The 104,205-nt window shown below is 43.0% G+C and overlaps 3 protein-coding genes across 7 annotated transcripts; all 3 read left to right on the top strand.

Moving 5' to 3' along the window:
• The first annotated feature begins 2,135 nt into the window (after positions 1 to 2,135).
• galr1a (galanin receptor 1a) lies at positions 2,136 to 3,860 on the top strand. Its single transcript, XM_034545435.1, has 3 exons — positions 2,136 to 2,777; positions 3,014 to 3,079; positions 3,507 to 3,860. The coding sequence occupies exons 1-3, from the start codon at positions 2,136 to 2,138 to the stop codon at positions 3,858 to 3,860; spliced, it is 1,062 nt and encodes a 353-aa protein (XP_034401326.1).
• Positions 3,861 to 52,206: 48,346 nt separating this feature from the next.
• sall3b (spalt-like transcription factor 3b) lies at positions 52,207 to 61,194 on the top strand. The gene is made up of 4 exons (XM_034545375.1): positions 52,207 to 52,288; positions 56,508 to 59,444; positions 59,569 to 59,906; positions 60,802 to 61,194. The coding sequence occupies exons 1-4, from the start codon at positions 52,207 to 52,209 to the stop codon at positions 61,192 to 61,194; spliced, it is 3,750 nt and encodes a 1,249-aa protein (XP_034401266.1).
• Positions 61,195 to 62,798: 1,604 nt separating this feature from the next.
• On the top strand, positions 62,799 to 103,934 carry atp9b (ATPase phospholipid transporting 9B). 5 transcript variants are annotated; one of them, XM_034544661.1, is made up of 29 exons: positions 62,799 to 62,934; positions 66,517 to 66,690; positions 69,515 to 69,665; positions 70,645 to 70,758; positions 71,504 to 71,612; positions 72,247 to 72,305; positions 73,211 to 73,262; positions 75,391 to 75,485; positions 77,412 to 77,492; positions 79,247 to 79,322; positions 81,696 to 81,772; positions 84,404 to 84,564; positions 84,832 to 84,974; positions 88,318 to 88,430; positions 90,468 to 90,719; positions 93,856 to 94,017; positions 94,336 to 94,428; positions 95,804 to 95,887; positions 96,108 to 96,278; positions 96,446 to 96,544; positions 96,669 to 96,758; positions 97,155 to 97,299; positions 97,756 to 97,820; positions 98,172 to 98,327; positions 98,464 to 98,528; positions 99,093 to 99,201; positions 99,324 to 99,381; positions 100,612 to 100,815; positions 102,038 to 103,934. In XM_034544661.1, the coding sequence occupies exons 1-29, from the start codon at positions 62,855 to 62,857 to the stop codon at positions 102,172 to 102,174; spliced, it is 3,375 nt and encodes a 1,124-aa protein (XP_034400552.1). In that variant the 5' UTR covers positions 62,799 to 62,854; the 3' UTR covers positions 102,175 to 103,934. The 5 variants fall into 5 exon arrangements, 4 of the variants coding, with proteins under 4 accessions (XP_034400552.1, XP_034400553.1, XP_034400555.1 ...); XM_034544662.1 differs by having other exon boundaries at positions 62,803 to 62,881; positions 102,038 to 103,695; XR_004610101.1 differs by lacking the exon at positions 102,038 to 103,934 and adding an exon at positions 100,277 to 100,366 and having other exon boundaries at positions 62,835 to 62,934; positions 100,612 to 100,703.
• The last annotated feature ends 271 nt before the right edge of the window (positions 103,935 to 104,205 follow it).

Genomic DNA, 104,205 nt, shown 5'->3' with positions numbered 1-104,205 from the left:
AGCTGCTGGTCCTGGGCAAGAAGACAGGCAAGAAGACAGGCACGGTTAGGACACGGAATCAACAGGACGTTTTCAGAATCTCAATAGCTACGTCTTAGCAGCAGCTAGAACTAACCTGAACTTAGTCTATAGTCCAGGAGAGCAGGAGTGGAGCTTTTGAAGGCAGCTGGTCAATCAAGCCCCAACTCCAGCACACCAGGTTCACATCAGCAATCAGCCACCTACACACACACACAGAGAGAGAGAGAGAGAGAGAGAGAGAGAGAGAGAGAGAGAGAGAGAGAGAGAGAGAGAGAGAGAGAGAGAGAGAGAGAGAGAGAGAGAGAGAGAGAGAGAGAGAGAGAGAGAGAGAGAGAGAGAGAGAGAGAGAGAGAGAGAGAGAGAGAGAGAGAGAGAGAGAGAGTATAGTAGGTGAGGAGGAGGGCATGACACATTGTTTTGAGCCGAGCCTTGATAGCGGCCATTATATCACTGAGTTATATACTTTGTGGAGCACGGTTGTTTTGTAATTGGTTCATGTCCTGAAGCAGCCTGAAGTTTCCATGGCAACTCTGTCCTCCATCAACCAAGATGTTATCCGTCTCTCTGCTGAAAGGCTCACCGAAGCCTTGAGACAGCATCCAATTTTTTCAAAAAGTATATCATTCATATTTATATCGTGACAATGTCATACATCTATTTTAAGAAACATCTGTCCGTGGTGCTGAATTAGTTCAGCTCATCTGTCATCAGCGCCGATCACAAAACCGCAGCTGCATGTCAAGGGCACCAGCTCATATGGCAGCCTGTATGGTCCATTTAAGGTCACCCATTAGTGCACATGCATCTCGTTTTCTCCACTGAAATGGTCCCCCGAGAAGGCATCATGTTGTATTTACCGCAAGGGCATCTAAGAAGGCCCTTTGTGATGTTTCTTTCTCCACTAGAAGGGCACCCTCAAGGGCACATTATCATGTTTATTCAGCCATGGGGCACCCCAGAGTGCACGTTGTTATGTTTTATCTATTGTCGGGGCATTAAAGAGGGCACTTAATATTTTCTCCACTGGAAGGGCATCCCAGTCTATAGCATAAAGGCATCCAGGAGGGCCGTTTTGCTGTGTTTCTTTGTAACATGAGTGTCTGAAGAATGACTTCTTTATTGTTTTCAGTTGTATTACAACTTGTCATACTTAATATTTACAGAATATTACAATTAAATCAAGTGTTTTTTTTTAGCCACGCTACATTATTTTACTAATATTGTCATCAAACAGCACCTTGGGGTGTGTTGTACAGATTGTGATTGCGTGCTATGTGAAGAGATCCACTTTTGTTGCGATAGACATGAAGATAATAAAGAAACCAAGCAGACTAATGCAGTCTTAAAGGGCTCTAAACTTCTGTTTCAGCTTGTCATCATATCATAACAGTGTCTCTGCATTATGTCCCTCTGTAATCTTCTTGACCAAATGCTAGAACCCAGATGAGAAGCTGCCTTGGACTCTGCTGCTGTTCCTCTCAGGTGCCCTTCAGCTCCGTCCTGTTGTTACCATGACACTGAGCCGTGAGAGGAGACCACAGCAACAGCACCACCATGTACCCCAATAATGTGAAATGGACTCACTCTGTCTGCTAAATAGCCGGGAGACTCAGACTGATTTACCGTCCTGTTGGTTCGGATTTATTTTGACCAGTCCTCCAAAAAGGTTTTTTTTGTGTGGGTGTAAAACAATATGCATGTAAAATACTGTGGAATACATTGAATTAATCTGTTATGCAAATATTGCAGAAGATAGTCACTTTACATATTCGGTCAAATTAATATAATAATGCCAATAATTTCTTTAACAATATCTTTACATTTGGTTTGGTAATACATCCATGAATAACAACGCATCATATGTCAACACTGAGTGTTTGCTGAACTGGCTTGCTGATGGTGTCTGTGTGTTCCCATCCTACTGGCTGCCGGTCACTGGGAACAGTGGAAAGGTATTGGAGCGATGTGTCGCGCGCGGCGTGGTGACGCTGCCAAGGGAGGCAGCCTGCACGCGCATGTGCTCCATCCAGCCTTCATTCGGGAGAAATTACAACCTGAGCTTCAGCATAACAACATGTAACTTCTCTTCAAAAAGGAACAAAGGAGAACCAAAGATGGAGAACCAAAGCCAGCCTTTCAACTCCAACGCGGTGCGGCTGCCGGCTAAAGCCGTACTGGGGATGGGTGTGGACAACTTTATTTCCCTTCTGATTTTTGCCCTTATTTTCCTCCTCGGCGTGCTCGGGAACAGCATGGTGATCGCGGTGCTGGCGCGCAGCAAACCGGGACAGTCGAGGAGCACCACCAACATCTTCATCCTCAACCTGAGCGTGGCGGACCTGTCCTACCTCCTCTTCTGCGTCCCCTTCCAGTCCACCATCTACATGCTGCCCACGTGGGTGCTGGGAGCGTTCATCTGCAAGTTCATCCACTACTTCTTCACCGTGTCCATGCTGGTCAGCATTTTCACGCTGTCGGCGATGTCCGTGGACCGCTACGTGGCCATCGTCCACGCCAGGAAGTCCGCGTCGATCCGGGTCGGGAGGCACGCCATGCTCGGGGTGGTGCTCATCTGGATCCTGTCCCTGGTCATGGCGGCGCCCGTTGCGCACTACCAGAGCATCTTGGAGAGGCAGGACAACAACACCTTCTGCTGGGAGGTCTGGCCAGAGCACCAGAGGAAGGTCTACGTGATGTGCACGTTTGTCTTCGGATACGTCCTGCCTCTCACTTTGATATCGGTCTGCTACGCAAAGGTGGGTGCCCACGGGTCCGGGTGCGCGTAACATCTCCGGTGTTAGACAGATTTCGACAAAGTTAAACATGACGCACACATTGTGGCTTCAATCTCCATCAAATGTAATTTCGATGTATACATATTTAGCAACGGTGGTTTATAATTGACAAATGAAACATGATCCGGTGCTGCATTGATGGATAATGTGACAGTACATATTGAAGTTATCTTTAAATCATACTTTCGTCGTCGCAGGTTTTAAACCATCTGCATAAAAAGCTGAAGAACGTCTCCAAAAAATCCGAGCAGTCCAAAAAGAAGGTTGGTGGGAGCTTATTTCTGTCTATGTTAATGATGTTATATATTAATGCTGTGACTGGGAACACTGAATGTGGACATGTTTCCCTGATTTCTCTTTTATAATGGCTGCTGGTTTCATGGTGTTTGATGTTAAAAGGAAGAATAATGAATTTAAATTAATCTCAAACAATTTTCATTGTGTAATAAAAAAATTAAATTCCATTCTTGTGAAGACAATGTCTACAAACGCCCACATGGACGCAAGGATGAACTGCTTCAAATGTATTGGTAGAAGGTCAAAGGTCATATTTTTGGCCATAACACAAAAAAACATCTGCTAATTACGATAATTTTCCACAAAATGCCTAATAAAGATTAAATGAGGATTTGATTTTCTCGTGACAGTTACTGTTGATGACGTGACAACAACCAATCATTATCTCCGCAGACTGCCCAGACGGTCCTGGTGGTGGTCGTGGTCTTCTGTCTGTCTTGGTTGCCCCACCACATCGTCCACCTGTGGGTGGAGTTCGGCTCCTTCCCCTTGAACCAGGCCTCCTTTGTGTTCAGGATGGTGGCTCACTGCTTGGCCTACAGCAACTCCTCCATCAACCCCATCATCTACGCTTTCCTGTCAGAGAACTTCAGGAACACCTTCAAGCAGGTCTTCTGGTGCCGGGTGCCCAGCACGTGTCCCGCGAAGGAGGGCCGGAAGCTGCGCAACAGGATGGAGACGGTGCCCTCCATCAACATCAGTGTGACCTACAAAGGTCACGACTCTCAGATCAGTAAAATGCTTTGATGTCGCCGCTGGTGTGGAGGGCCTCTGTGTTCTGAATAAATACTGGATTTCTTGTATGTATGGTGTTATTTGTTATATTTATATTTAACATATTGTAAATTGTGCTTGACCAACCCTACGGATCTTCATCAAACTCATTAACATGTCCGTTTACTCATTTTTAGCACACGTTTTACGAGTGAGCTACTCCTGACGTCCACTGTTGCGGTCGTTTGCACCGTTAGCTTCAAGCCACCTGCTCAGCAGTCACCATGTTGAGAGCTGTGTGGACTCAATCCTTCAATGCTCTGAATTTGGAAAACAGACCTCTAGTGGGCAAAGTGACAATTCATGGGCAAGCTATGTAGAAGCGTAGCGGTTTCTAAAACACTGCATTGAAATTTTTTTCCAGATTACCAGACAAATTTATCGCTTTCTACAACAAAGCATGTAGATCATGGTTAAGCTCATCCGCAGCATAGGCCATTTTTTGGAAAATGAGCAGACAGATTCACGAGGAATCACCTTTCAATTAAAAACTTATGCATTCGATAATTTCCACTTTTAATTTGAGCCTATTCATCACAGCCATGACAGACACAGAAGGCACCATTCTCTTTGCACATAGGAGCACCGGACTGATTGTTTGGGGACTAGGCTGCTATGTACACACTGTAGGTTGGCGCCATACCAGAGAACATCAGGTCCATGTAAATAATGATGCAGCGTTTAAATGGCGTCACAGATAACCATTCGGTCTCCGAAGATAAAAAAAGAGTGACGGATAAAGAAAGCCCCTCGCTGGTTCACACCTGAGCTACCAGACACCGCTCACAGAAGGAACTGGGAGGTTGATCTCATCGGATTCTCGTTACTGGTTTCAGCAGATTCAGTCCTTCTAGAGTTCATGTAGGGAAAGGTTCAGCAGGCCGACCCAGGCTTCCCTCTCACCCGCAACACTTTCCAGCTCATTCTGGCGGATCCCGAGGCGTTCCAAGGCCAGCCGGGAGATATAATCCCTCCAGCGTGTCCTCGGTCTTCCCCGGGGCCTCCTACCAGTTGGACGTGCCCGGAAAACCTCTAATGGGAGGCGTCCAGGAGGCATCCTGGACACGAAGGAGCAGCGACTCGACTCCAAGCTCCCCCCTGATGTCCGAGCTCCTTACCCTATCTCTAAGGCTGAGCCCGGCCACCCTACGGAGGAAGCTCATTTCGGCCGCTTCTATCCGAGATCTCGTTCTTTCGGTCACGACCCAGAGTTCGTGACCATAGGTGAGGGTTAGAACGTAGACCGACCAGTAAATGGAGAGCTTTGCCTTCCGGCTCAGCTCCCTCTTCACTAAGACGGACCGGTACAGCGCCTGTTTTACTGCTGCAGCCGCACCGATCCGCCTGTCGATCTCCCGCTCCACCTTACCCTCACTCGTGAACAAGACCCCGAGATACTTGAACTCCTTCGCTTGGGGTAGGCGGTTTGCCCCCACCTGGAGGGAGCAATCCGCCGGTTTCCGGCAGAGCACCATGGCCTCAGATTTGGAGGTGCTAACTCTCATCCCTGCCGCTTCGCACTCGGCTGCAAAACGCCCCAGTGAATGCTGGAGGTCACGGTCCGAGGAGGCAAACAGGACCACATCATCCGCAAACAGCAGAGAGGCGATCCCGAGACTCCCGAACCGGATCCTCTCCACCCCCTGGCTGCGCCTAGATATCCTGTCCATGAAGGTCACGAACAGGACCGGTGATAAAGGGCAGCCCTGGCGGAGGCCAACACCCACCGGGAACGTGTCTGACTTACTACCGAGGAGACGAACACAGCTCCTACTGCAGGCGTACAGAGACCGGATGGCCCGTGCCAACGGGTCCGGCACCCCATACTCCCGCAGCACCCCCCACAAAAACCCCAGAGGGACCCGGTCGAAAGCCTTCTCCAGGTCTACAAAGCACATGTAAACTGGTTGGGCAAACTCCCAGGACCCCTCCAGTAATCTTGCGAGGGTAAAGAGCTGGTCCACTGTTCCACGACCGGGACGGAATCCGCACTGTTAGTCTTGAATCCGAGGTTCGACAAGCCTCCTCTCTAATTAAACTTATAATTGCGAAAACTTTGATATAAATAGGATTGATGTTCATGTGATTTTTGTGCCGTTTTATTTTTTATTTCTCAGATGGATTTTCTATACAATTCCTGATGAAAAACGGCATTCAAAATCCAATTTTATGTCTTTAAAAACATAAAAAAAGAAATGAAATATAAAAATGAAAATACATCTTGCTCGCTCAGCTTGATTCATACCTCGAAAAGTGTAAGTACAATCAGCACTGCTGTACATAGGGAGGACATAATGGTAAGCTTGTAATTGGAAAGAAATTAGTAAAGGAGGCCTCAGAGACAATATTAATAAGGCATCCTCATGTTTGCTAATTACATTTACTGTGATTAAAAAGGCAGATGTTAGAAATTCAAAATGTAACTTGTGTTCCGTTATGTTGAACATATTTCTTAATATAATAAAGGAATGAATATGGGTAAAACTACTAATGCAGAAGTTATGTAAAAACCTGCATCATCTACTAAAATGTGCACTTGCACCTCTCAATGAGGAGACAACGATGCCTCAGGAAAGACTGGAAGCAGCTAATTTAGTGAACTTTAGTGAAAACATGAACAATTAATGATCAATATTAAAATACTTAAGGATGGAATTCTGGTCCCCTTGTATGATCAGTTACAGGCGACAATCTTGGTCTTCGATGTTTGTTTGGTTTTATTGAATCATTCAGTGCCAGATATTGTTGCCGCTTCTGTCTTGCTGAGACAAAAAGAGTTTAATGAAGATTCACCCAAGATAGTTATGCAGCATTGCCAAAAGATAGAGACAAATCCCAGTCTTCCCGATGTGATGAGTGTTAAACGTTCTTGCATTATAAACTCCTTGAAATATTCCAATACATGTGAAAACTGTCAATATTATGCATCATATCTTTGGAGGGAGTGACACAATATGAAATGAAACTGCTATTATTGCACTTGATTGATAAGTACACAACATCAAAATAAATAGACAGGAGAATTAAGAGTTTTAACTATGTGTGGCAGCGGGGTGTGGTTAGGCTCGGCTGCAGAGTGGGTGGAGCGAGGGTGTGGTTCAGGGAACAGTGCTGGGACAGGTCTAATCAACCTCAGCTGGGGTGAGGGTTAATCGGCCCCAGCTGAGGTTAATCTGTGTGTGTGTGTGTGTCTATCTTTTCTCAAAAGGAGCAGTAGCGGGCGTGTACAAGTCAAAAGGCGAAGCAACAGCAAGCCTTTGGGCTGCTGAAACTGGAAGGGCAATATTTCCAGCCACCATGTCTCTAAACACATTCCATGTTTTCTCCTGTGTCATACGCTTTGATGACAGAAACAAGACAGGGCCGACGAGAGCGTGACAAACTCGCAGCAATACGGAATGTATGGGACAAGTGGGTTCAGCGATTACCCTTTCTCTACAATCCAGGCCCCCACGTGACTGTGGATGAATGTCTGGTTGCATTTCGTGGGCACTGTCCCTTCAGACAATACACACCAAGCAAACCGGCCAAATACGGGCAGCATGTGATGCAGTCCAGCTATGCCTGGAATATGCAGGTGTACACTGGTAAATCCCCTGGGCAAGCATCTGAAAAAAATCAGGGCATGAGGGTGGTACTTGACATGGCTGAAGGACTGAATGGTCATAACATTACATGTGATCATATTTTTACATCGTATGCCCTGGGTGAAGAACTGCTGAAAAGGAAGGTTACCATGTTGGGGACAGTGAGAAAAAACAAGCCGGAGCTTCCCACTGAGCTGCTTGTGATGAGGAACAGGAAGGTAACATCTTCAATGTTTGCCTTCACTGACAGAGCCACTGTCGTCTCCTATTGCCCCAAGAAAGGGAATCATGTCCTGCTGATGAGCAACAAGCACAAAGATGCTGTCCTGAGCACCAGAGAAGACAGAAAACCACAAATGGTCTTGACTACAACAAGACAAAGGGAGGGGTAGATAACCTGGACAAGGTCACAGCCACGTACAGCTGCCGACGCATGACTGCCCGTTGGCCCCTTGTAATTTTCTTCAACATCATTGATGTGAGCGCCTACAATGCCTTTGTAATATGAAGTGAGTTAAACAAGGACTGGAACAGCGGAAAACTGACTGAGGATTTTCCTGGAGTTACGCGTTGGGTGAAATCTCATATCGAGAGAAGACGGTGCCTTCCAAGAGCATCAACAGCTGCTGCAACTGTTGTGAAGGACATCCAAACAGAGGCACACTGCCCAGCTCGTCCAGTGGTTCAAACTACAGGCAGGAAACGTGGTAGGTGCCACGATAATAAAGTATATTTCATTTACCATCCTGTTTGGTTTTACAGCTCATAGACAAATAAAATAATAACTCTAGTATGACTCAGATACAAATATATATATATATATTTGACATATGGGGGAATAATGAATACTTCTCTCTTTCTGTATTGCTCAATCGCACGCAAGCACGTACGTCAATGCCATGGAAATCGGACCGAGGGTATTTAAGGGCCGCGGACGTTCTGATTCGTCCCTTTGCACTTTGGACTTTAACCTGAGCGGAACCCTGAGAACCCTCCTGAGAACCCAAACCTGTGAAGGAAAACTCTTTGAGTTTTGAACTGAGACTTTTTGCTGGAAACTAAACTTGTTGGTGAACAGAACTACTAGATCACGACTATCGAGAGCATCAGAGACCCTGAGAAAGGCCTTCCGACGACTCCAGACCGACAACGAGCCCCTGCTGAAGGGACTGGGCTGTGCAGGTAAGACCATTTTTATTATTAATGTATCTCCTTAAAAGTGTTCTCAGTTCATAAATCAGTGAAACCTTTTGAGTTTTAAGGTTAAGAATTCACAGAATGATGTCAGGCAATTTGGGGAAAAAAGATATTTTGTGAAAAGTGACACTCGGTCAATGATATCTGAGCGGTAAAATTGCGGGAGCACAAATGCACATGTTTATTCCAAAATCTTGGAAGTGCATTTGTGCTTGACGAATACAGCTGCCTGATTTACATGATGTCATATGTGTCCAAGCCGGAACATTAGATGAATGAGTTCCTGGACGACTTTATTTGTGAAGTGAAGAAAACGGATCTGAATTAACGAGATATGAAGCACTCAAGAGTCTGTGGCACGAACATGCAGCTTGCAACTAAAAAAGGTGCTCACGCAAAAACAATAAACTCAAGGTTCAAGCTTCGCCAGTATAAATGGGTGATGAGAGCATACAATACTCCAGAGTTACTGCATCGCATTTACCCCAATACACCGGATGCTTGTGTTAAATGTGGTGTACATAAAAAGGTGTGTAATGTGGAAAAGACAATAAAAATGGTCTTCATACATACAGAAGATGAGTCTTCCCATGAGCATATTAAAGGACATGGCACCAGATGCAGAGGAAGTCTGGATGTCAGGATTACTAGAGAAACACTCAGAAAGACCCGGAGTTTGAAGATATGTTTGACTAACTTTGTTCACAGTACAGGACTCTCTACAGACAGCAAGCTCAAGGCAAACATATCATTCCTCTTGACAAAGGACACATAGAAAAAAGAACAGCAGGAAAACCTGACATCAGATTCCCTTGCTTCTCAAAAAAAGAAACAACCAGAAAAGTTTGACAGGCGATTGTTAAAACTTTATTTATCGCACAGATCAGACGATGACCTGAAAACCGAAACGACACCCAACATGTGAGCAGTTTTGGACTGCGTCCTAGAGCTAGAAGCTAGAATGTTGAGAATGAGAGCGACAATGTACCAGACTACCAAGTCAATCGTCAGACTTGCAATAGAGGCACCAAAGTTGAGCCTGGACTTTGTGAGAAAGTTGTACCAAAGCCTCAATGAAACACAGGCCTCCATATTTCATGCCGTGTGTGTTGGGCCACCATCCTGAACAGTTCTTCTACTTTTTCTCCAGAGGAGCTGGCTGTGGAATAAATTCTGCGACAGAGGAGACATGTCCTACTGGCACTGCAGCTTCCAACATCTCTGGGAAAACCTTGCACTGCCAAGAAGTCTGAAACCACCATATGAAGTGAAAACAGCACAATAGAATGCGGATATTCTCATAGACAAAATATCCATGGTTTCAAAACAGATCATTTTCCTATGTACTGGAGATTTCAGCAGATTAAAAGCCAACAAGAAACCTTTTGGAGGGATGTCTGTCCTTGCAGTATGAGACTCAGACTTCTACCAACTGCCACCCCTTGGTAAAGCCAAATCACTCTGTGCAGGAGGAGTTGCTAGACCTTTGGAAATACAACTTTTTAAAAGGTCAACCTGACACAGATCATGCGCCAGAAAGATGACCTTGCTTTCGCAGAGCTCCTGAACAGGATGAGGGTAAAGCAAAAGACAGATGCACTCAATGATGTACCTCCTTCGGTTTCATGGATTAGAGGTACATTGTCATATTCCTGTAATGTGTTTATGTAACTTTGTAATGCTGTTCATTCTGTACACATGACATCTATTGCATCTGTCCATCCGGGGAGAGGGATCCTCCTCTGTTGCTCTCCTGAAGGTTTCTTCACTTTTTTCCCTGCGAAAGGTTATTTTTGGGGAGTTTTTCCTGATCCGATGTGAGGTCCTGGGACAGGGATGTCGTATGTGTACAGATTGTAAAGCCCTCTGAGGCAAATTTGTGATATTGGGCTATACAAAATAAACTGAATTGAATTGAATGACAGATGTCATTGACATCAAAGACTCTCCACTCAATGTCCTACGTAGATTTGCAACAACCAAAGAGGTTGAAGCGCAACATTCTGCAACTGTAGCTGCCCTCCACTTTGACTTCGTAAAAATTGACGCAGAAGAGACCACCACAGGGGAAATAATGTGGCTTGGATACATCAACGGCACAAACAGAGATTTACCTGATCGTATAAGGCCGCACAGGGAAACCTAGATGTGGAGGATGGGGTCGTTAATGGGACATTTGGAATGATTGCCAACATAGTGACAGCCGAGAAAAATGGACAAATGACAGTGAGGCTGATTGGTCCTCATCTGGACAATCCAACTGCAGGACAGAAATTAAAGTATCAAATTAAAATTAAAGCAAAGGCAGTTCCCAATTAAGTTGACCGTTGCAAGTACAGCTCACAAAGTGCAAGGTCTGAGAATGCAATCAGCTAAGGTGGGCTTGAATAGTGTTTGAGCCTGTAAATTCTGATTATGTTCTAAGCCGGACAACCTCTCTTCAAGGGCTGTACATCAGACTTTAAAAAATAAATAAAATCTATGCTGATCCTCACATCACAGCTGCACTGCAAAATATGAGACAAGAATCTTTCCAAAGTTCAAGACCGCTATTGATAACATGTGTCCAAAGTTTGACAATTATTCACCCCAACACACAAGGACTTCCGACTCACATTGAGGACATTACGTGTCACCATGAACTCAGACTTGCCAATGTGTTATGCATAAAAGAAACATTTGTCTGGATGCTTTGTTTGGTCCAGATTGATCCACACTGAAGAAATTATTATCCATATTGGATAACTTACATACCACCTACTGCTGGGACAGCGGAGCACTATTTCCAAAAGACTCATCCAGCTCCGCTGTCACAAGGACAGATACCGGAAATCCATCCTGCCCACTGCAATAAGACTTTATAATAAATCACGTGTGGCTAAATCAATCACTCAACCAGAACGTTTGTTTGATTACATCTTTGCAGTATTGTTCCATCCATCCATCCATTTTCAATACCGCTTATCCTCATTAGGGTCGCGGGGGCGCTGGAGCCTATCCCAGCTGACATAGGGCAAAGGGGACAGGCCGCCAGTCCATCGAGGGCACATACAACCATTCACTCTCACATTCACACCTATGTGGGAGGAAGCTCGAGAGAACCCACGCTGCCACGGGGAGAACATGCAAACTCCACACAGAAGGACCGCTCCGACCGGGAATTGAACCCGCGGCCCTCTTGCTGTGAGGCGACAGTGCTAGTCACTACACCACCGTGCAGCCCCTGCAGTATTGTTTTGTTAGTTAAATAGTATTCTATTCTACACGTTGTGCATTTTAGTATTTAATATTGCAAACCATTGTATGTAAAGACAGCTCACAATATGCTAAGGTTAGTCCTTTTTTTTTTGCCAAAGTAAGCTTAATCATCACTCGACAGAACAGGAAAAACTGCTGAGGACTCTGCCAGGTGTTGTATGAAAGTGAATGGCAACAGCAAACACCTTGCTAACGCAAGCAGAGTCGGCTAACATAATAGGCTAATGTCGTCTGTTGATTCACATCTTGCTAACATCTTTCATTTCTCAATTCACTCAAATGCTGTCTGAGTTATGAGTCTGTTAACGGCAAGCTAATGTGGCTTGAAGTTGGTTTAAAGTGTTCATGCTAATGTTAAATTGATTTGCATGTTGGTAATGCCAGTGTTAACCTACATTACGCTGAACCAGATTGGTTGGAGAAAAGTTGGTAACAGCTTAAGTAACATTAACACTAAAATGTCTCAACCTTAGTTTAGTTTGATATATTTAATGTTAAATAATTAAAAGTGCAGTTTTATTGTCAAAATAGATTGGTATGAATCCTGTGTGCTTATGAATTGGTTTCTAACCTTCAACATGTTTTTGCTCTTGTAGATAGCCAACCACCCTATGTATGTACGACGAGAGCGTACGTGTAACCAGAGTCAAATTCCATATATGTATAAAGCTGATTCTGACCCTGACTAATAATCTACTGTATTTGTCCTAATGTGGGAAGAGCTGCACACTGGGCAACCTCTTTATGGTAGTATACATTTACATGTAAAATGTCCAAATAAAAAAGGATGGAATCTGTACTGTTCAATTTCATATTGAATTTGATGATTTAGAATTTAAATTCAAATTTCATGTTGCTCAGCATGTTTTCAAATTCAGTTCTCTGAGACACAGCTTCAGACAGGACGCAGCATTAGATTAATGTGATGTGATGATGTAATCCAGTTTTATAATATAGTTATAAAGCCAGTTAGTTCTGTAATTTTGCTTACTAAAACAATACATCAGCGACTTGGTGTGCATGTCAGGTAACGCCCCAACTTCAGCTATTACAGACAGGTGCTGTTTCAGTGAATGTTGATACAAATCCAAATCCACTGATGAGATGCATTCACTTATAAATGCTTTAACTACTGTTAAAATACGAAGAGTATTTTACAGCCTTGATGAATCTGTGCCGGTGAAATAATGTTTTAACATTCAATCATGGAATCATATAACAATTATCATAACATAGTGCCAGTTATATTACAAGACACTCAAAGACGCTTTACATAAGAGGGGGGTGCAGCAGCTGGCCCTGGTTCGGCGCATGGTCCCGATAGTGTTTGCACCGGCGGACCTGAGGCAGGGAGGGCTGGAGGCATACAATGTTCCTGAGGTTAAAGAAGGCAGTTTTGGTGATGTGGTTGGCGTGGGGTAGGAAAGAGAGGGTGGGGATCTGGGTGGAGGGGGTGACGATGGAGCCATCAATGTTGAGAGAAGGTCTGGCTGAGCGGGTGAGGAGTATTTCAGATTTATTGCAGTTGAGTTTGAGAAAGTTCTGTTGCATCCATGATTTTATATCAGTGAGACAGGTGGTGAGAGTGGAGTGGGTGACTGAGGTGATGGTCTTGGAGAAGTAGAGTTGGGTGTCGTCAGCGTAGCAGTGGAAGTCGAGTGGAAGAGGCCCTTGTTGTTTAGGGGTCGGGTGTTAAAGCAAATTTGAGATGTGGATGAATTTGGACAGTGCTTTGGTAAGGGGGCGGAGGCAGGCAACTCGCTTGTGTAGATTGTTGCGGAGATGCACTCGGCTGACCAGAGGGAGGGGATGGAAAAAGTGGCCAGGCGTAAATAAACTTTCTGCAGGAGGCTCTGTAGATGTAACGGGGCCGACGGAGGAGTCCAGCTAGCCAGCTAGTTGTCCAGAGAGTAGACGGTAGCGGTGGAGAGCAGGTGCAACACGTAAGCAAAAAAAAAAAAAGATCCAAGACTAAATGTTTGCAGAAGAATTAAAAACAGAGAAGAATGACTATTGAACTTAACTACACTGTAAAATAAAATACAAATGAATAAAATGTATTCATTTGTATTTTTGCTATGGGACCTCATGATTGAAAAGCTACATTGTTAAAGCAAAAGACATGCAAATCATTGAAAAGATTATCCAAACATTTATTTAAATACATAAGAGTAAAAAACAAAATGAAAAAATTAAGTTTAAAATGATCATCTTCATCATCCAGCTCCTCATCCCAGCCCACACACAGCCGTCACACTGGACCCACGACACCAATCCCTCCTCCGAGCTCTTGGGAGGGTCGGGTTTCGTGCATCGGCCACACACCCAAACTGTCGTTTCCATCTCTTCAGGAGTGTTACCTATTAACGTAATTTTGTTTTAAACTTTTAATTCAAGAAGATGATCACATTTTCAGGGGTTGGCAGACGAGGAGCTGGATAATGATGATGGTATGCTCGGTTTAAAAAAGAAAGAAAAGGAAAGCTTACATCCATGTAAATAAATCATTGATTTTATGCAGCACCCAGCCGGCACACTGAGCGACCAAAAATGACACCCAAGATGTTGCCACCAGGTCACCAGGTGCATTTTGGTGATGCTAAAATGCTAACATGCTCATTGCGGAACTGGAGGATTGTACTGGTTAGAGCCTACTGGGTCAGAAAGGCTTTGAGTACTGGCTCAACTGGGACAGAGTGTACTAGTTACATTTTGTAGTGAGAATGATTGACAAGAGCAGCTGAGCTTATTCACTATGCGGTGCACGAGATTCACAGAATGACATTTAGACAGGTGAGTAACAAACTGACTAGTGGCTGCAGTTGCCTTTGCTAACACAGTATATGTTGGGTAAATAGGATGCTTGTTGCATCTGCCGCGATGTCCACTGAATTTGTTTCTATATTTTTTGTTTAGTTGTCTGAGTTTTGTCTTCTAGTTAATTGTAAGACTACACTGAGGGAGGGTGTTGTATGTATAATTGATAACCAGCTGTACAGGCTTACATACTATTGTTGGTGTGCATACAAAGGCTCATTTATTGCACATTTTAACTCGGTCCTCCTACTGTACAAAATTAAAAAAGTAACAGTATACATCACTGCCGCTCCTGAGGCCTTCAAACCAAAGTCACTAGATACACACTTTTAATACTTTGCTCATAGGCTGTTATAACCCGAGTTGATCAGCAGATGTCAGGCTTAGACAAGTATTGAGTTTCTTTCTTATTTACTTGTTGGGTTTCATGTATATCTTAAGACACTTTCATACAAACAAATGTAAGTGTGTTTAAATGAACACTTGGGCTCAAGTTTTAAAAAATATCTGCACGTCTCCAAAGATATTATCCCCGTTACTTTGGCTTCTTTTGTGATGTTCGTGGATCGGGGGGGATTTCCTGTCAGAGTTGTCCTAAGTCAACCGTGATTTCTTCCCCCCACCGGTGGGAAATTCATTTCTCGATCTTTTATGCTCATCAATAACAGCCTGATAATCTCTCCTATTTCTCATTTCCCTCTGTGGCAGCTGAGGTCTCTATCCCTCCCCTGAGACTCCCACTTCGCCTATTCAAAGTGTCATAAATAATACGGGCTAATTAGATATGAATTGATTGTGTGTAGGTTGCGGTCGTTTTCATCCATCACTCTAAAAGCTGTTTAACAATAGATTACCACCCAGTCATTCCCCATGGAGCCACAGTGAATGAAGCAGCGTGGCTGCTTTAGCCTTGTTTGGTACGCGGGGGGCAAACATAAATCTGCAAAATAATACATATTACTGTGGTCCATTCTTTCAGTGCTGGAGGGGGTGTTATTAATACAGAGGAGGTTATATATCATCACAGGACTTCACTGGAGGGTTGGGTTGCAGTGGAGTAACTCATGCTTGTTTATGTGTATTATGTGTGGGTTTTATTTCTGCTTTTACACTCTTAAGATTAAGTGCCCCACTCTTCTATCTCTGATTTCCTTTTTTAGATATTTGGGATTATGTTACTGAAGTTTAGGCGCAATGTAAATGTCAGCATCGAGTTAACATATTCCCCTAATTAGTTAGGATGAAATTGCCTAATTTTACTGCAACAAATGCACATTTATACCAGGGTTAGTATATACAGTATATAGTGAGCCCCTGGTTTATGCTAGTTCAATTTCAAATGTCTCTGGGAATATGCAGCAATAAAGCACAAAAATAGTCCTTATTGACTGACCTGCATTATCTCTTATAGGGCGTTCACACCAAATGTGTTGCGAAGTAGAGTAGATCCCATGCAAAGTCAATGCACAGACGCGAATGGTTGCGAATTTCGCCGTAATAGCACATTGCGAAATTTCCGCCAGAGTTGAACTATTTCAACTTTGGCGAAACTTTCGCAACTCGCTCCAGTAGCGCTGGAAGCGGAAATTATCGAGACGTAGTCGGTGAAATTCACCGAGCTGTGTGAGCCTAGGGATGATTTTATGAACCCAGACACGAGGGCGTTAGATGTTCCGACGTTTATGGGATGTCCACAACAAGTATAAAGCAGAACTAGTGGTTATTTCTTCCGTGGTGGATGGCCGAAATAACAGTTTTTACGGAGACAAGCCACAGAGATAAGCCACGCCCCCTTTCCGCGAATGGTTGCGAAAGACGCAAATTAACACAACTTGTCGCGAGTAAAGCGTTGCGAATATTCGCATCGCATTTGGTGTGAACGCAGCATAAATCCTGACAACCAGTGTCAAAAAAGACCTCAATTATTTCATTATTTTTGTGCTTGCACGTTTCTATTCAAAATTATTCAAATTCATGAATTTAATTACCTTATGACACCACTAACCTGAGGGGAGTAATAGCTTATTGTGCCAAAGGAAAAAAAAAATCAAACAGAGAATAAGAAAACAGCAGACTGGATGGAGGCCCAGCAGTCCTTGAAGACCCACTCAAATGCATTTTTGTGAAGCTTCAACATTGAAGATGTATACTGCTTTGTTGTCATGTAAGCTACACAGAGCATGTTGCACTGCACATGGAGGAAAACATGAACTCTTCTGTATTTGCGTGTCATATTGCTCTCTGTCTGTCTGTTAATCTTATGTTGGCTTTTTTGCTGTGCGACCAAAATTGTAGGACTCTTGCAGTGTGTGCAACTCAGGTTGCTTGCCGCTACCTATCCACTCTGCTGAGTCCACCAATTTTCCAATTCTTGGTTAGCCGGGATTTAGGCTGTGTCGTCACTGCCAGTATGGTGAAACAAAAGCAGTCTCTTTTGTCAAACATTTGCGGTGGTGAAGTTGAGTTGAGTAAAAACTTCTTGTGAAAACACTCCGGTTGAGAAAGAGAAATATCTATGTTGTGGCAGAGGAGCGGGGGTTTAATCTCCATCCACCTGCCCCGGAACTCCTCAGTTTTCTGAGGGTATGTTGCGGCTCTCTGGGCTGACGACAGCCACAGCAGCTCTGGCTGTCACCCTCTCTGATTAATGGCCCTTCTGAAACATGTCCAGCCACATTAGAGCCCCATGTATCTCCCCACAGAGTCCACACAGGCCCGGCTCTTTGTTCTGATGGGAAATGGTGTCAGCCGCTCACTGCTGCTCGCCCAGAAACAGATAAAGATTTACTGTCATCAGAGGCCAGATTAAAGCGCACAAACGCAGACATTGATTTCTGAGAGGGAGAGGAGAGGGAGGAGGAGGGGAAGAAAACGACACATTTTGGGTAGGAAACTCATTCCAGGGCTGGCGGAGATATGATCAGCTTATTTGGGGGGTGGATAATATGGAGCCCTCTCCCAGAATGAACTTTGAAAGAAGTAAATTGTAAATATTGATTTCTGAAATGAACTGTCAATCTCACTTGGCGAGATTATTTCTATCATTTTGTCGAGAGGGGGCCAATGTATTCAAAACGGTGGACAAAGGGGGCGGGGGGAGATTTCTGTTAGGGGGCACTCAAAAGAGCTTTATTCGCTTAGCAAAGGTGGTTCAATTTCATCAGATAACAGCCGCGATCTCATCGGCATAAAATGAAGTGCGATTTTGCGTCCAGATCGCCGCTCTCATCCACACTGAGATCACCAGAGACGGAGCTACTGGAGGAACCCAGTCCACTTCATTACTGGTCTTCACTGGTGGGAACAAAGACCTCTTTCCTGTCTCGCCCAGAGGTCAAGCCTGAGGGCCAGTTTGACGAGGTGTTGTTACAGCTTCAAACCAAGCTCTCCTTTATCGTGGTAAATAGCCATGCTGGTTTGGTTTTTGTTGGGTTTTATTATTTATTTGGTGTATGGACTTTTGTGGTGCAAAAACCGCAGTAGAAATATAAAAACAAAATTGTGAACATGCACTGGAAGAACATGACTAAACTCTCCTACACCTGCTGCGTTCCTGTGGCTCTATCCACCTCCATTGTTTTGGGGTTTTTTTCTAAAGAGGACAGATGCCACAAGTCTCCTTCGTTTGATAAAATAGATACTGAGAGCAAGAAAAAGATTCCAAAACCACTAGTTTTTGTTTGAGAAGCAGCAAACACGATGGTATAAAAATGACTTTTGAAGTTTGTGCAGAAGACATTAAGAAGTTGATAAGCTGCTGCATTGAAGTTGTTAGAATTAGGTATTCATTGTCTTTCTTCTAAGTAACTGTTAATAGTTCCTGGCCTAGCTTGCAAACTTAATACAGTATCTGAGACTTCCATTGATTCTCAACGAAAGATGCTTTTTTAACATTTTTATTGATTTGCATTTCTGCATGAACTGGTCTTTTAACGTTTTCTGACTTGTCTGTCTTTAGGAATCGGACTTATTAATTTAGTTCTTATCACTTATATTTAATTTGAAAGCACTTTATTTTTAACCATTATTATTTTTGACGACAAGGAGTAAGAAGTCTTCTTCTCTCTGAGCTTTGCATAAAATCTCTCACTAGGTGGCAGTGCAATTCTATGCAAATCATCTCTGATTTCCCTCTGCGGCCGGTGTTTCACTGTTTGAGAGCTGAATCGGTGAGAATTTAGAGGATCTCTGTGCATCCGTCTCCGTTTGTTGTCCTCCCCTCTCTTCTTCCCTCACCCACCCTGGGCATCTCAGAGCCCCCCATCCCCCATTTGATTACACAAAGCCCTTTGAGTTAAAGTGAAAGTAATGGTGCTCGTTTTGAGCAGCACACCACAGCACTCTGTTGACCATCTCCATCATTTATCAGTGTTGTGTTCAGGGTGCGTAGAGTGGACTCAAAGGTTTGGCTTTCGGGCCAAAAGAGAAAGGGATTTGGTTACAATGGTGTACATAGCGTACAGGGTATTGGGTTGTGAACTAATCACTCTGATCACTTTCTCTATTAAATTTAATTGATTTAATGCATAGTGCCAGCCCCCCCTCTGCCTCATTTTGACAAATGAGGTTCAGAGGCCAGAGGCTTTCAGCAGCTGGGTGTGTTCCTATCAAAACCAAGCGTGAAATGCAAGGACAACGCCTGCAGCACTTAGTGTCCTTTAATTGCCATTTACATAGTAGGCTAATCATTATTTTTTTTTTATGTCCCTTATTATCCACTATCACCACTCTGTGCTCCCTCTCGCATCTCTGTGGGCTAAAACAATAAGCTGTTTGTCAGAAGTGATGCTCTGATGGTCGGCTCAATGATGGAGGACACGAGAGACAGACCCCAGTATTTGGAGCAAAGCTGCAGGTTTTGTTACCCCTCAAAGAAGGTGAACGCTTCATTTACAGCACTCTCACTCCCACCCTTGTCATTTATTTTCCTTGATATTGAAGTTTATTCAGTTTTCTTTTTTTCCACAAGATCTTATGTTGCCCCACCAACAGTTTCGGTTGACTCTTGTTTAAACCCAGCCCGGGCCTTAATTAACAATACATTTTTGATTAGTATACAGATTATTCTGGGAAAACAAAAACAGAAAAATGCTAACCAAAAGTCCAAAATCCCCTCAAAAAAATCATTTTACAATGATATAAACAGCAGAAAGCGACACATTTAAATGGTGAGAAGCTGGGCAGCAACAACAGCCTCTTGTCTCGGGCTGCACCATGTGGAGCGGTGGAGTTCAGATGGTCTTTTCTTTTTCAGATTGTGTCATTCATAAGAGATCAGAGGAGGCCTGAAGGCTGAAAACCAATGTTTCATAAAAGTACCCTCAAAAGGGAGATTTGGAAAATGTGGGGATGACATTCTACGTGAAAAATAGAAACATGTTTTTGAATAACCAAAGTCATAGAGATCTTTTTAACAACCATGGGCAGCTCAAACTCCTGATGCTGTTATTATCCAGTCCAAGGGCCACATATAAGAGCACTTGGGCTGCAGCATTCTGAGTATTTACAGAAAGATGTTTCTCAGAGTATCAAAAGTAAAAGCACTCATTTGGTGTAATTATGGTATGCCTTTAAAAAAAAAAGTAACCATGTGTAAATCCAACGTTGATATGTAATAATTCATTAGTTCCAGAGGGAGCTGCAGCAGTCCTCGTGGTCGGGGACACAAGGCTATGGCGGGGAAGTCCAACCGGGCTGGGTTTATAAATGAGGAGATCGATCTGGCAGTGAGTGTGAGTGAAGCTGGGGCTTATATACCAGAGGAATAGGTGCAGCAGAGTGGACAGGTGAGAGTGGTGGAGCTGACGAGGAGGGTGGGACTAACAGGTGAGAGTGGTGGAGCTGACGAGGAGGGTGGGACTAACAGGTGAGAGTGGTGGAGCTGACGAGGAGGGTGGGACTAACAGGTGAGTGGTGGAGCTGACGAGGAGGGTGGGACTAACAGGTGAGTGGTGGAGCTGACGAGGAGGGTGGGACTAACAGGTGAGTGGTGGAGCTGACGAGGAGGGTGGGACTAACAGGTGAGAGTGGTGGAGCTGACGAGGTGGGTGGGACTAACAGGTGAGAGTGGTGGAGCTGACGAGGTGGGTGGGACTAACAGGTGAGAGTGGTGGAGCTGACGAGGTGGGTGGGACTAACTGGATGAGCTGATGAGGTGAGTGCAGTAGGGTTGACAGGTGAGAGTGATCGCTGAACTGTGACACTGATTGTAAAGACAAAAGGATTGCATTGGTGTATTATTATTATTTATACTTGTGGCCACTTTGACCTCTTAATATTTTTTTTCTTGTATGCTATGAAACATTTGTAAAGCACTTTGTGACGTATGTCCGTGAGAAGCGGTGTATAAATACATTTTACCTCCCTACTGGTAAAATTGTTGGTTGTCGGATACCTTTTAAAACTAAGCTGAAGGTATTTTTTCAGTGTGCCCAGGCTGCTGGCTAAGTGGCCGATTGTGACACTTTTTCTGCCATTTATTGCAATCAGGCCGTCTTAATATTGTGCCATTTACACCAACCGTGACCAAAACATGTACTCTTTTTGAAAGGTCCTGTCAGCAAAGAGGCGCAAGCGTCATAGCGACAGCCTTATCAACCACTCATTGATCGATTGACAAATCTGTGTTGACTTCAGACGCGTACGTGCATTGTTTGTTTTTCAATTTGGAACAGTAATAATTATGGGACAATAAACTGGGACATTTTACAGATATGGCAGGTCTCGGGACACCCAACCTGAAACCGGGACAATACTATCTACAATCCACTAGACCTCTGTCAGGTCTGAGTTTGTATTTGGACTTTCCGGGGTGTTTGCTGCTCACTTTAAACTTTGACGAGCTGCTTGCTGTGCCAGCCCCCCCCTCCCCTGGTTTATCTGTGTCTCACGCGTCACAGGGTAATAATGACAAATCAGGCCGATGTTTACTAATGATTTGTAGAGATTGTTTCAGCTCACTTGTAAAAAGCCACGTTTAAGAGCTATATTTATTGTTCCATTTGCACATTTTGCGAGTGTGTTTGAGGGACGGACTAATCGTTATTAATTAGGGTCATTGTTCTAGCGTGCGCGTCACTTTATATTTACGTGTTGTCCCGTTGTACGCTGATGTGTCTCTGTGCTTGAATTCGAATGTCTGTCTGTGCATGTGTGTGTCGAAGCATTTTGTTTGTGCGTGTGGCCCTGAAGCCATACTCAGCAAGCTGTGACAAAGGTCCATTACCGTGTCTGATCACAACGGCCTGTGATCTATTAGCATCATCTAAAAGCTACATTAGGATGAAGTGGAAGACACTCATAAACAGAGCGCTCTGATCAGGCCTTTTAATGGGTTCACTGGTTTTACATGGAGCCTCTCTGGCTTGTTCCCCCTGGTTTGTAGGTTAATGCATTTTCAAGTACCCACCAGACAACACTCTATTGACAATGAGGCATATACATCAGCCATTCAATCCCAAACGAGCGAGGATCCACCAGTGAGTTCAGAGGGGAAGCGAATAGCAGCTTTTGTTTGGGTATTGAGTTATTATTTCTATATCCGCTCATGTCCAAACCCAATTAGAGAGTTGCAGAAAAAAAGAAAATATTATAGTAAATATGAAAAACACACCCCTCTTATGTATATACTCAACTTTTCGTGGCCTTCTTGTGACCCAAATTACATTATTCTGAACAAAAAGACACAATCCTGCTGAAAATGTGTGCAGTACAGTATTATTAATTCATCTGTGGTTATTTGTGCTATTTTCCAAGGTGTACACTTTCATACTACCACTAGGATTCACCAAAGTAAGAGATTTTCAGATTTATTTAAAATAAAACATGGCTGCGGTCGACTGGTCCTTTTTTGTTAGGAAGGTTCTAACTGAGTGAAAAGACCCAGAAGTATCTAAGAGGCCACCATGATAAGAGCTGGTCGAATTCTCTAAATGCAAAGGAAAGGAGCTACAATGCTTCCTTTATTAGCTCCTTTAGCATATAGGAAACACTGGAAAGGAGATAATTCCGCCCCACAATTCCTTGCGGTAGCAACATTTAAAGTGGCGCACCATTCGGCCGTTCACGAGAACAAACGATCATCACCGACAAATAACCGTTGCTATAACTTGGAAATACTTTCAATAATCTGTTAACCCTGCTGGCTAACTACGAACGTTACATTGCTGTTGCAGAAAAATGCTGTAAAGTGATCAAACTGACATGTTTCTGATTATCATCTTTTGAATCAACTATTTTGTCAGATTACAATAAAACAATATCAAGTCAACACTTCTAGGTCACACTGAGTTGTTTCATGAACTATCGTCTGCATATTCTTAGGATCGGATTATAATCTTCATATAAACCATAACAACAGAAAGGGATATGAGACATTGTTATACTTTGAACCGGGTTGTCCATGTCTTCTTCGTGCAGACGAAGTATCTAAGATGCTCTTTTTTGTAGTCCATCTCCTGAACGTTGTAGTTTCAGGCTGCAGACTGATGTCACTAACACCCGCCTGCCGTCGCGTCATAACTACGTAGTTCAGTGGAGTTGGATTCTCTATACATCGCGGTTGTCTTTTCCTAACTCCTCATGAATTCTCCTTCCCATCTTTCTTCATCGTTTGACTATTCGACCCCACCCCATGTGATGAGTTGTGAGAGGTTGGGCCGAAGAGTGAGTGGCTGTGGTTTAGTTGAGGTGGCGGATCGGCCAATGGTTATAGCGTCAGTGGTTCTATCCCTGGCTCCTCCTGTCCACACACACACACACACACACACACACACACACACACACACACACACACACACTCAAACACACACACATTTGTTAACACGTTCTCAGTCCAATGCATCAAATGCAGCAGCTGAAACAATTAAATATATTCAGAAATAATGTGTTCTACATCAAATAATAATATATTCTATGTTCATCGGTTGGACTCTCATAGACTACTGAAGGCCTATAAAATGCATACTTATATTGCTATTTTACAGGCTGGTGCGGCTTTAAGATTAAAGAAAATACTTAGTTATTTACTTAAATATAGGTTTTTAGTAGAAACATTCCAGGCATAAACATTGTCATGCTCTGGTCAATCTTCAGATTTTGAGCTATTTTGCTTCCATAAAATGTTTCAGTCTGATGGAAAGAAAACATCCAAAGTACACATTTGTAACTGAGGGGTTTGTTCAAATATCCTTCATAACCTGCTTTATACGACATTCTGTTAGCAAACAGTCAACAGCATTTCCTGATTCATGGAGTGAAACAGAATCCCCTCTTTTTATAAAGCGTTGGCTCTAATATGTCAACGGATGAAACAAGATTTTTGAACCTGGCTTCATCCAATGTTCCGGTTTCTGTTCTGCACATGAGCACATATTTAATAAGAGAATCTCATTTGAATATTGAAACAATCCATGGCATTATCAATAAGCCTTTCCCCCCTATTCAACTGTACTCCACCGTTATGCTTTTTTCAGGGTTAAAAAAACAGAAGTATTTTACTTTGTGTTAGCTTTGTTTGGAACAGTTAGCGTTTGAATCAGCTTCCTGCAAAGTGTCATCGAGGCTAAATTGGTACACATATTTGCTTTACTTGTTTCTCCTTGGTTTATACATTTCACTCTCTTCTTCTTTTTCTTCTTCTTCAGCCCACCGTAACCCCTGTTTCAAAATGTACAAAATAATAAAACTCAGATTTACAGATTCTACGATCCTCCTCATCTTTACAGTATAGTTATAAACCTTCTTTAACCCTCATTCAGAACACTTTGTTGTTTTTTTCCTGACTTTTGTGTTGTCTGTGGATTATATATTGTTGTGCTAAGCTGCTTAGAAAATATATTAAAGATAAAGATATCTAATACCTGGTTGAGAAAAGGCCGGTTAAATTCAAACAGATACATCCTGTTGGCCCACTTCAAAGGTTTTGCTTGTCATTTGCGGAGCTTTAGACCTGAATGTAAATGAGACCGACGGACTAATGCATGAGGTCACGCAGACATAAAAGAAATGTTATTGAGAGGGAGCAAATCAATAGAGTGAACTTGAAACACCATGGAATACATTTGCGACAGTACAATAATTAGTGTGCATGGGGCTCATATCTGCAGCTCGCGATCCCTTAATTATATTTTGCATGATTTCTAAAATCTTTTCAAAACTATAATGGTCGGGCGAGTCCTCAGAAGAGAGATGAGATGAGTTTGGTTGCGCGGCGCATAAACGGGTTGTGTTTTTGATATGCAGAGAGGGAGCATTGAGGCCTGCTCGTGTTATGAGGCTCACAGCAGCGGCCTAATTGTGTGGGAAATTATCATAACCTCCTGCTACCATCAGAGTCGTGGAAGATCGGGCTTTGAGCAGTCGCTAAGAGCTTCACTTTACAGGAAATGCAAATTGGATTCTCATAAAGAAAAAATACTGTCCGACACCGCGGCCCGATAAACAAATAAAAGATGGCAGTCTGCGAGTGATGGAAATGACAGCTCATGGCAATATGAACAAAGTGTAAAACCTGAGGGGTTCATGTATTACTGCGTGTTCTCCATTAAGGCCCGCCTCGGTGGAGGAGCGGCCGGCATATCGTGCTGATTGATATGCTACAGTGAGCCATATGGACAGCGTGCTAATCGAATGAGGGACGCGTCCGTGGGACGATTTATGACTTTGTTGTGATTTGTAAGCGGCGGGTTGCAGCGATGACATCATCAGCGTTACTCAACCCCCTCTGCTTTGCGATGCCAACACATTTCCTAATTGATGAAGAGAGACGACCGGCAGAGTGCAAAGATTACAGCGGACAAGACGGAGAACTGCACATTACTCTCCAGCATTGTAGCCTTTGGTTTATCATTTATGGTGAAGGGACGAAACCGGAATGAATGATTTCAAATCATCAGTCACTTTAAGTCACAATTATTCAGCATTAAAAGGCTTGTACTCACACATTCTAATGTAATACTTTTACATGGAACGCCGACATTGTTTTTCACAACAAGGTGTCTTGTTCTGAGCTTTGGAATAAAGGCAACCGATCACGCGTCGTGGAACAGGTTGTCTATCGATGAGGATTATAAAACAGCAACACGGAGGCTGCGCAGTCACAAACCAAGACAGCAACCTTTAGAACTCCTTTCCACCTTGACAAAGTCAGCGCAGACCAGATCCACTCCTTCCATTATTACCTTTCACATTAAAAGCCCCAGACATGTCATGTTTGCGTTGTTTATTCTTCACGCCCCCGATCTGTAAAGGCCTTTCGACTTATTTCCTGTAATCATGTTTTACCCATAAGGTTTAAGATGCATGTGCATGTAGTCCCTTATGAGAGAAAGGAAAGAAAGGGAAGAACACCAAATAGAAGAAAAGTAGCACCGAGAGGTGTGGAGGAGAAAGGAAATAAACATAAGAAAGAAAGAACAGAACAGATAGGACGAAAAGGAAAGGAGAGATCACATACTTGTCCATTGACCCTGAAGAATGACACGCTGGTAGTCACGGTGTGACCCAGCTGTCACGTTGACAGCCCTCCAGATTTGTCATGAACACCCCCCCCCCCCGCCCCCCCTTAAACTGTTTATTTATTTACCTGGTCAAGCAAATGATGGACGGTGCCTGAGCTTGAACCCTTATTCAGCAGATTGAACGGCTTTAAAAGTTCAAATGTGTGGTCTGTTTTCTATTAATGTGGTTGTTACCACCGGGTCTAATGGAGGTGTCAGTGACGAACAGCAAGAAGTGATTTAAAGCTACTTTCAACTGAAAATATAAATGTTATTCCCCCTGAGAGCGCTCTTTAAAAGTCCAACCTGACTGAACACATTGCGCCGGACAGATTCGAGTTAGGAGAACTTATCTCAGGAACAGTTTTCCAGTCGTTTGAGTCATTTGCAATTGATCTGCTGTTATCTAAGCTTGAGTTGTTCCACTAATTCACAATTTTCATTACTTTAAATCAATTTTCAGTTTAAAAAATATTATCCTGTTTGACTGGTTGGCATAAACATATTTGTCATATTTGTTTATAGACAGATGCGTCTCTGAGAAGTGTAACTTCTTCCGGAGGCCTCAGCCTGATATTGGCGGAGACGGCTGGATCGTTCTTCACATTCATCTTCACATGCAGGTTTCTGCACCGGGGAACGCATTATTTTGTCTTTCTCTGTGATGCAGTCACTGAAGGTGTTTTTCTTAACGCAACCATTCCTCAGGTGACACGGCATGAACTACTCGTTAATTGTTCCCCATTGTTTGGCTTTGAACAATGGGGGAAAGCAGGACTAAAATCCCCAAACTTGCATTCTTTTGGTGCCAATTTCATGAATGAATGCACATGAACATAAGGGGCGTGGCCTTAAATGGCGCTATTGGTACGTTGATTATGCTGTTTTGAAATTCTCGTGAACGCACGCTCCTTTACGGCACACGTGATCATGTTTACGTTGGTCTTGCATGAGGCCCATTGATTTCATTATGATGGAGTCTCAATAATTGCAAATGCACACAGACAGACTTACAAATGCAAACACAAGATTTACAAATGCGCACAGAACAATTTACAAATATGTTCGATTTACAAATGCACACAGAAGGATTTACAAATAAATTAGACTCACAAATGCACGCAGAACGTCGTGTCTGTGTTTATTTATTTGTCAATCGCACTGCATTTGTTTGTGGATTCTTCACATGTGTGTACGGATTTATGAGACTCCCCTGCCGTGGATAGATCCGCAAATGCGTTTTTTCAACATAGACCTGTCTGTAGCCAATCAGATGTCGCCCTCACAAATACATTCCGCCGAACACAGAACAAAGTATTAATACACAAAGCAGTGTTTTAAACAGGAAACCGGGAGAAACATCTCTACTGTGGCATTGATGATAACTGTCTTTATTAGTATTAGTACAGTGATGATAACTGTCTTTATTAGTATTAGTACAGCGATAACTGTCTTTATTAGTATTAGTACAGCGATAATAACAAAATAGTCTTTATTAACAGAAGTACAATGATCAAAAGTCTCTCCAGCTGTTAAAGCCGACTACTCACAGCTGGATCAGCTGATCCGCCGTCATCAGAAACAGATGTCGTTTCACGTGACGCTTTAGAGGAAAGGACGTTTCCTTTCTCCTCGCAAAAGAGTGAAGGAGACAGGCATGCATTAGGAGACTTGGGATGTGCCCTCTGCATCATTTCTGGATCATTCATATCCAATATAATAATCTCAAGACTCCCTGGTGAGCTCAAGGTATACCAACAGTGACAATTTCATTTTATTTCATGCTTATTTTGTCGGGACATATATATATATATATATATATATATATATATATATATATATACACACCACACACACACGGAGAATTGCAAATTATTTATTTATTGCATTAACACTTTATTTATTTGTTTATTTTTTATTAAAAAATACGAAGGGCCAAGCTATCAGTCAACTGGCTTTAGGGCCTTCCTGCCGAGGGGGCAGAAGTAATTTATGAAATAATTTTTTTTAAAGTTTTTAAATGTATATTTAAATATATACCCAAATAAATGAAATGAAAACACTTATTATTTATAAGTATTTTTTTTTTCTTCTACTTATTCTTTTGCGAAATATGTATTTTTTTGATGGCACCCCTATGAAAGAAGGTTGCAAGCAAATCCACAGATTAAACACGTAAAGCATTCATTTGAGCGTCACAAAGAGAAGCAAAGTGTCTCAGACCAACCTTAACTTTGTCCTACTGTGCTCACCGTAGTCTTGGGAGCACACGGTGCAACCTTCGTTCCCTTTTTAAAGAAAGTAAGTTTGCACAAAAATGATATTTCCCTAGTTATGCTCCTTACTATAGTTATAGTATAAATCCAATAAAGTGTATGTGCATGACAATGCATACGTATTGTCTTAAACCGTACAGTTGTGTTTAGTCTGTGAAAAATAATTGAATTGATTAATTATATTTTGTTTATGCTCTTGTTTTGTCCTTTCCAATACTTAGAACAGGATTTGTTAAGCTTTGCTGTCTTCTTAAAAGTAACACAGCCTCCACAGCATTTAAAACATAAGGTGAAATCAAATAATGTATCTTTTACCCGTAAAGTAAATCACCAGCGAGGAGGCAGAGCGATGAGGGTGTTTTACTGCCAGCTAATATTCTACTAACACAGCTCCTATCTGTTCAAATAATAAGAAAATAATTCACCGTGCGCTTGAGATGATCCGACGGTAATTAGAGATGACGGTAGTTATGCAATTACTACAGAGCAGCATTACACCTGCCAACATCCAGACACTCACCACCAGAGGCAGCAGAAGGAAACTCTGCTTCTCCACGGACGAGACATGAACATCGTGGAGGTGCAGGTGTAGGTTTTAGGGCATTGTGCCGAGTGGGGAGAACGTTTGCTGTCAGAAAAGAAAAAGACAACTTGGCGTTTGTGTGTTAATTGAAAGGATGCATTCACTCCAGAAGCAACAATGGGAGCCTCTCCATGGTGCTGGCGGATTTTCAGCCAAACATACGAAAAGGAGAAGAAAAAAAACCCGACAACTAATCTCTCTGTCGGTCCTTTTCCAGGCCCGAGTCGTTCTAAGTAACAGATCAGACGTATGACAGCAACAGCATCTCCCACTGATGGCTCAGGGTTTCCCTGGAGAGAAATCCTCTTTGTCTCGGCCCGTCTTTCAACAGGATGTCCCAACAGAAGGTGAGGTCAACTATGAGCAAACTCTGCACAATGGGATCTGGAGCTGGATTTGATGTTTCACAAAGCAGTGGTCATATTCTTTGAAGGTGTCCCCCCCCCCCCCCCAGTCAAGTCTGAGAGAGTTAATTAAACATTGGACAGCTTGGGGTCAAGCCTCGGCTCAAAGAGAAAATACTTTGTATTATCATCCCCTCATCTTGACAGGATGTTGCATGAATTATCGCAAGGGAAAAAAAACCCAATATTAATAATTTCTGAAATTTCAACAAATTACACATCAACTGCTTTTACCTCAACGGAACTTTTGAATGCATTCATCACGTTTTGTCTTTCTCTTCTTTCAATGCTTAAACTTTGACAGACAATTTCAGGTTTTCACCTTTGAACCTCAAATACTTACAAAATGTACTTTCAAAAAAATACTTTTACTTTCACTTTAATTTCAGTATTTCCACTTCAACTTTAGCGGACGTCGTCTTTCAGTTTCTACACTTCCTTTCATGCACTTCCAGCTCAATGTTTCCTCTCAGTCCACCCTGACACAGGGATCCTCCTCGGTTGCTCCCCTTGAGGTTTCTTCCCTTTTTCTCCCCGTTAAAGTTGTTCCTGATCCGATGTGAGGTCCCGGGACAGAGGATGTCGTATATGTACAGATTGTAAAGCCCTCTGAGGCAAATGGGTAATTTGTGGCTATACTAAATGCATTTAATTGAATTGAATCTCCACCTACAGTCTTTGCAATTAGTTTGACCACTCAGAGCCACCGTAAATGCAAATCATCATCCAAAATTGCGACTGAGCCGATTTACTTGTTTCATTCGTCCTCCAGCTCACAGCCAGTTACGACAAACAAATTACAGAATGCAGAGGAGTTGTGGAGGGCCGCAAAACAAGTGATTAGACGAATTATTGTGCTAAGCGATAGCTTCTTGATAATGTCATTTATTCATTAGCCCCCGTTAGCGCTATTTATCACACCCACATTATTCATTCAGTTTTGGTTTACACGGATGGAATAATTAACACATCGCACAAAGTTTTTTGTTTGTAATGATTTTTTTTATTAGATGAATCTTCATCTGAATCTTCAACTACTTGCTGCACTTTCATTCTTTCAGTTGTATTTTGACTGCCACTTTTATTTAAGCAACACTTTAAAAACCCTATTGGTTTTCCCATTGGTCTCATGTAAAGAACAATTGACACTCAAGTGTATCAGCTTCCATTTCGTCTGACATTTCAGCTGCTTTCAGTGCTTTATCTTCAGCAGTGCCGTAACGGAAACACATGAGGCCCCCCTGCAGAATAACCCTGAGAGGGCCCCCCCCTCCCCCCCATATGTAAGGGATAATGTATTGTCCTGCGGTCATTATCCAAAGATGAACGAACAGGACCCAAGCTTTTCTTTTGAGGGACATTTATTCAATCAGAAAAAACAGCTCAAACAAATGTATTCCAACAGAAAAAAAACACATGCTAGGGCCTATCAAACAGCTCAAACAGAACATATGTTACAACAACATAACAAATATGCCTACATATAGTCGATACACCGGTAGGCTACTTTCTACAGGTTTGCATTTGAATACACATGTGCGCGTCTTTTAGCAAATCTGTGTGCAAAGTCTTTAACCACACTCTTTACATCTAAACTGACGTTTATTCTCTATGCTAAGGATGGCCAGACCGGACAGCCTCTCTTGTGACATGGAGCTTCTGAGATATGTTTTGATCAGTTTTAGCTTGGAAAATGACCTTTCTTACTTAACGGTTACTTGTATTATTTTGTACAGAGCCGTTGTCTTCTCAAAAGGGTTGCAGTGTTGGACAACGTGAAATGAAGTTAAACAACGATGTGGTTGTGGAGATAATTAAGGAACGTGTCCGATAATGGGCGCAGGGGGTATAGTGAGAGCATAGGTTTAATAAGGTTAATGTATTTTCAAGCACAACACATAGACAGAGCAGTACAGCTGTCAAAGTATAACGTTAGCTACGTGGTAATGTTAGCTATAGCAAACAGTACAATACCTGTCTCTTCTGGCAGATGAGTGCATCCTTCACCAGCTGGTCGAAAAAGACTTGTAATTTTGGGAAGTTTGGCATTTAATTCAGAAATGTCCTGTTTTGATTGCCGCTTTTGGGCACCACTTTTAAATGTGCGTTTCATTTTTCCTCAAGAGAAATTTCCTCGTAGTTCTCCCAGAATACATCGCGGCCCAACAATAACACCAGTCCGCGTAGCAGGAGGTCCTAGTGGTTGCCTGTTACGATTGCATTTACAACTATTATTTAAAACTTATAAAGCCAGTTTAAAATACTTTTTTTTTATTGTGTAGCTTTATATGAGAGAGACAACTTTAAGGGATATCTTAATGTTATTACGTAATGTAATATTATTTATTTATTACATTATTCGGCCCAGATTCGGCAGCCGATAAACCGGTTGCCATGTCTCAGACAGAATCTGCCCATGTCCGTAACAGCTACACCTGGGCCAGACATGGCAACAGTGAAATGTGCCAAAGGTGGCTCACATTTGGCCGCATCGAGCCGGAACACAGCCGAGTCAGCCGACACTTAGCCGCAATACGGCCGAGTGCGCTGGCTAGTGTTGGATTGAAAAAAAAAATTGCCATGCGACCCCGCTGCGGGGGTGATCTCTACGGGCCTGATCTTCAGCTGAATCTTTAAGCACATTCATCATTTTCATTTCCAACGCGTCCACTTAGTTTGACCCTCTTTAACAACAACGCACACATTTAAACTTCCACTTCTTTCCCCACACGTCCTTTGAAACTGCTATTTCAACTTCCTTCTGTATTTCTAATTCCAACAACCACTTAAAAAACCGCGTCACCAAACATATGAATGCAGCTAAATGTAAAACATTTTAAAATAAACACGTTTTCCTTCTTGTGTTTTTTTTTTTTTCTCACTCTAATGTAAAAACCTAAATGAATATTGGTAAATGTATGAGTGTTTGAACCCTAGTTATTTGTCATTTCCCTCTTGAGTGAGTTTGGCAGGAGCTGAGCTGTTGGCTGCCCTTCCATGTCTTCTGTTGTTGTTTTCTGGAGGCCTCAATGGGATGGGTAGTTTGTGAAATGACAGGACATGCCAACAAATTGCATCACTTCTGGCTCAGCGGCCAAGGACAATGCCATGCCATATGCCAATCGGGGGGGTCGTGGGTAGAGGGATGAATGGGTCTCATTTCCATGTGCTCCCTTCGAAGCCTAAAGCCCCCCCCCAAAAAAGAAAAAAGAAAAAAAATCGCCTGACTCCAAACTCTCTGTTACAACCACACACACACACACTCACACACACACACTCACACCCAGAGAGCCCTGTCGGGAGGCTGCCTTGGCCAGTGGTGTGACACAGACATACGAGCTGACACATCGGCCATTAGCCAAAACAACCAGAGATTCATTTCAATGCGCGGGCGGGCCGGCTGATCTTCCTGTTCCCGCATACTGTACACACTCCTTATACTCAGCGTCTCACAAGTTTCACTTGATTTTCTTTTCCTTTCATTTTCTGTTTGATGTATTTTCTATTTTGCACAGATTTTGGACCAATTTTGTTTCCAATCTTTTCACTTCTTCATCTACTTGATACTTAGCTTCTACTTTCTCTATTTTATATCTCCTTAATATTCTTCTATGATCTCTACATTGGTTGTCGGATTTTTCTGATGACTATTATTAACTCCTACAAAATAGTTGCTGTGGACATTTAGAGGTATTTGTACCTACAATTATGATGTATTTTGCTACTTTCCCCCCTTAATTATCATAACTATTATTACTGGTCCTAATTCTTTTACACTTCTGTAGTAGCACAAGATCCCATTTTGTAAAGTTCTCTGTTCTCTGTCTCTGGGATCCCAGATTAAAATAGTGTAATTTGACCAGGGAGTGAGGAGCAGTGATTTAGGAGCTGTTGTTTGGTTGACACGATACAAATGAGGATGGTACTAGAAGGTCAAACAGCCTGCGCCATCGCCATAATCGTGCTAATCGGGACAATATGTGCGTGATAAATCACCACGGCCTGCCATCAGATCCTCTCATAGCTTCTATTTAGTTTGAAAAAAGTATCATTATATTAACTTTTTGTTCAAAGTGAGCTTTTTGTGTGTGTGTTTTCATTCAAGATGTGGAGTGTTGTTGCTCACCATATGTTTTTAAAGAGCATATGTTCTGTGCTAATGCTGCTGAGGGAGGGAGGGAGGAAACTGAAAGGGTTTTAACCTTCTACGTGGGGGAAGTTGTGCGGCTAATACTCCAGCCACCTCTTCACTGGGCCGGTGCCAAGTGTTCCTCCAGCCTCGCCTCAAGAGGGAGGGGAGGACGAGTCCCCTCCACCTCGCAGCCAGATGCCAGGAGGATAAACTGTGGTGTCTTCAGGACCACGACATCAAGGTTGTGTCCAAAACTGGAGCCTGCGATATTACTCATGGAGCGGGCTGTGATGTATGATGCCGGTTGGTGTTCTGGCTCAGCGATGTCTGGAATCGCAAGAAATTACAACATGAAAGAACAGAATAATTATTAAATATAGTGTGATGTAAATAACGAGCGATTGGTGTAAATCCTGACCCCGTGTACGCACTTGTCAATTATGCTAAGTCGGCTAGTTCTTGGAACCTATTAAAACCAAATAGACCAACCACATTACAACATTACTAATGCTGAACGAATATTTGCAATTAAACCAACTGTTTGATAATAGAAACGCTAACGTTAGCATGTTATTTAAGCTAATGTAGCTAGCCACATCGTTATCAATGCAGTTACGTTTATAGAGGGTTTGGATACAAGGAACACAATTAATCAGCTAAGAAAAACAAATATCAAGGAAAGTAAATGTGTCACAGAATGTGTAATCTGCAGTGCTCTTAATTTGACTTCAATTACTGACTTGAAAAAGGTACAAATGCATCCATTCAGAGTAGCCTGACACCAAACCCCAATTTAATTGCTGATTCCCTTTAGGGACATGCACGGTTCACCGATTCCACCATGACAGTCATGGCGGTTGTAACCATCGATACACATTTTGACCAGATGAAGATCCGTCTTGGACAGAAACATCTATTCAAATGAGTTTGTGGTTTGGAGTCGGCATGCAGGTGTGAACTCTTCCCATCAATAGCAACTTGCACCTGCGCGTCGACACAAATGCAACAAACAGAACTCCGCTAAGAGAGTAATTGGAGGCTTCCAGCTTTGCTAATTAGCCGTTTGCAGAAGTCTGCCCAGAAAGTTGTTGCTGTGAGAAAGAAAAAAGTCAAATTAGGAGCCTAAATACAGGACATTAAGTACGGAGAAAGGACCGCCTTCCTTTGCTGAAGCCTGGCTGGTGAACGTTTTCTCTTTTATGGCAGTTGTTATGTGAACTGATGTTTCCTTATGGCTGTCTGTCTCGTGGAAAGCTCACATAACAGAATGAACATGTCATCAGTGTCAACAATGTCATCAGAAAAGCCTGTGCACGCAATTGTGGGAACATGTATAATTCATAATTATACATGCAGATTTATTCTATCAATCTTACATAATCTTTTTCTCCCTTGTTTTTTGCAGATAACTATGGGGAGGGAGGGAGACGGGGGGGGGGGGAGACCTGTGGATGATTAGCTTCTTTTTGTCCTCTGTTTTTTCTCTGCTTTATTTTCCCTGAGAAGATTAAATATTTCTGCTTGAGAAAATCTTTTTAAACGGCCACTGACTGCTGTCCTGGCCCCCTCTGTCACTGGCTGAGCACACAGGGTCCCCCTCCAAAAAACCCACAGCTCTCCCCCATTTTGTCATTCCAAAATGTGGTGAAAAAATTTAATCTTCTCACAAAGAATAGAAAAGGGTGGCTATAGAGGAATTTTTTTTTTTTTCTGCAAGTGGCCTCTTTATTGGGTGGGGGATGGGCGGCAGAGGGCTCCTTCACAGTATCCACACACAACAGGGCTCCAATCTGTCAAATAATTAGCCAGTGTGGGAGGACAAAGGTTTTTATTTGCCCGAATTTCATACATCACTGCTTGAATACATCATCACTGTATTGTGACGGGTCATGGGAACTTCAGCTCGGAGACGGAGGGACGGAGACGCAAGAGGTCTAGAAAAGTGACAATGAGAAGACCAAACTCACCGGAGAAGCCATGACGATATTTCAGAAATAGTCTTTTTGAAATGTTTGCGCTAAAGTACTGGTGGGCGAGTGATGGATTGACTGAATAACACTTTTATTTATAAAAGGCAAACTCTCTTTTTAAAGTTAAAGTTTAGAATTGCATCTCAAAATGTCCCTGAGGCCTAAAAGAATTTTTCAAATTGCTTGTTTTGTCCAACCGAACAGTCCAAAACCAAGAGATATTCAAAAAGATATTCACACTAATAGAGAGAGGAAAGCAGAACTTCCTCACCGCTGGAACCAGAACGTGTTTGACATGTTTCCTTAATAATAAGACTTGATTATGAACTCGTCCTTTCAGCTCAAACTGGCTTTTGTTGCGTGTAAATATTTATTCAACACATTGAAGATTGTTTAAAAAACAAAACAACAATAAATGTCAACTTCTTAACATTTTTTCACACGTTTTCTTGATAAATGATTTGAACTATTGTTGTTAATTAATTCTTTTGAGAGCGTCATCAAGGGACTATTGAAGATGGCCACTAAAGGTTTTAAAGTCACATTCAGCTCGTAATCCTTCGATGATTGATGCAAACTGTGAGAGAGGAAAAAAAAAACGGTGTCTCGCACACTAAAATCAAGGGGGAATAATAAAGAGGCTCCTCAGATTTAAAGGATACATTTACATTTATATAATAATGTATATCTCTAGTTTGTCTCCTAAAAACCGCATGGTGAATTATGTTGAGAGGGAAACCTGATTGGCCATGAAGTGCTTTTGAATTATCACAAATAAGTTCCTCTGCAGACTACTGTTCGTGTCCCGTGTGAACTGGAAAAACCACATTCTTGTTGCCTAAACATAACCGGAATCTGTTGAATTCGTGTTTGCTTTTGTTTCAATTGCGTCGTTATTTTGTGGTGTTTTGTTAATAAACCGAAGCGTGTCGTTTTGCAGCATTTTGTTGTTGTTTTGTTTCAATAAACAGCCTTCACCACGTGTTTCAAGCTGCGAAACGTAGCTGAGAGTGCAGTCTCGTTGTATGGGAACAATATTTTGTTAAATTATTGGTATGCCGAGATTATCCAAATGGTAAATGCCAAGTAGCTCAAAGCTTCTTCTTCTTCTTAACCGCTTAAATGGTAAAAGCCATTGATGGAGACTTCTCAGTCACCCCTTTCTGTCTCTGCACTAAAGGCTGAAAGGTGAAAGCGGCTTCAGTTCATCAAGTTTCTTTTTTTTTTTAAAGGAGGCGTCGGAGTGAAGATGTATGAGGAGGAGCGCCGCTTTCAGCGTGTGCGTTTATTTGAGGCGTCTGTCAAAATAAGCTCCGTCAGTTGGATATTTAGACAAGCGAGTCGGGGACTGAACTGCATTCGGCCCTCGGTGAACCGCTTCTCTTGTGCTCGTAGAAATCAGAGGAGGAAAAGTTATCAGGAGCTGGATATATATTGTCTGCTTCTACAAAGCAGCGGCTCCTTTCACCTCGGAGTTCCTCTGCGTGGCCATTGTTCCTCTGAAGGATTAGATTGATCCACTGACTGAAGGTGAAGTCCTGGTGTCTGTACGGCGCCCAGGAGAGGAGGGGAGGAGGGGGGATGGGGCGGCTGACATTAATTACCCATTTTAGGCCACTGGGAATCCGTGTGTGTGTGTGTGTGTGTGTGGTGTGATGTATTTTACTGTGTTAAGTTGAGGCCTCAAGACAAAGCAATCTCAAATGAAAAACTGAGCAAAAGGAGACTTAGTTTGTTGAAAAAATAAACTTAATAAAGTTTAATATATATATATTCTACATAATTATACAGTGCTGAGTCAGACAGACAGTTGCTGAGAAAGCAGACAGTGTAAATAATATTTACATGGTGTATTTACGTGGTGTACCCTACGTAAATAATATTATTTACAGTGTCTGCTTCCACGGGGCTTTCGGCACTGTAGAATTCTCCATTTGGACGTTTTAATTTGATCACATATTTCGTTAGGAAAGGTTCGGCCTTGAGAGGCTCTCCTGATGCACTCGGCCTCCAAACTCGACTGCAGCTTTCCTGTGTGGTACTTATTCTGATGTAATGAATTGAACATTAAGTGGGAGCCTTTCAAATATGTTTTTTCTTTTTTTTTTTTTTAAATGAAAGAATTCCAATAAGCAACATTTTTAATTGTAATTATTTAAATTCTTTTTTTCTTTTCTTTGGTTAGATATAGTTTTTCGGCCTGTTTAAAGCACAAGTAATACGCATTTGCATTTTCCAAACAACGTGAGTTATGGTCACATTATTCTGGCCCCCTGCTCTCTTTATTTACTGCTCTTTCCCCTTTTTTTCTGGATGAAATAATGAATAAAATCCAGACAGGGAAGAGGACAAAAACGGCCCCATAAAATCAGAAAGTTAAACACGCTCCTAATTGTCATGTGTGACTGAGTGACATTCTCAAATCTCGTCTCGGACTGAATGTTTCACTTTCTCTCCACTCGTCTTTTTTTCTCTCTCTCTCTCTCTCTCTCTCTCCCAGACTGATTTATACACACAACATGTTGCACAATGGGAGCCTTGTTTGCTAAATGGGATAGCCTTAATGGAGACTTATATTTCCAGGATTATATCTGTATTCAGTTGCAAATGATTTGGAGGGGGTGGGGGTGGGGGGGTGTTTCAATACTCTTCCTCTGTCTATGAATAATAGTATCATTTGAATTAAGTGGACACCTGGTGCAGTGGGTAAGGCTCTGAGGCGCGCTGTTGACCCGCCACCACTGCCAACTTCCCTTTTTCCCAGCCTGTCCTTATCCGTCCCTCCGAGCCTCCGATTTCATTCTCCCTCGCACAAAATGCCACACACTTGTAACTTTAGTCTCCCTTCGGCAAGAAACTTTGCTCTCCCCTGAAAGGCGAAGGGGCAGGAGAGGGAGAGAGAGATGAAGGAGAAGAAGAAGAAGAAGAAGAAAAAAAAAACTTTAAGAGAGGGGGAGAAATTCTTATCAATCTCCTCTTAGATTTGGGGCAAAGTCATTTGAAAGCGCGGTGTAACGTTTCAGGGAAAACTTCCAATTAAATACTGTAAAAAAAAAAAGATAAAATAACCGTCTCCCGGAGCTGCCCGGTGCTGGTATTAAAGCCCCCTTTTGTTGATTTATTGTACATTAGCCACTGAGCCATGCAGGGAAGGGGACATTTCAGAGGGGATTCTATTTGTATGCATCCTGCGTCTGCTCCACACACAATCAGGCCTGTATTGCGTTTTGCAAATTTATACCAGGATGTAGGTTTAGAGTGTCCCCCCCACCCCCCCACCCTCTCCCCGGTCTCCCCCCGCCCCCCAGCTCCCCTCCCCTGAAAGAAAAAGAAAGTTTTTCAAGTAAGTGTCTGCTTTCATGAGCACAAGTGATTGAGGCTCACAAACAAAGCGTTGTTTCTAAACTCACAGATGTACAGCCCCGCCGGAGCTTTGTCCTCCGCCCCCGAGAAGCAGTCAGAGATTTTCTATTAGAGCACAACATTGGATTGTTTGGAAATACTTTTTTTTTTTTTTAAGAGTGGACATCCAATAATAACCCAAAAGCTTTCCCAGGCCTGTATTTTTCACCCAGGAGGAGGAAAACGAAAGAAGTCTTTTCTGCCCCAAAAAAAATCATAATAATTAGCCTGCGTCTTTCTTTTTTTCTTTATAAATCTTTCCTCATCGTTTCTCTTTTGTAAAACACAGCGACACACTAACGAGACTCGGAGCTCATTCGGTGAAATGACGACAGGGATTTTTGCCACTTTAAACTTTGTTTAAAAGTGTCGATTTCTATGTTGCTTATGTTTTAAGACACTCCATTTATAGTGGAATAGTAGAATACATCTTTCCACTACAGCTCAGAGGCAAATATTGTGGTTTTAATTCGCTACATTGATATCTTCAATTACTAATTCCTTTTCATATTAAGATTTGACATAAAAAAGTTCAAATAAAACAAATCTTAAATCCCAAACCTGTTTGGCTTGTGACCTCTCAAAAAAAAAGGTTTTAGTGTCTAGTCGAGGTCCCTTGTCATGGTTGAGATGTCTATCAGACATCTCAACCAACTTCTCACTTGGTTTTCATTCAAAATATGAAAATAAAATAAAAATAGAGAAAACACAAATTCATCCAAGGATTCATAATCAGCTCTCGACCCCACCAGGGTCGATCTTGTGACCCTTTTAGAGCGGCCTGACCCTTAGGTTGATAAACACTGGATTACAATACCCAACTGTGTAGAAAGTCCTCACACGTAGCTCCACTACGTAGTACTTTTTATTTTGATACTTTTAAGAACGTTTTACTGGTAATACCATTTTTGAATGAATTGTATTTGCACATTAATATCTCGGTACTTTGAACAACCCGAGTTCCTTAAATAGAGAAATAACGTCCAAGATGGCGCGTCCATTTTCCATTTTGTCTCCTACAAAACGTTCATTCAAACAACGGAGCTCTCCGTCGGGTGTCAAAGGAAACCGATTTTCTCACCAGATTAGTCGCAGTTATCAAAAAGTTTTGAAACGCCGCGTTTGACGTTGTGAGTTGAAAGAAGCCCCCTGCGTGTGCTCTACACCTCCAGGGGAACCCATCTGAAACCTATTGGATGCACGTCAACAGCAAACATTAGGAGAGGGGGCTGCTTCATTATGCACGGAAACCAACTAATTATGCATACACATTAAAATGTGTCTTAAATATGTTATTTATACACAAAGGTTATATATATATATATATATATATATATATATATATATATATATATATATATATATATATATATATATATATATATATATATATATATATATATATATATATATATATATATATATATATATATATATATATATATATAAATAAATAAAGGTTATTCTTTCCTCAGTTTTAGATACAAGTGAGGAGCGTTCTGACAACAGATGTCTAACTTCAAGAAAGTCCTAATGACACACACACACACACACACACACACTCAGGAGGAGATAGAGGAGCACGGTCGTGTTAGAGTTAGATGACAGAGGAACAATTATCCCTCTAATTCTCTGGTCGATGCAGTTATGTCTTGCGTGGTCGATGGACACGCGGTTGTTATCCCTGATCGATGCCGAGACACTTCATAACACATCTGAGCGTGATAGAAGCTGATATCCCGCGCGACACCTCCTGATCCCCATTTAGCTATGATTGCAGGCGTTGGCGTGAATCTGCCGGGCTGGTTATGGATTAGCTACTTTGGCCCCCGAAGTGGCCGCCGCTGATGATGTGATTAAATCAATGATCATCTATCCGAAGGCTCTTTGATGCCGTCTCGTTTGGCCGCACTGTCTGCATAGTGAAGGAAGAAAGGGAGTTTGTAAGTGTGGTGTGACGTTTGAGGGGTCTTGGCAGTTCATTCTTCACCTTGTGAGTGTGTGTGATTGGATCATTTAGACTCAAGGTCCACTTGCTTGCTTTTTCAGGCCTTTCAGCCGCATCTCATTGCCAATGATGTTTGTTTTCTTCCTGTTTTCGTTCAGGGTTTTGAGGTTTGGGTGGTATTTTTTTTTTTTTTAAAGAAGTTTAAGATTCCTGCTTTTTTCCGAATTTCTCTTAAAGGAATTTTGTATTGGGGGTTTGTCATTTTGGACATCTAAGAATGTTAGGGATTGCAATTTTAAGGTATTTCTTTTATGTTTTGATGTATTTTAAGATTTTCATGTTTTTAGTTTGTTTTGTTTAAGATTTTTGGAGAGTCTTCGGGGGCATTTTTGTACATGTTTAAGCATTTTTTATTGAATTTTTTAGGGATAAAATATTCTTCTCCTCAGTGGACTTGAGGGGAAAGTTGACTAAATCTTTGTCATTTCATTGGCTTCACACCCGCAGAGCGTCACGCGACGGCCTCGGCTCTGTCTAGACAACAGGAAATGCAAAATTGCATTTGTTTACAGCCTCGTGGAGCTCAAGGCGAGTGGCGGTTTTTCAAAGTGCAGCAGCCAGCGAGGACGGCGGAGAGCCGGCGAGGAGGCCGCGTTGTGACGGTAGGTAGAAACATTTGTGAGGCAGGTAGGAACATTTACTGGGTTTAATTGAGGCCACTGTTCCTCTCTCTGTAAACACCAGGCCCCGTCAAAAGGTGTCAACGAGGCCCCGGCAGTATCGAGATATTTTTCCGGTTCCGTACGCCCGCAGCCATAATACAAACACATCCCCGATGACAGATCTTGTCAGCTGTCCGGTCGTCTGTCCATCCAGCTATTGATTATCCTTCAGCAGCAGGTCATAAATGACCCGCGATCATCTGGCTGAAAAACATATTCTCAACATCTGACCTGTCACTAGAGATTAATCAAATAAACCATGCCGGCCCGATGGAGCATGACTTTGCAATTATCCGTAACCTGCACCTCCCGTGCTGCCTTTTTATTGCATCATTAATACGCGGCTCGGCGGGTTTCGGTTGCGTTGACTTCGAGGGCTAACGTGCAAAAGCGGATCTTTTAGGAGGACATGCGCATATCGAAGTGCTAACAGAGGTAAAGACAACGTAATGCTGACAAATGACACGCTTACTCTATATGTATATCTTAATTCCAATGGCTCTGATGACGAGTGTAAAAGTTCAGAGAATCTCGAGCTGCCTGGTGCTTGGAAGAAGAAGCTCCGAAGCCAGAGATATATAATAATCATTATTTAATCATAACAAACAAGAGTCATCTGTATACATACACACAGTCCAGGCCCAGACGCGCTCACATGGTTTCGCTTCCACAGTCTCCTGACTTAGCCAACAGTTTCTGTCTGGCGTCACCACGTAAGAGACCAAATTCACGTCTCACAATTAGTTTTATTCGCAGTGCATTCGCTGAGCTAAGCTCCCATTGGTTAGTGGAGGTATTCATGCAAATACCTTTCAGAGACACAGCATGCTACGCTGACCAGCGAATAAGACATAAGGTTCACACCTGAGGGTTAGTTCCATTGGCCACTTCAAAGAATGCCTCAAATCGATAAACTAGCGGGGTCAAAGATCACACTGCCGGTCAAGGACAGGAAGTTCCCCTTCAGAATAAAACCCTATTATCCTGCCTTCAGAATAAAAGCAACATCTCAGGTTTCAATCGGAATCCCTTTTAACTATTGTCTAAACAATAAAACATCCATTCATTCCCATGCATCATACAGTTAATCATTACATTTGTCATTAACAAACAGAATAATAAAACAGTGATCCTCTCTTATGCTTCATAATACATTCCTCATAATATCCCAAATTAATTATCATATCTTTCTTTATGTATTAATTTAAAACATAACCTCTCTTATCTACATGTGCAAGTGTATATAAAATCCACTACAACTCAACACAAGATATTTGTTGACAAAGAGGCGGACGGATGCGTCACCGCAACATCTGCTCTGGTGGCGCATCCTGAACCTGAACTGTTTAATACTGTATATCTGCAATTATTGACATCCAGAAATCTAGTCTCCGTTTACAGTCTCACTGTTGAATTAGCTGCTCCTAATTTTAGTTTTAGGAAGCAAACACTGCTTCAATTGTGAGTCCGGTGAGGACCAGCAGAGGCTGATTAAACCACGAGAGCCGCTCAATTGGGTTACCTCCCTGATGAATCCGCTCCTGTGGGCCACAATGTCCCAAACATATCTGTAACGTCCACGAGTGCCGGCTCTCCGTGCCGCGGCTACGACGAGCGAAGCAGAAGACAAAAAAGAAACGGTCGCCTGTTGTGGTAGGCCTGAGCCCGAATGGGAGACCAGCAGCAGTCACCGTAACCCTGGGAATGTGTGCCATCCTGCATGATACACATCAGTGATGTGCTCCAGGCCTCAGACTGTTACTCACAGGAAGTCCCTGTTTGAGTGGGTTTACACAGATGGGGACCATTCTTAGTCAACATTCACATAAAAATGAGTCTGGGCCCTTTTTTTTCTTCTTTCTTTCTTCTTGCTGGCCTCCTTTTCATTGTGTGTGGTGGAGACTTTTGCTGTTTTACTGGGCGGGAGACGACACCTTTATTTGTTTGAGAGCTTTAAACATTCACGAGGATTCGCAACTTCACACGGCCACGAGTAAGCTCGGCCTCGTCCTTCAAGTCTTCACAAAAGGCTCTGGATCTTTTTGTTTTTACACGTCTGGGAGTTTTGGGAGCAATTCTTTAAGCCTACCATCATGTATGACAGACAACCGGGGCCCCTCTCTTCGGCGTGGCGCTCCTGACCATACCGGAGCCCTGAGAGGTGAGTGGAAGGCTATAAACCGGACTACATTGTGTCCTAATCTGTCTGTCTATCTTGATTTCTCTCCTGTGTTTAGGACTTGAGTACAGGGGAAGAGCAAAAAGAAGTGTTGCAGGATAAGCTTTCTATACTACTTAAAACAATTCAAAAAAGGTTTTGGCTCGAGATATGTTTTACTTTTGTAATACTATTTAGAACATGGGACAGTGGTGCACTTCAATATATTGTGGCTAAAATTAGTATTACAACAATAAACAGATTTATTCAAATTAACCTCTCCCAAACCTTTTTTTTTTTACCGGTTTTCACCAATTGAAAAAATATTGTACTAAGAAACATTATCCAGGTCAAACTTTTTTCCCCCTTTACCATTGAATTATTATTTTTTTAAGTCATAAAGGACAGAAAATAAAATGGATCACCAGATTTTGTCCTCCCAGGGCTTCCGTACGACTCATGTAGCCCGCGGTTCCCAGCAGTTATTGGCCTTCTGGTCTGGGTTATGATGAAACTCTGTTTCACCTGATGCTTCAGGATGAGTTTCCTCATCGTCTATCTCCTAATGAGAGCCACGGTGGACCAGGAGGCTTGAACACCCTCACATATGTTGCTTTAACGTGCCGAAGAGGCCTGCAGGCCTCCGCTCACAGCTTCAGTGTGTCCGAGCCGCTGGTGGTAAAAGTATTCATAACAATGCCACATTATGCTGTGAGTTGATATTATGGTTATATTTAAAATGTTTGTCTGCTCAATAATGAGTCAAAAGTACAGTTACCCATGACATGTTATCAGGTAGAAGTAGAAAGTTAGAGGAAAATAGTAACGCTATCCATAATAATAGTATTGTGTAGGAATGTATACAGCATTTAAGGGACTCTCAACGTTTTTTTTAAAAACAGATCTTTAAGAATTTTAGGATATTTACATTTTTAAGGAACTATTTGAAAGGATTTTTTAAAAATGCTGTTTGGTGTCAAATGTAAAATCTTGAACTTGTTGACTTCTTTTGTGACAGCGTTTGATCAGCGATATTTCATTTGACCTACTTTTTTCTGATCAGTGGACCAAAAGAGAACAACACATGTTATCATTTAAACTAAATCTTTGTATCATTTCAACTAATTTACAAACATTTTACTCCAGTAAAGTACCTGAACATTGTACTTCGATAGAGCACTTGAGTCCTCGTACTTAATGTCACACGGTGCTGCTGCTGCAAGTCCCATTTAGGTACAAAAAACATAATCCGTTGTTAGCGGATTCCTACCTTGAATATAAAAGCATTTTGTTTTCCAGATTATGCGAATGCAAAATAGCTTGTTTGTCGGAGTTGATATGAAATGCTGTTTCTGTTAATGCTGGAGTCGAAACAAAGAGCTACCTGTGGCTAGTCTGCTTTGTTAGTCAGCCCTGAAAAGACCTCATCCTTCCACTTTGATCTGGAAACACCTATTCTTATTCGAGACATTTGTGCTGTCTAATTGTTCCGGGGATGAGAAAGAGGCGTCCTGCTGGCACATTCAAGGCGATCTCCTCTTTGTTTTAGGAAATCTATTGCATGGAAATTCCCTCTGCATTTGAAATGGGACGCTTTGAGCTAAAATGCCTCCACTAAATCTGGTGAAAACTGTCACCACAGGCTCTGGTGTATTTCATGTAAAGGGGGCGACTGCATATGATTGTAGTTTTTACCTCTACCGGCCTCAGATGTTATACTCGCTCAAAGGTTGTAATTAACTACTGTTTTATGACAGCCATTGTTGTAATTGGCACGCAAGTTTGTAAGAAGGAATCATTTCCTTAACCCCTCCCCCCTGAAATTTGCAGCTTTTTCTTCTTCGCCGTTAGGTTCGTTGTCATGGACGCTCGCACGTCAACAAAGTCCCAAACACATCATTATGGAGCTTTTATGTGTCAGAGAAACAGCAGCGGAAGACGTGTTTTAATCTGCGTCCCTAGTTCTCCCCAGCTGCTCTAAATGGAGAGATTATCTCAACACCTCCACCACAAGTTTCCTCAAACAACAAAAAAAGAACCCGGGCCCTGTGCAGCGAAGATATTTACACCGCTGCGATATTATCCCACACTTTTAGAAACAAGTTGAATTTTCATCCATTTCTTTCCGCCTCAGCCAATTCCCCCCTCCCCTTCCTCATCCCAGTCCGCCGGTATCATCAGCTTGCTCATTTACGGCTCGAAGGCGATCCTGACACCCGGGACGTCACGTGAGACCGTGAAGGACAGGAGGCAATAAGTCGGGAGAATAGCGGCAATCTTCGGGAAAGTTCTCCATTCACTCTCACTCCCGTAGTTCTCTGTCCTCTTATCCAGCCTTGAAGATAAAGAAGAAGAAAAATCAATACAGAAACACAGTGTGAGATAAAAGCGGAGAGGTTTTGTTGGGGGGGAGCCGAGCCAAGTTGGGTGTAGTGAATTAAAGCGATCAGAAATTTCCCGGCCACTCAGCCCCTCGGTCTACATAACCTAACAGCCCTGTCTCGGGACTGTCGATCACTCCCCGCTCTCCGCTCAATCCCTCTTTGTTCACTTTTGATTTCTTTTTGGTCTATTCCCCGTTTGCTTTGTGTTTTGGGATGAAGGACCTGCTCCCCATTCAGCTGCAATAACTGCTGAGTGAAGGTTTTGGATATTGCGAGGGGGCCCGTCTGAGCTTCCATACCGCCGTTGACATGTGCCGGCCTCTCTGGAGGGACGTGAGGACGCACTGGAGGGAGCCGTCCCTTTGTTTTTAGGCGTGGTTCGCTCTGTGGACGTGTCGGTCGGACCACTTTGGTTCAGACTGAACGATCTCAACGTCTATTGGATGGATGGCCAGGATTTGTTCGTGCAGACATTCGTGGTCCCCAGAGTATGAATTATTTTGACGTTGCTGATCTTCTGACTTTTCCTCGAGAACCACAAGCAGTTTTTAAGTGAACTGTCTTGACAACTACTGGATAGATTGCCATGACATCATGTACAGACATTCATGGTCGCCAGAGGACGAATCCATCTTACTTTGCTTCTCTAGCGCCACGATGAGGTTCACTTTTGAGTGAAACGTCCCAACCACCAGGCCTATTAAATAGGTTAGCATGAAATTTAGCGCACGTTCATGTTCCCTTTGGGATGAACAAAAGATGGATGATGATCACCTGCTTTTTCTTTAGCACCATTATCTGGTCAAATGTTTTCTTTGTCTAACGCTTGACAGGTGTTGAAAGCTAAATAGCAAGCATTATCTTAAACAAGTCTTCCACTGACTAAATCTGTGGCTGATTCGAAGATGGTGACCCAAATTCAATTCCTATCCTCCCACATTTTAAAGTATATTTGAACTTGTTGTGAAACAGCCTCAATATGACAGCATATCCGGCCATAAGCAGAGCAGAGTGGCCCCGCCGGCCCCCGCTGGGAGCCATCGCCAACACCACCAGGCGAGATTGCTGAGCCCACTGGAGGGAAGGGAGGCACGGGAGAACCAGAACCGGGACTTGCCATAGCAGACCCTGCTGCAGTATAATAAGAGGTTTTCTAAAGGGACTCTGATGCTTGAAAACACTACCACCTTTGTCCACTGGGATCGCCAAAGTCAGCACAAAATGAAAGTCATCGTAACTTTTGAGTATCTTGGTATTGTCTTATACATAGTAATGCGTTTGAATGAATTATAAGTACTTACAGAAATCTGCAAAGGGAAACATTCACCATTGAAACTATCATACTTTGACATCTGTGTGTTATTATTGCCCTTGAGAGCCTGTTATCCCGCTAATGTTAGCATGTAGCCCAAACACTGCCGTGCCTACCGTGAGTATAGCCTCACAGCGCTGCAAGCTAGAGTGTCTTAGTCTTGTTTTACCTGCTTCTTGTTCACATATATATATATATATATATATATATATATATATATATATATATATATATATATCCACCCTCGTGCCCTCTGTCTCTCAGGTCTCCACTCCTTCACCTCCTCAGGTACCAGATCACACCGACATCTGATGAGCTGTGGCAGACATCAGGGTCACATGCGATGCTCTGCAGGACGTATTTCAAAAAGGTTGAGGTCATATTTCACCGTTTCAGGGCTGAGGCCCGGTCATGTATTAATTAAAATCCAAATACCCTGTATTGATTGTGTTATCAGGCTAGTGCAGCCTGGGCACGGCGTATTGATCCGGCCTGTGATTTATGATCATTTTCGAGAAAAAATCCTTTTGTGTGACTATATGAGGAAACAGAGCTTGAGTGAGTGTAATTCTTTTAGATCTATTAAGTAGCACGGGGCTGGTAATGGTGGGCTAGACTGACTGCCACCCTGAAGCCCCCCGGAAGAGAGATATTTTTCAACGAAACAATAGTTATGATCCAGATGGTTTCATTGAAACGTAAATCAAATGAGGCAGCAGGCTCTACATGGTTATGTGTTACAAAGGGAGGCTGCACTTCTTACTGTTGGATACTTCTAATCATCGGATGTGAATACATTTCTTTCCCTAAATATACTTTAAAAGGTTAGCTCATTCAATTCTCATGGAGCACATTGTTCTCTCATCAACCCATTTATATATTTCAAAATGTTACGTGCCCTGGTTTTGCAGAATGTCTACGTTTTTGCATCGATCAGAGCAAGTGATGCTTAACGAGCGTTGCACAATCCACTAATATTCAAAGTATCATGGTATAATAACGAGGAGGTCTTGTGGATGGGTGGGAGGGATGATGGATGAGTCAAACAAACTCAGGACTTTCACCCAGGAGACCTCTGATTATGTCCCATGTTGAATTGTGACTTGAAAAGGACACTTCCGATGTAGTGTTACGTAAGAGAGATTGGCTAACGGTCTGGATTACATCCAATCAAAAATATTGGAGAGAAAAAATCCTATCCCAAGATTTTTTTTTTTATCTGTGACCGCTATTGTAAAGTAGAGGGAGTGACTGGTAAAAAAAAAAATGTAAAGCAAACATTAGCTGGCAGATTGATGGGCCACAAACTCTCATGCCCATCCACCACCCGGACAGCCACACCCATTCATTCTGCCTCACCAAGGGCACAGCACCAATTCATACGGCGACACCAACATGTATATAATTTCTACAGATACTTGGTTGGCTCAAAGTACTAAAAAATGGCATTTGAAGAGGTTGCCAACAAGATGTCTTTCCGAAACAGAGCGGATGAGACTGGGTTGGTAACACAACCAATGTTCTTTGTCAAAGCAGCCGGTCCCTTTTCTTCACCCTCAAAGTTTCTTCAGCATTTGAAAATTGATTTGATTCCACACTGTCTGATAATGTCACATATATACTGTACCAGGCCGATGGAATATTCTGGAAAAATATCCGAGCTTGTGCATAATTTTATACACGTTTCCTCTCAATTCAATCTCACATATTTGTTTAGGGTCTCCACTAGAATTTAGAATAAGGTTCCTGGGGTTTGAACAACCTTTGGCTGCACAGCACCGGCCGTTAGCTTGTCATATCTCCATCGGAGGCCCTGCTGCATTCAGCTGCTCTTAACAGACATTTACTCTTTATCTGGATTTATACCGCTCCAATATTCTGTATTCTGCGGAATCCAAATTGTCACTTATAGAGAATACTTCCTTAAACTAAAACTTAAACTAAATATATGTTTAACCTCAGGACTAAGCCTGTAAACGGACTATTGCATGGGGTTTGATGAGATTAAATGACACATATTTGTATGAATTGCTGTAACTCCGTGAAGCCCTGCGTGCAATCCCCATTTAATAATCAGCTTTTATGTGGACTTGATTTGTGTTACAGCAGAGTTACATTTCTAGTGGAAATGAGGTGTGGAAATAGTTTGCCATGGATAATGATCACTTACAGCAACTTTTATTTTGAAATGTAGCCTCATTATGTCAGATCCCATGGCATATACTGGATGTAATATTGGGTTGAAAAAAGCATTTGTGGTTTATTTATTATTATTTGTAAAAATATCAAATAAAAAGAACATCGCTTAAGATCACATTTATATTCCCTTGAAAATAAGAGATTTAGGTCATTTAGTCTGGTTATGATTAAATAGCATAACTGGAAGGCTTATGGTTAGTCATTTCCAAAACAAACCAACAAAGCACCCACATTCTTTCCTGTAAAAGCCTCCTGTAGGATTCATGACCCCAGTATTTCTAAGTTCCTGGATATGACCCTGTGTATATGGTAATCTAGTGCAACGACTCGGCTAGAACCGCCTCATAATTAACTGGAGAGTTGAACCATTTAACAATTTGAGCTTCACAGCGGTAGCTTTTGTTGCATGTTAATTCTGGTGTTTAGTGCCCCGGGTCTTTTTTTGTATCTAGTATCACTCGTCATGTTGGCTGGCGTAACTTGATGTATTAAATTACTTGCCGCAACACTTTGATGAACTGAAGCGTAATTTAGTCTTGAATATGTATTAATGTATTGAACTTGACCCGACCCCTTCAGATACAAATCTGTCACTCATCACACTAAACCATACAAATTGCTATACAGTTGTTCCTCTTAACAGATGTTGCAGATAATTAAATTCAAGTGGGGCTCTTCGGGCGGCGTCAGTGCAGGCCAAGTTAGAATCTGGAAGAGATCATGGTCAAGTAGTTGCTAGTTTGATTTTGTGTGCCGACACTGGTTACAGAGAATCAATATCGAATCAAGGGTGGGGTGGGGTTTGAGTTTCCAGATAAGCCCTCTCTTGGCCACTCTGGCTATTCATCATAAGTCTGTAGCAACCTGATAGGTCAGGAGAAATGATATTCCAGCAGGAGCAGTGGGGCCTCCTTATCTCTCCATAGCAGGGGAACAGCGGACACACCGATCAATACCAGGCTGTTGTGTAGTACTTGCAATTATCAACAGCTGATTCTGTCCTCCCCCAGCTGCATCTTTTAATACCACATAATTACAAGTTTTGGGACAATGCCTGGTGAAAAGGGATTACGGCTCTGGTGAAGTATGCCGCGTTCCTCTCTCGCCGTTTGAAACCGCTACAGTCTGTGGAAGAGCGGGGATCAAACCATAACACGGAAACACTGATTTTATGATGCACTTCACACGCTGTTACAACGCGCTGGACTCTTGGTGAAAGCTGCAGTGACAGTTTTAACTGAAAGCTGTGAGTTGGAGGTCTGAATGGCAACAAACAACCAAAAAGTTCAACAAAAGAAACTACAAAAATGAAGCTCTCATTTTACCCGTCTCATTAAAAAGACCCCGGTCGGTTTGCCCTCCTCGCATCTCTGATCATCAAAGAAAAGAGTTCTTTTTCCAACTTCGAGGAATTGTTTCAGTCCATTATGGCGCCAGCATTGTGGGAGGTCGTAACCAATGAAGCAGGGCTCCAACACCTCCTGTGGCATCCTGGCAGTAGCCTATCGCAGGCGGCTGAAGGACATCTAATGATGGACCGGAGGCGGAGGCAACGGGGAGAGCGCCGGTGCCTCGGATAAACCGGGGGAGTCTCACTTCCGACAGCCGCCGGTTTCAGATCGGACCTGTCTGCGACCGGAGCGAGAGTTACGCACAAAGTTGTGACTTTTACGCACGTGTTTATTCCGCTCTTTTGCGCAGGAATTGGACTTTACGCAGCTTTTGGAGACTCGGCATACAGACTATCCTCCTGTGGAAGGCCACCGGCTCCGTGACGGCTCCCGCTTGTGTGTTACTCAGCTGTCTTGAGTGTGTGTGTGTGTGTGTGTGTGTGTGTGTGTGTGTGTGTGTGTGTGTGTGTGTGTGTGAGAGAGGCGTCAAACGCAAACGGGACGTCCATCCACATCTACAGCGTGAGAAAGTCTCTTTTTACTCATCCGAGAGCGCAAAGAGGAAACTCTCGGAACCCAAACGGACCTCACCGCGATGACAAGCAGGTCGAACCCGAAACGCGCGAGCCACCCACGGTGACTTGATGTCGGACTAAACCATGCCGGAGCTGCTCCGAGAGTTGTGCGTTAAAAAAAAAGGAGAAAAAAAGAAGAAGAAGAAGAAGAAGAAGCAGCAGCAGCGGCGCACCGGACAGGAAGTGAACTAATTATTATTAAAACCCCATCCCTCATTTCCATATCTAGCGTGAGTTGGCTGGACCGCCCCCCCCCCCCCCCCCCCGCCCCCCCGAAGGGCAGCAGCGAGAGTCGTAAAAGCATTATCCTTCCTCCCCATCACAATCACACTGACATGCGCAATCTGCGCACGGGGCATCCGCAGCAGCAGCAGCAGCCGCCGCCGCCGTCCGCTTCATCCAGCGGCCCCCGCTCCTTCCGGAGGGTCCCACGCGCCGCTCGTCGATGAGGAGGCGAGAGAGAGAGAGAGAGAAAGAGAAAGTGAGAGAGAAAGAGAGAGAGCAACATGTCCCGACGCAAGCAAGCCAAGCCGCAGCACCTCCGGCCAGAGGAAGAGGCGACACGGGGCGGACTCCTCCGCGCGAGTGGTAGGCTCCACAGCACTTTCACGGGGCGAAGTTCCGCTGCGTCCCGCGGCTTTGATCTCATAGTGAACTAAAGTGTAAATACTCGGGATTCAGGTCGCTTTACTTCTTGTTTTTTTACCCGACTCTAACATTATTGTTGTGATTTAAAAAAAAAAAAAAATGTTTACATTATTTCACGTTTTGAAGTCGAAACATTTTCTTTTGTATTGTTTATTTGTTTTAATGTTTCGGTCACAAGAAGAGAATTAAATAGAATTGTAATTCGTTTTTTTTAAATGTTTGTAAAACAAATATTAATCCAGATCCAAATGTATTGGCTGAAGTGCTGACAGCAGGCTGCACAAAACTATTTAATTAAATTGTTTTTAAATTGTTTTTGAGGGTGATAAGTAGAAACAGGGCCTGTTGTAAACTACTGATACATCCACCAAAACACAGAATAAACCCACAAGGCCAATAATGACTTGTTAAAGGGTTATTATTTGTTATTCTGGCTCGAGGCCTTCCTGTCAACTACTACAACTTTTAGTTTTTATTGAGGAGAAAACCATCTCAAATAAAACCATGGCTTTGATGAAATTACTTGTTATGTGTGATCATCATAATGTATTCACATGTATTTTACTGTTAATTCTTAACACAACATTTCTGTACAGTCTTATTCTGTACTATTTCCTATACGATGAAACAACCAAAAGAGATTAGATTAAATGGTTAAATGGAGTGCATTAAAATAAACAGTCAGCCTTGTATTATTTGTAACTAGATCTCACTTCTTTATCATATTTCCAGCCTTTGTTTTAGTACACCAGAAGCCTAAAATCATTTCTAATATTTTCATATTCAATGAAACAATTACATTTTCTTCTCATGTAAGTAAAACAAAAGCCTTTTAATCAACACTTAACAGCTGAGCAGTAACTCACACCGGCACCAGTATTTAAATAATTAGATTAACCTTTACACTGTCGGAAACAGGTCCATTCTAAAAGTGACAGTATTTTAAATTGAGTTTGGCCTGCGCTCCTTAAACTCGACGCTTTGAGAGAATGGCTCGTGCTACCTGGCTTTGACTGACAGTCCATGAGTCGGTGGGGAAATTAAATCAAATGTTAAATGGTTCATTTGATTCATGTGTTTTATTTATACCATTATCGACCTTGTTCCTCATTTACAGCAACATTCTCAAAAGCAAAAAGGCCTGAAAACCAAATCCAGGCATTCATTTAAATCACCTCCACCGCAGCACTTGCTCATATGTTTGTCCGAGATTTATTTATTATTATTATTATTATTATTATTATTTGTGGCTGTGAGAAGATGTCGAGTGTAAAAGAGGCCCTCCTCTCTCGGGCCCTCCCTCCCTTAACCTTTGTCAGCCTCACCCTGCGAGGGGCAAGTGCTCCGTGTCTGGATCATAATACAATTAGTACATGCGAACCACTGACCTCTGCGGCCTCGGAGGTCACACCCTGAGAGGCAGAGACTGAGCAGAGCCTGTTCGCTTTTCAGCTGCAGACCCCCCCCCCCCCCACTCTCTCCCCCTTTCATCTCCAAACCACACAGCAAGAAAACAAGACAAAATCTGTTTTATGCTCGACGTTGTGGATGGATTGACCGAGGGTGACATTTCTGTCGGCGTTATTGTATTTGGAAATATACTCGGAGCTTTAAATCAAAGCTGATCTTTGCTTTGCTTTTACTGGAAGTAAATGTTACGGAGCGCAGACGAAAACCCAGAGCGAAGACAGTGGAAGTGTTTTGGCTCCTGTGTTTGCTGAATCGCCTCGGTGATCCTCAGACCACCCACATGGCGAGCCAGTCGCTCTGATTATTTACCTTTTATACGAGTTTGACTTTCAAGCTGATTCCACCCACTCGGCTGTGGTTACCCTCTTCTTTTGTCAACTGAAAGACAACTGATTTGAACACATTTCTTTATTATCTCAGATATGAGACAGTTGTAAGCTAAAGCCTGTAATGTATTGGGGGCAGACACGACAGGTGAGCAAAGTGAAATAGTTCATAGACATCGCCATGAAACTTTCCCCGTTGATGACAAGTTTTATGAAATGTAATGGCTAAATATGCAAATTAGTTATTTTATTTTAATTATCTTATATAATGTGCTTATTCTCATAATTTTCCAGAACAGAAATCTGAACATTTATTAAAGGCCATGTTCAGAATTATTGTTTAATGTTGTTGTATTAGGGTTAGTTTTTCACAGAGGGAAGTTTAAATAATTGAACCATTATTGAATAATAATTTTTAATATATCAAAAAATACTGCCAAAATCAATTTTTGACATTTTCTAATAAAATGTTGTATAAATGAGGCTGTTAATGATATGAGAACGCACCCCTCTGTAATAACATTCAGAATATAGAGAGGAAGGAACGTGTACCGTTTGGTGGATGTTAGAGCTGCTGAAGTAGAGAAAGAAACTAATTTAGAGAAAACGGCCTTTATTATCTTTAAAAGCCGTTTTCTCGAAAATGACTTTTTTCTCAGACTATATTGTAAAAATAATATACATTTTAAAAACACAACAGGTGAATAGGGTAATAATAAATATATAATAGATATCATCATGACATTTCCCCAGTTGGTTACGCATACTAAGATAATTGTTTTTTAGTCTCAGAAGTTTTCTGAGAAGTTATGTTTAAATATGTAATGAGGTATTATCTCATGCTTACTCTCGGGGTATTTTAGGAGAAATTTTGATGAAAAAAAAAAAAGTAGAAAAGTTCTCTTTCCCCTGATCTGAAAGATGAAATAAAAGCAAAATATACACAAATTAAATAATTGACCAGAGCATGAAAACACAATATTTGTTCCTGTAGTGTCCGGCCTTAACAAACATATACTCATCAACACAGACACCAGGGTCGGTTAAGTGTACTGGTGTAGTTACACCAGACTTCCCAGTCTGTATTTAGCTTGAGCACACTGGGACTCATTCGTTCAGGTGGTGAAACACACTGATAACCGGAATGTATTGACTGCTTTGGAAACACACACACACACATACGCACACACACACACACACACACACACACACATAAACACACACACACACATACACACAAACATTCATATTAAACAAAGACGTGCTCGTTAAAATTGTCCACATGCACCGTGTTTAAGAACAAAGGTGCAGCACATGTGTTGGCCACACACACACACACACACACTATATTTAATTATGTAGCAGAAAGAAAATTACTAGTATTTTCATGTTGCAAACAAAAGATGTTGAATGAAAAATAAATCTTAATTGCATATTCAAACCTAAACCTCACAATATCTTTGCACTTCTGGTACTTTTTTAAAATTGTTAATTTCATTGAATTTGTCGTGGGGAAGCCCGAGTGTATGTAACAATAATGCACTATTGATTTCCCCAAATCTTTCCATCTGGTATTGCTGTCTGTTTCCTAATGGGGCAAAGCCTGAGCAGATGAACAGGGATTATATGTATCACATCCTCAAGATCTTCTGTCAAACAGAGGCACGCAAGATTTATAAGTGTGTTAGATATGTGAGGTGTTGTATGGATTTTTTTTTTCTTTCCCATTTTAACCAATAATTTGATTTAAAACAGTGGATTGATATCCCAAAATAATCAAATGGCTGTGATCCACTCCATTAAAAACACTTGAGTCACAGGGAAGTGTTTTACAGTTAAATTAGCGATCAACTTTACAAACATGTTCTTTTTTTTAACAAAATGTGGAAAGCGCTATTTTTGTGACACATTACTGAATGTATAAATGCATGGGGGGGGGGGGGGGGGGAATCAAAGTGGGATTTCATTATCTGTCTGAATGCACAATCGAGAGGCCAGATAACTTTGTTGAACTTTATTGATTTTTCAGGGGGAGATTATTAACATCTGCAAACAGGGGGATGGAGTTTGAAACCTAGTTATGTTATTGTGGGGCACGTTAAATTTGAATGTTTTCTTTAACATCAAATGGTCCGTTTCTAGATGCATAACCTTTTTGTAATTCAGCTTGACATTTTTGTTTCCTTTGGACACTTTGGGATCTCTTGTGGAACAATGCTTGTCCACACAACACGAGTTGGGGAAAGATGGACTTGCTGCTCTGTGTCGGGGAGTAATTACAATGTAATGAAGGGAAATGTGTCCCTCTGGTGAAATCAGGACGATAAACCATCAATCAAATATGTATTTTCTTTTGCCTTCAGGTATCATGGAGGGCATGGAGAGAGAGGAGATCGATGGACGGCGCCACAGCAGCGAGGACACATACATCTGTGACAAATGCTGTGCTGAGTTCTTCACTTGGACTAAACTGAGTGAACATCAGAAAGTCTGCACTGAGGAACCTTTGGTGCTGATAGTGAAGGGCGACGACGGGATGCCAGCTCCCGAGGAATCTCCCGTCGGACCCTCTCCGGTTCCCAGTGGGGCGTTCAGTGACTCGTCCGTGGACTCGGCCACGGACGGCAGCTTTGAGCTGCGGGAGACGCTGACGAACGACAACGTCAGTCTGGATAATTTAAAGGACGGCGTGGAGCGTGATGAGGCCATGGAGCTCGAGCGGGACAAATACGTGACGACCTCCAGCCCCCGGCCTCCAGATGCAGCCGAGTCTGGCGGCCCCAGCGTGCCGAGCACAAACGTGACGCTGGAGATCCTCCACAGCACCAGGGTGGCCGTCGCTCAGTTCTCCCAGGGGATCGGCGCCGGTGGCACCGCGGGGAAGGCGGCTACGACGGCAATCCCGGTGATCCTGGAGCACCTGCTGGCTCTGCAGCAGCAACAGGTCCACCAGCTGCAGCTCATCGAGCAGATCTGCAGCCAGGTCGCCATCATGAACCGACAGCCAACCCAGGTGGCTCTAAACCCGGTCTCCAGATCTCTGTCTCTGGCACCGAACCCTTTCCCTTCTCAAGGCATCGCTCCTCCTCCCATCCTGCCGCTGTCGGGAACGATGCCCTCTGCCGTCAATGGGCAGGCCGCGGTTTCTCTGTCCTCCATGCTCGAGAAATCATACGGCCTACCCTCACAAACTGTATGCGGCCAGTCCACCTTTAGAGATGTGACATGTACCTCAGCTCCGTCGGAAAATTCAACCCCGCCGCTCTCCAGCTGCAGGAGCGGCACGTTACTGCCTCCTTACGCAGGCTCGCACACCGGCAGCATGAGCTGTCCTCAGACACTGAGCTCCTCCAGCCCGCTCCGCCTGGGGCAGAGCGGCCTCCTCAGCTCATCCTCCAGCTTCCCATTTCTACCTCAGAGCCCCCCCAACGGCGTCATTTTCCCCAATCCCTTAGCGAGCATCGCCGCCACAGCCAACGCACTTGACCCCCTCGCTGCCCTGATGAAGCACAGGAAGGGCAAGCTGCCCAGCGTTCCCTTGTTCGAAACTAAGCCCAGCCCAGAGGAGCCCTTCTTCAAGCATAAATGCAGGTTCTGTGCCAAAGTGTTTGGCAGCGACAGCGCTCTGCAGATCCACCTGCGCTCCCATACAGGAGAGCGGCCCTTCAAGTGCAACATCTGCGGAAATCGCTTCTCCACAAAAGGGAACTTAAAGGTGCACTTCCAGAGGCATAAAGAGAAGTATCCTCACGTTCAGATGAACCCTTACCCGGTGCCAGAGTATCTGGACAATGTGCCAACAAGTTCTGGGATTCCCTACGGAATGTCCTTCCCTGCAGAAAAACCCGCCTCTTCATGGCTGGAGAGCAAACCTGTTGTAGCCACTCTGCCGGCCACCATGGGCCTTCCGCTTTCCTCCACTATTACCAGCATCGGCGGCTCAAATGACCCTATAAGCGTAACACCATCCGTTAAATCTCCCTACCAGCCAGCTCTTGGTGAATGTGTATCTTTGTCACCCAACCACAGGGGCAGCGAGGCTCATCTCTCTCCTGTTTCACCGTCTCCAAAGTCCCATCGTGAGACAGAAGCGTCCAATATACTGCAAACAGAGGGGGTGCACCTGCCCCAGAACTGCTCCCTGAGACCGAGAGTCAACCCAGTAACAGAGGCAACCAGCACAACGATCCCGTCCTTGGCCATCACGCCTGAACTCGTCCCCTCGGCGTCCCCTGTCTCCCACTCCCCGGCCCTCTCGTTCAGCTCTGACGAAGCTAAATTCCCAACCGGTGGCTTCCTGGACTTTATGCAAACATCCGAAACCTCAAAACTCCAGCAGCTGGTGGAGAACATCGACAAAAAGATCACAGATCCCAACCAGTGCGTCCTCTGTCATCGCGTCCTCAGCTGTCAGAGTGCGCTGAAGATGCACTACCGCATTCACACCGGCGAGAGGCCCTACAAATGCAAAGTGTGTGGCAGGGCTTTCACCACCAAGGGCAACCTGAAGACGCACGTCAGTGTGCACCGAGAAGATGCCCCCGTTCAGGTGCAACACTCGTGTCCCATTTGCCAGAAGAAGTTCACCAACGCCGTTGTCCTCCAGCAGCATATCCGTATGCACATGGTGGGGCAGATTCCGGACTCCACCCTGGTGGACGGGCTCCAGGAGATGGACGGCGACGCCTCCCTCAACGAGAGGAGCTTCGACAGCCTCAGCAGCAACGACAATGACCTCATTGATGACATCTCAATGGAGGATGACGACGAGGACGAGGAAGAGGAGGTAGAAAACATGGAGGAGGTTGTAAATCCATCCAAACCCTTGATCTTTGAATGTAATTCTCCTCCTAAGTCCACCAGCATTGTTTCGAGTATCGCCGCACTGGAGAACCAAATGAGGATGATTGATTCCACTTTAAGCCTAAACCACTCCTTCGGCATAAAACCCCTGACAAATGGTTTCAATGACAGCGGCGAGCACTACATTAAATGCTCGCTATCGGAGAAAAGGCCAGAGTATTGCAGCCCGAATGTTTCGGAGTCCTCCTGTTCCCCTCGTGTATCAGGGTCCCCAGTGCAAAGCAGTTCAGAGGGCGTGACCATGAAATCCTCTGCAGTGAGCAGCAACAGGCCAGAGCCCCAAGAGCCTTTGGCGGCATCGGTGAAGAGAGAGCAATCGGAGTCTCCTACCTCTGCATCAGCAGCGGCCCAAGAGCTGAGAGGAATACAGGCCAGCAAGCTCTGTGTGAAAGAGGAGACTCCTTATTGTATGTCGTTCCGGCTGAGCAGAGAAAGAGGTACTTTAACCCTGTTGTGCTACTTAAGTAAGAATTGACGCGGCCTGCTGAAGTTCATTCAATGTGTTGTTTTGAGGATGTCAATGATGTTACATTCTAAAGGGAGGAAAACTTTAATTTTCAGCTGCAGGTCACAGCATTCCCAGCCTGGTTTCCAGCACGTCGTCGGGCCTGATAAAAGCCGAGATGAACGGTCACCAACTCAACCCGTCCGAAGGGCAGCACCCACCATTCAGCGTGCACATCCCCCCGGCCTACCAGTCAGTCGGCAGCCCGGGGATGGCCTCCCTGCTCGGCCCCGCGCCTCCCCGGCGAACGCCGAAGCAGCACAACTGCAACGCCTGCGGGAAGAACTTCTCGTCAGCCAGCGCTCTGCAGATCCACGAGCGCACGCACACCGGAGAGAAACCGTTCGTGTGCTCTATCTGCGGCAGAGCTTTCACCACGAAAGGCAATCTGAAGGTAGATAAAGATGTTTTTTTGTGCTGTCTGGATTCAAGCTGATGGATATATTTAGTGGTATAGTGGTAAATAATAAATGAATCATTAATAGGTTTAGTGGGTGTATTTCTGCGTTGCGTTGTATTGTGGATTAGACCACACCTCCTGGAAATGTCCTTCAGTATTCACATGTTGTCTCGCATTAAAAGCGTTCCGTGTCTTCCCAGGGAAAAAGTCCAGAAGGAAAAGAGAAAGTAAAGCACGTTTGTGAATTTAAACTGCCGTTAAACTTCCTTTTGAAACACAGAACCCTTTTATCAGAAATTTTACAACATATAGATCTAGATAACTAAAGCAAAAAAGGTCTTTCCAAATCTATATGATTATTTTCCCACATCTTTAGTGTGTCAGCTATTCACCACAATTGTCTAAAAACAGGGCTGCAATTTACAATTATTTTTCTCTTATTGATTAGTTTGCTGGTTATGTTAGACATGTTATTGTTTTATTGTCATCAAATATCAGAAAATAATTTAAAAAATAATTTCTCAAAGTGACATTTTCAAATTGTTTGTTTTGTCAAAACCGTCCGGCCAAAACCCGACGATATTTCAGCTCACTATCATATAATAAGACGAAGAATAGCAGAACATCTTTACCTTTGAGAAGATGGAAACCTACAAATATTTGGCATCTTTTTTAATTCTCGCTAATTAATTTTCTTTTGTTTAATGAATCAACTAATCTGATCTTGTAAACACAGATGCCAATGAAAGATCGGTCCAAGTCAAACAAATGGATCTGAAATTCAGTTTGAGTTTTTGTAATTATTTGTTGTAATATCCCGTGCTAAACATGCTCGCCTTTTGAAACAAAAGCATCCACCAAATCTAACATCTTTGCGTGTCGTTTTCAGGTCCATATGGGGACTCACATGTGGAACAACGCACCGGCCAGGAGAGGCCGGCGGCTGTCGGTAGAGAACCCCATGGCCCTGCTGAGCGGGGAGGCGGCGAAGTTCGGAGAGATGTTTCAGAAGGACCTGGCAGCTCGAGCGATGGACGTAGACCCTGGATTTTGGAACCGCTACGCCACGGCCATCGCTAACAGCCTGGCCACCAAGAACAACGAGATCTCAGTGATCCAGAACAGAAGCATCTCTCAGCTGCACCCTCTGACTGCAGGCATGAACAGAGTGAGCGCCGCAGGAAGTCCAATGACCAGTCTAACCAAGACAGGCATGGACCTGGGAAATAATAGGCATTTTTCTATGCTCATCGATGACAGCAACGAAATTGGAATCAATTGAAAAGATGAATGGAGACTTGATACTTATGCAATCTATTATGGACATTAAAATATTTGTAAATCATCTTGTTTGTTCTTATGTATTATATATAGACTTAAAAAAAAACTTTTTATGAATTGAGGTTATTCACATGGGACTATTTTACTTTGCCGTCATTTGTGAATTTTTTTTGTTCTCATAAATAAGTCGGTTAACTTGTACCTGAAAATTCCTACGGTGCTGAGACGTATGGTTGCTCTGAAGAAGGGGACATATGTTCAAATCAATAATGCAAAGAGTCTGTTATCTCCTCCGGACAGCTGCCCAATGCTGCTAGCGGGTGCAAAGCACAAAACATGCTCATTCATACCCACAATTACCAGTTGTGAATGTTGGACCCGAATAAAAACTAGAACAGTCTGTATGTTCAATTCACTTCCTCACTCTGTTTATACACTGAAAAGAGCTGACGTGTCTTGATGTTATTTCACACATTTAATATTGCATACAAAGTTCTGTCGAATAGAAAGTCATTTAATTTAGCTTCAACTGATTTTGCCAACTTAACCTCTTATGCTTACTTATGCTTCATGAAAGCAATTATTTTTTCTGCAAACAACTTCTGCATAAAGTTAAACAGGAGCGGTCAGACATGTACAGACATGCACTCAGAGACAATGTGCATTTGTTAATATGTTTTTTTTGTTGTGTATTTGTTATATTGTATGTTCTTGTTTTAGGCCAGCAGCAATGGTAATACTACTTTTAGTTATAATAATAAGTTTGGGTGCAATCGGTTTTCAGTTTGCAAAAGCAGGAATCCATTTTGCATCATTGTTTTTTCATTTTTTATTCAAATATTCCTTCCCAATTTTTATGATATAAACACATGCCCCTCCTGCTGTTCATCTCAGTGAAGGAATACTCATCCTCACAGCACCAGTTATCGGGAACACATCAGAAAGTGGACGCTTTTCAAGTTTATAAGGAAATTGCAGTTTCTGTTTGGGAGACGCACCAATGGAAAAACTAAATAAGCTGATTTATTTTGAATATTATCTGGTACTAAATGAAAAATAAACAAAGTAAGACAAACATGTTTAGCTTTAGACTTCTTGGTTGGTAAGAATATGGGTGGGTTTAACGAAGGCCTATAACTTGTTTTTCAAACTGTTCTCAACTCAAAGGTTCACTTATACTGCAGTCCACTGTTCCTTCATTACTAAGGATGGGTTAAATGCAGAGATTAATTTCCCCACTGTGGGATTAATAAAGGATACATTATTATATTAGCTTTCAACCGCATCTTACTGTCTTAATCAGCATTCAGCCAATTGGTTATCTGCTTTAAATTCGTTGTCAACGGATAGTTTATGCTGCATTCGTCGATTCTCGGAAAGCGGAAACCCCGTAGTGTTACATTAAATTAAGCCAATTCTGGTAAGAAGCAACATTTGCGGTTTATTTGGCTTGTTTCAGAAATCCGTTGCACAAGCGCTACGTTGTGCTAAGGTGATAGAACAACGGAGAGAACATTTAAAATACACCATTTATGCTATTTATGCCATTTAATCTTAGCGTCACAGTACTTCTCATAGCGAAAGTCATTGTTACAATATTTGGTCAGCGTAAGCGAACGCATCATAAATCGTGACGTCAGGATGTGTACTGCCCAGCCAAGATGGCTGACAGCATCCCGTTAAATCCGGTACGGACGAACTCGAAGCGAATACCGTATTACAGCTCAGCCAGGCTTTCAAGGTATGGAGGGGCGTAGCTAGGCGGTTTTCTTCGGTTGCGTACTAACGACTCAGCCGTTCAACTAACATGTTCACATTCCGCCGCCTCGCACGCTCGCTCGCGGGACGGGGGGGTCGCGTGTTTGTATTCGAGTCGCGGCTGTTAGCTTGTCTTGCTAGGACCGCTGCTGACCGCTCTTTCCTGGTTGACAGCCGCCCGGCTCGCTCACACAACATCACCCGTAGAGCTCAACGTTCGTCTGTCGTTGACTCTGCCTCTACTAGTGAACACCACACACTCCGTAACCGCTCAGTGCGGGTTAGTTAGCGGCGGATATCTGTTGAGCTCTGCCCTGGTTCCCCCTCCTGTCATTTAACTCGCAGTCACATGACGGCTCGTCCGGGTTCAGCAAGTTCGTCACATGCTCCACGAAGTGTTTGTTGTACACTGTAGTCGTCATTCACGTTCAGACTGGACGAGGATGAGCTAATAAAGCCCTCAGGGTCAGGATTGGAAAGTAAGTGAACAAGTTGCATGACCAGGTACTTTTAGACCGAGTAGCAGCTGTGTTACCAATTGACTACAAAGTGTAAGTGTACATGTTTGTGTCTACGCCACCGGAGTTGGCTATGAATATGAGCAGGTCATGTTCATTTACAATGCCACGTTTACACTTGGATAATGAGACTCTCGTAGCACCTGCGCGTTTCTCTATCCCTTTCTCTTGCTCTCAGTAATGAGATTCATGTAACAGTTAATTGGGCCCAGGAGGGGGTCTTGTCTGACCCCACCACCGTGGAGGTCCTTACTGCAGACTGCTGGGTCAGCTACAGAGCAGTGAGTGGTGCTGGTAAAGCCGCACTGATAAAGCTTTTCTAACCGACACAGGAAACAATTGTTGGCAACGACTCTTGTGCTGCCCAGGAGAGCCAGCTAACCTTTCTATTTATGTATTTATATTACAAACCAGCCCACGTTTCCACCGGATTTAGAGTTGTATTATGTAACCAGACGTGGGAGTCCTATAGTAAGACTCGCTCTTATGGCTGTTTAACGTTTCTTGTTGGCAAGTCCCAACAGTGCATCAACACAACGGTGATGATAAGTTGGTGGTTGATTTGTTGGTTTTAAATCAAATCCAGTATGTTTTTGCTTCAATTAGGTTTGTCATCCCTTCGACAGTTTCTGGCTTAAAAACAAATCTTCCACTTGTTGTGTCAAGTTGTTGAGTCAATTTCTCTAGATGAGGTCCATTGATGTCATGGTGGAAGAGTACAGAGTGAATAAAGATTCAGTTATAGAGCCGTCCTATTCTTGTCTGCTAGAACTCTGCTGCTCTATAAGGTTACTCTGCAAATATTTTCACCACAAGTCGACTTTAATAATTACCGGATAACCAGGTTTTCTCTGTTGACATCACAGGGAGTTTGTTTGATTTGTGTGTTATGCTTTGTGCTTGTAAGCATTTAACTGTGCGACTGTATGAATGTGTGTTGCGTTACCGCTCCCTGTTGCTTTCCCCTAAATTATTTTGGTCATGTCCCTTAAAGAGCACAAGCGTCTGCATGGTATGCTTCGACATGATGAACGGCGCTGAAGGGACGTATCAGGTCGATCTTAAGCTCACATCCCCGCTGATGCTGTTTTTTTGTAGGTACATGACACTCTTTCAGGTATGCCGGAGTGACCTTTCAGCACGCTTATATTCCAGAGTTTTCTAAATTTTAGTTTTTCTTTTTGAGCAGCCCACCCACATGGATCTGCCTCTACACAAAATTGTTTTCCTTTTTAGAAGTCTGTAAATTAAGTTTTAAGTGAAAACTGATTTATAAAACTTCCCAGAATCGTGTAGAGCTGTACAGATATTGGTATGGTTATCGGAACAAGTATGCCTCGGAAAATCTGGGTCCAATTTGGCAAGTACGAGAGTTAATGCACCGACGTTATATCAGTTATCGGCTCATTGGCCCTCCACTGATACAATATCACTCGCTATGCGTTCGGTACGTCTCCTATCTGTACTGCACATGTGCAACTCAAAACCAAGATGAGAAAGAAGCAAGATGGCTCCCTACTTCATCTCATCAAACGGGAGTGAGACGTTAGTCATAGCTAGCGAAATGTCAGAAATGTATCAATATTTGACACTGGAAAACTTGTCAAACTAGATAATAAAAGATAGTTCTATGGCATTCATTCTTTATGTATCTGTTGATGCTTTTACCTGAGCCCAATATCGTCATATCCCAAGTTGAATTAAATGAAAAGTCACTGTTTAGCTGGTGAGTGCAGAGATTTAAAATGTTTTGCAGTCAGCTTTTAAGCGTTGGGCGTTAAAGCTCTGTCCCACAAATAACTAACCTGTGAGAAACACTGCACCGAGTCAATTCTTCATCTTTTCTTGTATTGTGAAGTCTTTGTACAGTTATTTTTATCATCGGTCCTCTTCTTTTTTTTTCTTAAACTTAGGTTTAATATACAATTCATATTTTTAAAACAGCGGGTGTATTCTCCTTGTTTGAAAACCAAAACATCTGTCCCAGAAACCAAAGATGTGACATTCAGCCGATGGAAACTTGTATCATTTCTTCAGAAACACACTTTACTGTACCTGGGGGACAAAAACAACCTCTGTATGGAGACCCGCTCACCATTTGTGCATCTTGAGTGGGAAGTAAAATTAAATATTTCTGGGTGTGGATATGGTTGTTGGTGTTTTTGAAGCAGGTAAATGCTCAGCTCCTCAACAGCAGAATGGGAAATGGGTGTGACTTTATCGTAACCAAGAGAGCCGTTCTTCTTCTGACATCCACGTTGGTACTCAATACTCATTGCAGTCTCTGAAAGGCCTCCTGTCGCATTCATCAGTGTTTCAATAGATGGATTCACTGATTTTAAATATCAACGTATTACAAATACAAAATTACTTTCACTTTTTTGGTGCGTCTATGCTTTTCAATATAAGTTGGCTGTGGTTTGATGAATGCGGCCATTTTGTGTGTAATTTGCAGGTTCTCGTTCATTTTTAATGTGTTTTTGTTTGCAGCGTTTTGTATACATGGCTCTCTGTGTGTGGGGTTCTCAGTATGTCACTTGCATTCGATTGAGGTTGGCTTGGCCAGTATTGTTACACCATGTAGGTTTTTATTGTCGGGCTACAGACTGCCTAGTTTTATTGAATTCTTTTCAGAGGAGCCTCATGAATAATATATCGGGTGCTTCTCGAGAGTGTTTCCACTGTGTCCTTTACACTGTGAAAAGGAGACGCACTCTGGGCTAACTAGCTTTCAGCTTTGCCTTTGCACACCTTGTGCCATATGTAGCCTAAATCTTGACTGTTAACCGACTACATAATGTCCATAGTTTGGCTACACGGCCTGTCTATAGATCACATGTACATTAAGCATCCATGGGGATTAAAAGAGGAGTTTATTGTAATGAGAGTGCAGGTTGTATCTTAAAGCACGTGGTCCAATAAAAAAAAAAAATTGAAAATTGTCACGATTCAATGTGGGGCTTTTTCTGTGTGTCGTCTTCATTCACACAAGCTATCTCAATTCTGCGTTCCGTGTCTTTTATGTCTGACGTGCTCTGTCCTCGCAGATACTCCGTAGAAGATGAGCCCTCTAACCTGGACGAGATGCCTCTGATGATGTCGGAGGACGGCTTCGAGAACGACGAGAGCGACTACCAGACGCTGCCCCGGGCCAGAGTCAACCAGAGACGGAGAGGCCTTGGCTGGTTCCTCCTCGGAGGGTGGAAAGTCCTCTGCGGCAGGTATTTCTGCGCCATCGCATCGTTGCCTCCTGTGTGGGTTTTTTTTCGACTTGGTGGCCATGAAAGAAATGATATGCGACTCGTGCTCCAGCCACAAGTACCCTTGTTCCCTTAGTCCAAGTCTAAAAACACAAAAGAAACTGTATAACAATTTCTGCTGTTTCATCTACTAACTACAGTCTGGGTGGCCTTGGGTGTTTTTAATATAACGTTTGGTATAATATTCTTACTATTAATACACTGCTTGTATGAGATTAGTATTTTTTTTTTTTAAGCCTGTCTTTAAAAGATCTCTAAACATAGATGCCACAGAGTATTGGTTCAAGTTTTCATTCACACTGCTAGGTCAGGTAGTTTCCAAGAAACCTACGATAACTTGTACTTCCGTTTGGACCTTCTGCCAGTTGTCTGTTTTTGTCATTCTCTAAATGTATGCGCAGTGTATAATGTCAGTCAGTGTGATAGTTTGGATTTCAAACGCACCGGTAGCTGTGCGTGAAGTGCAGAGAGGATAAAGCCGTGTTTTTTTTGGTCGAGTTCCTCGATGCGCACCATCAGTCCAAAAAGATTTTCAGCTCAAACAGAACGGTGCGTTTTTATCCAGCTAATGATTCATTTGACAGGTTTTGCCCTCTAAAGATGCTCCTTTCCGAGGGGAGGGGAGGGGGGGGGGGGGTGGTGGTGTGTGTGTGTGTGTGTGTGTGTGTTCATGGCAGAACAATGTGTGACATTTATAACCAAATGTTTGCACAAATCCAAAACAGAAACATTTACCAATGGAGGAATTTCATAGAATATTCTGTTTTCTGTGCCGCCCGGTCGTTAGTGGTGCGTCTCGGGTTGAAGCTGCATATTGATTCCTCTCCACCCCCAGCCCCCCACAACCCAACCCACTAATGAACAAATCGGATTTTTCACAGCTGACCAGTTTGATGCTTTCCAGTAATTTTATGTGTGCTTAGTGTGGGATTATAAAACACAAATAATTCACGCTGAATAAGCCCAGACTGTTCAAATGGCATATTATTTGAATAGCATTCATTTGCTCAGATAAATCGCTCTTATGAAACTGGACCGGGAGTGCACAGAGGCAGAGAACATCAAGGCCAACGCAAACAAGACTTTATTTTTTCTACCAATTTATTTAGCTTTGTGTTTTGCCAACTTGCTTAAAAAGTGGAAAAGCCAAGTCGATCAGCATGACGGTATACACTGACACTCTCCCCCCCCCCTCCCCTCAGGTGCCAGTTTAGGTCATGCTCACAGCTGCTCTCATTGTAATTTACACCCACCTTTGTTTGCGTTTGATATCAGATATGCTAGATAAGCCCCAATGTAGTCATTAGCAGGTTGATGGAAAGTCAAATACTTTTTTCCAAAAAGTGAATGTCAACCCACAAGCCATCTCTTCTTTCCAATCTCTTTTTAGGACTTTGGTAATCTCACAAGAATAACACTGGTGTTCTTTGTATGTTGGAGTCAGCATGAGGAGAAATCAACAACTCCCACAGCATTAGCAAGGGCATTCCCTCCTGGAGAGACACGGACCTTTTCATCATTGAAATCGTGTCAAAAGATGCCTTGAAGATCTAATTAACACTGGCACGAATATATATATATATATATATATATATATATATATATATATATATATATATATATTGTTTTCCTTTTTTTATTTCAATGAAACACATTTTATTGCTTTAGGTCCCCTACATTGTTTATTGTGCTTCACCTTCCCTACTTAATTGTTTCATAAGGTGACACAATCAGCCACACAAAAGACTTTATGAAATCCCAAATTTGCAAGACATCAGCCAGTGTTTTTTATTTACTAGGTCATGACATGTTCCTGAGAGTAGGACACAAACTAAACACGGTTGAGACAATTAGTCAAAATTGAGGCGATAAGGTGCAAAACAAAGAAATGCCAAACTATTTCCTAGCTTCTTGACTGTTACAATTTCCTGCTCTTCTTTGTCTTGGGTGATGGTGCTGCGAAGCCTATTTGTTTTCACCTCGGGCACTGGAGCAAGTTTGACTGCAGGATCATTTGCGTTTATTTGTATAGTTGAGGCGCTCATCTCCGTGTCGATGTCAACAATGTTTCTTTCCACCATTTCTTTCTGTCATCAGCCATCGTCCAAATAACCAATATGTAAAAAAAGCAAATGGCCTCCTGAATGCATCGAGTTCACTACAGTGGTATGAACCCAAAATAAACTGATTTTAATGTGATTTCTTAGCAACAAACGGATCAAAAGCATTTCAGAAATATCCACCTCATGGCGATATTGTGACTGGAGTTTGGATCGATCACAGCCATGCTGCGCTAACTTTGTGGCAGTGACGTCATCGTCAAGTTTTGTATGAGCTTTGTATGGTCTCTATACAAGTATGAGTTATTGCTGCCCATAGACAAATACAAAAATGTTTCGACCTTATCTGGATTAACATCGTCAGGTTGTCGTTTTTTTTTTTGCGATGCAGCTTCATTTGAAGTCAACTTATTCAGGTCGTCCGGCACAAGTTGTCATCTAGTCACATCTTGACATTGACTTTATGTGATGGCGCCACGCAAAGAATTCACTTGGTGTTTGGTGGACTTGCCGATTGCACAAAATGAGCCACTTAAAGCCACTTACATTGTTTTAATTTATTTTCTTTTTCCAGAGCAAATAATAAATCCTTTTAATCAAGAAAGTAACCGGCGGATTCATTTATGTTTCGGGGCACACAGCTAATTGATTGTTAGCTTTGTGCCCGATCACTTTGGTAGCATGTGGTCGGTGTGAGGTCTCCACTGAATGTCTTCCTCTCTCAGCTGCTGTGACTGCCTGGCCCATGTCTGTCGGAGGAAGAAGGAGCTGAAGGCCAGGACGGTGTGGCTCGGCTGCCCGGAGAAATGTGAGGAGAAGTACCCCAAAAACGCCATCAAAAACCAGAAGTACAACATCTTCACCTTTGTGCCTGGGGTGAGTCGGATTATGTAACTGAAGTCACTTTAAATGCACGTAAACGCAGAGGTTATGGCTTTTAATTTTAAGTCAATGTTCCCGCTGTTATTCACTTTTACAGTCCCCGCAGTGGCCCTTCGTCCCTTCCAGTTGAAATATGTCACACATTAACAGTGTGTAAAGCACAGTAGCATGCGTTGGTTCTAATTGTTAACTGTTCTGTCATTAGGTTCATGGTTTACACTGTCGGGGACATTAGAGAGCCATCAGACTTACTTATTAGAAAACCGAATGGTTCCATGATTAAGAGGAGCCGCCTTTGGCCCGGGCCATAAAATGTCAACCGTCTGTTAGAGACGCAGATTTTCTCATCGACGGCGAACACACCGGCTCTGTTTTGCTCCCACCGCGATGAATTATTAAATGCACACAAATTGAGTTCAGCAGTGTGCATTTTTTTTCCCCTAAAGGTCACGGGGTTCATTAACCGCAGAGCGCCATCAATTGATCGCGTTGCCTCGGATAATCTGTGACGAGATGCAAGGCTCTCATTATTGCAAACATTATTCAAAATCTGACCTTAGATGAATGGAATAGGAAGGGATCCGCGTTGACGGATAGCCCATTAGCAAAGAGCCCTCGGTACGTCGCAGGTAGCACTTTGGTGTGCGCGATTCAAGGAAGTTGGCCAGTTTTCCTCCTTCATTCATCATCGTGGTTATCTGTTTATTCTGCAAAGCGTACGCACCAACTGTACCAAGGTGCGTGCTGCAGGAAGGCCGTACCCTGAAAGCCATTTGGAACACAAGTTCTCTGGGTTTCCATTAGGTTAATGTAAAGTTAATAGCATTAACTCGTTACACCAACGGAACATTGTACAGTAAATCCATCTTTGCTGCTCCCTCCTCTTTTGTCTTCCTCTGCGGCTGTCGTCGTCATCCTCGACTCACCTCGCCAACATGTCCGCTGAATCGCTGTCTTCTGCTCCCCATCTCAGGTTCTCTACCAGCAGTTCAAGTTCTTCCTCAATCTCTACTTCCTGGTGGTGGCCTGCTCCCAGTTTGTGCCGTCTCTGAAAATCGGATACTTGTACACGTACTGGGCACCTCTGGTGAATGCACTTTTTTTACTTTGATATGGATGAATGATTTTGTCTCAAATTATTAACAACATGCAACAAAAGCCAGTTAAAACAGAAATGATTAGTTGATTAATTGATTTGTGAATTGGCAATCTTTCTAATCGGTTACTCGTTTCAGTCACTTTTTCAATGAAAAGACGTCAATTATTTCTAGTTCCAGAAAAATCTATCTGTGAATTTAATATATCTTTGGGTTTTTTTTGAGGATGCCCCCTAGGGCTCTGAGTCAGACAAATTGTGATGGGTTTTCTTCAAAATCACTCTTTAATGCTGCAGTGAAAAAACGCAGTAATATCAGAAAGATGCATATCGTTTTATATATATATATATATATATATATATATATATATATATATATATATATATATATATATATATATATAAAATGTTTTTTTTTGAGGTCGGTGGCCCACGGCAGGTGACGTCGATTCAACCTTGGAAATTGAAGCGATGTGTTTAATAAAATAATTATTATAAATTTGTGAATGAAATGTCTGACGAAATGTATGACTTTATAAAATCAGAGAATATTCAAGTTTTTCTCATGATTTCCATAATCCTATTCTCCTGCTTTGACCTGAGAATTTACTCTTACTTTTTTCTTTTTTTTAAGTTCTGGTAACCTTTTTATTAAAAGTTAATAAAGTGACGCGTAAACCATGCGTCTGTGTCAAGCTTCATATGTGAAGTGTGTGTGTGCGTGTCCGTCCCTCAGGGTTTCGTGTTAGTCGTTACGATGGTGCGAGAGGCCGTGGACGAAGTGCGTCGGTACCGACGCGACAAAGAGATGAACTCTCAACTCTACAGCAAGCTCACAGTGCGAGGTGAGTGAGAAGAAATCTGTCCACACTCCTCACGACTGCTGAGGTTCTGCTGACATTACGACAACGGATATTCCAGCGTCTGGTCAAGCCCTCCCGTGCAATCAAGAGCCGGCACTCCACTCGATCCACACTTGTAACAGAACTCTCGCTGTGACCATCGATTTCTTTCTCTCAGTTTCTCAACACCGTGTGATCTAAGCTGTCCCTTTTGTTGAATGTGTGGTGAAACCCCTCTGTGTGGTATCCGTGACCGTGGCTGAGGATGTAGCATCGCACTCTCTCCATGTGCTCCCGTCCATGTACATAGATGGTTATGTGTGCTTGTGAGCAGTAAAAAAGGAGAAGAAGGGTCGCGGCAGATATTGAGGCAATATAATTGAGAGTGACCCTGCGTGCCATTGTTTTTGCCCTGAGATGAAAACAGAGGGGTGTTACATTATCATGCTGGTGGGTAATCAATCTGTTAGAAGGGGGAGAGAGAAATGTGGTTTTGAGAGTCGGCGTCATTTTCAAGTGCCAGAAATCAATACCAATATTTAATTTCATAGCCGTTTAAAAATTCATAGCATATCTTAAAAAGCGAACAGTCCAATTCTGATGTGAAGTCATTCAATCGGCCTCTTTTTTCTTTTAGGAAAAACTCAAGTGAAGAGCTCAGACATACAAGTTGGGGACCTGATCATCGTTGATAAGGTAATCCTTGTGTCCTGTAGATATCTTTTTGCATGCAACGATTTTCAGAAGGATCAATTTAGCACAGTTTCCTGAAACAAATAATACTTGATTATGTGTGAATAGCTGTTTATTGTTCTCCAGTTTAAGTTTATGTTAACAATATAAATGTTATTAATAATAATAGTTTCTTAAACTAATTAGGAAGTAAGCAATTTAGAATGCATTGCTTACATGTGGCTTTAGCCGTGTTATAATCCAGTTCTATTTAAAGAGAAAGTGTTTCCAGAGCGTTCTGCATAAGAAAAGGCTCCTGCAAAGAATTAAGTTCTGCTTTAAACTTAAACATCCGTTTGCGTCACTGGTGTTAAAGTACGACGTGACGGACTACAACTCGTTCTACGATCAGTTATTTGGCACAAAAAAAAAGCTAATGAGGGAATTACTTGGCCAGCTTCTCAGGTTTCAGTCAATTTAAAGGGACAGTTCACCCCAAAATAAAAACATTTCTTTCACCTGTTGTGCTATTATTGATCTAGATATCATAAATAGTGCTATAGTTAAGAGGAAAACATGTTTTTACTTGTTTTGTGTGTGGGAACTGATTGACCAGACACTTTAAAACAGGATTTGAGGCAAAGTGTTGCTTTACTGCGGCTGTGAAACCGATAATGCACTTCGATACTATAAAGCTCCCACTCACATTAAGCATGTGATTCTTTGGTTTCAGCTCAGCCAACATGAAATGTAGCTCCTGCTAAATGTCCATTACTGTGTGACTTTAAAAAACGGTTTCTCCTTCACCCTCTGGTCAAGGTATTGACCTTGTTTAATTATTCAGGAAGATTCATCTGGCTTCTGTCACGGCGCTCAGTAACACAGCGCCATTTGCACTCCTGTTGTTTTGTTTTTCTTTCTCTTTGTAGAACCAAAGGATTCCTGCAGACATGATATTCCTGAGAACATCAGAGAAAAATGGTGAGCAGGCAAACTGATGAATGTGAAGCGTCACAGTGATGAAAAGACGTATTCATTACGCAAGTTTATTTGACCACACAGGACACAGGAAATGCTGGTCTTCTGCTTCCTCATCGGTCAGCTAGTTGGTGTTACTGTGAGACCCGAGTGAATAAGACGAAGCATTCAAAACACCAAAGTCACACAATGACACCAACAAACTAACCAATCGAGACAGCGGTACACCAGCAATATCCACGTTCTGTCACTTCAAATGTTTTTTATCAACGGAGCCCGGTGGCTTTGAAGAGAGCCTAGATAACGGCTTCAGCTTCCTGTAGAAAAAGGCTGTCAAAGCGGTGACGATATTCTAAATATAGCGTACATTTAAACCGATGGGCCTTTCTGTTGCCCCGTCCACAGCACTACATTGCTTTGCCCCCCCGCTGCCTGCATCTCCAAACTGGGGCCGTGTCGACCGCCATCCACTACGGGTTATGCAATATACATGTAATATACAAAAACAATACAAAAATAACCAAACTACCCCTTTTTTTTATTTTAAAAACATTGATAGACCATTGCAATAAATAGTAATGCATAAATAAAATGCATTAAACAGACTTCCATCTGAACTTTTTATGCCTCGTGGCACTTTAACCAACTGTCTCAAGATCGTTCCGATGAGAAATGTGACTTTCCCCCCGCCCCCGCACTTCCAGTCCTTCGACATCATCTCCACGGAGGCCTGTGATTCATATGATTTATGTCCCATTCTTTAGTGACCGATGATGCAAATTCCAATTAATCAATGAGGTGCGTCAGATCCCGGCTCTTTTCTAAGGGGCATCGGGAGGCAATGTTCTGAGGACATCATTTCCATCAATCTTTGATGTGTCAATATGCTTGGCAGGGAGTTGTTGATGTCTTAATGACACACACACACACACACACACACCTCTTTATCTTTCACAGATTGTGTCTTTCAAATCCTCGTGCACGCACACACACACACACACACACACCTTTATCTTTCACAGATTGTGTCTTTCAAATCCTCGTACACGCACGCACACACACACACACACACACACACACACACACACCTCAGCGTTGCTATGTGAGTGTCATTGCAGCAGAAGGAAGGTATGAATCATCCTCCTTGTGTTAATGTTTTCCATCATAGTTAACCCTCCAGGGATGGTTTATAGCTGCCCTATACCCTCTCTGTCAAATAGCTGCTCTCATCCATCAGTTTCATATGTAATAATACCTCTGATCAATACAGGTCATGGCTGTTCAACGTTTATCGGACCTTGCGGTGTCCACAGTAGCCACAGCTGCTCTGCGCTACGGGCTCTAATGCACTGTGCTGCTGGCGTTTGACTACACTAGTTTATTAGAGTAACACCATTTTTACAAGCTCAATGTGTTGTGATGTGTGCCATTATGTGCTCTATTTAACACAAACTCCCAAACAAATTTCTCAAAACAGTCCGTCTGTTGGCTGAAGATTGAACCTTCAGAACTTTCCAGGGTTCTCAAAAACGCAAATATTTAACACTGATAAACAATATATGTTAAGCGATTGAAAGTGATGTGGAATTGTGATACAGAATTGTGTGTCTTTTGATTTAGAGTGAGTGTGCAAATTGTAAATGATAACATTGTGTCCCTTTTTTTAACAAATGAAAAGTGGACTTCTGAAGCTATAAACTGTTCACTCTATCTGGTATGACAACCTCAGCAAGATATTCCTGTGTGACTAACACCTCAAAGTCAATTCACAGACTTTTCTTCTTCTTCTTGTGCTTCTACGAGGCTGCGTGTTTAACATTCACCCCTCCGCTGCATTCACACCACATCAGGCGTTGCATGGCCGTGCGGCGGTGTGGGAGCGCCACTTAAACGGTCCTCCTGAGTGCCGCTCATTTAACTGACCCATTTGATCCGAATGGCCCATTGATCGCCGGTCACGTGACTGGCCTCCGTCGCGTGATGTCGAGTTGCGTATCGACACTTTCTTTTCTTTTTTCCGACAATAAACCCACATTTTTGTGTCCTGTAATTGCAGCCAACAAACCTAACACACCCTTCCACATCTTGATGGTGTTTCTCACCTTTTTTTGGGGGGTGTTGTGTTCTTCAGGTTCATGTTTCATCAGAACTGACCAGCTGGACGGAGAAACGGACTGGAAACTGAAGGTTGCTGTCATCTGCACACAGCGGCTTCCTGCAGTGGGGGTATGGATGCATTACGACGTAGCACCAGACAAACCGATAGCGAATGAGTGAACGAGTGTTCCGTTATCGCCACAAGCATTATAAAATGAAGTGGCCTGGCCTTGATGGAAACCTAATCACCGATGACGGAGCAGTATGGATTTACTCACCTTCTGTGAGGAGTCAAGACCGATCAGTTTGGTGCGATTGTTCTCGGGCAGATTATTTTATAGTCTTCTTCTAATAGGCGAATACACGTATTAGTTTTCACTTATAGAAGCAAAGTGTATTTCATTATTGGGTAACTTCTGTGGTTTCCGGCCCTATTTCTCACATTTTGGTGTTTTTTAAGGACACATTTTATTAAACTAGTCCAGTATTGAGTGAGAGCGCTGCAAACTGGCTGCAATGTAATCGCTCACCGTCGGTACGTCCACTGAAAGTACTGTTTTTGCTGCTGACTAACTCCGATTGTTGTTATAACTGCCAGACAACATTATGGATTTATTGTCTCGCTGACGGACACGTCTTATTCGGAAGAATCTCATCCACATTGTCAAAATCATCTAAATATTCAACCATAAATCTCTGCTTTCTTTACGCCAACACAGCAAACGCTCCAACTGTCACTCACGTTTCCACCGTTGGCTTCCAGCCACGAGACGCATCTTGCGATATTTCTAAATGAGACTTTGCCTTGAGCGAGACTGGACACGCAAACAAACGGGCCGGATCGAGCGAAAGCTGTCCGCAGCATTTAACAATATCGAAGTCGCCCTTTTAGTTTCCAAACCAGCAACAACGTGAGAGTACTGATCCGTGCAGCCTTGAGTGTGATCTCTCTCACTGCAGCCACACGGATCTCTCTGAATGCAGAGATGCTGCCGTGTCTCCGGACAATGCCGGAGCAATTGTAAAGTAATCTTCCCAGCTCCTCTCTTAACCGCTCTGCCCATGTTCTCACCAGGAGAACACTATCTGAGCATGACTGAGGGCTGCCTGGCTGCTGCAGAGCCTGCCTGAATAATTTAATATTTACAATCAATTTTGTTCCACTCGGGGCACTCAAAAAAAGAAAAAAGCTGGTGTTGGGTGCTTGAGAGGCGACAGGCTGCACTCTTACATGTTGGGATGACTGACTGAAGACTTATGGTTCAGTCTTTATTTTTGAGTCTTCGTTTCAGCTTTTTAAAAGATAATATTTAAACTGCTTCCGCGTACTTATGTAATTTCTGTTGAGTTGCAGCCAATCATAAATATCCAATATTTATTCTAAAATACGAGTGCAGGTCCATTTAGCACCAGAAGGGAGAATGGGGCAAAAACGCGTGGTATATTTCTATCTGAAGGTCCACTTGTCTTTCTGTTGAAGACCATGAGATGTTCCGATAGTAAGTTGAGATTATTGAGCTCAAGTAGAATTCTGTCGTCGTCTGAGTTGAGTTGGATTTTAAGGATCGCAGCATTAATGCAGAGTAAATATCAGACACAGCATTACTGCTGCTAACAATCAATCGACTATTAAATTACACGGCAAACTATGTTGATTTGATTAGTTTGAGTCATTTTAAAGAAAACAAATAGTCTGATTCCAGCTTCCTAAATATGAATATTTTCTGGCTTCTTTGCTCCTGTTACAGTAAACTTAATACATTTAGAGTTGTGGACAAAGCGGGACATTTGATGACGCCACCTTTTGTCTTTAGGACACACTGATTAAGAGGAAAACATTTGATGGGCCCAAACAAAGAAATGATTAACGGAGAAAATATTTGTCTGATTTAATCAACAATCAAAATAATCGTTAGTTGCGGTCCTACACAGGACCAAGTGAAAATGTTTGTCACTACAATGAGAAGAGAATCACCAACTGTGGTAATAATAAGACTGAGTTTGATATGAATGTATTAACACTGCATCCCTCTCTGTCATGCCTCCGTATCTCAGGATCTGTTCTCCATCAGCGCCTATGTCTACGCCCAGAGGCCTCAGCTGGACATCCACAGCTTCGAGGGGAACTTCACACGGGTACAGTAGCTCGCTGACGTTTTTACAACCTGTTAAACACGCGCAGAGTATTTCTGTCGAAACTGGATTGACACAGAAGACGTGTATCACCGCCGCGTGTTGACAAGCGGTCGACAATGAGAGCCTGTGTGTCCAGCCGGGCCTGTTGTTATCTCAGGCAGCCATACCTCTTACATCACTGGCAGGTTCTCTCGCTGCTCCATCCATCCTGCCTGTTGCTTGGTGAATTTTCTTCTTCTTTTTTTTTTTATTTTTTTATTAATAGCAGATTAGCGCAGCCCCCACAGAGAGGAGAGCTCCAGTACAAAGGGAGGCTTTGTGGCCCGTCTTCACTCTTGGCCACACACCAGGCTTAGTGAGCGAGCACTTCCTCCGCTCATTCATCCTCCGCGGCCTTCCTTTGCATAGCGTGTGCTTTTAGTCCGAGCAGGATGGGGGAAGAGGAGAAGAAGGAAAAAAAGGGTTCCCACAGACCCGCAGCAAATGAACTTACCTATTTATGAGGGTTTTCTCTCCTTTTTCTTTTTTTCCCTTGAGATGGATACGGTGGCTTTATTTCCGTAGTCTTTATTGAGACGAGACCCCTCTGCAGTTATGAACACCGCAGTGCGATGCCAATGTCAGAGCGGTCGAGCGCTCTGCAACCTGCCATTTATTTTTCATGCACCTCTTCCCACGTCTGAGTGGATTGACAGGATGTGGCTGCTTAGGTATCATAATTATCATATCGGGCAGGCAATATGAGCCGAAACTGGAGCCTCGACTCTGCACTCCTGACTCATTTCCAGCTTTCGTCTTTATTTAAGAGAGAAGGGTCAAACAGAGGGGGCGGGTGTGAAACAAGAGGCTCTCCAGGGGCTTTTTATCACTGAAATCTCATCTACGTGTATACTGTTTTTTAAAGGAGCCTCTATCGCCATGCCAGTTCTAGGGAAAGTATTGATAAAGGGACTACTGTATTGCTACAGTCTGCACAACTGTGTCAGGCGCTTGTGAAAATTAATGGCACGAGGAGCCTGTGTCTCTCAGCTGAGCTCAGATTCCTCAATTCTAGGTAGCTGAAATAAAAATGTTCAGGCAGAGTTTGAAGAATAAAATTGGCAAAAAAAGATCCTTGGAAGGTGCGATTTTAGTGCTTTTGTGTGAAATTTGGTTTTCAAATGGGGTTTAAAACTATCAAAACCACCAACTACGGTATAATCACAGCTGAATATATCGGTACATTTAAAACCAGCTAGTCGCATTGCAAATGTCCAAAATAAGTCATTGCCATAGTATTTTATATTGCTACATAGACTGTAAGACTTCTGTTTCTTAATGTGAGCCAAGGTTGGAAATATTTTACTACTTTGTATAATAAATATAATATTATAAGAACCTTCAGAATTGCTTTCTGTCAAAAAGTGAAAGTCTAAATCTGTCGGCTTGTTTTTCTTTCATTTTTTTTTTATACACATAAAGGGCCTTTTACTGTCTCAAAGCAACATGTAGTTGCTAATTGCAGAAATACATTCACATTTCTTTTAAGCAGGTATCCCTCTGCCTCTCAGTAGCTGATTTTTTTTTTTCTTTTCTGTGTTTCAATTGGTGACCTTTTTAAGACGAATACAAATGTTTTTACTAATTTATTTAAGGTAAAGCATGGTTTTGCTGTACTTTGCACTACACTGCCTGACCGTAGTAAGTAAGGTTTATTTATTTTATTTTGTAGTGGTACAAGCATAAAGAAATCTGTCTTTGTCGTTCCCCTGCAGGAAGACACAGATCCACAGGTCATTGAGAGTCTGAGTATTGAGAACACGCTTTGGGCCAGCACAGTCGTTGCATCAGGTAAGTGAATGACGACTTTTATTACAAGTCCGTTTTTTATCTTGAGATTGGGTGCGGTTCTGGTTCTCCCAGTGCCTTCGTTCCCTTCAGCGGGTCCAAAATGACAGCCAGCAGCGTGGCGTCGGCTCACAGAGGAGCAGCTCCGACCGCAGCTTGAAGGCGAATCCAAAGCTGATGGGCAATTAACATTTACAATCATAATATACATTTAATAAAAAAAAGACCTTTTTAAAGTGCATGAAATGAAGGGGGGGGGGGCACTGAAGAAAAAATAGATCACAAAAACATTTCATGTACTTGAAAAAACATCAAACATGCCACCGCCTCTTTTAATTGTGCCTTTGTGTCATTCTGGGACTCACCATTACTGGCAACCACTCCACCAAAAAAACTAGCAAAAAGAGTAGGGGTGCTGGGAGCGTATGTAACCTTACCGACCCTGGTTCAAGTCTAGACAGGGGCCCTTGTTGAATCCCCCCCCCCCCCCCCCCCCCCCATAGTAGCACACAGCAGGGTAAACGTGGATCACAGGAGACTCATTTATATTCACATAAACGTAGCTGATGGCTTGAAACCCTGAAACGAAACCGATTCCAATCCCTTCCCGTCATTGTGCTCGATGAGTTAAGTGATTCCTCTTGTCACAAAGAGTCGTAGCATTAAACCTCGACGGCGTTCGATTTGATACGGCCATGTGCTTGTTTAAAGAATACCCGGAGTTGAGGTAATCCTCCCTCGCCCTGACTTAGCGATTCCCCACAGAAGCGCCTGTGTCAGTTGAGAGCGTTTGTGACGCTCTCAGCGACGGCCACACCATTGATTTGCGGTGTCGCTCTCCCCTCTGGCCTGACCTTGACCAGAAGAACAAACGCACACACACACACTCTCTCACACACTAAAACGCCTGACTTAGACCCCTTACATCATCTCTGCTCGGGAATGTCATTGTCCCTCACAAGCCTCTCCTCGACAGACTCTTCACCGGCATTCTGGGCACTTGAGTCGGCTCGGGACCGCCGCGCGTATCCTCTCTTCCAGGCCCCAGTCCAGCTGTGACGAGAGAATTGGTTGTTCGCATATTCAAATTGAAGCCCGGCTACATGCTGAGCCCCGGACCATTTGTCACATGCCCCGATATTTCTGAATGTAGAAGTTGACGAGAGCAATTTATCACCTTTCTCCTCACGACTGGTCTCATTCCATCTTCCTCTTCCTCTTCCTGCTCTTCACTTTCCCCGTTTTTGTTTTCTGCTCATTTTGAAGTTTCTTGCCTTTTTTTTTTTTTTTTTTTTTTTTTTTTTAAATAGTTTGGGGATTTCACGAGGTGTATTTCGTTTTTATTATTGCCTCTGCTCTCCCATTAAGCTCATTTAATATTAATGACTCATTAATCCTGTGTAATAAGGCCACCGTAATGAATTGGCAAATAAAGATGGCAGTGTATTGATCAGGTTTTATGAGCTTCCATTGGGTGGCTGAAGGCCCCGAGACTCTAAGCATATTAAACTCCTGTCTGTTGGCTTGAAAGACAATGACACAAAACGGCCTCAGCTCAGCCTTATTGTGTTTCCTCTCATGCAGTTCATCTTGCTTGACCAAGGTGTGTGTGTGTGTGTGTGTGTGTGTGTGTGTGTGTGTGTGTGTGTGTGTGTGTGTGTGTGTGTGTGTGTGTGTGTGTGTGTGTGTGTGTGTGTGTGTGTGTGTGTGTGTGTGTGTGTGTGTGTGTGTGTGTGTGTGTGTGTGTGTGTGTGTGTGTGTGTGTGTGTGTGTGTGTGTGTGTGTGTGTGTGTGTGTGTGTGTGTGTGTGTGTGTGTGTGTGTGTGTGTGTGTGTGTGTGTGTGTGTGTGTGTGTGTGTGTGTGTGTGTGTGTGTGTGTGTGTGTGTGTGTGTGTGTGTGTGTGTGTGTGTGTGTGTGTGTGTGTGTGTGTGTGTGTGTGTGTGTGTGTGTGTGTGTGTGTGTGTGTGTGTGTGTGTGTGTGTGTGTGTGTGTGTGTGTGTGTGTGTGTGTGTGTGTGTGTGTGTGTGTGTGTGTGTGTGTGTGTGTGTGTGTGTGTGTGTGTGTGTGTGTGTGTGTGTGTGTGTGTGTGTGTGTGTGTGTGTGTGTGTGTGTGTGTGTGTGTGTGTGTGTGTGTGTGTGTGTGTGTGTGTGTGTGTGTGTGTGTGTGTGTGTGTGTGTGTGTGTGTGTGTGTGTGTGTGTGTGTGTGTGTGTGTGTGTGTGTGTGTGTGTGTGTGTGTGTGTGTGTGTGTGTGTGTGTGTGTGTGTGTGTGTGTGTGTGTGTGTGTGTGTGTGTGTGTGTGTGTGTGTGTGTGTGTGTGTGTGTGTGTGTGTGGTTAATGAGTAGCATTACTTTCCTTGTCTCTCTGCTTGGCAGGCACGGTGATCGGGGTGGTGATCTACACCGGCAAGGAGACCAGAAGCGTACTGAACACGTCCAATGCCAAGAACAAGGTGAATACTTTTTACATTTTAATTTTTGTGATTCGTTTCAGTTTTTGGTCACATACATTATATTTAAGGGCATTTTCTATTTTTATTTTACATGACGTCCAAGATGACCTCTTCAAATGTCTTGTGTCCAAAATGTCAAGTGTCCAAAACCCGAAGATATTCTATTATATCCTCCTATTCTATTTTATCGCATAAGACGAAGACCCCCCACTAAAATTAAAATTTTCTTTCTGCACAAAGTGACAGATTTTGGGGGATAAATATTCAAGATTTGTTGTATTTTTCAGGCATTTTCCAAAGCAAAGGCTTGTCAGGTGACCCCAGCATAAATACAGATGTTTTGTACACGCTTCAGAGGGTGAGACACCTCACAAAGTAACATCTGTTCCAAGTTCCCCCCCACCTCCCCCTGGCCTCTAATCACTAATCAATCAGTGTGGCGAGGTGGTTTTTTAACCTTGACTTTCTAGATAAAGTTGGACCTGTCAATGCAAAAGGTCAACGCCGGCTGCTAATTAACCAAAAGGGAAATTAACTAACCGAGAATTTAAATGACATTTTCAGCAGAAAGTTAATCCCGTGGAATCCCCATCGAGTGTTTTGTCCCCAGATTGGGGAGATTAATGAAAATCTGATTCTAAATATAAGATTTTACCTGGAAGATAGTGGAGCTAGATAGACGCGGGTGGACTGGTGGGCGCGCTGTGACTTTTCCACACAAAGTTATGACCCGCAGCAGCGCTACACAACACGCCCCTTCACCTACTGCAGCACAGTTTTGACACTGTTGTCTTTTATTAAGAACGCTGATGTGGCCGGTCGAACAGCGGCGCGGGGGAGGAGCGGGGCGGGCACTGTTTTGTGTAAGCCCGACAGTTGAGAGGAATTCAATATTTCAAGGAGATGATGTCAGAAGTGTCAATATGGCGACTGGAGATTGGGGATGGGAAGTCGATGCAGTGTGGGGAAAGTCGCAGGAACGTTTTGGCCTCATATAATCTGTTGTGACACCGGCCAGGACAATGCTTGCACTTGATCAATCTGACGGAACAGTCGGGCATGGATTGGCTCTCTGTGTCGGCATTGTGAGACGGACCTCCGTCCGAGTAAAGAGGCAGAACAATGTCCTTTGACGAGAGGCTGCTCGTCAATAAGGAGTGTTTGTTTGAAGTACATATCCAAGTAGCCAATATTGGGCTCTCTTCACACGTCTCTCAAACTGTTTAAAAAAAATAAATAACAAAATCAATTTCAGTTTATTTTCTTGACCTCCTTGATTTGCACTGAACAACACTGCCGACTGAAGTCCTGATGTTCTTTTAACTCTGAATATTCTTGTGGTGGCAGTTCTTCATCAGAAATACAAGCCACACAGGCAGATCGAATCATTCCTTTCACTTTTAATGGCTTGGAGACGAATGGAGTAAAAAAAAGAAAGAATTTAATTCATTGATAGCATCTTTAGGTTGAGGTAATTGAGTCCTTTTCCCCCCCTCCCCTTGACTGAATGAATAATGACTTCATCTGATCCCGGGCAAGGCTTGGAAAATTCCAACTAGCCATTGTTCAAGCAGAAGGCGATCCTTTGCTTTTCAGGCATGCACTGTGCTCTGTCTTAATTTTTACTCATTTTAATCCACCCAAACCCCCTATTTTTCTCAATAGCTCAACCATGAACCATGTAGCGGGGCGGTGGGTTGGGGGAGATGCCCACCCACCCGCTCGCTCCCCTTCTCTTCAGCGCACCCTGCTACTGGGACTTTAACAGCGACTGATAAATCAGTCACACTGGTCGCCCATCTCTCCCAGTCCTCAGGGGAATGGGCCTGGTGGGGGTTTGGGGCGGTGGAGGAATTCTGCTGCTTTTTATATGTGCTTACCCCCCCCCCCCATACCCCCTCCCCCATCCCCTCCCTTTCAGAGCCAGTTCCTTTTATTTGAGGGAGGAGAGATGTTATGTTCTGCTGTTTTTGTAAGCGTGGTGCGTCAGAAGAAAGCCCTCTGTGTACAGGGCTTCGCTGTGAGCGCTGCCAGAAAAGGGGAAGGGCACTTCTTTATTTGACATCTTTTTCCCACATGCTCCATTGGCTGGGAGATGCACTCGAAAAATAAAGGACAACTCTGACCCCCTTTTTTTCTTCCTCCAGAAAGCCATTTCAATATGGGAACTTTATCTATTTATCTGAGACCCTTTGACCCTCTGTTGCATTCAAGGACAATACTTCAGCAAGACAATAATGCAGCTTGTGGTTTTACCACACAACTGTGCCACCAATAAACGTATTTCTGTCGTACACATGGTTTGCATGATAAAAGCCTGCAGCTAAGAATGTCTTTTCTTTGGCTTTCTGTGTAGCATATTGTAAGGCTTTGGGAGCAGATGGGAACGTTACAAAAAGTCTTCTCTAGCTGTCAGAAAAGGGAGAAGATGTTTACACGAAATCTCCATTCAAATGATTTGATTCCTATTGAAGGAAAACATCACTGTCCTCAAGCGAAGGAGTGTAAAATGGACCAAACATAACTCGCACATGATTGGGTTTTATAGTTCGTTCCATGCTAACCTGCTGAGGGGACATTAGGAGGGGCCGTGATGTTGTCATGTCTGATGTTTTGACATGTGACCCATAGGTTGGCTTACTGGACCTCGAGCTGAACCGCCTCACCAAGGCCTTGTTCCTGGCCCAGGTGGTTCTGTCTATTGTCATGGTAGCGGTGCAGGGGTTTGTGGGTCCTTGGTTCCGCAACCTCTTCCGATTCGTTGTGCTTTTCTCTTACATCATCCCCATCAGGTACTTTTGGGATTCTTTAAAGATTGTTTGTTATTTTTTGGAAACTCACCCAAATAAATATGGCTGTACAGTGATGGTGGGTTTTTTTCCAAGCAGAAAATTTGGTCTGGAAGTAGAAAAAGATAAATGCATAAATTAGACAATATTCCACCCATGCTTTGAAACCATAGCTCTGTTTTTTCTTTTGTTCAAAAACATACCAGATCTTTAATTCAGTTTTTGTTGTAGTTGTGAGATTCATTACAGCTGTGGTTTTCACATGTGTAGTTTGCGTGTAAACCTGGACATGGGGAAGTCGGCCTACGGCTGGATGATCATGAAAGACGAAAACATCCCCGGGACTGTTGTGAGGACCAGCACCATCCCAGAAGAACTGGGCCGGCTAGTCTATCTGCTCACGGACAAGACGGGTAGGTGTCCGGCCATACTGAATAAATATTACGTCTACTGCAGATTTAAAATCGGTGCTTAAATTAAAGCCAATTGGTTTGCATACACGTTCTGATGGCAATTATTTTGGGAACGCAAAACTCGTAGACTCAAAAAGGAAGCCAAAGTATCTGGGATACAGGCTGTGGTGACATCATTTGGAGCCAGAGACGTATCAGTAGTGTTCAGAAACAGGAGCCGCCGCATCGTCATCCCGCCCAATGCACCTGCCCCAAACACAGCCAAAGCATTTATGATCAAATGATCACGTTCTATTCCACAAACTTGTGCTTTGTGCTCCAGAAGCGTCATCTACTAACTTACACTTGCTTTCCAGGATGTGAACACGCATGGCGGTCCGACAGCGCTGTTGTATGACTGTACGCAAACATCTTAGTATATATTTATACAATCACAGTTATGGAAACTCAAAGTCTCATCTCTTCACAACGTTCCTCCTCTACTTACAAAGAGAAATCTGCAGGTGCCTCTGTCAACTATGACCTTTCAACCCCTTGTTATAGCATCAAATAACTAAAACCAAAGTTATTAGAAAATGTTACATTTTGACGTACATCGGCTTAATAAGAACTGCCTATACTGCAGTCAGTGGAACCTAATGTTCCACTGATATAGTGCATTAAAGAGAAGCATTCAGTTCAAAGACCTAATATATTGAATTTCACCTACAATTAACTTTTTCTGTCACGCCCCACTTTGGAGGAAGAAAAATGTTCTTGCCCCAACAAAATGGTCTATGCTGACTTTTTATTGACATAACCTTTTGTTATACTAGAATAAAGAAAATTGCAATCACTTTCAAGTAAACCAAATGTGCAATCACTTTGTTAGAACAATGCAAATAAAGTTATACTGTATATGTGCAAAAAAGCACACTGGCAAAGAAAAAGCTTATTGTGTCTGCAATTAACCTGTTTTGCACTGGATATCTTTTCAAGATAATAACAATAAGTGCAACCTGTGAAAAACTAAACAAAACAAGTTCAAATATTTGGCAATAAAGACTTTTACACTGCATATATTTTCAAAACAATAACATGCAACCTGTGCAAAACAAAATGAGTGCAGTGTGTCAAGTTGTATGCTTTCCACCACAAATCTTTTTTTAAACAGTGCTTGAGGCTTGATACGGCCACTCTCAATTCATGCTCAATGTTGAGCTTTTATTTTGAAGGGCAACAGCAGAAAAAACAATCTCACGGAGATTGTTTTTTGGCAAAACGCCAAGAATCAGCGCGTCGCCAAGAATCTTGGTCGTCGCGTAACCTGTTAACGCCGTAACGTAAACATGTACAGGAAGGTACAGGCACTTCAACATGTATTTATTAATGACATAGTTTTATGTCTGAACATGTGTAATATATGTAGTTCTCAATAAAGGTCTTTCTGCATTTCCTCCTGCGCCCCACCTGTAATACCACTGCGCCCCACTAGAGGGGCGCGCACCAGTTTGAGAACCACTGAATTAAGGCAAGCTCTTAATTGCAATAAACTCGGAACATAATTTAATCTAAAACATTTCAATGTTGTGAGTTTAAGAAAAGACCCGAGGACCAAGGTTTCACAGAATGTTGTTAATTTGTGTTGTTTATCTTCCTTCCACTTGATTTCACAACCATGGCCTGATTTACTCATAACAAATAGCTGCTCTTTGCTAATGCTAGCCAGTGTGCCAGAGTGATAAACTCCTGCGCTGGCCCTGACATGCTTCTTTGTCTTACCCCACTGATCTAGGTAGGAATAGATTAGCTGTAGAGCCTATTTATCCAGGTTGATAGTTAAAGCACATGGAAAGAAGAACAAACAATCAATCCAATAGAATTGGTTAACCCCGTGGCCCTAATGTTTTTGGGAGGTAGATGCCCTCTAATCAGCTTTATGCTCTATCGGCACACATTCTGGCAACAGACATCCATTAAACAAGGCCATTGCCCTCGTTTTTTAAAGTTTGTTTTTCATTCGCTCAGTCTTTTTGTATGCAGTGGTGTGTCTTGTGTGTTGGTCAGAGAGGACATGCAGTCCATATTGGTAATGAGATTAGGTCAATGAGAAGGCAGTCACACCGGCCTGCAGGCCCCATGATGCATTGTAGGCAGTCCTCTGGGGACAAATGGTGTGAGTGTGCATGCGTACTTTTAGAAGTGTTGTGTAGCTTTGAATATATTCTATTTTAGCTATGAAGTAGTAGCTCTGTGATTCAAATACCTCTGATGTATTTTTACACCTGACAGTCTTTGTACCAAATTGCATAAAAACACTTCCCTTCACAGGTTGCCCTTACATTTTAATCCCTGGATTCCTTATCAAATAATGCTTGAATTCATCATAAGGGTGGTCCTTTTCTTGAGTGTTTGCCCTTAACTAATTGGGTATTCATTTATGTGTTGCAAGAAGGTCCTTAGTTACCATTTCCCTTTAAACCTTTAAGGGACTCATACTACTCTTTTTGATAGACTGTATATAAGAGTTTGTCATTTTGTTTTTTTGCAACCAGAAGTGCCACGAGAGGGTGGAGCTAAGTACATCCAAACATTGAATAAGACATTTTTAGGCAACCAAAGTGCTATAATTAACTTTCATGAACTGAAAATGCACTGTGAAAGGGTTAAAGTTGAAAGATGATTGGATAATGCATGGTAGCGACCTGTCAATCACAAGGTAGCCCCACCCTAAAGCCTACCTTGCTCTATGGTCTATTTGACTCTAAATAATAAAATCATTTTTAGAATATAATCATTTTTGTGACTTTAACAATTGTTAAAGTTATTGGCTACATTGTGACCAGCATCTTTGTAGCTAGCTGTAATATAAACATCTGGGGGGCAAGAGGCTATATTTCTGTGTGCCGTGCATTGTTTACTCCCATTAGCAGCTTGATATGCAAGACTTGTTGAGACCGTGTAGGACTGGATTGTTTCACAAGTAGCCAGTTCACAAGCTAATTGCAAAGCAATAAAAGCAAAATCATCCTAAAATGATAGCTGGAGGGTTGCAAGATTGTTTTTCAGCCAATGAGTTACGCCTCTTTTTCTTTCCAAACGAACGGTTTACCTGCATTCAACCAAAGCCTGGTGGAACGTGATTGGTCAATTCCTCTTGGACTACAAATGCAAACCAGGCCATTTCTGATCCCCAAATCTTGTCCCGATGCCTACAGATTCTACATATGAATGCGTAATCTGTTTCTAGAAATTAGGCTCTGACAATAACAGGAGCAGTCGTCATGTGAAAGTCAGTAACGGAGGAGTGGTGTAAAGGTGATGTAATGTCTTTATGGTCTCAACTGGTCTTCTGTACATGCAGGCACTCTGACACAGAACGAGATGGTGTTCAAGCGGCTGCACCTGGGAACAGTTTCCTATGGCACTGACACCATGGATGAGATACAGAACCACATAGTCCAGTCGTATGCACAGGTAAGATCAATTATTGACATTCAATCCAGTAATCTGTCTCATATTTAGGTTCCTTTTGAATTTTTCAGTTAACCATAAACACAACTAACATCCAGGACATTGTAGCGTAAAGTTTCAGCTCAACGGTCTCCTTTTTATCCTTTTTAGCAGTATGAAGTAATTCTCAACAAATATAAAAAGATTCACATGATCCGGTAAACAGATCACGTGATCCGGTGTTTCTGAGTTTCGAGCCAAACTTGTCACTTAGAATATTAAGGGGACAGGATACATTGAAATACATAGTTTTTGTTCTGCTTATTCACGCCTCTCCCTGTAGATCAGTTTAATCCATTTTAATATTTAGCTGCGGATCCGTTTTCCAGGAAAGAAGCCTGTGTTGCTCATTCATCACGCGGCGTCCCCGAGCGACTGCACACACTGTACGCCAGTGTTTTCCTCTCCGTGCGGCTCAGATCTGGCCGCAGCCTTTTACAGAATGATATTATCCGTTCTCAGCCATCTCCGAACAGCTGGTCGACACAGAAACCATCTGCCTCACACCCGTATGTGTAATCTCAGCTAATGAAAAATGACTGAGCGGGAATGCCTCGGCCCAGACAAGTCTTTTATTTATTTATTTTTTACCATGTTGCTGTTTCTTTACTGTCACCGCTACGTGATTACATGACGCTGTTCTTCTTTTAAACATTATTGTCATCTAGATTAGGGCAGCAACTAACAGTTAATGTTGCTTTGTCCTTTTTATCAACAAAACCATTCACTAAGAAATCTTGAAAAATAGTACGACAAACCCATTTTTAATAAATGTACTATCACATATGACAAAGAAAAGCACCAACTCCTCACATTTCTGAGGCAGGAACCAGCGAATACTTTTTTTAATGGTTGCAGATTAATTTTCAGTGAGTCGATTAAGCAATATTTTTTTTTTCAGCGCCAATCCACATGAGGGCGTTTTAAATCTGTCAGCTCTATGGGATAAATTAGAATTATGATAATAATTAACTGCATTTTTTTTTGTGATAATGGTACACCAGAATATCAATCGCAACCCCGTTTATGCATGTTTTTTTATATATATATACATACATGCATAATGATACATACACATTAAGGTATTTAAAACATTAGTTATGTACACTTTTTAGAATGTTGTTGGACTCATACAAACTACCTAATCCAGTTATATCATTAGCCAAGCTTGTTTTACACGTCTGATAACCTCGCTGTGCATTCACTAACATCCTGAAAGGCGCTAAAGGCATCCGACAACACAACCCAATGATCTCTCCATTGATCTTCCAGTCACTCTTGATGAAGGTTGTCATCTTTACCGGACTCCCCACCGCACGTCCCCTCCCTTCCCTTCATGGCAGAATCGAAGGTCAATAATCAGCCCAAATCAAATGCTTCAGTAGAGCGCGTCGCCCCCGTCAAACGCAGCTGGGCTGTCTGCCCGCTCGCTAGTCATCACCCACTTAAACCGATGGCTGATGTCAAAACAGCGGAACACATGAAACGTATCCTCAAATCAGATATGACACCACTTCTCCTCGCTGTGTCGGTGTGAGCTGACTGCGAGTATCGGATTAGGTTTAGTTCACGACAATCCGCAGCTCATTGTCTGAAAAGATTTTGTTGTGCATTTCATACATGGCCTCTTCAACTTGGATGTATACTAATAGGATGTAAGGATAATTTATTGTCATTGTACAACACAGTTGCAGCCCATTTGCTACACGAGAAAAACATGACCAACAACAAAACAAAAACACAATTCAATCAGTAGGCCGCTTATTTCATTCAGTTTAGTTTGTTGTCATTTATCTGGATACCTTTTTGTATGTAAAGACAATGAAAATGCACCGTTAGCCAGCACTGATTTGGCTGGTTTTCTCCAATGGCCTGCCAGAGCTATCACTCCAACGTTTCATCCGAGGCCAGCTATATTCAGCTCCGACATGAGTCACACATAGATGTGACTGACATGGCATCATTTCGCTCCATGGCTCACGTCTTTTCTTGTGATGCCAGGTGACCTCCCAGCCCTCCAACGGCAGCGCCAGTGGCTCCACTCCGTCGCGGAAGACCCAGACGCCGGGCCCGAAGGTCCGCAAGAGTGTCAGCAGTCGCATCCACGAGGCGGTGAAGGCCATCGCCTTGTGCCACAATGTCACGCCCGTCTACGAGTCGCACGCCATCGTGAATGGAGAGACGGAGTCCGCCGAAGCCGACCAGGACTTCAGTGACGACAACCGCACCTACCAGGCCTCCAGCCCCGACGAGGTGGATATGAGATACGGCTTGAGCATGTCCAGCCTGACTTGAAAACGTGTGTGTGGGTGTGTGTGTGTGTGTGTGTGTGTGTGTGTGTGTGTTTCAGAGGTTGCTCCCAAAGATTAGTTCCTTATTCTACTTTCAGCTCATGACCAGCAGGTTGAAAGGTGTCCAGTGGGTCTAATCTAGTAGATTTCATACACGCTTTCCTCTCTGAAGAGAATAAATACGGGAGATTCTCCGGAAAAGAACTCTGTCCGTCTCCACGGTTTCCTGTCTTGTCCTGATGTTTCATTGGCCATCCTTAATGACCCTGGGTCGTCATGATAGTCATTTCATGAAGGGAAAGTCGGCGGTCACAAACTCCTCTCAGAGCTTAAGCTATTTAATCATCTGCATTTGCTTCCTGAGAATTTACCGCTTCAGCTGAAGGAAGAATGCAGCACTTCCTTTCCTCCGGCCGTTTCTCTGTGTAACCCAAGAGCTTTTATGGCTGAAGGTGCTACTTCGCTTTTTATATATAGCGCTCTCTAATCATAGTGAACAATTTATCAATAGAGATGATAGTTGAAAAGACGGGCAAAGATTTTTGATCAGGAAATGTTTCAGTCAGTATTTGTTTAAAGAGATGTTTAATGTGTATTGATGGGTAGTTAATCTTCCCATACACACCCAGTTCAGGACAGTTGGCATGTTTATCGCCCGTGACACGCGAGGCTTCGTGAAGCCTTTGTGAGACCTGCATACTTTGCATCAAACCCCCAGTCTATAACTCTAGCGATCAAAATGAAGATTAAAAAAAGGTGGCGAAAGATAAATCTCAGTGTCTCTTCCCCCCCACACACACACACATACACACACACACACACACACACACAAGTTGATGTATATATTTATTTACATCCCTGCCCACTCTGCTCAATCTTCCCTCTCCATTGTCTCGCACGGCTTGGAATGATCAATATTTAATTTTCTCCCAGAGACGATGAGAGGTGGAGGTCTGTGATTGTCGGCGCAGCGCTCCCTTCCCCTTCTACTCCATTCGTTGTTCTTCCTCCTCTTCTTTTTATCTCCCGCCCTCTCTTCCTCCTTCTCCTCGCTCTGGTCGAGCGCAGCATCACATCCTCTGTCAGCGGTAGTTTGTTTGGCTCCCGGCTCTCCGCTCGGCCTCTCTAATGTAATGAGCCGTCATTAAGGACATGAGGGGGTGGGGGTTGGGGGGGGGGGGGGGTGACCTGCTGGTCAGCTGCGCTGTGACACAGTCCCCTTGTGACCTTTGACCCTTGTAATATCAGACAAGAGCGTTTGATGACCGCCATGTGCGGGAAGCTGACTGGTTTATCATACAATTGGATTTAACTGGCGGTTCCAGTGAATCGCATGAGGGAGGAAGATGAAACCTTAAATATGCCGATAAAGTATCGTGTCCTCACACTTACTTCTTTAAAGTTGTTGCCACGCATCAGCGAATAATGAGTATCATGTTCTTAAATAAAGAACATTATTTAATATACTGCATATTGTACAGTTTGTCTTTCAAAATATCAGGTTTAGACTGTTTGACTTTAGGAAAACATTGTCGACGTTGAAAACATTTTAAATGTTGTATTCACATTTTTTTATTATTAGTTCAATCTCTTAACCGACACCAGTACTGATCATAACTGCAACATATTTTAGCATTTAAATGGTTGGAATTCTGGCTTTTTTTTATCATCGTCTGGCATATGTTAATGTTTAGTAACAGCATTGATTTAGTCGCATGCAGGAAACCAGGAACATAGCATGTATTTGGGTAAACACGAGGAAATGGCTGAGTGGTTTAAAATGGTAATGACAGTCAGCCTCTAGATTATAAGCCTGATATAATAGAACGCATGCGTTTATGCTGTAATGGCTGTGGATTTCATTGGGGACTTTTTTGTCCTTTAAGGAGTGTCTGTATTTCGGATCCATAGTTTATTATAGACTTATTATAGGAGCTGAAATAAATAAATACACATTTTAAATCGCACCCTTTCCCAAATGTATGACATATGAACTAAAACGATACAAAAATAAAAAGCCCAAAAATGTCCCTATTGAAGCACAGGACTTGCGTATTGTCATGTAGGTTATTTGTGTCACTGAACTTTAAACAAAGTAGAATAAACAGTCCATGGAGATGCTGTGCCATATAGTACGTGTTGAACTATCCACAGCTGAATTCAGCTTTCGAGTGTGGACCTTTTTTTATGTTGCCACTGACATTGCAGGAAGAGAATTAAACCGCTAATGGCCCATTTTCATCGCGACATGCTTGAGCTGCTGTTGAGTCAAGGCAGTGCCGTCGCTGAGATTTAAATGATCACTGGAGCACAGTTGGAACGATTGATCGGGTTGTTTAAGCCGGCCTGCCGTTGTCATAAAGTAGTCCTTTATGTTGCCGTTGGAACGCACGACTCACGCTTTAAATAGTTCCTGCAGAGCTGAAAGAGCAGATTAAAGAGCCAGGTTTAGGGTCCTCCACACATGTGTGTGCGTGTTAGTGTAGCCAGGATAATGACACACAGATGTGTGTTAAGTAAATATAGGCAGCTCCTTTTTTTTTTTGTACGGAGCTCAAAGGGGGGGGGGGGAGCGGGTAGAAATGACGGGGTATTAACAGGAAGTCCCAATTTGTAGGTCAGAGTATAATAACAACCTTTGAGTGAGCAAATTGAAAATGAACCCATTGAGGATTGAGTCGTGTGCAGCTGATCGCTCACTCGGGTGGGGGTGCGGGGGGCCGCAGTTCCTGCTGAGGAGAAAAAGAGGAAAGGGAAACAGAAAAACACTTATGTGGAGCTGAATGAGGAGAGCTCGGCGGCTCTGGGGGACGGCGTAACTCTCTCGTGCCTCGGCTTTCAACCAGAGTGGAATTCGGTTGGCTTTACGGCCTGAATTCATTTAGAATTTTTCTTTTCCACATAGTCACAAAAAGTAATTTCCCTGTTAACCTGTTTTGTATTTGACAGACAGGGATCATACACATTTATTTTCACTTGTTATTTATAAAGGTTTCTTTACAAAATCCTCTCATATTTGCTGCTTAATCATTCCACCAGTCAGTTACAGTCAGAGCATGAATTTGACAGTCTGGTTTTCTTCCATCGATCCTCTTCAGGTGGAGCTGGTGCGGTGGACGCAGAGCGTCGGCCTGACCCTGGTGAACAGAGACCTGACCTCCCTGCAGCTGAGGACTCCCTCTGGACAGATGCTCTCCTTCCACATCCTGCAGATCTTCCCCTTCACCTCCGAGAGCAAAAGAATGGGCATCATCGTCAGGGTGTGCGAACTTGTTTAAAACAATATGATGTGTTGATGCTCCTTCCTGAGTCGTGTTTCTGTGTCTCTTCATACATTTCATGTGCAGGACCTTTGTTCAGATTTGAGTTTTTCACCGAAAATACATTATGTAACTCTCACTTGTTGTTGTTGTGATGTCAACCCCATCGTCACTGCAACGCTGTGTGCCCTTTTGTGCCTTTCAAAACATGGTTTCTGAAGTTAACATGCTGCAAGATGAATGGTAGAAAACTGTTTGCGTTCTTCTGCACTCGCACACAGAGAAAACATACTAATTGTTTAGTTTTTTTTTATTCAGGAGGAATCGACAGGAGACATCGCATTCTACATGAAAGGGGCTGATGTTGCCATGGCGAGCATCGTCCAGTACAACGACTGGTTGGAGGAAGAGGTAAAAGCCGTGTTGCTAATCAATACTACATACTGAGGGTGCGTTTGCGCAACATGAAATGGAAAGGACAGGAAAACTTCTCGCGTTCATATATTTACACTATTGTTTTCGCACAAAGACAATTGGGAGCTTCCAGCAGCGGTGGAACAAACTCAAATCTCTTTTTACATTCTGTGTCTTCATCTACTTGATGGAAGTGAGCCCTTCTGGATGAGAACATTAGCAAAAGGAGAAAAGTGCCCTCAGTAGAGTGCAGATCTCCCAAACAAAGAAGAGTTAAATCCCCTTACTCCCTTTACAATCGACGTGGCTGATTAATTCATCTGGTATTGTGCCTGACTTAAGTTGATTGTAACATATCGGGTATGGAGTTAATGCTCCGGTTCAAAAAGGGTCCAAACGTCTCTGTGGATGTCAGTTTGTTGAACCATGTCAAAGGCCAGAATTTGTCCAGGAACAGACTAGGCGAGGCTCGTTTTTAGCCCAGCTGATTGCCGGATAGGTTTTATGTGACTGAAGCCGTTGTTGAAAGGCCGGTAAGTGGAGCGAGGAGTCGGCAGCCAATGGCGGTAGGAAACACAAACCGTGAACCAGAGCAATCCTTCAGCATGCAGTCAAAGATCTGCTAAACATGTTTTTTGTCATGGACAGACAGAAGCACACACACCTTTCTCCAGGCTCAATGACAAACATGTACGTTGTTATGAAATGTGGAAGTACAATCAACAGAAACACGCACAGGGGCATTTCTTTGCGTTCGGCAGCCTCCTGTAATCAGGACATTCATGGAGAGACGCGTCTACACCAGTCTGGTGGTCGAAGGTCTTGTGCGCATATGTTCATAATTATATTGGCATTATTGAGTCGTTTAGCACTGGGGGCAGCGTTTGATTTAATTAGTGACCTACATAAAGTTGAAGTCATTACCGTATGTCATATTCTTGAACAATGGTGTTGCTGTGGCTGTAATATCCCCCTCGTCAGATCAGCCGGCGCTACGGTTAGTCTGCCTGTCAATAACCAATCAACTGAGCATGATTGGTCATTGGTGTTTCATATTAAAAATAAACCGTCATCCGTCCCGTTGTTTTACAGTGCCCTTTGAATCTCACCAGAGGCTATTTTATTCACTATTGATTCCGTTGGTGTTGGTAACAATATGCCGCTATTGACAGTACTGTACGTGGTGTACTTATGCTGCAGCCGCTCCAAAAGTTTATTTTCATCTTGGGGGTAAAGACATAACATTATTTTAGATGACTCAAATCTTCAAATAAAGCTTTAGAAAAAAAGGCCCTCAAATGAAAAATAGAATATAATTTAAAAAGTGTGCACTTTGTAACGTTCACTAACATCCTCCTCTCCTTTGTGTCAGTGTGGGAACATGGCCAGAGAAGGCCTGAGGACGCTGGTGGTGGCCAAGAAGTCTCTGTCTGAGGAGCAGTACCAGGACTTTGAGGTATGAATGGACACTACTGGTTGTGAACACTTCTTGGATTTAGGTTTATGATCATAGCTTGGTGTATACTGTCTTTTAAAGGTTGAACAACTCTGTTTAGCTTTTTTTTTCCTGTTGTCGTTGACCAGTTTATTTCCCAGTTGCCTGCTCCCAGTTCCAGCCTCTTTTCACGCCACATTTCCTAATTTTGTGTCTCCCTTCCACCTTCCTCTATACGCAGAACCGCTACAACCAGGCAAAGCTGAGCATCCACGACCGAGGCCTGAAGGTCACGGCCGTGGTGGAGAGCCTAGAGAGGGAGATGGAGCTTCTGTGTCTGACCGGCGTTGAGGACCAGCTCCAGGCGGACGTCCGGCCAACACTGGAGCTGCTGAGGAACGCTGGCATTAAGGTTAGCGTGTGCAAATGAACACTTCTACCTGGTTGATGCTGGTAAATTCTGTAGATTATGGAGATAAACAAACATAAACCCCATACAACAGTGATCGTGGAAAATGCTCATTAAATGTCACGTTAATTCCACATCTTCAGTCAACTTGCATCTCGTTTGCTCCTCAGATCTGGATGCTGACGGGGGACAAGCTGGAGACGGCTACGTGCATCGCCAAGAGCTCCCACTTGGTGTCCAGAACCCAGGACATCCACATCTTCAAACCGGTACGCTTGTTCTGCTTTCCCCCTTTCCCGGCGCTTTGCTGAGAGCATAACGTGAGGGCAGAAGGGGGGAATTAAAGTCCTAAGTGTCCTCGCGGTTAATTTGTCTTGTGTGGCTCTCGAGCAGATCTCGAGCAGAGGAGAGGCCCATCTGGAGCTCAACGCCTTCAGAAGGAAACATGACTGTGCGCTGGTCATCTCTGGAGACTCCTTAGAGGTACTACAGCACAGCCCTGCACACAGTCACATTTCCTTGCAGATGATGCTGAGGGAGGAGCCAAACACACACAGAGAAGAAAAAAAAGTACTTCCCTAGCCCAAAAAAATACTTTGAAGTTCAGACAAGGACTTGAGAATTTGAAGAGTGAAACAAATCACTAGAAGATGTTGGTCTTTTCTTTTTGTTTTCTTTTTTACAAGGCAAAACAATTGGAACACACAAATCACATGCCAACACTATTTTTTCAAAACCTGTTTCACAGTTTAACATTTAATCAACTTGGAAAGTCATAAACACATAAATACCAGACTTCTGACTTGCCTCTCAGGACTTCTGTACTTTTCGTTGGAAAACTAAACTAAGCTTTGCATCTCCGTCTCTGTCGCGTTGCAGGTGTGCCTGCGGTATTACGAGCACGAGTTCGTGGAGCTGGCGTGTCAGTGTCCGGCGGTGGTCTGCTGTCGCTGCTCTCCGACTCAGAAGGCCCAGATCGTCACGCTCCTCAAGCAGCACACGGCCAACAGAACCTGCGCCATAGGCGAGTGTTGACAGACGATGCGGTAGCAGCATTACGAGCGGGGACGGTTGTTGGCACCGGTCCACGGAGCAGCCTGGGAAAATCCTGCCGGGGAGGGCGGGATACAAATATCTGTAGATTAACCTCAGTCCCTTAGGGAGGAAAGTGCAGGACGGATTAATTAAACACAAAGTCCTGTTTTATACCGGGTTTGAAGATTGGGAGGCGAATAAGTTTGTGCCCCAATACTGTCTATTTACTTGAGCTGCCATTGGGTGTATATTACTGTAACACACACACACACACACACACACACACACACACACACACACACACACACACACCAGAGAGCATATTACTCTCTTTATCCACAAGATGGCAGTCAGAGCTCACCAAGAGAAGCACCCAGCAAAGGCTGCTGCTTTTAGAACATACATTGGAGAATAAAGTTTTTTTTCCTTTTTTATTTTTTGTCAGGAGATGGAGGTAATGACGTCAGTATGATCCAGGCTGCAGACTGTGGCATCGGTATTGAAGGAAAGGTACAAAGTAATCTAGAGCTTTTCATTAAGACCTCAAGAGTTATTCTGGGTTAAGGTCCAGAACTAAATTCAGTCGGAGACTTCTCTGATAATCTCGTATAAAGAAAATAAAGGCCTCCGTCTGATCTTTGCCTGAACTGTGAAGAACTTCAGTGACACTAGAAAAACAGCATAAAGTAATGTCTTATGATAACTGAAGGCGCCCTTATTTTGAAACTCAAGTTCCACTTCCTGCATCTGCCTGTATTTTCAATATTTGGGGTATTTCTTTCTTTAGAACCTAAATATTTGAATGTTTTACAACCCAGCAGCAGCATTAGCATCGTTGTACTTGTGTGTGTGTGTGGACAGGAAGGGAAGCAGGCGTCTCTGGCCGCAGACTTCTCCATCACTCAGTTCAAGCACATCGGCCGCCTGCTCATGGTCCACGGCAGGAACAGCTACAAGCGCTCTGCGGCATTGGGTCAATTCGTCATGCACAGAGGCATGATCATCTCCACCATGCAGGTACAGGTACACTCAAAACAATTATTGTTAGTTCCTGATGTCTGCTGTCAATTAATCCTCTTGTTTTTTATTTGAGCGTGGCGATTTTCCAGTAACTAACTGACTTTATGACACCATTTCTGTGTTTTGTCCCCAGGCGGTCTTCTCCTCCGTATTTTACTTTGCCTCTGTGCCCTTGTACCAGGGCTTCCTCATGGTTGGGTATGTACGTTATCCACCCCTCAGTGTAGCTAACGCGCTGGCTATGACATCATTCTCTATGCTGCTTGCTTAGCATCGTAAAGTTTGTCATTACTTGAAGGTATAATATGTCACTTTTCCGCATTCATTGTATAATAATGACCAGAACTATGTTATAAATGTTGTTGAGCTGTTAACTTGCATTATCCCAAATGTTTCCGGCACTTTCCCAAAACCAAATCCGTTTAATGTGGTTGTCCGCTGGTCATAAATTGACTTTTCATCCAGGCCACACATCTTTACGATACACATTTGAGATCTTAACTAGCTTTTGGATTCTAAGTTATCAGAGAAACAAGTCGAGCAAACGTGAGCGGCAGCTCGGCTCGGCGCCCCTCCTAGGACGTCGAACAAACCCACGTGAAACGGCTTTAATGGGAGTTTCTACCGGTTTTATTTAGCGGGTGTGTTTGCTTTGAAAGGGAGGAGATCTCTGCAGGTTACATGATATCATGCTACTTGTCTTTTGTTGTTGTTTGGATTGAGATAATGTTCCTCATCTAAACACTGCTTTGTTCTGTGCAGGTATGCCACCATGTACACCATGTTCCCTGTGTTCTCCTTGGTTCTGGACCAGGATGTGAAGCCAGAGATGGCTCTTCTGTACCCAGAGCTTTATAAAGACCTCACCAAGGTACAGTAACCCCCTTTTTAAAAATACATGTTTGACAAAACAAATGACCATTTATCTGCGTTTTCTTCCCCGAACAACTTCCAGCAGGTCACGTGAACTCGCAGTATGTTTCTCTCTTTCAGGGGCGTTCGTTATCTTTCAAGACTTTCCTCATTTGGGTTCTGGTCAGTGTGTATCAAGGTAAGGCACACAGACACATTTTACAGGTTAAATTATTTATACACACACACAGACACAATTTAGGATCACCTGCCACAAAAGCTTGTATTGTTCCAGTCCGATGGCTGAGAGGACTGCTCCACATCTCGACTAATAGATGTTGTTTTGTATGAAGGGTTTGGAGGGTAAGACGTTGTACAAGGGTTCAACAAGACAATTGAAAGGGCAGAAAGACAAAGACCCTCTGAGCAACGGGAGAATAAGAATAGAAGAAATCACGAGTCATTGGTAAAAAGAAAAAAAAAAACAGAAGGGTAGCATCAAAATGCGTGCACAGCATTATTGTCGCCTCTAACAAGCTGAAATATGAACAGGTGCGTTGCTTAAGCACCGTTGTGGTTCATCCAAATCAAAATGGAAGTGTTTTCGGGAGGAACAATGGTTCCGCCCGTGTTCTCTGCTGGCATGTAACACTGTGGCTGGACATCTGTACAGAAGGACCAGCCTGGTACTGTGGACTGTCACAGCAACTCCTCAACCACCATTTCATCACGTCCTCTGTGCTTTAATACCACGGTCCCCGGGCCCCTTCAAACCCTTGCACAGTCAGTTTCTCAGTATCTTAGGTTTCCAACCGTCATCCGCCTCTACATGCGGGCTTTTGTCCGTCCAGTAAATCGATATTTCTGTAATCGCTAAGCCATGCAGCGTGTGAGAAAGATCCATGTTCCTGCTGGAGCGTGACTTCCTGACAGCTCGATGCTTTTTAATTAAAGGCCAATTCCAGGTCTGTTTGGCGGGGGGGGGGGGGCAGAGGAGAAGGGAGCGAGGGTGGGTGGACATGAAGACGATTCGAGAGGAACGACAGCCGAGGGGGAAAATATTCGGCGCCAATCTATCTTTTCATTTATTACAGAGTTTGACTTGCTGGAATGTGCCGCGTGAATTTGTGTTGTGTTATGATGATACGAAGGCTATCGGGATGAAGGCGCCTGAAGATGAGTGAGTGAGTGAGGACGCTTCAAGATGTTAATCAGACAGGGAGCACATTTTACACTCTCAAATGTTATTGAATCAGTCCTCATTTCCAGACACATTAATCCTCAATTCAACGTCCAAGTCATCTGATTGGGGATCAGACCACTAACCCTTGAACTCATCCTGGTTTCACTCCATCTCCTCTCCCCTCTCTTACCCCTTCTTCAAAAACTAAATTGGTCCCTAACCACTCGTTCCCTCCGGCGCCACCAGGTGGCATCCTCATGTACAGCGCGCTGGTGCTGTTTGAGGCTGAGTTCGTGCACGTGGTCGCCATCTCCTTCACAGCGCTCATCCTCACCGAGCTGCTGATGGTGGCGCTGACCATCCGCACCTGGCACTGGCTCATGGTGGTGGCCGAGTTTTTCAGCCTGGGCTGCTACCTGGCCTCGCTCGCCTTCCTCAACGAGTACTTTGGTAAGTCAACTTTATTTATTTAAAGAACGGTTTGATGTGGGCTCGATGCAGGAGATGAGTTTTAGGGCAAAACCACAGTTAATTACGTTTAGTTTCTTCAGATATTATTTCTAAATTGATACATTATTTGACGTTTCTCACATTTGCGAAGCTGGAATTATTAAATGGTTATTAAGATAGTTGCTGATTAAAGATAACGCTTTGGATTTTGTGAAGTGGGGTTGTATGAGGTACTTTTGGACTAACAGACCAGCATGAGAGCAAAGTACTGCTGTGGGTGTGTTTTAGACACCTAAACAAATGATGATAATTGTAAGTGTACGCAATATTTCTAATACTGCTTTATTTACCTTGTCAGACAGAACCTTCTGGTTATCTCGGCTCTCTTCAAAACCACAAGACTACTTTGTCCAAAACACTAATGTAACCCCGCAGAGCACCGCTACCTCGGTTGGTTGGTTTATGGTAATGTGTGATTTTGGTGACTCTGAACTATACCTCTTTAAAAACAAGTCACACAATAACACAAACTAACCGACAGAGTCTGTAGACCAGGAACTCCCACGTTCTACGAGGTGAAGCTTTGAAGAGAGCAAGCTGTGAAAATGTTCTTTTATACATCGTCCACTTAAAATTGCCATTTTTCTTTTTGACTTTTTCTGTGTCCAGCAGTACCTCATACAAACCCCACTTCCAGACAGTCCAAACCGCGTCTTAATTTCTATGAAGCACACAACTTTCTCCTCTTGCTCTTTTATTGCTTCTCTCTCTCCTTCTGCCCCTCTTGTGTTTCTCTGTTCACTGCTGACCTTTGTGCCCTCACTCTTTCTGTCTTCTGCTGCGCCTCTTTTGCTTCTGTGTGTCGGCGGCAGGCATAGGCAGGGTGTCCTTGGGAGCGTTCCTCGGTAGGTGTGCAGCCTGTAATCGTGTCCCCTCCCCCGCCTCTCTGCACTGGTCATGGCCGCGTGTCCCGTTGACGCTTTGCCGCGTCGTCATTTTGTCCATTTCACTTGTGTCATTCCACTGTTGAGTTTTAATGTTTAGCGCTGTGACGACATGTTAATCAAAACCATCTGATTTATGACTTTCCAAGCCGTTCATGTTTCTTTTTGCCTTGAGTTCCAAGCGGCGTCGACTCTTTCGTCGCTTGCTTGAACCCCCCGTCCTCCAATGCTGAGACACACGTACCCGAGCTGTTTGCTCTTCCCTTTTGTTCCTCCAGACTTGTCGTTCATCACCACCTGGCCTTTCCTGTGGAAGGTATCCGCCATCACGTTGGTCAGCTGTCTTCCTCTCTACATAATCAAATACCTGAAGCGCAAGTTCTCCCCACCGAGCTACTCCAAACTATCCTCGTGAGCCCAACTCGGACCACCGGGATGACGTTTGTTTGGTAGATTCGTCGCGCTTCTTTGAGCTTTTACCGTTTGATCCTCGGGGATGGACAGGTAAGGAACCACTAGGAACAATCGCTCATGGAGGGAAGTTAATTGTTCTTTGGATTATGTCACTGAGATTTGGGATTACTTGAAAAGAAAAAAAGATGAGCACATGAAACAGAAAATCGACTATCAAAGGATGGATTCAATCACACAACAGAAGGGCAACATGGTGCGAGCGACCACACCTCCAACTTGACCCCAGTTTGTCGGAAAACCGGTCAATCTGCCTTCTTTTTGTTTTAAAGCAGTTTTAAACAAATCGGCTTCAAATGTCATTTTTTACCGTTCTGATGCATTTCTTTCATTGTTTAAATTTTGATATGTGGAGTTTTGAAAAAAAAAGTTAAGTGTTTTATTTTTTTATTCCAGGTATTATACTAATTACAGTTTGCTGGCCTGCGGCGTTAAGTTGCTGTAAGGGGTTTGAAAAAAAGAAAATCATTGATTTTGAATGTTTTCCTGTGTTCCTGTAAATGAATAAATCCTGCCGTCAAGGTAAAGCCTCACTGCGCGTAACCTCTTAAAATAAGAACATTTACGCAGATGGGACTCTTTCAGACCTCAAACGTTCCACGTTGACATGACATCATCAATCGCCATCCCCCGTAGTATACAACCAGCACTCCGTAGTTTTGTGTCCGAATATTCGGCCTTGATTACACCGCTACATCTGGGGCGTCCGCCGGTGGCCTCCACTCCTCCTGCCGGGACCCTGGCAGCTCGCTTTGTGCCTCATTAGGATGTCTGTTAACGTTCTGAAGCTTTTGTGATGGCCACATCTGAACTTCTGGGAGCATGAAAAAGGTTCAAAGTACTTTAAAAAGTGACAACGCAGGAGCCTGAATCACAGATGGCTGTTTATTTTTCGGCCTTCATTGACAATAAGACTCCCTCATTCTGTAGCGGACGTTGACATTCAGTTCTTCTCTCTTTATTAAGGAGGAATGAGTTTTATCATTTACTCCACGTATTGTAGTTTTGATGGACGAAAGTTAAACGGATCTGTTGACTGTACGGGATGCAGTCTAGCTATGTTTGTCAGTCAGGTTGTCATCTCTTTGTGAATCATCATAATTGAGTTAATCGTTCCTAAACGCGGCTGTATTGTTTAGTCCAAATCGGGGCAACCGTACTGTACAATGTAGCTACGCTATGAGGAAAAATGCCAGATGTGGTCATTTGGGTTGAGAACGACTGCGACACTTTAATGCAAATTATATTTTGTTTTTTAAATTTCTGATCTCCGGTCCTAAGAGGAGCAATTCCAAATGTTGATTCCTGTGTTTTCTGATGAGATCTTTGTTCTTTGTGTATGTGATGTTGTATAAACTTTTCTTTCTCATCAACTTGCTTTCCGTGACCACCTTCGATTTATAATACTGTCTTTTATTTATAATATTGTTATTGATTGATTAATAATAAAGAGACAACAGATGCCAAGAAGTTCCCCTTTTTTTTCTATTCATAACAGACGCTCAAAGGCAGTAGAGGATTTATTCAGCGTGGAGTTCACCATGTGGCCACTAGATGGTGATAGAGACTGAAGAGGCCGTGAATGAGCAGGACAGTAAAATACACGGTATTATTGATCCAAATTCAGTTTAGGAAAATACTACTGCTCTCCTTAAATTATTAATCCCACATGTAATATTGTTGATGTGCTCATAACTGAATGTAAATACGACAGCCGCTCTACAGTGCAGTAATATGTTGTAACAAGTATTGCTTTTTACGCCCTTGAGTTACTGTTTATACACATTTATAAATCTGATTTACTGACCGCATTCCCATCAGTGTCTTTTATATGAATATTGGAAGTGACTAAGTACATTTACTGAAATACTGCGTTTAAGTTTTGAGGCACTTGAGTATTGCCTTATGTTACTTTATACTTTATAGCATACTCCAAACAAACCTATAAGCTTATATAAAATACAGCATATACCAT

This window comes from Cyclopterus lumpus, chromosome 11 (assembly GCF_009769545.1).
Source record: "Cyclopterus lumpus isolate fCycLum1 chromosome 11, fCycLum1.pri, whole genome shotgun sequence".
In the NCBI taxonomy this organism is placed as follows: Eukaryota; Metazoa; Chordata; class Actinopteri; order Perciformes; family Cyclopteridae; genus Cyclopterus; species Cyclopterus lumpus.
This window is presented reverse-complemented; position numbering and strand designations above follow the sequence as displayed.

Bases quoted from the DNA above. Each gene is read 5' to 3' on its own strand.
- atp9b (XM_034544661.1), top strand. From the start codon at position 62,855: ATGGCTGACAGCATCCCGTTAAATCCGGTACGGACGAACTCGAAGCGA. The intron at 77,493-79,246 runs GTACAGTAGCTC...GTTCCCCTGCAG, and splicing joins TCGAGGGGAACTTCACACGG to GAAGACACAGATCCACAGGT. The intron at 79,323-81,695 runs GTAAGTGAATGA...TCTGCTTGGCAG, and splicing joins CAGCACAGTCGTTGCATCAG to GCACGGTGATCGGGGTGGTG.
- galr1a (XM_034545435.1), top strand. From the start codon at position 2,136: ATGGAGAACCAAAGCCAGCCTTTCAACTCCAACGCGGTGCGGCTGCCG. The intron at 2,778-3,013 runs GTGGGTGCCCAC...TCGTCGTCGCAG, and splicing joins TATCGGTCTGCTACGCAAAG to GTTTTAAACCATCTGCATAA. The intron at 3,080-3,506 runs GTTGGTGGGAGC...TTATCTCCGCAG, and splicing joins CCGAGCAGTCCAAAAAGAAG to ACTGCCCAGACGGTCCTGGT.
- sall3b (XM_034545375.1), top strand. From the start codon at position 52,207: ATGTCCCGACGCAAGCAAGCCAAGCCGCAGCACCTCCGGCCAGAGGAA. The intron at 52,289-56,507 runs GTAGGCTCCACA...TTTTGCCTTCAG, and splicing joins CGGACTCCTCCGCGCGAGTG to GTATCATGGAGGGCATGGAG. The intron at 59,907-60,801 runs GTAGATAAAGAT...TGTCGTTTTCAG, and splicing joins CCACGAAAGGCAATCTGAAG to GTCCATATGGGGACTCACAT.